Raw genomic sequence first — 144,179 nt, 5'->3', positions numbered from 1 at the left:
CTAGAACTTTCCACGTTGTGCAAACCTTCCAGCAACCGCGGGAGGGAAGTTGTTCCCATCGACTGGGGGTGGAGGGGGGGAACACTGAGAAGCCGAGAGGCTGGCCACTGGCCCAAGCTTCAGAGGAATGGATCCCAATAAGTTCCCTTCAGGTAGGGGTGGCTTACCTGGCCCTCTCCTCATCCCATTTCAAGCATCCCCAGGCCATCTCTAATATCATTATTATTATTATTATTATTATTTTTGTATAAACTTATTTTTATTATTTACCATTCTAAATATTTTTATTTACCTTTATAATGCACTGCTCTATCAGTTGCTGTATCTTGAGGGCACATGACATGTCAAGCACTGCTATGAGCAGTGGCCTTACATTGATGGACAGGGCAGGTGGTTGCTTGCTTCTGGAGGAATTTATATTATTTGGATTATAATTAATTCAAAACAAGAAAAATTCCACGAAAAATCAGGCATTGTTAATCCATACATTTGCATTGAAGAAACATAAGCTTTATAAATGAGTAACATGTCCAGGCCACATACATGACAGGAAACCAAGTTGGGCCTATGATGCCTGGTCCAGTGTTCTGTCACCAATAGCAGGTCCCCCCAAATCAAATGATTGTATTTAACATGAAAGAATTCAAAAAGGGAAACAACTTTTCCTTACAGAGTTTACTCCCACAAGTGTCTACTTTTCAACTTTTCAACACACAGAAATGCATACATGCAATGATTTAGACTGTTTTCAACTTGCATAGAAATTCCCTTAGTGAGAGTCTAGGTGAGGTCAGTTTCAAACCTATCAGTAGGTCAGGCTCCCCTAAAGGCCCCTAAGTCACAGCTTAAGCTTTAAATTATGATGGGAGACAGAGGCAGCACAGGCATCCATCCTGCCCACAAGCCACACACCTGGCACCTCCCTGGACTACTTCACATCCTGAAGATATATGCAGTACAGCATTGAAAAGGCCAGAAACCCACAAGAGGGAAGGATTCTTATGCCCTTCACACTGCCTGGATTCAGAGTGCCTTGCAGGCAACCCAGAAATGCCCAGTGTCAGTCAGGGATACAGATGAGAGATGTAAAAATCAGGATGTAAATTCTTTACCTTGCTGGAAAATGACCTTGCCATGAATCTGTTCCCAGGTGGGCATCCAGAGCTTAAAGAGGCTTAAATACAGCATTAAGTCCTGCAAATAATGCACCAAGGAGATACAGGTGCAAGAGGAGGTCCTCTTGTGAGGAACAATGTGTTCCTTATGACTTTCTGACTGGAATTTCCCCCAACCTACAGAGTGCTTCTCCTTCTTCAATGGAACCAAACTTCATAGTAGTAAACACTATTTACCTTTATGGTTTATGTTCACAGAGGTATACCTAACACTCTTTAAATGTTGCCCAGGTTCAAGTGGGCACTCTTGTGACTCTGCATGTGTTGGGAACAAATTGGGTGCACCTAAAGTTTACTGTGTCCTTGCAACTGATATTTTTGGATGAAGTGAGAGAAGAGGAAGAAGAAAGGAAAAATGGAGGCATACATAGCCCTTCTCACATGGTCTCTACTGGCTCTCCAAGGCATCAGAATGAGCAGCCTGGAAGCAGTGTAGCAACACTGCCTTGCACTGGAGCAGCTGGAGTGAGGAGCCTCTAAAATTCAATGTCTGTCTGAGGTTGGACAATGCCCCAGACACAAAACAAACCCTTGTCTTTGCCTGAAAGGATTTTCCCCTAGATACAACTGCCACAGTTCAGCCCCCTCCCTCTTTTTTTTTTATTAATTAAAAAAAGAATTAACAAAACAATTAGAAATCATTCCAATCTACATGTACAATCAGTAATTCTTAATAACATCACATAGTTGCATATTCATCATTTCTTAGTACATTTGCATCGATTTAGAAAAAGAAATAAAAAGACAACAGAATAAGAATTAAAACAATAATAGAAAGAAAAAAAAAACAAAAACAAAAACAAAAAACCTATACCTCACATGCAGCTTCATTCAGTGTTTTAACATAATTGCATTACAATTGGGTAGTATTGTGCTGTCCATTTCTGAGTTTTTATATCCAGTCCCGTTGTACAGTCTGTATCCCTTCAGCTCCAATTATCCCTTCTCTCTTTTTTTTTTTAATTAACGGAAAAAAAGAAATTAACCCAACATTTAGAGATCATACCATTCTACATATGCAATCATTAATTCTTAACATAATCACATAGATGCATGATCATCATTTCTTAGTACATATGCATTGGTTTAGAAGAACTAGCAACATAACCGAAAAAGATATAGAATGTTAATATAGAGAAAAAAATAAAAGTAATAATAGTAAAATCAAAACAAAACAAAACAAAACGAAACAAAAACCTATAGCTCAGATGCAGCTTCATTCAGTGTTTTAACATGATTACTTTACACTTAGGTATTATTGTGCTGTCCATTTTTGAGTTTTTGTATCTAGTCCTGTTACACCGTCTGTATCCCTTCAACTCCAATTGGCCATTATCTTACCCTGTTTCTACCTCCTGCTGGACTCTGTTATCAAGGACATATTCCAAATTTATTCTCGAATGTCTGTTCACATCAGTGGGACCATACAGTATTTGTCCTTTAGTTTTTGGCTAGACTCACTCAGCATAATGTTCTCTAGGTCCATCCATGTTATTACATGCTTCATAAGTTTATCCTGTCTTAAAGCTGCATAGTATTCCATCGTATGTATATACCACAGTTTGTTTAGCCACTCTTCTGTTGATGGAGATTTTGGCTGTTTCCATCTCTTTGCAATTGTAAATAACGCTGCTATAAACATTGGTGTGCAAATGTCCGTTTGTGTCTTTGCCCTTAAGTCCTTTGAGTAGATTCCCAGCAATGGTATTGCTGGGTCGTATGGCAATTCTATATTCAGCTTTTTGAGGAACCGCCAAACTGCCTTCAACAGTGGTTGCACCATTTGACATTCCCACCAACAGTGGATAAGTGTGCCTCTTTCTCCGCATCCTCTCCAGCACTTGTCATTTTCTGTTTTGTTGATAATGGCCATTCTGGTGGGTGTGAGATGATATCTCATTGTGGTTTTGATTTGCATTTCTCTAATGGCCAGGGACATTGAGCATCTCTTCATGTGCCTTTTGGCCATTTGTATTTTCTCTTCTGATAGGTGTCTGTTCAAGTCTTTTTCCCATTTTGTAATTGGGTTGGCTGTCTTTTTGTTGTTGAGATGAACAATCTCTCTATAAATTCTGGATACTAGACCTTTATCTGATATATCATTTCCAAATATTGTCTCCCATTGTGAAGGCTGTCTTTCTACTTTCTTGATGAAGTTCTTTGATGCACAAAAGTGTTTAATTTTGAGGAGTTCCCATTTATTTATTTCCTTCTTCAGTGCTCTTGCTTTAGGTGTAAGGTCCATAAAACCGCCTCCAGTTGTAAGATCCATAAGATATCTCCCAAAATTTTCCTCTAACTGTTTTATGGTCTTAGACCTAATGTTTAGATCTTTGATCCATTTTGAGTTAACTTTTGTATAGGGTGTGAGAGATGGGTCTTCTTTCATTCTTTTGCATATGGATATCCAGTTCTCTAGGCACCATTTATTGAAGAGACTGCTCTGTCCCAGGTGAGTTGGCTTGACTGCCTTATCAAAGATCAAATGTCCATAGATGAGAGGGTCTATATCTGAGCACTCTATTCGATTCCATTGGTCGATATATCTATCTTTATGCCAATGCCATGCTGTTTTGACCACTGTGGCTTCATAATATGCCTTAAAGTCAGGCAGCGCGAGACCTCCAGCTTCGTTTTTTTTCCTCAAGATGTTTTTAGCAATTCGGGGCACCCTGCCCTTCCAGATAAATTTGCTTATTGGTTTTTCTATTTCTGAAAAATAAGTTGTTGGGATTTTGATTGGTATTGCATTGAATCTGTAAATCAATTTAGGTAGGATTGACATCTTAACTATATTTAGTCTTCCAATCCATGAACACGGTATGCCCTTCCATCTATTTAGGTCTTCTGTGATTTCTTTTAGCAGTTTTTTGTAGTTTTCTTTATATAGGTTTTTTGTCTCTTTAGTTAAATTTATTCCTAAGTATTTTATTCTTTTAGTTGCAATTGTAAATGGGATTCGTTTCTTGATTTCCCCCTCAGCTTGTTCATTACTAGTGTATAGAAATGCTACAGATTTTTGAATGTTGATCTTGTAACCTGCTACTTTGCTGTACTCATTTATTAGCTCTAGTAGTTTTGTTGTGGATTTTTCTGGGTTTGCGACGTATAGTATCATATCGTCTGCAAACAGTGATAGTTTTACTTCTTCCTTTCCAATTTTGATGCCTTGTATTTCTTTTTCTTGTCTAATTGCTCTGGCTAGAACCTCCAACACAATGTTGAATAATAGTGGTGATAGTGGACATCCTTGTCTTGTTCCTGATCTTAGGGGGAAAGTTTTCAATTTTTCCCCATTGAGGATGATATTAGCTGTGGGTTTTTCATATATTCCCTCTATCATTTTAAGGAAGTTCCCTTGTATTCCTATCTTTCAAAGTGTTTTCAACAGGAAAGGATGTTGAATCTTGTCGAATGCCTTCTCTGCATCAATTGAGATGATCATGTGATTTTTCTGCTTTGATTTGTTGATATGGTGTATTACATTAATTGATTTTCTTATGTTGAACCATCCTTGCATACCTGGGATGAATCCTACTTGGTCATGATGTATAATTCTTTTAATGTGTTGTTGGATACGATTTGCTAGAATTTTATTGAGGATTTTTGCATCTGTATTCATTAGAGAGATTGGTCTGTAGTTTTCTTTTTTTGTAATATCTTTGCCTGGTTTTGGTATGAGGGTGATGTTGGCTTCATAGAATGAATTAGGCAGTTTTCCCTCCACTTCGATTTTTTTGAAGAGTTTGAGGAGAATTGGTACTAATTCTTTCTGGAACGTTTGGTAGAATTCACATGTGAAGCCATCTGGTCCTGGACTTTTCTTTTTAGGAAGCTTTTGAATGACTAATTCAATTTCTTTACTTGTGATTGGTTTGTTGAGGTCATCTATGTCTTCTTGAGTCAAAGTTGGTTGTTCATGTCTTTCCAGGAACCCATCCATTTCATCTAAATTGTTGTATTTATTAGCGTAAAGTTGTTCATAGTATCCTGTTATTACCTCCTTTATTTCTGTGAGGTCAGTAGTTATGTCTCCTCTTCCATTTCTGATCTTATTTATTTGCATCCTCTCTCTTCTTCTTTTTGTCAATCTTGATAGGGGCCCATCAATCTTATTGATTTTCTCATAGAACCAACTTCTGGTCTTATTGATTTTCTCTACTGTTTTCATATTTTCAATTTCATTTATTTCTGCTCTGATCTTTGTTATTTCTTTCCTTTTGCTTGCTTTGGGATTAGTTTGCTGTTCTTTCTCCAGTTTTTCCAATTGAACAGTTAATTCCTGCATTTTTGCCTTTTCTTCTTTTCTGATATAGGCATTTAGGGCAATAAATTTCCCTCTTAGCACTGCCTTTGCTGCGTCCCATAAGTTTTGATATGTTGTGTTTTCATTTTCATTTGCCTCGAGCTATTTACTAATTTCTCTTGCAATTTCTTCTTTGACCCACTCGTTGTTTAAGAGTGTGTTGTTGAGCCTCCAGGTATTTGTGAATTTTCTGGCATTCCACCTATTATTGATTTCCAACTTCATTCCTTTATGATCCGAGAAAGTGTTGTGTATGATTTCAATCTTTTTAAATTTGTTAAGACTTGCTTTGTGACCCAGCATATGGTCTATCTTTGAGAATGATCCATGAGCACTTGAGAAAAAGGTGTATCCTGCTGTTGTGGGATGTAATGTCCTATAAATGTCTGTTAAGTCTAGCTCATTTATAGTAATATTCAGATTCTCTATTTCTTTATTGATCCTCTGTCTAGATGTTCTGTCCATTGATGAGAGTGGGGAATTGAAGTCTCCAACTATTATGGTATTTGTGTCTATTTCCCTTTTCAGTGTTTGCAGTGTATTCCTCACGTATTTTGGGGCATTCTGGTTCGGTGCATAAATATTTATGATTGTTATGTCTTCTTGTTTAATTGTTCCTTTTATTAGTAGATAGTGTCCTTCTTTGTCTCTTTTAACTGTTTTACATTTGAAGTCTAACTTGTTGGATATTAGTATAGGCACTCCTGCTATTTTCTGGTTGTTATTTGCATGAAATATCTTTTCCCAACCTTTCACTTTCAACCTATGTTTATCTGTGGGTCTAAGATGTGTTTCCTGTAGACAGCATATAGAAGGATCCTGTTTTTTAATCCATTCTGCCAGTCTCTGTCTTTTGATTGGGGAATTCAGTCCATTAACATTTAGTGTTATTACTGTTTGGATAATATTTTCCTCTGCCATTTTGCCTTTTGTATTATATATATCATATCTGACTTTCCTTCTTTCTACACTCTTCTCCATACCTCTCTCTTCTGTCTTTTTGTATCTGACTCTAGTGCTCCCTTTAGTATTTCTTGCAGAGCTGGTCTCTTGGTCACAAATTCTCTCAGTGACTTTTTGTCTGAGAATGTTTTAATTTCTCCCTCATTTTTGAAGGACAATTTTGCTGGATATAGAGGTCTTGGTTGGCAGTTTTTCTCTTTTAGTAATTTAAATATATCATCCCACTGTCTTCTAGCCTCCATGGTTTCTGCTGAGAAATCTACACATAGTCTTATTGGGTTTCCCTTGTATGTGATGGATTGTTTTTCTCTTGCTGCTTTCAAGATCCCCTCTTTCTCTTTGACCTCTGACATTCTAACTAGTAAGTGTCTTGGAGAACGCCTATTTGGGTCTAATCTCTTTGGGGTGCGCTGCACTTCTTGGATCTGTAATTTTAGGTCTTTCATAAGAGTTGGGAAATTTTCAGTGAAAATTTCTTCCATTAGTTTTTCTCCTCCTTTTCCCTTCTCTTCTCCTTCTGGGACACCCACAACACGTATATTTGTGCGGTTCATATTGTCCTTGAGTTCCCTGATACCCTGTTCAAATTTTTCCATTCTTTTCCCGATAGTTTCTGTTTGTTTTTGGAATTCAGATGTTCCATCCTCCAAATCACTAATTCTATCTTCTGTCTCTTTGAATCTATCATTGTAGGTATCCATTGTTTTTTCTATCTTTTCTACTTTGTCCTTCACTTCCATAAGTTCTGTGATTTGTTTTTTCAGTTTTTCTATTTCTTCTTTATGTTCAGCCCATGTCCTCTTCATGTCCTCCCTCAATTTATCGATTTCGTTTTTGAAGAGGTTTTCCATTTCTGTTCGTATATTCAGCATTAGTTGTCTCAGCTCCTGTATCTCATTTGAACTATTGGTTTGTTCCTTTGACTGGGCCATATTTTCAATTATTTGAGCGTGATCCGTTATCTTCTGTTGGCATCTGCGCATTTAGACAGATTTCCCTGGGTATTGGATCCAAAAGTTTGGAAGATTTTTCTGTGAAATCTCTGGGTTCTGTTTTTCTTATCCTGCCCAGTAGGTGGCGCTTGTGGCACACGTTTGTCTGCGGGTCCCATCAGTAAAGGGTGCTGTGGGACCTTAAACTTTGGAAAACTCTCGCCGTCCAGGGTGTTCGCTAGCCGAAGCGGCTTGAGCCGGCCCAGGGTCCGAACACAGGGAGGGTTGTTGGTCGCCGCAGCCCGGGAAAGAGCCCGTCCGAATTTCTTAGTCGGCCCTGGGCAACAAGCGTGGCTGGAGGGTGCCAGCGGCAGCGGCCCGCCCGAGAGAGTGCACGTTCCCCGGGAGTCACGGGTTTGGAAGGGGCCTCCCCCGCCCGTCACCGTTCTCCCCGGCCCGGGGATTTCCGATCCAATTCTCTCAGTTGGTCCGGGGGGCTGCGCGTGGTGTGGGTGCCAGCCGCCTTTGTTTCAGGGGACCGCCTCTCCAATTCTCCCAGCCGGCCCGGGAAGGGGGAAGGGAGTAACTCCGGCCCCTTGCCACCCCGCCCGGTAGGGCCCGCGCGCCTCGGCGATCTCACCCGAGCTGCTTCTCTCAGCCAGCCAGCCGTTCCAGGATGGGGTACGCTGTCTTTTTTATCTCTGTTGTGGCTTTGGGCGCTTTCTGTATCGTTTCTACTCCCCTAGTAGCTGTCCTGGAGAAGAAACTAAGATCCGCGTGTCTTACTAAGCCGCCATCTTCCAGGAAGTCTCTAATATCATTATTTTTGTGCTTTTATGGAGGAAGCCTCTGCGTCACAGCAACGCCTCTTCTCCCATCCTAGCTTCAGCCTTGTTCCTCTCCAAATTCACTGACTTGGAGCCTCAGAGAAGCCTAGAATGATTCTCTAGGATGGGGTGAGCCTAACATAGGTGAGATGAACAGGAGTCTCTGCTGCTGACACATTTGAAAGCAATCGGAGATAGCAGTTTCCTTAGCCAGCTTTTATTTTTTTAAACATTTTTTATTATGAAATATAACACATATACAAAAAAGCAATAAATTTCAAAATACATTGTCTTAAGTAGTTATAGAACAGATTTCAGAGTTTGCTATGGGTTACAGTTCCACAATTTCAGGTATGTTCTTTTAACTGTTCCAAGACACTGGAGACTGAAAAGTTATTGATACAATGATTCAACAGACAGACTCATTTGTTAAATTTTATCTTCTCTGTTAAAATTCCTCCTTCTCCTTTGATACTTCTCCCAATCTTCAGGAATATTTGGGCTATGCCCATTTGAACATTTTCACTTTGGAAAGGGCTGTCGATCATATGGGATAGGGGGATGGAACAAATTGATGTTTTGGAGAGGCTGGGTCCTCAGGTTTGCATTCAGGACCTGTCTCATCCCTGGGAGTGCTATCCCATGTTTCCTGGGAGACTTTCACCCCTGGGCATCATGACCCGTGTAGGGGAGAGGGTGATGATTTTCCTTGCAGAGTTGGGCTTAGAGAGCGCATACATCTAAACAACAAAAGAGGTTTTCTTGTAATAACTCTTAGGTATAACTATAGGTAGGCTAAGCTTATCCACTATATAAGTAAACTTCATAAGAACAAGCCTCGAGGTCAAGGGCTTGGCCTCTTGACTTGGGAATCCCTAATGTTTTGAGACAGTATCAGGGTTTCCCCAGTGGTAAAGATGAATAGTTCCATGTTTTTTTCCCAGTCACTCAAGGGATTTTGCCAATACTTTTTAATTGTCCGCCAGACATACTCTGTGATGTATCTGGGTTATTTCCTTAAGCTTTACAGAATTACAAGCTCTCATTCCCATTCTGGGCTCCACGTGTTTGGATTATTTAAATGAGGCATCCAGACAGGTTGAGTTAGATTACGTGTTACAGAAACTTTAGGTTTTGGACAATATCAACCTCCTACCCATTGGCCTCATGGAGTAGGTTGAGATTTATAATACAGACAATATCATTCTTACCCCATATTCTGATTTACCTTAGCCCTGACTAGATTAGCTTCGTTCTTATGTCTAATTGAAGGCTGGTCTCTTTTTCTGTTTCTTTAACAGATGTTGCATGTTGTAATGCTGACTTTCAGAGCTTCAGAAGTCCAACTCAGAGTCTTAGGTGTCACACAGGTAGCCAAAGTTCCAGTGAGATACTAGGTTATACATACAAGGCATGACATTTCAAAAACTAGAAATAACGTTTACAATTCCAGACTAAATGTGACTGCTATATGAGCTTACAATCCAGGCTCCAATTTTCTTATAAGTATTTTTAAAAGGCTACCATACACTATTTGTTCTTTTGTTTCTGGTTTATTTTGCACCATACAATGTCCCCAAGGTTCATTCACCTTGATTCATGCCTCACAACTTCGTTCCTTTCTGTAACCACAAAATATACCATCATATGTATACATCATAGTCCGCCACTCAACTTCTCAGTCAGTGTGTCCTTCAGGCATCTCCATCCATGGGGCAACATGAATAATGTCCAAAGTCAACAGTCCATGTCTCCCATCATCCTCGCTTAGTTGTAGAACCATTGACACTCTTAATTTTAGACAGTTTTCATTGCTCCAAAGAGAAAAATAACTAATAAACATATCCTCACCAAACAGAAAACCCAAACCTCCCTTAACTCCTGTCTTTCTCCCCCAGTTATTTACCCTTGGTACTACTGTAGCATTGTTGGTGTCTTCCTGTTAAGCATAGCCCATAGCATGCAACAATAGTTTCCCCCCTATACCCGTTTATTATTTACCCTTTGTACAGGATTCATACCTTCCAAGCAGTTCATGTAAGGACTTATTTATATTTGTAGTGCTAATTGGTGGGATATGCTGCTCTAGACAACATCTTTCAATCACGTTCACTTTCAATATGGCAATATTAGTTATAAACCCGCTAATGAATAACCATTACTTCTCTTCATTCCCTTACATTTAAGTTCACCCTCATTAGCTAACCATTCACCCATCTCTAGCTTCTGTGTATCTCTAAGTCCCCTACATGCTACATTAGAAGCCTCTGAGTTTACCTGTAGCAGGATCATAATAGTGAAATCATATAATATCTACCTTTTTGTGTCTGGCTTATGTCACTCAGCATGATGTCCTCGCAGTTCCTCCATGTTATCATATGCTCTGGGATGTCACTACATCTTCTGCTGTATAATAGTCCATTGCATGTATATACCACATTTGGTTTATCCACTCATCTGTCAATGGGTACTTGGATTATTTCCATCTTTTGGCAATTGTGCAAGGGTGGCTATGAATGTCAGTGTGGAAAAGTCTGTTTGTGTCACTGCTTTCAGCTGTTTCGGGTATATGCTGAGTGGTGATATTGCCGGGTCACATGGCAACTCAATATTTAGTTTTCTGAGGAGTCGCCAAACTGTCTTCCATAGCAGCTACACCATTATACATTCCCACCAACAGTGAATAAGTGTTTCAATTTCTCCAAAGTGTTTCAATTTCTCCATACCCTTCCCAACATTTGTAGTTTCCTATTTATGAGCAGCCATTCTTATAGGTGTGAGGTGGTATCTCATTGTAGACTTGATCTGCATTTCCCTTATAGCTAATGGAGATGAGCATCTCTTCATGTTCTTTTTAGCCATCTGTGTTTGCTTTTTCCAGGCAGGCTTTTAAAAAATTATCTTTAAAGAAATCATGCATTGGACTTCATGCAGACAGGAAGTGCCTCTCTTTCATGCCACTTCATCCATCCGACTTCTTCCTCACACACTCATAAAGAAAAAAGCATTCCAGAGACAGACTGTGAGGGAAGTGCCCTCCATCCTCCTGACTGCCCTCTGTTGCTATGGGCAACTGCTACCAACAGGTGCTGGTACAGCCTCAATGACCAGGTGAGGCGGGAGAGGGATGCCGGGAGCTCTGGAATCAGCCTTCCGGAATAGCTGGAGGAGGGTTTTCTCCATAGGGAGAGAAGACAGCTGCATTTCTGGTGTGGCAGAAATGTGTCTCCCCTGCGAACAAAAGGGTGAACAAGTATCACGCACTTACATTGTCTGGAGAGCTGAGGTCCCCACACCATAGGCTTGATGCCTTTTGGCAAACTCTGCCAAGTCACATTGTTATCCGTATTTGCAGGAAGCCAAGGAGCTTTGCCCAAGGACACACAGCAGATGTGAGGCAGAGCTGCATTCCGGGCAACTCATTCTGTTCCCTCTTCTGCCTCAAGGCTGTGGTACCAGCCAGGGCCATGCTGGGTGGGGGAAGAGGAGCAGGAGGGAGAGGACTGGGGTCAAGTGGGAGAGGCTTGGGAGAGGGGAGAGGCTGGAAGGGAGCAGGGTAAGGGTGGAAGGTGTGAGGAGGGGGATGGGAGAGGGGAGGGGGTTGTGGTGGGGGAGGGGCGCCCTGGCCTGGACCTGCAGATGCCCCACTCTGCCCTGGCTTTGCTGCCAGTGAGCTGTAACCGTGGGTGATCCCTGGACCTCCCAGACCTGTAGGAAGCTGGTTTTAGTTCAACTGTCTTTGTGGATGGTTATCAGATGCTTCTTCCCCCAGGCATTTGCTGACCGCTGTGCTGCGTACCCCTTACTGCTTCTCATGGACAGCTGTGTAACTCTCCTGTTGTGGCTTTTCATCTGGGTGTGAGGCAGGATGCCTTTCTGGGATTGCCTACTGGGATTGATTCTCAGTTGAAACAGACAAACAAAAGCGGGGAAGACTGATGAAACCCAGAGTGGAATGAAGCTTCAGATAAAATGCGGATGAAATGAAGTCCTACAAGGGAACAGAAGGCAGGAGCACAGTGAGAACTCAACCCATGCAGAGCTTCCCACTCGGTGGTGTCCTCTGAAGCCCAGTGCTGGGCCAGGCACGGAGGGCTCCTGGCACCTGTGCTACATTCAGTGGAGGCAGCAAGCAGGACCCCCAGGTCCAGCCTCTTAGCTCCCTGAGGGCAGAGATGGCAGCTCCTGGCCCCATCAAGCACTGTTTTTGATTCTGATCATTACAAACTAATTCAGTGGTTCTCAATTGTTAATTCTGACTGGTCTTACTGAAAGTGTAAGGAAGTGAGTGACTCATGAATCCTGAGTATTGGACCTGGCTCAGAACCAGTGGCACAGAGATCAGTGGCAAAGCCGTGCCCAGGGGGGGCTCAATGACAGCGTTGAAGGGAGGAAAGGTCAGGGCTATAGACCACTGGGCAGGGGACTTAATGCCTCCAAATTTCAGGATTGTCATCTATAAATAGGGACAGATGCACAGGTGGACATAACGTGATGACACAATAGTGAAAACACAATTTATGGTTTGGGGAAGCACACTGGATCCTGGGCCTTTAATTAAGACAACCACATGTTTAATTTGCTTTCCTTTCCTTTCTCTTCCTTCCTCTCAAGAAGATGAAGTCAATTGTCCAAGGCTGATTGTCCAAAAAGTAGCAGAAGCTGGGTCAGAATATCTGGGGACTTCCACTCCAAAGCCTAGCCAGCTCCTGCAACTCTGTGTTGTGAGGCCTAACGTGCCAGGCAAACCGTCCTGCAGATTTGGGTCACAAAGCAAACTTGGCCCTGGTTTCTCATCTTGTGTTGCCTGCATTACAGCTATGAGAGCTGCCGTGAGATGCACAGGTCCTGGCCATTCTTGACCCAAGGTTCTAGCACAGGTTCATTGTCCTCAGCCAAGAGACCCACATCTTCCAGCCAGGGGTGGACACTCAGCCTGGACCTCAGAGTGGAGTGTGTGGAGCCCAGCCTGAGTTCACCTATGATATCAAATGAGTAAGAAGGTAGGACTTGCTAGTCATAAGCTCCTAAGATTCGAGGTTGCTTGTCATCATCATGAAACTCAGTCTACGATGACAAAACCCTCTCTCGTGCTGGGTTAGCTGGTCCTCTCCTTCCACTCCTTGTGCCATGCACTCTATTTTTGTTATAGCACTTATCACATTAAATGACATTTGCGTTTCACCTGTTTGCCTTCCCTGTTAGCTGGAGAACCCCCAAGGGCAAAAGATTGTGTAATTATTTATTGCTGTTTCTCCAATACCCAGACCAGCCTGGGTATTTAGAAAGTTTTTTTTGAATGCATTGAATCAAGCTGTTGACCCACAACCCTTGCTTAACTATTGATTGAGTTAAAAAGAATCAGAGAGATTATTACGGATACCTAGGATCAGAGAGAGGCGCTGGGTGTGCAATTACGATTAGAAGGTAAACGTTACGGGAATGGACAGAGCCTGGTGCTTTCCCAGCAAATGAAAACTGTGGAAGCATAGTACCGTGGAAAGCATCCTGGATCTGATGTTGTAGTCAATGTAAGGCCATTCGGGAGACTTTCACTTTGGGCCTCAGGCCACGTGGCTTTGCTTCTCTTTCAGTCATTAGGAAGAAAAGTGACACTCACATGGCCTGCGTCTCTAAGGGAAGAAGAGACTAGATTGTACATGAAGGAAATCATTTGAAGTATCATTCGTGTGAAGCCAGGGATTCACAGGGCCTGCCCGAGGCCCCAGAGCCCGGATGCCACTCGCTGGCGTGTGCTTACACCCTGTCCACTTTCTACCCCTTCTCCTGCCATGTCCTAGCATTATCCTGTAACAGCAGTTTACACTGGCTGCATTGGTGTAGAGCAGACCTTTACGAGTTGTGAAATGCTTGCCACACTGAGAAGGCCTACTTGAAAATCAAACCCAAGTGAAAATATGAGAATGGATAACTGATTCATCAATCCAATCATTTGTTGAAAAGTGAATATTGATGGGTACTGGGTGCTGTAGCCCCCTGCCTGAGGGGGCTTTTCCACTCTTAGAACCAATCGTTTAAGAGGACATCCACAATCTGTGTTTCTCTTTAGTCTGGCAACCTTCTTTCTCAAAATATGAGATGGTCAGAGCTATGAGGCCCAGACTCCTTGTTTAACTAATGTCCTGTCTGAAAAAAGCACTTGCTCAAGGTTAACTGTGAATTTGTCATCAAGGGCAGACCCAGAATAGGGTTACTTTGATCCTAAGCATTACAGCATTCCTTTTCCCCTTCTTTTAAAAATGACTTTTGGAAGATGTATTGAAGTGCTTCAAGGATCCTCAAGAAGCTTCTGCAAGGATTCTTCAATGAACACACTACTCCCTAAAGTTCACGGGGAGTTTCAATGTGGGGTCTACACGTTAGCATAGGAGCCTGGCCTGGGAGAGCGGGAACCAGGCAGAAGAAGTCTTGGGTCTGGGCTCCGGCCTGACCACTGCATGTTCTCAGATAGATCATGTGACAAGTCTGAGACTCAATTTCCATTTCTGCTTAAGCATGCTGAAGACTCCATGAAGGAGCACCTATGAAAGTGCCTCTGGAGCTAAAAGGGGGACCACTGCTCCAAGCCATTACCATGTAAGATGTTTTTTATATAAAAGGCATTCAGATGGATTAGCAGCTTTCTGTTCAACTGGGCCAGTGTAAGCTTAGAGTCTCGAGATTATATAATTTTGTTAAGGAGTAGTTTTAGTACATGGGATTTAAAAATATTTATATACTTTTTCTTTCCTGATGAGTTTCAGCATGCTATTTCTCAATGAAAACATTTCCTTTGTGACTTTCAAGAAATCAGTGTGCTCTCCTAATAATGAAATATTCTTAAAATCTACCCCAGGCTTCTATTTCCCACCACGTAGGAACTTCAGATTACGGAGTCTTCTCTGGGCCTGTCACTCTGTCATTCAAGTTTCCAACCAACAAGCCGAAGGTCAGAACAAAGCATATGAGAAAACAAACAAAATAAAAAAGGAGATGATCTAAAAGTGTGTGATTCTTTTTAGTTTTATACTTATAAATATTTTAATTCTAATTGATATCATGGCAAATTTCAATACAGACCAGAAAAATACAGGGTTGTTCAGTTAAAAAGACACTCATTCCTCCTTTCTCTCCCCTCCTCCTTTCCTTCCTTCCTTCTTCCTTCCTCCCCTCCTTCCCTCCTTCCTTCCTTCCTTCCTTCCTTCCTTCCTTCCTTCCTTCCTTCCTTCCTTCCTTCCTTCTTTCCTTCTTTCTTTCTTTCTTCAAACATGAGCCAAGAATGGAAAGAAAACCTAAAGCCAGTTGTTTCTTCACTCAAGGTGCTTGTAGGCTAGTAGAGACACAGACACAAAGGCAAGTAAGTATGATTGTAGGTCTCTGATGGAAAAGAGCATGAGAAATAGAATCCTCTTCTACCACAGGGATGGGAGAGGAAAATCAATCATGAAATGCTGCTTAGGTGGAACTGCAGGCTGAAATCACACAGACAGGTGTGCCAGCTCTGCAGAGCAGAGGTATCGATGAGACATGCCACGCATCTCTCTGCTCAGCTTCTGCGACTGGGCAGGCTGGGCAGGCTGGCTGACCCGGCAGGAAGAGCCACACACAGAAAGGGAAGGGCCCAAAGCTGCCAAGTCTCCTTCCTCAATGTCTTGCCAGGCACTGCTTCTCCATCCTCCCCTCCTCAAGCTTCTTTCCACTAGTCTCTCTTTCCCTTCCCTGAATCTGCCTTGGCCCCTCTGTGACTTCATGCAGTCTCCTAGCATTCTCCACGAGCTCCATGCCCCCTCATCCCTGCCCAGACCCCAAGGGATGCCAGAATTCTGTGCCTTTTTCTGTACCCTCTCCTCTGCGGGGAACTCCTTCCAGCTTCCAGCCCATGCGAGGATGAGCCGCATTGACGTCCCAAAGCCAGGCTAGCCTAAAGGGTCCACGCCCACTGACCACAAACTGCAGGGTGACTCCCTTGTCTCAAGTGAACCCAAATCCTGTCCCCAAACAGCCTCCCCTTTCTTTCCTTCTATCCGTGACTCATCGATATCTCTGTTCTGTAGATCTGGGAGGAAAGTTCAGCTTTCCCCCCAGGAATTGCTTGTGGACAAGTCCTGTCTGCTTTGATATTGGAGATTTGTTTGTATTTTCCATCTCTCATCGTTCCTCCAGCCCTATGTTCTCTGCCCCCACTCAGAACTAGTTTCTCCTTGCGGCTTTACATGTGATGGAGTGGATGTTCAGGGAAGCTTGGTGACTTTGCCAAGGCCACACAGCATTTAACCAGCCAAATCAGATCCAAACTTGGGTTATCTGCCTCCAGACTCTAATGTTCTATTCTCAAAATTTCAGTAATAGGGATGTTTCGTGTAGCATTCACACACTGAGAAAAGACAGGGGCCTTTTCTAAAATGGTGAAAATAGATGTTCGCATTGGATTGTCTATACTCTCAGGTTGTTGAATAGAGAATAGAGCCTAAACAGAATCTTGGAACTAAAATTAGATCTGCTGAAAGGCATTCCCAAATGGAATGTCCCAAATGGACATTGTGCAAAGAGCCACTTTACTTGGGTTTCTAACTGCTTTAGGGCAGACATTCCCTCCTAGCCCCCACCTGTTTTACAACTGAAACTTTTTTTTTTTTTTGCATGGGCAGGCATGGGGGATTGAACCTGGGTCTCCGGCATGGCAGGCAAGAACTCTGCCACCGAGCCACCATGACCTCCCCTCCCCTCTTTTTTTTATATCTGATTAATCTCATAGTTAGAAAAGTTAAGAAATTTTCACAAGTTTACCTAGCTAGTGAGTGGCAAAGGCACACTACCTAAACGCCAGAAGTCACTTACACACGCACACCCATGCATGCATGCATGCACACACACACACACAGAGGCACGCACACACAGAGGCACGCACGCACACGCGGAGGTACACACGCACACATGCACACGCAGAGACACACACACACGCACATGCATGCATACTCATACACCTTTGCCCCTCTGTCAGTCATGAGTGAAAGGCATGCAGCTGACTCAGGGAAAACTAGTGGGTTAAATCACTGTATCTTGTTAGTACCCACAGCTCAGCTCCGCCTCCAATTGCGCATCCTCTTGTACATCTTTGCAAGCTCCGCACCTAACTGAAGCCAGGTGTTACAGCTCCAGGACTGTGTATCCTCCTCTCCTTTCTTCCACAGATCTGTAAGGAAGTGTGTCTTAAAACCATCACACATCCTCATCCCCCCTCCCCAGCAACCTTACTTGCACGTAGAAGGTCTTTTTAAAAATGTGTGCGCCTGCTGTCCCCAAAGCTCACAATGAAGGCCACATGCAGAGTTGTCTCCACCCACTCTGGGGGGAGGGGCGCGACTCTTGTCTCTGCGCACCTGAGGGGTGGGGCCAATAGCTGTTACCTCCCACCCCAGGGGCGGGGTACAGTCGCTCCCTCCTCCCATTCCCGGGTGGGCTCCCCTCAGGATGGTTTCAGTCTCCGTCTTGGCGGCTCTTCATTTCCCATGCTGGGTGTCAGTTTCTCCACAGACCTGAGCCCCTTCTCTGCCTCTCTCCCTGGACCCTCCTCCACCGCAGACTTGCCCGAGATGGGGACCACGTCCTGGATCCGGAGGTAGGCGGTGATCGAGAGAGGGGAAGGTTCAGCCCCGCACAGTCCTTCTCCTACATCCGCAGCGGATCCAGCCTTTCTTGCCCACCCCCAGCCCCGCTCCACCCTCCGCCTGACTCTCCCTCCCGGTCAGAAACCCTTCCTCACGGGGTCTGCACTGCCCCTCATCCCTGGGGTGCATCACCACCCATCCCGGCTGCATCCAGTGCCGGCTGTTTCATCTCCCCACCATCTCACAGCTCCCCTTTCTCCAGCACAGACTTGAGGCCTCACTAGCTGTTCTGGTTTGCTAGCTGCAGGAATGCAACATACCAGAAATGGAATGGCTTTTAAACAGAGAATTTAATAAGTTGCTCATTTGCGGTTTTAAGGCCGAGAAAATGTCCCAGTTAAAACAAGTCTACTGAAATGTCCCATTTAAGGCAGCCACGGAAAGATACCTTGGTTCAAGAAGGATGATGAAGTTCAGAGTTTCTCTCTCAAGTGAGAAGGCACAGTGTGAACACAGTCAGTGTTCCTCTGTCATCTGGTAGGGCTCATGGCGAACACAGTCAGGGTTCCTCTCTCATCTGGAAGGGCACATGACGGACATGGTGTCGTCTGCTTGCTTCTTCTCCTGGCTTCCTGTTTCATGAAGCTCCCCGTAGGCATTTTCCTCCTTCATCTCTGAAGATCCCTGGCTGTGTGGACTCTGCTTCTTGTGGGTATGTCGTTCTGCTCTGCTCTCTGTGAATCTCCTTCATTCTCCAAAATGTTTCCTTTTTAAAGGACTTCAGAAAATAATCAAGACCCGTGTGAATGGGGGGGGACATGTCACCACCTAATCCACCTTAACAATAACTCATGATTTAATCCCATCTCCAGGGAGATGATCTGATTCCAGTTTCAAACATACAGTATTGAATAGGGATTATTCTAACTTTATGAAATGGGATTTTGATTAAAACTAGACTTTTCTAGGGGGCTTACATCCTTTCAAACCTGCACAGTGGTGCAACTAGGGGAAGGAAACTTCAGGACTGTATGTTTACTGAAATGTCAGAAACAAAGACAAGTCACTCATGTGGACTAACCATAATATACAAAGTTGGTGAACTGAAGTGGAGAACTTGGATTATCACATTAGGGCCTACGTAAAGAGTCCTAGATTGTAAGCTCTTACAGCACTCACATCTAGTCCAAAGGTGCAATTGTTGTCTCTAAATTCTTAGATACTGAGCTGTTTGTATATAACCTGTTCATTCCCAGAAACGTTGGGTATTTATGTGACACCTGAGACTCAGAGTTAGAGCTCTGAAGCTAGGAAAGTCAGCACTACCCCATACAGGAACTGTTTAAAAAGTTGAAAAAGGGATCAAACTTCATCTAGAGATATGAATGAAGCTGATCTGGATAGGACTAAGGTGAATCAGAATGCAGGGGAAAGGATCACATCACCCACATTTTAAAACTTCAACTTCTATGTGAGAGGAAAGGGAGAGATGTTTATTTGGTGCAAAATTTATATTTTGAGGGGTGCATGGGTGGTCCAGAGATAGAATGCTCACTTGTCATGTGGGAGACCCAGATTTGATTCCCAGATCATGCACCCCAAAATAAAAAAATTTCCATTATATTTTGTGCAGTGCATTACCTAATTTAACTTGTATGTCAGTTTAGCAGAGCACCATAAGTACATGGAATCTTGAATAGGGCATGGGATGTCATTGGTTTGTCCAGGTTAGTGTGATGCCCCAATTTATCCCACAGTAATTTCAGCAGTAAATAAAGTAGTATTTGCAAAGTCCCTTCAGGAAATGTGGAGAAACGGGAAAATTCAAATTCACCATTTGGAGAATTCCTGATACTTTTGCAAGCTGTGGGAACAACCATATCAATAGGCCAAGCCCTTAATTTTGGGGTTCATCCCTATGAAGCTTAGTCCTGCAAAGGATAGGCTGAGCCTACTGATATTTATGACTAAGAGTCAGCCCAGATTTTTGTTTGTTTTGTTTGTTGCTCAGATGTGGCCTCTCTCTCGAAGCTGATGTGGCAAATGAACCCATTTCCCTAGCCCTCTACGTGGGACATGACTCCTAAGGGTATGACTCTCCCTGGCAGTGTGGGACAAAAGTCCTGGGATGAGATGGGACCTAGCATCAAGGTATTGAGAAACCCTTCTCAACCCAAAGGGGGAAGAGAGAAATGAGAGAAACTAAAGTGTCAGTGTCTGAGAGATTTCCAATAGAGTCGAGAGGTTTTCCTGGAGTTTATTCTTATGCATTATATAGATATTCCTTTTAGTTCATGGAGTATTGGATTGGATGGAGGGAAGTACCTGAAACCGTGGTGCTGTGTCCCAGTAACCATGATTCTTGAAGAAGATTGTATAAAGATATAACATTTACAATGTGACTGTGTGATTGTGAAATCCTTGTGTCTGATGCTCCTTTTTTTGCAGGGTATGGACAGATGAGTAAAAAATATGGATGCCAAATATATAAAATAATAGGGTGGGTTTGGGGTAAAACAAATTGGGTAGATGAAAATACTAGTATTCAATGAGAGGAATGGGTAAGTGGTTTGGGTTTTTTCTTTTTTCTTCTTATTTTTCTGGAGTGATGCAAATGTTCTAAAAATGTTCATGGTGATGAATACGCAACTGTATGATGATAATGTGAGCCATTGATTGTGCACCAAGTAATGAAGGTTTGCATGTGAAGATTTCTCAAAAAAAAGAAAAATTAGAAAACAAACCTTGAAATGTTCAAAAATCAGAAAAACTCCAGGAAGGCTGTCATGGTCAGGTTCATGTGTCAACTTGGCCAGGTGGTGGTACCTGTTTGTCTGGCTGGGCAAGTGCTGGCCTGTGTGTTGCGATTAGGACATTTCATAGAATTAAGTCATGATCAGGTTGCTGCATCCACAGCTGATTCCATTTGTAATCAGCCAGGGGGAGGGTCTTCTGCAATGAGTGATGCTTAATCCAATCACTGGAAGCCATTTAAGGAGGATTCAGAAGAGACAGGCTGTCTTCCTGCTTCAGCTGGTCAGCCTCTCCTGTGGAGTTCATCCAGACCCTCCATCGGAGCCATCAGCTTCACAGCCTGCCCTGCAGATTGTGGAGTCTATGTTCTCACCACTACAAGAGTCACTTTTATTAATTTTATATTTACAAATATTTCCTGTTGATTGTATTTCTCTGGAGAACCCTAACTAATACACAGGCCCAAATTTTCATGGAGAATTAGAGGCTACTCCCTGTCGAACAGAGCTGCAACTTCACACCCAGCACCCCATGTCCACGTGCCCAGCATCCCATGTCCACGCACCCAGCACCCCACGCCCTCCTGCCAGCAACCCATGCCCTCACGCCCTGCACCCCACACCCTCGCGTCCTGCACCCCATGCCGTCATGCCAGCACCCTGCATCCACGCACCCTGCACCCCATGTCTACGTGCCCAGCATCCTGTGCCCTTGAGCCCACCAGCCCACGCCCTTGCACCCAGCACCCGGTATACACACTTCGAGCACCCCGTGTCCACGCGCCCTCGCCTGGCTGACGGGCAGGTGGACTCTGCTGTTGAACTTACCCTGGCCTGAGGCCGGCCACACCCAAGGAGGAGGCACTGCCTGAGCTGGGGACGGGTTGGAGGTGGCTGGCGCTCCCCACCACAACTCCCTGGGGCCTTCTCATTCTTCTTGTGATTCCGGATGCAAACTGTGAAATGCCAAGCCGGGGTCCCCAAGGCCCGCGTGAGAACCTTCTAACCCGAGCAGCAGTAGCGTGTCCCTAAGACTCCCAGCTCCCCCGTGCAGCCCAGGACCCATCACCACCCCCACAGGGGAACCCCCCCAGGTCCACCGGGTACTCCTGGGCCCCGAGCGGTCAGCATGAGGACAGGCTGAGAGAGCCGATGCTGGAGCCCCTTCGCCGAGGACCCCAGCCCCTCAGGCCTCCTCAGCTTTGGACTCTCTTCGCCCAGCTCCCGCCAGCGCCAGGGACCGCCAGGGACGGGCCATGAGCCTCCCCTGCATGGGGCGGTAGGCCCCAGCGGGGTCTGCGGGCAGCACGTTCCCGCAGCAGCCGCCGGGTACCCAGTGCCCCCAACATGGGCCCCAGGGCCGTCATACCCGCAGCCCGGCCCTGCGCCTCGGGCCTTTGAGGTGAGCATGCGGGCAAGGGTCAGCGCCCCCAAGTCAGCCTCCGCGGGGCCAGGCCGGGCGCGCTCCCGAGAGGCAGGCGGCCGAGCCCAGGGGCCCGAGGGTGCTGGCCGGGGCAGCGGAGGAAAGCCGGTCCCCAGGCAGGTGCCACGCACGCAATAGGATGGGTCAGGGAGTGCTGTGCTTGTCATGTCCCCAAGCCTGTAGGGGCAAAGAATCCATCGGGGTAGAGCGAGCTCTGACCTCCAGAATATCCAGGAATTTTGCATCTGGGTGGTCTGCAATTTTCCTTTTTGGATCATTTTCTATTTTCCAGTCAAGGTTATGCTAGCCTCAGAAAGAGAATTGGAACTTTTTCTTTTCATCAGAATAGCTTATATTGCATGAGAACTGCTTATTCCCTAAATGTCTGAAAGGATAACCCATGGAACCGTTATTTAGAGGAAATTCTCAGGTAATACCGAAACAAACAAACAAACAAAAACCCCCTAGTTATTGTCCTGTTTATTCTTGCTAGTTTTCTTGAGTCAATTTTATTAATTGATACATATATTTAAAATATTTTTATTGGGATTTTCATATTTTAAATGTCATGTCTGTTGTATTCTACTCTTGCTTAGTTATACTTTCTTTCATTTTCTTGATTCTATTTGCCATGAGTTTCTTTACTGATTACCATTTCTTTTCCCCAAAGACCAGCAGTTGGATTTATTGATCAATTTTGACGTTTTTTATTTTCAGGATGATCAGCTGTTTCCCCAGGTGTGTTTTGTATGTCATGCACTTTGACCAAAGCTGGATAGTTAATTCATGGATTTTCATTCTGATTTAATGAAAAATTTACATCCACCAGCCTGCCTCCGGAGCGGTTCTGGACACATCCCGGAAGCTTTGCTGTGTATAATGTTCATTTTCATTATTTCCTGAACACCTGTGAGCACAACAGTGCCAGCCTCTTGGGCCCAGTGGCTGTTTCATGGGATTTATTTCAAATATCTATGGGCTGAGAGCCTCTCTATGAGTGACACGGGCGGGTAGCTCAGCAGGGCAGAGGGAAGCCCTGACAGTGCCTGCCCATCCTGCCTGTCACTTGTCCTGCCTGTCACCTGTCCTGCCCTTCACCCACACTGCTGATAACCTGTCACATGTGCTGCCTGTCACCTGTCTTGCCTGTCACCATTTCCTGCATGTCATGTGTCCTGTCCATCTGCCTGTTAAGCCCATCACCTCTCTTGCATGTCACCTGTCCTGTCCATCCTTCCCTTGCACCCATCTTGCTGGTTACCCATCCTGCCCATCACCTGTCCTGCCCGTCACGCGTCCTGCATATCACTTGTCTTGCCCATCACTCTGTCCCGCCTGTCATGTGTCCTGTCCATGCTCCTGTCCTGCCCATCACCTATGTTGCCCATCATCTGTCCTCCCTGTCACCTATCCTGTCCATGGGCCCGTCCTGTCACCACTCTTGCCAATCACCTGTCCAGTCCACCACCTGTCCTGAATGTCACCCATCCTGCCCTTCACCCATCCTGCCCATCACCTGTCCTGCCTGTCACCCATCCTGACCATCCACCCGTCCACCTATGGCCTCGCCTGGGTCTGGAATGAGCCACTGGACCTCTCTGGCCTCTGCCTCCCATCCGAGGGTGCCTCACACCCCATTGTCGGGGTCACTGTGAGTGAGTGGCCCCACTTAGCATGCCAGTCCCCTGATGTGTGGTGACCACGCTGCCCTGCCTCATTTCTCATTTATCTCATTCACATAAAAAAAGCATGGGTGCTACAAGAACCACTTTTTGGAATTATTGCGGTTTTATTAAGGCCCCTAGTACATGAACAATTTTGATGAAGATTTAATGTATGCTTGCAAGGAAGTGTATTCTATATATGATACAGTATCTTCCAAGCCACCTTGTCCAAACCTGGTGTTAAACCTGTTCTACATCCTTCATCCCGCAGAATCATGAAATTCCCCTCAGCAGTCCAAAAGATGTTTATCTTGTTTTATTTTTTATTTTATTTCATTTTTCAAAACCTGCAGCACCAGACTTTTACCCTTCCCCGTGAAGCCAGGCCCTTCGTTCCCTGGCGCTGTGCCCCTGCCCACGGCAGCCCCCTCCTCTTTCACAGGTTCCGGCTCCTTATTTTCTTCTGACTCTGGTGGATTTCTGGATTTCCTTCCCACTGCTGTGGCACATCGGGTCCCCAGGTGTCTTCTCGGAGTCTAACCACCGGAACGGGGCCATGGCTTCCCTGGTGAGGGACCCCCCCCTTCGAGCCCTGCGGGCACGTGTGTGCAGGTGTGTGTGCGCGGGGTGTGCACAGCGTGCTGCCCTCTGGGCTCCCACCCATCCGCCGCGTCCCGCCGTTGGCGCCCCTCGCAGGCCGCACGCTGAACCGGGTCCCGCCGGGTCCCCCGGGCGGGGCGGCCGAATGAATAACGGCGAGCGGACCCCAGGGAATCGCGACCGCATCGGCCCTGGGGCAGCGGGCTGGGAGGTTAAGCCGCACGGCCTCGCTTCCACCTCGCCTATTTCTGTGCCGAGATCGCCGGGTCGTGCAGCTGGGCGGTCGCTGGAGCACTGGAAGACCCCACGAGCCCGCTCCGTTGCCCCTTCCCCACCCGCGTCCCGCCGAGAGGGGCTCGCGCCGGCGGGGAAAGAGGTCCGGGGACTGAAGGGCAGGCGCCGGAGCCGCAGCGGAGCCAGCGGGTCTCAGGTGCCCGCTGCACGCGGCCCCTGTAAGGGGAGTCTACGGAGCCGGGCAGTGACGTCAGGGAGGTGCTGGGGGCGGGGCCTGTGCGGCGCGAGCCAGGAGGCGGGGTGGGGCGGGGCGCGCGGGGCGGCTCGGCCTGACTGACAGGCGCTCGACCCAGGACGACCCCGCCCGGAGGGTCTGGGCGGCCCGACCCCAGAGTGCTACGCGCCGCAGCCCCCCCCTGCCCATCCCGGCTTGCGGCCGTGAGGGGCGGGACTCGCCCTCCGCACGAGGCGGCGGCGGCGGTTGCGGGAACTTTCCGGGCGGGTGTCTAACGGCTGCGCGGGTCGCGCTGAGGGCCGGCGGCGGCGAGGAGCGCGCGGGGCTGCAGGAGCGAGCGAGGTCGCGCCGCCGGCCAGCCGGCCCGGCCCTCCGCCCAGCGCCCCGCGCCCCGGGGCTGTCCCCCGGCGCGGCTGAGGCCCCGCGGCCACCGTTGAGACCGGCCGGGCCGGGCCGAGGAGCCTTGGCGGGACGGTCGGCCGCCCCGGAGCCGCGGTCCTGCCGGGCGCCGCCACCGTGGGCTGCGGCTCCTCCAGGTGAGTGCCCGCCGCGTGGGCTGGGGACGGGGGGCGCGGGCTCCGGACCCGGAGCTCCAACCCCGAGTCCGGACCCCGAGGGCCGCTGCCCCGCCCCGAACTCTGGTCCCCTGTCCGCCCCGGCCCGGAACCCGTGGCCCCGGATCCTGAACACTGGTCCTGAATCTGGCCCTGAAACTGGACGGGTCCGGGCCCCTGAACCCTGGGCTCGAATTTTCAGCCGGTTTTCCCCAGTTCCTTCCCCACATCCTAGTCCTGGCCTCAGGACCCCGAATCCCGACCTAAGCAACCACCCCTGGTCTCTGACCCTTGACCACAGCTCCCGACCCCTGGGATTTGGGTCAGTCTGGGTCTTGAACCCCAAGTCTGGTGGCCTGGATTCCAACCCCCAGCCCAGGACCTTAGTCTAACCCTTGGCTCCCGACCGCACATGCTGACTCCTGACCTCTGACCCCTGCCTCCTCCTAGCTGCATAACCACTCTGGCCCAGGTGGCTGCCAAGCCTCCCAGACTGAGCAGTGTCCCAGGGGGAGGGCGCTGCTGGGCCTCATCAGGCCCATCCTGGCTACCATGGGGCGGGGACAGTCGGTGTCCAGAAGCACATTTCTGCAGGACCCTGGCAGGGGCGTCTTCACTTCACCCTTCCCACTTCTGGTAGTAGCTGCAGTGTCCCGTGGGGTCAGCTGGTCCTCCTGCTTGTTCTTCTAGGGGCGCAGGTTGTATTCTAAACAGTGTCCTGAGTCAGGGATGAAGCCTTAGTACCATATTGAACTCAGGGGTGGAAAGCATAAACATATTTTAGGTTCAGCCACTTAGATCCTCTTGGCTTATCCTGGATGGTATGGGTGGCTGCAGGCGAAGCTGCAGTGGGGGCAGCAGGCCTGGGCTGAGAGCGGGCCAGGTCGGTAGAGTAAGGACATCTGTTTTGCCTCCTTGCATCCTTAGGTAGGAGTCCCTTCTCAGGTGGTCTGGCAGTGAGGACAGAGAAGGCTCCCGGTAGCTCTGCTGGCCATCGCGGCTCCCTGCACTGGTCCTGTGGCCACCTCGGCTCCACATAAGAATGGCAGGAAAGCCTCCTGGTGCCATGTGAAGTGTTTGTCTGGCGAGTGCTTGATTTTAATTACTCATTACTTATCTTCTTAAATTTTTCCAGATTAAGATCTTGTCATTTTAATAACTTAGTTTTCATATGAAAAGTGAGACTTTATGTGTTTAGCTTACAGTTGTGCTTCGCCTCTTAAGTGGGAAGGGTGCAGGCTTTCTCTTTTTTTTTGACTTTTTAAAATTTTTTATTAACTTTTAGAAAAGGTATTGCAAGAAAGAAACTCAAATATTCTTAACATATGCTTATTCCATTCTACATATATAATCAGTAATCCACAAGTGTTCTAGTTTGCTAGATTACAGTTCTAAGTCTGAGAAAATGTCCCAGTTAAAACAAGTCTACAGAAATGTCCAATCTAAGGCATCCAGGGAAAGATACCTTGGTTCAAGAAGGCCGATGAAGTTCAGGGTTTCTCTCTCATATGGAAAGACACAACGGTGAACACGGTCAGGGTTTCTCTCTCATCTGGAAGGGCACATGGCGAATACGGCATCATCTGCTAGCGTCTTCTCTCTGGCTTCCTGTTTCGTGAAGCTCCCCAGGAGGCATTTTCCTTCTTCATCTCCAAAGGTCGCTGGCTGGTGGACTCTGCTTCTCATGGCTATGTCATTCTGCTCTCTCCGAATCTCTCATTCTCCAAAATGTTTCCTCTTTTATAGGACTTCAGAAACTAATCAAGACCCACTCAAATGGGTGGAGACAGATCATCCCCTAATCCAGTTTAACAACCATTCTTAACTAAATCACATCAACCAGGGAGATGATCTCATCACAGTTTCAAATATACAGTATTGAATAGAGATTATTCTACCTTTAAGAAATGGGATTTATATTAAAACATGGCTTTTCTTAGGGGGCATACTTCCTTTCAAACCAGCACAACAAGTCATCACATAGTTACATATTCATCATCATGATCATTTCTTAGAACATTTGCATCAATTCAGAAAAAGAAGGAAAAAGACAACAGAAAAATAAAACGAAAACAGAAAACAAATTATACATACCATACCCCTTACCCCTCTGTTTCATTGGTCACTAGCATTTCAAACTAAATTTATTTGAACATTTGTTCCCCCTTAATTTATTTATTTATTTTTGACTGCCAAAAATCTTTTTATTTATTTTTTATTTTTTTACTTTCATTTCCTATGATTTTTAAATTAATTTTTTAAAAAAAGTCACAAGAAAGGCAAACATTCTTAACATATGCTCATTCCATTCTGTATATATAATCAGTAATTCATATTATCATCACATAGTTGCATATTCATCATCATGATCATTTCTTAGAACATTTGCATCAATTCAGAAAAAGAAATAAAAAGAAAACAGAAAAAAATTTATACATACCATACCCCTTACCCCTCCCTTTCATTGATCACTAGCATTTCAAACTAAATTTATTTTAACATTTGTTTCCCCTATTATTTTACTTTTATTCCATATTCCTCATCTGTTGACAAGGTAGATAAAAGGAGCATCAGACACAAAGTTTTCACAATCTCACAATCACACAGTCACATTGTGAAAGCTGTATCATTATACAGTCATCTTCAGGAAACATGGCTCCTGGAACACAGCTCCACAGTTTCAGGCGGTTCCCTCCAGCCTCTCCATTTCATCTTGACTAACAAGGTGATACCTATTTAATGGCAGCCAGAGTTGGTTTCCTTCCTGAATCATGGATCTAATGCCTTTCTCTTCTTAAGCACATGAATCCTAATTATTTACAATGCGAAATTCAAGCCCAAAAGAGTGACTTAAAAAATGTTGTGCAACCAGGCTACCACCAACAGGGGTTTTGAGCCTTATTTCCTGTCCTGATGCATATAATCTGGCCTCATAAAACTCCCTGGAGTTCCTAATGTACTTGGACTCTCATGCCCCTTGTTCTTGCTCATGGCTTTCCTTCTGCCTAGATTGTGCTTCTCTACCCTAATGTCCTTCATTGCTTGATGGGATCCCACCCACTCATTCTTTATGGCCCATTTCACATGTTCTCTTCCTTGCAACTCCTTTCCCCATTCACCCTACCCCACAGTGAAAGTTAGTGGTTTTCCTAATACTCTGATCAAACGTCCTTAAAGGTTTCTTCTTATACTATGGTTTGGTTTGTTGTGTGTGTTTGCCTTGGCACTGTATTGTGTGTCTCTCACCACCTGATACATAGTAAAAACTGAATAAGACTTATAAAAATGATTTCCCCCAATGTTGCTTTTAGATAAAGTAGTAGGCCTTGATTTAGGATATATATATTTAGAATATATATATTTATAATTGTAATGTCTTCTGATTGAACTGACCCAACTATCACCAGTATAGTTGTGCTGATTTGAAACTGTTATATATCCCGGAAAAGCCTTGTTCTTCTACTTCTGATTCAATATTGTAGAGAGGGACCTTTTGATTAGGTTGTTTCCATGGAGATGTGGCACACCCAATTGTGAGTGTGACTTTTTGATTAGATGGAGATGTGAATCCACCCATTCAAGGTGGATCCGGATTAACTTATTGGAGTCTTTAAGGGAGGTCATGGAGAGGGAAAGAACTCAGAGCCCACAGAGGCACTGTTCTAGTTTGCTAGCTGCCAGAATGTGATATACCAGAAACAGAATGGCTTTTAAAATGGGGAATTTATTAAGTTGCAAGTTTACAGTTCTAAGGCCGTGAAAATATCCCAATTTAAGCAAATCTATAAAAATGACCAAGTTAAGTCACTAAGGAGAGGTTACCTTCACTTAAGAAAGGCTGATGAAGTTCAGGGTTTCTCTCCTAATTGGAAAGGCACTCAGTGAACATGGCGGCATCTGCTAGCTTTCTCTCCAGGCTCCTGGTTTCAAGAAGCTTCCCTGGGGGCATTTCCCTTCTTCATCTCCAAAGGTCTCTGGCTGTGTGGGCTTTTGTGGTTCTCGTGGCTGATGGCTGATGGCTCTTGTGCTGGTTGAGAAGATGTATGTCCCCTAGAAAAGCCATGTTTTAATCTAAGGCCCATTTCGTAAAGGCGGAATAATCTGTATTCAATACTGTGTGTTTGAAACTGTAATCAGATCATCTCCCTGGAGATGTGATTTCATCAAGAGTGGCTGTTAAGCTGGAATAGGTGACGACATGTCTTCATGGCATTTGGGTGGGTCTTGATAAGTTTCTGGAGTCCTATAAAAGAGGAAACATTTTGGAGAAGGAGGAGATTCAGAGAGAGCAGAGCAGAACGACATAGCCATGAGAAGCAGAAGCCACCCAGCCAGCAACCCTTGAAAATGAAGAAGAAGAATGTCTCCTGGGGAGCTTCATGAAACAGGAAGCCAGAAGAAGCTAGCAGATGATGCCGTGTTCACCGTGTGCCATTCCAGATGAGAGAGAAACTCTGACTGTGTTTGCCATGTGCCTTCTGCCTTGAGAGGGAAACCCTGAACTTCAGCGGCCTTCTTGAACCAAGGTATCTTTCCCTGGATGCCTTTGATTGGACGTTTCTTTAGACTTGTTGTAATCAGAACATTTTCTTGGCCTTAGAACTAAAAACTAGCAACGCATTAAATTCCTGTTTCATGAAGCTTCCCCGGAGGTGTTTTCCTTCTTTAATTCCAGAGGTCGCTGGCTGGTAGACTCTCTGCTTCTTGTGGCTATGTCATTCTTTACTCTCTCAGAAATCTCTCGCATTCTCCAAAATGTTTCCTCTTTAATAGGATTCCCATAAACTTATCAAGACCCACCCAGATGGGTGGAGACACGTCTCCCCTAATCCAGCTTAACAAGCACTTTTGATTAAGTCACATCTCCATGGAGATGATCTAATTACAGTTTCAAATGTATTTAGGTACCCCAGTACTAAATAGGGATTAGAAGAAATGGGTACCTGTACAAAATGGGATTAGGATTAAATCATGGCTTTTATAGGGTACATACATCCTTTCAAACCAGCACAGGTAGTATTTTAAATGTTGCTGTCAAAATGATTGATAACTAGAAATGTGCATGGTCTGGTGGGCTGCGTGGTTGCTGCTGCTGCTGATGACAGCTGCTGTAAATCCCACAGAGTGTTGCATTGGCTCCAGACATTTGTCTGTGGATGGGTGTTTGACTGGGATTGTATATGTACAATATGAAGATCAATGACACCATTATTCTTATTCCACCGTGTGTGTTACTTGAGCATCATTTTAGATATATTGTGACACTTTTTGCCCTTTGTCTCCAGCTTGGGAGTTTTAACTTCTTTGTGGTTTGTAGACTTGGGACATTGTCCTTCCTTCCTTGATCTTTCAAGAGAGTTGAATTTTGTTCATCCATTTGAGGACGTGATACTAGGAATTATATGTGTTAGTTGACTCTGAACTAATTGAGGAAAGAGTTTGTATATATGGTCTCCATCTTACTTCTGCCTTCCAATTGTGTGCATCTGATTGGCAAAACCAATTTGAATCTTGAATCCTAGAGGCAAGAGAGTCTTAGAAGTGTAGTTTTTAGCTTTCTGGCCTTTGTTCCTTTAAAAGGCATGCTAGAAAGCCTTTGGAATGGGTGCTTATGTACTTATAAAAAGCCCGTGCTAATAAAAATTGATTGATGTGTGTCTGCTCCATCAAACTGGGAAGACCAGTTACTTGATTGTGAGCTAAGGAGCTAGTAAAAGATGGTCTCTTAGTGAAAGATTGTTCTTTTGCAGTGAGGCAGATGAATTGGGGGATTTTGTATAGTGGGTAGCTTGGTTTGAAGGCATGGGGCAGAATAGCAGTTAATAGTGGTGATCAGAACATCCATTAATGTCAAATGAGGTGATAGAAAAGAGCTTTGGAAAATGAAAAGCCTTACCCAAAGTGAAGGTAGTGTTATTACTTTTATTCTTCTTCTAAATAAGTACTTTCCTCCTTGTAGAAAATGCAGAAGAGCATAGAGTAGAGAACTGTTTCTGTCTTTCCATTTTTTTACTGGGCATTTGCTCATGTTTGCTTTCCCCTAAATAGCATTCTAATAAACATATTGCTTGTTGTGTACTTTTTTCCTCCACTTGTCAGTATTCCCCAATAGGCCACTTTTTTATGTAAATAAATATTCTCCTACCACAATATATTTAAAGGTTGTCCAGTATTCCATTTTGTTAGCTAAGCCAAACCCCTACATAACCATAATAATAGCTAATGTTTCTCTCGAGTGCTCTCTATGGGTCAAGTACTGTCTAAGCATTTTACATGGATTCTTATTTAGTCCTCATAGCAACCCTAGACAGTAAAGAGTATACATGTCTCCATTTTACTTATGAGGAAAGCAAAGCTCAGAAAGAGTCAGTCATTTCTCTCAAGTTTCACTGCCGGTATGTTTCAAGGCCAGAGTGTGAACCCAGGTCTGACTCCTCAGCTTGTGTTCTATTCACTACACTCTATTGCCTGTACACTCCTGTTTTACAGCTGGGGTCTCTCACTATGTTATTTGTACGGTCCAGTGGTGCTTTTAAAAAAGTTGTATTGTGATAGATTATACTAAACGTAAAATTTACCACAAGTGACATTTAGTACATTTACAGTGTTGTGCAACCATCACCAAGTTCTAGAACAGTTTCATCACCCCAAAAGGAAATCCCATACCTATAAAGCAGTCATTTCTTGTTCATCCCTCCCCTAGCACCAGGCAACCACTAATCTGCTTTCTGTCTCTATGGATTTGCCAGCCTCCAGATGTTTCATATAAATGGAATCATGTAATATGTGGCCTTTTGTGTCTGGCTTCTCTTATGATGCTTTCATGGTTCATTCAAGTTGTAGCATTATCAGTACTTCACTCTTTTTAATGGCTGAATGATATTCTATTATATGGGTATACCACATTTTGCTAATCCATTTATCAGTTGATGGACATTTGAGTAGTGCTTTAGTTTTATATGATTAACAGTAATATTACTCTGCCCATAACACTCTAGCAGTCATATTTCATTAATATGTGATTTATCTCCTGCATATACTCTCTTTAAATTTCAAGCAACTGAATTTTATGACTGGAGGAGTACAGTTGAGTGGTAAAATAGTTTCTTAGGTAACCTCCAGTATGTGTGGAGCATATAAAAAACAATGTGTGAATTGTTTTTATATTAAGCACATGACTGCTTAAAAGGTATGGGGTTTCCTTTTAGGGTGATGAAACTGTTGTGGAACTTGGTGACAGTTGCACAACATTCTGAATGTACTAAATGTCACTCATGGAAAATTTTATGTTTAATGTAGCCTATACAATACAGTTTTTGTTTAAAGCACTGCTGGACCACACAAAATACAACTACAATTTGAAAAGCCTTCTTCTTTTCAAATATCAATTCTTAAAAGTTCTCACGAGGTGTCTTTGCTTCTTTAGCTCCCTCTTCTTCCTTTAGGGATACTCTTCCCATAAGCCAAACTGGTTTCCCCTTTTCCCCTGGAACACACTCTGTACTTTAGAGCCATTGTGTCTGTGTCACACTCACCTTTGCTGTAGGAATACCCTTGCTTGTAGGGCTTCCTTAGCCTCACCTCTCTGCCTGTCTACACCCTACCATCTTTCTGTGCTCAACTCAGTCAAGCCTGGCTACTTCTCTTTCCTGGTAGCCCATCCTTTGTCGTCACTGTAAGTACTCATTCATTGCTAAACACTTATTCCCTGATAGAATTTAGAAGAATATTAGAGTGACAAGGCTGTAGAGTCTGAAGTCCAGCAGTTGCAAACTCTAGTGCCTCTCAGCCAGTGTAAGTAATTTGTGAATAACAGGCATCAGACAATAGGGTTTGGTGGGAATGTTGAAGTGAGTGCATGCTCCACCTAAAGGCATTCACAGGCCGGTGAAAAATGCAACAAAGCTCGGTGCTGGCCTGCATTATCAGGTTGCATGTATTGGTCTCCTCTTTTTTTGTTGACTGTGATTTGAAGAACATCTTCTGTGGTCCGAACAGATTTGCATCTTCAGCATTGAACATAGTTCTGGGTACATAGTAGGGCCCTCAATAAATGTTTGTAGAATGAATGACTAGAAATGAGCGAATGAAATATCACTTGAGGTGGTCTACTTACAGCATCTCAAAATATAAAAATTCTCCTTCTCTTATCTTAGGATGTGTCTCATGCCTCAGTTGCATAGAGGTTGCTTTTCATCCTGATTATAATCCCCAGGCCCTTGATCTTTCCTGACTGAGTTCATCAACTATTTGGGATGCCAGAACCTAGCATTTCAATAGTGCATTTGTTACCAACCTTGAGTGCCCCTACCCCATTCTCTCTCAGCACCCTTCCTGGATGCCTGCCCTAACTAATTCTCTCTGGCTGCTGTCTCTACTGCTGTTGCCTGGCTGCCAGGTGTTGCCGGATTAGGCCACTCCATGGTGTTGCCTGGGCCCATTACCAGTCTCTTCCATCCAACTCAGTGCACCTTTTGTTCCCAACTTGTACCTTCCCCGATATGCTCCACACAGTGCCCCACTTTTGTTGAGTTGTTTGGTTGGTTGTTATGCTCATGTTCAGAGACCCACTTAGGGCTCTGAAGGTGGCTTTTGCATCCCCCTTCTTAATTCTGCACTCACATGTTCTTTGTGCCCGTCTCCAATCTTCTCTTGGAGTGCCTAAGGTTAGGAAGAGGAAGACTTTCTTTCTTGGAGTCTGAGAAGGACAGTGCTTCTACCCTTTCCTTGGCCTCAGGCAACAATGTTCTAAGGCCAGTAATAAATTTGGGCTGAACTCTGACCAAAGCCCCTGTTCTAGTTTGCTAGCTGGCAGAATGTAGTATACCAGGAATCGAATGGCTTTTAAAAAGGGGAATTTAGTAAGTTCCAAGTCTACAGTTCTAAGGCCTTAAAAATCTCCAGATTAAAGCAAGTCTATTAAAATGTTCAAACTAAGGCACCATCAAGAGGTTACCATCCCTCAAGAAAGGCCGATGAGTTCAGCATTTCTCTCTCAACTGGGAAGGCACGTGGTGAACGTGGCAACAGTCTTCTAGCTTTCTCTCTTTGCTTCTTGTTTCATGAAGCTCCCTGGAAGGCATTTTCCTTTTTCATCTCCAAAGATCACTGGCTGGTGTGTTTCATATCCATAACCGATTGAGTCACATCTCTGTGCAGACAACCCTATCAGGTTTCCAACCTATAGTACTGAATAGGGATAAAAAGGTGATTTCTATTTAATGAGTAAGAATAACCTCCAGGATAACCTCTTGACTGTTTGGAATCTCTCAACCATTGACACGTTATTTTATCTCATTTTGCTCTTCCCCCTTTTGGTCAAGAAGGTTTTCTGAATCCCTTAATGCTGAGTCCCAGCTCATTCTAGGATCTCTGTCCCACATTACCAGGAAGGTCCATACCCCTGGGAGTCATGTCACATGTAGAGTGGGGGAGGAGGGCAGTGAGTTTGCTTGTTGTGTTGGCTGAGAGAGAGAGGCCACGTCTGAGCCACAAAAGGGGTTCTCTTGGGGGTGACTCTTAGGCCTGATTTTACATAGGCTTAGCCTTTGCTTTGTGGGGTTAAGTGTCATATGAACAAACTCCAAGATTGAGGGCTCAGCCTATTGCTTTAGTTGTCCCCACTGCTTGTGAGAATATCAAGAATTCTCCATTTGGGGAAGTTGAATTTTCCCTCTTTCTTGCCATTCCCCCAATGGTACTTTTCTGCCATCTTTCTTAAGCCATCTGACCAACTAATCTAAACAAAATCATCTTTAGTATGCCATTCTATTTCTAAAATTCCATTTCCTACAACCGAACCTAAATGTTTCTATCTTCGCTTACAGCAGAGGGTCTGAGATGCTCAACTAGTGTCATGAAACTGTGACCCTCCTATCCTATCTGCCACCTGGAGGTTTGGGATGCCAGGGAAAAGGATTCACTCTGAATCTTTGATTATAGAGGAAGTGCTGGGTTTCTTTAGTATTACTTGCCCAGCAATCTGAGTGCCTGCCTGTCTTTTATCTTTTCCTGGAGACAAGAATAGGAAGGCAGAGAGGAACTGGACAGATTTTTTTTGTTAGATGAGATAGAGAAAGGATATTTTTGTTGTTGTTGTTTTAATCAGCCCAAGTATTTGAAGGACCAAACCCATTCAGGGTGCTGGAAGCCCAGGGTGGGGAGGGGTGTATGGGGGGAGTAGGGATGAGGGTGTGGAAAAAGGAAGATTTGTCCATTAGATTGAGGGAGTGGCTGGCAGTATTTTCTTTTGTGCCTCTAGCTCTGTAGCTGCTTGTGATCCCTCTTTTTTGCTGATTTTCTGAGAAGCATGTAGGACATAAAGACCTTTAGCTCATGTCCTTTTGATTTGTAATAATTCAGTAGCCGTGAGCAGGGGGCATGCGAAAAGGACTGTGAAATGTGGCTTGAGGAACCTGCCAAAAGTCTCTCCCCAAAAATGCCCCCAAAATATCTTTGTGGTATCTAAAGTACCACTGTCACAAATTGCTTTCTTTAGATAAGGGAAGAGTTTGAGCTATCAGAGAATCTTCTTAAAAAGCATAAACCTCTGAGACATAAAATGAAAGCCTATTAAGAGTTCCTCAGTGGAAGGAAACGTAGAACCACCTGAGGGTGGACAAAACCCTAGTCAGAAACCATGAGGTAACGCAGTAACAAACAGGGCTCAGAACTCATTTGAGTGTTTTCTTTTAACTGTTTGCCTAGACGAAGGTGACGGTGGAACTAAGGCAACATTTTTCTAGTTGTTCTTCTGTCTTCAGGCGATTCCTTTTTCCACATTCTTCATCTGGACTTGAATGGCAGGGGTGAGGAGAAAATCTTTCTTTCTTTTCTGCAGTCCTCTGTACAGAGCTCTCTGAATTCCGGGTGACTCAACGTCTGGGCCAGAAGAGGTTGTTCTTGCTTGGGACTTTGGGAACCATTTGTGAAAATGGAGGCTTGGCCTTCACATGTCCAAGTCATCAGCTAGCTGCTCAGTCAGGCGGAGCTCCTTGGCTTAGCTTTCAGCACTTTATTCAGTTAGTGTTCTTGCTCCCACGAAGGTGCGCTTTTTGCTGGGATTGTTCTGGGGGTGAGGGGCTGCCTCAGCTGCTTCCTGGGAAAGCCAGGATGGCTCCCACGTTATAGAGCTTTGATGTGAGAACTTGGGAGACAGGGCCCAGGGCCTAATTAGTCCTAGCTTCTCCTTCCTGGGATGTGTTCACAGAGAACATCAGGGATGTGAACACGTGTGTGCCCTCTAACCTCACCAACTTGTTGGCCAATTCTCAATGAATGAAGGTGAGTTCCTGGATTAAGGAAAAGTCTCTGTCCTGAAAGGACATTCTTTCTTCCTTTTAAGAAAAATTAATTTTTTTGAGGTATCGCTTATATACATAAGAGGTATCCATTTCAAGTGTACAATTAATTCAAGATATTCCTTTATTAAGAGCTAGGTAAAATAACATTGAAAATCTGCCATGCCCTCCGCTCCCTGTGGTTGGTGAGGAGTTACAGCTCTGGGAAACCCTGGCAGACAGGAAGCCCACACGATCACTCCCCACAAGGGTAAACTGTGATCTCACAGCTCTTGTGGAATCAGGCGGCCTGGTTTCCAGTCACAGCTTACTGTTTGTGACCTTGTGAAATTTCACAGCACTGTATTTCAGTTTCCTCATTCATAAAATGAAAAAGGCAATTACACCAACCTCATAAGGTTTTTGTGAAGATTAAAGAACATAATGCAAAATAGTTGGCCCAACACTGAATCTCTTGAGGCTTTAAGAAATGATGGCTCCTGTCATCAGTCACGGAGATGAATAATGGAGCCCATAGTGAGGGTAGGAGGATGACAGGAGGGATTGATAGCTAGTGGTTTCCTTGTTATTAATGCAGCCTCTCTGATTTCTTCTGTGTTCTTTTCCCTGCCCAATGTAGATCCTCCAGAAGGTGGAGAATGGAGACCTGAGCAACAAGATTCTGCAGATCACTGACCTTGGTCTTGTTCGGGAACGGCCCCGGACCACCAAGATGAATGCTGCAGGGACGTACACTTGGATGGCCCCTGAGGTGATTCGTGCCTTGATGTTTTCCAAGGGCAGCGATGTGTGGAGGTAGGGCCTGGAGGTGCAAGCACAGGGTTCTCGTGTCTATTTTAGCTGTGCACACACTTCACAGTTTGAAGAATTTGAGGTCACAAAGGATCCCACCCCCAAATAGGTCTGAGTGACCTGAAGTACTCAGATCAGTCTATGCTAATAACCACATTGCCTGGCCACAGTTCCCAGTGCTTTCACCTACAACATTTCCTCCATTGCTGTGGAAAATGTGACCTTTACACAGGCCTCAGTGTTGCTTTCTGGGAAAGACCCGTGAATTTCAGGGCAATGTGTTTTCTCATCTCTGGCCAGTAGGATAGTGAGAGCATCTTAACACTCCTGGAGATCCTCACCAGGATTGGCCTGGCTTGCTTAGCAGCAGTACTGAGTTTCTAGTGGCTGTTAACTGCTTTTAGCGACTCGGAAAAGGGATCAAGTGAATATCCTCACTGTAAGCTCTTGGGCACAAGACAATTCTTTTTGCCATTTCTTTTTACTTGGTGAGCTAATTAATTTTCCTTTCTTGTTATTCAGTTAATCTTTTAGTCAAGGCTCTGTTTGTCTATTGGACATTGATTTAGAAATGAAAAAAAAAAAGGTCTCAAGCATGCACCAAGGACTATAAAATTACAGACTAGAAGTGGCTAACAGTCCCCCTAGTAAATGCAGCCAGAGGTCACGAGGACATGAATCTAAAGAATCTTGTCCCCACTGCTAGGACGAAAAGCTAACTACAGAATAAACATTCTCATGGCTATGAGACTGTTGCATCGCCTAGGCAAATAAAGGAGAGATGTATAGATGACCACTGAATTTCAGTCTCTGAAGTTGATGCTTCCTGATGTTGCTTCTGTGTGTGTGTATGTGTATAAATAAATTATATATAATATAACAATGTAAGTATAAGTAAATATATATGATATAAAATATGAAAATTTATTTTAATGACAGCTTTATTGAGATAATTCACATGCCATGGAGTTTGCACTTTTAAAGTGTACAATTCAGTGGTTTTTGGTATATTCAAAAGCTTGTGCATCAGTCTGCCACTATCTAATACCAGAATATTTTTATTACCCAGGAAGAAACCCCATACCTTTTAGCAGTCGCTTCTCACTCCTCACTACTCATTAGCCCCTGGCCACACCTAGTCTACTTTCTGTCTATGGGTATGCCCATTCTGAACCTTTTACCTAGCATGTTTTTTTATTTTTAAACTTTTTTTTATTAATTAAAAAAAAAATTAACATACAAAACATTTAGATATCTTTCCATTATACATATACAATCAGTAATTCTTAATATCATCACATAGTTGCATATTCATCATTTCTTAGTACATTTGCATCGATTTAGAAAAAGAAATAAAAAGACAACAGAAAAAGAAAATGATAACAGAGAAAAAAAAACTATACGTACCATACCCCTTACCCCTCACTTTCATTTACCGCTATTTCAAATTGAATTTATTTTAACATTTGTTCCCCCTATTATTTATTTTTATTCCATATGTTCTACTCTTCTGTTGATATAGTAGCTACAAGGAGCATCAGACATAAGGTTTTCACATTCACAGAGTCTCATTTTGAAAGTTATATCATTGTTCAATCATCATCAAGAAACATGGCTCCTGGAACACAGCACTACATTTTCAGGCAATTCCCTCCAGCCTCTCCACTACATCTTAAACAAGGTGATATCTACTTAATGCGTGAGAATAACCTCCAGGATAACCTCTCGACTGTTTGGAATCTCTCGGCCATTGACACTTTGTCTCATTTTACTCTTCCCCCTTTTGGTCGAGAAGGTTCTCTCAATCCCTTGATGTTAATTCTCAGCTCATTCTAGGTTTTTTCTCAGTCCTTTGATGCTGAGTCTCAGCTCATTCCAGGATCTTTGTCCCACATTGCCAGGAAGGTCTACACCCCGGGAGTCATGTCCCATGCAGAGAGGGGGAGGGTGGTGAAACTGCTCATCATATTGGCTGGAGAGAGAGGCCACATCTGAGCAACAAAAGAGGCTCTCTTGGGGGTGACTCTTAGGCCTAAATTTTAAATAGACTTGACCTATCCTTTGTGGGGTTAAGTTTCATGTGAACAAACCCCAAGAATGGGGGCTCAGCTTTGGTTGTCCACACTGCTTGTGAGAATATCAAGAATTCAACTTGGGAAAGTTGAATTTCTCCCCACTCTCACCATTTCCCGAAGGGGGTTGCAAATACTTTTCCAGTCACTGATCAAATCATTCTGGGATTCATCGGGGGATCACTCTGGACAAACCAACAAAATCTCATGTGCTACCTGAGATTCCAAATACTTATGACATTCAATCAAACTATCTACATGAGTTATATTAGGAAATACTCTAGTCAAAATCTAAATTTAGTAACAAATAAACATTTTTTGCTTTAGTCTCACACATAAGGTGACATTTTAAAGTATTATCATCTATTTTCAGCACTCTGCAATAATGACATTCCTTTGTTCTTCCTCATGCCAAAACATTTTAAAAATTTGTACATTGTACATTTCACTATTATTATACACTCTAGGCATTCCTAGATTATATCATCTCGATCTTTAACATCTATCTTTCTTTCTGATTTCATTTATGTCCCCAGCCCTCCTCCCTCTATCATTCTCACATGCAGCTTCATTCAGTGTTTTAACGTAATTACATTACAGTTAGGTAGTATTGTGCTGTCCATTTCTGAGTTTTTGTATCCAGTCCTGTTGCACAGTCTGTATCCCTTCAGTTCCAATTATCCACTGTCTTACCCTATTTCTATCTCCTGATGGTCTCTATTACCAACGACATATTCCAAGTTTATTCACTAATGTCGGTTCATATCAGTGAGACCATACAGTATTTGTCCTTTAGTTTTTGGGTAGTCTCACTCAGCATAATGTTCTCTAGGTCCATCCATGTTGTTATATACTTCATAAGTTTATTCTGTCTTAGAGCTGCATAATATTCCATCGTATGTATATACCACAGTTTGTTTAGCTACTCGTCTGTTGATGGACATTTTGGCTGTTTCCATCTCTTTGCAATTGTAAATAATGCTGCTATAAACATTGATGTGCAAATGTCTGTTTGTGTCTTTGCCCTTAAGTCCTCTGGGTAGCTACCTAGCAATGGTATTGCTGGATCATATGGCAATTCTATATTCATCTTTTTGAGGAACCGCCAAACTGCCTTCCACAGTGGTTGCACCATTTGACATTCCCACCAACAGTGGATAAGTGTGCCTCTTTCTCCAACACCTCTCCAGTACTTGTCATTTTCTGTTTTGTTGATAATGGCCATTCTGGTGGGTGTGAGATGATATCTCATTGTGGTTTTGATTTGCATTTCTCTAATGGCCAGGGACATTGAGCATCTCTTCATGTGCCTTTTGGCCATTTGTATTTCCTCTTCTGAGAAGTGTCTGTCAAGTCTTTTTCCCATTTTGTAATTGGATTGGCTGTCTTTTTGTTGTTGAGTTGAACAATCTCTTTATAAATTCTGGATACTAGACCTTTATCTGATATGTCGTTTCCAAATATTGTCTCCCATTGTGTAGGCTGTCTTTTTACTTTCTTGATGAAGTTCTTTGATGCACAAAAGTGTTTAATTTTGAGGAGCTCCCATTTATTTATTTATTTCTTCAGTGCTCTTGGTTTAGGTGTAAGGCCTAGCATGTGTTTAAGGTTTACCCATATTATAGCTTATATTAGAACTTCTTTCCTTTTTATAGCTGAAGAATAAATATTTCATTGTATGGCTCTAACATTTGGATTATTTCCACTTTTGGCTATTATGAATAATGCTGCTGGGAACATCTTGTACAAGTTTTTGTGCAAACATATATTTTTAGCTCTCTTGGTGTTCTAGTTCATGATATACCATTCACATTACCAGCTTTTAGAAGGGGGAATTATATTAAGTTGCAGGTTTATAGTTCTAAGGCCATAGAAATGTCTAAATTAAAGCAAATCTATAAAAATGTCCAAAAATGTATCCAGGGAATACCTTGGTTCAAGAAGGCCAAAGAAGTTCAGGGTTTCTCTCTCAACTGGAAAGGCACATGGCGAACATGGCAACGTCTGCTACCTTTCTCTCCAGGTTTCTTGCTTCATGAAGCTCCCCCAGTGGCCGTTCTTTCTTCATGTTCAAAGGCCTCTGGCTGTGTGTGCTCACGTGCTTCTCATGGCTCTCAAGCTTTCTCCAAAGTGTTTCCTCTTTTAAAGGAGTCCAGTAAGCTAATCAAGCCCCACCTGGAATGGGTGGAGTCACATCTCCCTCTAATCAAAGGTTAGTACCCATGATTGAGCGTACCATGTCTACAAGGAAATAATCTAATCCAGTTTCCAGTCTGTAGTGCTGAATAGAGATGAAAAGAAAGGCTATCTCTACAAGATGGATCAGGATTAAAACATGGCTTTTCTAGGGTACATCATCCTTTCAAATCAGCACACTTGGGTATGTACTTCATAGCAGAATTGGTGTGATATATTAACTGTATTTGTCTTTTTGAGAAAATACCAAACTGTTTTCCACAGTGGGTGTACCATTCTCATTTTACTTTCTTATCAGCAGTGTTTAATGGTTCCAGTTTCTCCACATCCTTGCCAACACTTGTTTTTGTCTGTCTTTTTGATTATACCCATCCTGGTGGGTCTGAAGTGGTGTCTCGTTGTGGTTTTGATTTGAGTTTCCTTAGAAATTGATGATGTTGAACATCTTTTCCTGTGCATATTGGCTGTTTGTGCATCTTTGAAGAAATGTCTGTTCAGATCATTTGCCCATTTTTAATTTTTTTTGTCTTTTTTATTGTTAAATTGTAGTAGTAATTTATATATTCTGGATATAAGTCACTTATCAAATATATGATTTGCAGATCTTTTCTCTCATTTATTGGCTGTCTTTTCACTTTCCTGATACTCTTCTTTGAATCAGAAAAGTTTTTTGTTTTTTAACTTTTTTTTATTGTATAGTATAGCATTTATACAACGCAAAGAAATAAAAAGCAGTAGTTTTCAGAGCACTCTTCAAAAAGTGGTTACAGGATAGATCCCAGAGTTTGTCATAGACTACCATATGATCCTCTCATATTTTTCCTTCTAGCTACTCCAGAATATAGGAGGCTAGAGGGCTTAAATACTTTTTTATCATTGCAGTTGACTTTTTTTTTCCTTCTACTTCTGTGAACAATAACATATATACAAAAAGCTGTAAATTTCCAAGCACAGCACCACAATTAGTTGTAGAACATGTTTCAGACTTTCACATGGTTTGCACCTTCACAATTTTAGGCTTTTTACTGCTAGTTACTCTAAAATACTGGAGACTAGAAGAGATATCAATTTAATGATTTAGCATCCATATTCATTTGTTAAGTCATGTCTGCTATATTATAATTCCACCATCACCTTTGATCTTTCCAAAACTCTCATTGGGGTAAATTTGCGCTATGGCAATTCTACATTTTCGATATTGGAAGGGTCTGTCACTCATATGGGGTAGGGAGATGGAACTGTCTCATGCTCTGGAGAGGCTTGGCTAGGTTTCAGGACTTATCTGGACCAGGGACCCATCTGGAGGTTGTAGGTTTCTGGCAAGTTACTCTAGTGCCTGTAACCCTTGTGGGATCTTATAAGTTGCCCTAGATGTTCTTTAGGATTGGCTGGAATGGTCCTGATTGGGGGTTGGCAGGTTATGATAGGTAGCAAGGTCTTCCTGAAGCTTGCATAAGAGCAACCTCCAGAGGAGCCTCTCAACTGTACTTGAGCTCTCTCTGCCTCAGATACTTTTTTAATTACACTTCTTTTCCCCATTTTGGTCAAGATGGAATTGTTGATCCCATGGTGCCGGGTCTGGATTCGTCTCTGCGAGTCCTCTCCCATGTCGCCAGGGAGACATTCACCCCTTGTGTCATGACCCACGTAGGGTGGGAAGGCAGTGATTTCACTTGCAGAGTTGGGTTTAGAGAGACTGAGGCCACATCTGAGCAACAAAAGAGGTCCTCCAGAAATAACTCTTAGGCATGCCTATAGGTAGTCTAAGCTTCTCCGCTACCTACATAAGCTTCACAAGAGTAAGCCTTATGATTGAGGGCTTGGCCTATTGATTTGGGTGTCCCTAAAGTTTGACACAGTATCGGGGGATTCCCTGATGGCAAGGTTTAATAGTTCGTAGTCTTTTTCCCCTCCCTCAGAGGACTTTGCCAATACTTTTTGATTATCTGGTTAATATACTCTAGGATGTTTCCAGGCGTTACCATAATCTACACAGGATTAAAGGACCTCTTTCTCATTCTGTGCTCCCTGTGTTTCAGTTGTTCAGATGAGCTATACACAGGTTGAAGGAGAGTATGTGCTACAGAAAATTTCAGTTTCAGATCAGATAAACCTCTCTTCCACTGGTCTCAAAGAGTATGTGTGGTTCTAAAGTATAGACACTGCCTTCCTTACCGCTGTATTCTGAATTACTTTAACCCCAACCTGTTCGGCTTCGTTCTCATCTCTAAATGTCAGATTATATATATAAAACAGCCTCTCAAAATCCAGATATGCTAATCACCACTCCACACTTAACGTGTCTGCTCTAAAAGCTTAGAATCTAGGCCCCTGTTTTGAATCAGAAAAGTTTTTAATTTTGATGAATCCCAGTTTATCTGTTTGTGTCTTTGCTTGTGCTCTTGTTGTACAAGGAACTAATGTATGGCCATGAAGGTCATGAAGATTTACTCCTGTGTTTTCTTCGAAGAATTTTTATAGTTTTAGCTCTTATATTTAAATATTTTATCCATTTTGAGTTAATTTTTGTATATGATGTGAGATGGGAGTACAACTTCATCCTTTAGCATGTGGATTTCTAGTTGTTCCACCACCATTTCTTGAAGAGACTGTTCTTTCCCCTTGCATGGACTTGATGCCCTTGTGAAAAATCAATTGGCCAAAGATATGTGGGTTTATTTCCGGCACTGTCAATTCTATTCCATTGGTATATATATCTTTTATGCCAGTAACAAATTGTCTTGATTATTATAACTTTGTAATAAGCTTTGAAATGAGGAAGTGTGAGTTCTCCAACTTTGTCTTTTCTTTTCAAGATTGTCTTGGCTATTTTGGGTCCCTTGCATTTCTGTTTGAGTTTTAGGATCACTGCAGTTTCTGCAAAAATGACAGCTGGGATTTTGATAAGGGTTGTGTTTGAATCTGTAATCAATTTGGGGAATACTGCCGTCGTATGATGTTAAATCTGGTCAAGGAACATTTACATTTATTTAAGCTATTAATTTCTTTCACTGATGTTTTTATAGCTTCCTTATATTGACTCTTACTTTACCACACATTAATTACAGGGGGAAGTAGCTCACATAAAGAAGAGAATTTTATGTTTTAAAAAATTTCTGACCTTATCTTGTTGGGTTGAGCCATATACTGATATTCAGTAGCTTTTTATCTCCAACACCAACAATTTTTTGTACTTCAACTTAATACTTTTATTGCTTAGCCATATACGAATGAAATTAGTGAATGTATTAATTAAGCAAAGTTGCTACTCTAAGGAGACCCACAGATATGGTGCTTAAATTAGATAGAAGTATGTTTCCTTTTTCAAGAGTAGTCCAGTCAGTGCAGGCTGGCAGGGCAGTTCTGTCCCATGCAGTCATCCAGGAACCCAGGTTTTTTTAGTTTTTTTGCTCCATCGTTCGTCCTTCAGTGCATTGTACATGTCTACGTGATTAAATCTCAATAGCTGTTACTTCTGTGTTCCAGCCTGCACCAAAGGGGAAATAGAGCTTATCCATGGCATCCAGTTTGTCTTTAATTCAGATATGACGTAGAAGGTGTACATATTTCCTCCATACACATCCTATTGCCAGTAATCGGTTTTGTGGGCACACCTAGCTCCAAGGGAGTTAGACACATGAGCGCCCTAGTTGGCCAACTCTTAGCTAAACTCAGCTAAAATTCTTACAGTAGAGAAAAGAGAGAATATATTTGGGGGAACAGTTAGCCGTTTGCCACACTAAACTTTAGTTTACCCTTCTTTTTGGGAAATCATGCTGCCTCGGTAACATGGTCGTTTTCTACTCCCTATATTCTGCTAGGCAAAGCCTGGCCCTGGAATCCCTCAGGTTTTATTAGCACCCACTCCAAGGGTTTCTGCTGCCTCAGTGATTTGGACCTAGTTGCCTCAGGTATCCAAACACATTCTTAGAGGGGAAGAAGAGCCAAAATGCCTAATGTAGGGTCTCCTCATGGTGACAGACATAGTAGGCAGGGAAGGGCAAGGCCGTTGCAGTGTTGACTCTGGTGTAGGAGGAACAGGGCAGGGTCTTTTCACTTTTCCTGAGTGTCCTGGTTCCAAAGACGAACCTCCAGTCTTTGCCTTTAAGCAAGATCCTGAGATCAGCTTAAGGAGCCTCTGAGGAGAAGCATTTAATGAAGTTATTCTGCTCTCTGAAGGGAATAGCTTGGAGGTAAACTCCAAGTCAACAGCTGTTGGATGAAGTATCTTGGAAATTGTTACAGGGTCGGTAGTGAGTCTCTAATTTAGAATTATTCCCAGGACTTAAGCCTCCTGATCCAGCTTGGTTGATGAATGTAGTTTGAAAGCATAATTCACCTTGCTGACTTTAAGCTTTCTTAGCATCTATACTGCAGGATTTCCTTCTTAGACAGAATTTATTGAGCTCATTAGATAGGCTTTTTAATCTCTCAAGGCTACTCATCTGCATGGCTTTGAATGATCTCACATCTTTGCCAGAGGCACAAAGATGTGCCTGTCGCTGTACAATAAAGCAATACACATACACCTGTAACAGTACCTACCCCCTACAGGCACTTAAGGGCTGAACTCTATGTGAAATGCTGTAGCCCTTTTATGTCATTTCCCCCAACAGTCCCCCATTTTACAGAAGAGGGAACTGAGGCACAGAGAGTTTGTCATGTGGTTGTGTTGACCCAGGTAATAGAGGTAAAGTTGAGATTGGGGCAAGATGTGCATATCTTGAAAGTCTGTGCTTGGTGCATTTCACTGTCTCTATGCTCTTGATCCTGTGCCTTGAGTAGCCTTTTCCAGGACAGTCAGCCCACCATGCCTGGGACCCAGCAGGATGTCCCAGAGAGGGTCAAAAGCATGTCTGAGAACTTGGGACAAAGCTGGTTCTCAATTTGATTTGTCATTCCTTTATTCATTCATGAAATGTGACTGAGTGCTTACTCTGTGCTGGGTGCTGGGCTGAGTTGCAGTACTCCATTGTCCCTTTCTCTCCTGGAACTCATCCAGGGCCTTAGTGCTCCAGGCCTGTCCCCTTGCCAGGTGCCCAGGGTCAGCTGAGTTTGTTTTCTTTCATCACGGTTCTCACAGCCTCCTCCACATCCTGTGATGGAGGGTGAGGTGATATCCTCAACTACATACATTTCCGAATTTACTTGTATTGGGAATTGCCGTGAGAAGAGTAATTGCAGAATTTTTTCCCTGTGGTTGTGCTGTTTGGGTACAGCCACAGGACATCATCCCTCAATGCCGTCCTGCCTGTTGTGTGTGGGATGATGTGGAGACCTTTTGTTAATAATTTTAGCTTCAAAAAATTAGGTTAGTAAAACATTGTTCAGAATAGGAAAAAAAAAAAGAAAAAATATGGCTAAACAAAATCACCTAAACCCATGTGTAAAGATAATCTGTATTGATATTTTTTTTTTATTAATTAAAAAAAGAATTAACAAAACAATTAGAAATCATTCCAATCTACATGTACAATCAGTAATTCTTAATAACATCACATAGTTGCATATTCATCATTTCTTAGTACATTTGCATCGATTTAGAAAAAGAAATAAAAAGACAACAGAATAAGAATTAAAACAATAATAGAAAGAAAAAAAAACAAAAAAAACAAAAACAAAAAACCTATACCTCACATGCAGCTTCATTCAGTGTTTTAACATAATTGCATTACAATTGGGTAGTATTGTGCTGTCCATTTCTGAGTTTTTATATCAAGTCCCGTTGTACAGTCTGTATCCCTTCATCTCCAATTATGCCTTCTCTTTTTTTTTTTTAATTAACGGAAAAAAAGAAATTAACCCAACATTTAGAGATCATACCATTCTACACATGCAATCATTAATTCTTAACATCATCACATAGATGCATGATCATCATTTCTTAGTACATTTGCATTGGTTTAGAAGAACTAGCAACATAACCGAAAAAAATATAGAATGTTAATATAGAGAAAAAAATAAAAGTAATAATAGTAAAATCAAAACAAAACAAAACAAAACAAAACAAAAACCTATAGCTCAGATGCAGCTTCATTCAGTGTTTTAACATGATTACTTTACAATTAGGTATTATTGTGCTGTCCATTTTTGAGTTTTTGTATCTAGTCCTGTTGCACAGTCTGTATCCCTTCAGCTTCAATTACCCATTGTCTTACCCTGTTTCTAACTCCTGCTGAACTCTGTTACCAATGACATATTTCAAGTTTATTCTCGAATGTCCGTTCACATCAGTGGGACCATACAGTATTTGTCCTTTAGTTTTTGGCTGGATTCACTCAGCATAATATTCTCTAGGTCCATCCATGTTATTACATGGTTCATAAGTTTATCTTGTCTTAAAGCTGCATAATATTCCATCGTATGTATATACCACAGTTTGTTTAGCCACTCTTCTGTTGTTGGAGATTTTGGCTGTTTCCATCTCTTTGCAATTGTAAATAATGCTGCTATAAACATTGGTGTGCAAATGTCCGTTTGTGTCTTTGCCCTTAAGTCCTTTGAGTAGATACCTAGCAATGGTATTGCTGGGTCGTATGGCAATTCTATATTCAGCTTTTTGAGGAACCGCCAAACTGCCTTCCACAGTGGTTGCACCATTTGACATTCCCACCAACAGTGGATAAGTGTGCCTCTTTCTCCGCATCCTCTCCAGCACTTGTCATTTTCTGTTTTGTTGATAATGGCCATTCTGGTGGGTGTGAGATGATATCTCATTGTGGTTTTGATTTGCATTTCTCTAATGGCCAGGGACATTGAGCATCTCTTCATGTGCCTCTTGGCCATCCGTATTTCCTCTTCTGAGAGGTGTCTGTTCAAGTCTTTTTCCCATTTTGTAATTGGGTTGGCTGTCTTTTTGTTGTTGAGATGAACAATCTCTTTATAAATTCTGGATACTAGACCTTTATCTGATATATCATTTCCAAATATTGTCTCCCATTGTGAAGGCTGTCTTTCTACTTTCTTGATGAAGTTCTTTGATGCACAAAAGTGTTTAATTTTGAGGAGTTCCCATTTATTTATTTCCTTCTTCAGTGCTCTTGCTTTAGGTTTAAGGTCCATAAAACCGCCTCCAGTTGTAAGATCCATAAGATATCTCCCAACATTTTCCTCTAACTGTTTTATGGTCTTAGACCTAATGTTTAGATCTTTGATCCATTTTGAGTTAACTTTTGTATAGGGTGTGAGAGATGGGTCTTCTTTCATTCTTTTGCATATGGATATCCAGTTCTCTAGGCACCATTTATTGAAGAGACTGTTCTGTCCCAGGTGAGTTGGCTTGACTGCCTTATCAAAGATCAAATGTCCATAGATGAGAGGGTCTATATCTGAGCATTCTATTCGATTCCATTGGTCGATATATCTATCTTTATGCCAATACCATGCTGTTTTGACCACTGTGGCTTCATAATATGCCTTAAAGTCAGGCAGCGCGAGACCTCCAGCTTCGTTTTTTTTCCTCAAGATGTTTTTAGCAATTCGGGGCACCCTGCCCTTCCAGATAAATTTGCTTATTGGTTTTTCTATTTCTGAAAAATAAGTTGTTGGGATTTTGATTGGTATTGCATTGAATCTGTAAATCAATTTAGGTAGGATTGACATCTTAACTATATTTAGTCTTCCAATCCATGAACACGGTATGCCCTTCCATCTATTTAGGTCTTCTGTGATTTCTTTTAGCAGTTTTTTGTAGTTTTCTTTATATAGGTTTTTTGTCTCTTTAGTTAAATTTATTCCTAGGTATTTTATTCTTTTAGTTGCAATTGTAAATGGGATTCGTTTCTTGATTTCCCCCTCAGCTTGTTCATTACTAGTGTATAGAAATGCTACAGATTTTTGAATGTTGATCTTGTAACCTGCTACTTTGCTGTACTCATTTATTAGCTCTAGTAGTTTTGTTGTGGATTTTTCCGGGTTTTCGACGTATAGTATCATATCGTCTGCAAACAGTGATAGTTTTACTTCTTCCTTTCCAATTTTGATGCCTTGTATTTCTTTTTCTTGTCTAATTGCTCTGGCTAGAACCTCCAACACAATGTTGAATAATAGTGGTGATAGTGGACATCCTTGTCTTGTTCCTGATCTTAGAGGGAAAGTTTTCAATTTTTCTCCATTGAGGATGATATTAGCTGTGGGTTTTTCATATATTCCCTCTATCATTTTAAGGAAGTTCCCTTGTATTCCTATCTTTTGAAGTGTTTTCAACAGGAAAGGATGTTGAATCTTGTCGAATGCCTTCTCTGCATCAATTGAGATGATCATGTGATTTTTCTGCTTTGATTTGTTGATATGGTGTATTACATTAATTGATTTTCTTATGTTGAACCATCCTTGCATACCTGGGATGAATCCTACTTGGTCATGATGTATAATTCTTTTAATGTGTTGTTGGATACGATTTGCTAGAATTTTATTGAGGATTTTTGCATCTGTATTCATTAGAGAGATTGGTCTGTAGTTTTCTTTTTTTGTAATATCTTTGCCTGGTTTTGGTATGAGGGTGATCTGGCTTCATAGAATGAATTAGGTAGTTTTCCCTCCACTTCGATTTTTTTGAAGAGTTTGAAGAGAATTGGTACTAATTCTTTCTGGAACGTTTGGTAGAATTCACATGTGAAGCCATCTGGTCCTGGACTTTTCTTTTCTTTTTTTTTTTTTTTTAAAGAAAGACAGAGAAGGAAGGAAGGATGGAAGGAAGGAAAGGAGGAAGAAAGGGAAACATCTTTAAACATTTTCTTATTTTATTATATTTTGTTTGTTTGTTTGTTTTTTTACATGGGCTGGGGCCGGGAATCGAACCGGGGTCCTCCGGCATGGCAGGCAAGCACTCTTGCCCGCTGAGCCACCGCGGCCCGCCCTTGACTTTTCTTTTTAGGAAGCTTTTGAATGACTAATTCAATTTCTTTACTTGTGATTGGTTTGTTGAGGTCATCTATGTCTTCTTGAGTCAAAGTTGGTTGTTCATGTCTTTCCAGGAACCCGTCCATTTCCTCTAAATTGTTGTATTTATTAGCGTAAAGTTGTTCATAGTATCCTGTTATTACCTCCTTTATTTCTGTGAGGTCAGTAGTTATGTCTCCTCTTCCATTTCTGATCTTATTTATTTGCATCCTCTCTCTTCTTCTTTTTGTCAATCTTGCTAAGGGCCCATCAATCTTATTGATTTTCTCATAGAACCAACTTCTGGCCTTATTGATTTTCTCTATTGTTTTCATGTTTTCAATTTCATTTATTTGTGCTCTAATCTTTGTTATTTCTTTCCTTTTGCTTGCTTTGGGGTTAGTTTGCTGTTCTTTCTCCAGTTCTTCCAAATGGATAGTTAATTCCTGAATTTTTGCCTTTTCTTCTTTTCTGATATAGGCATTTAGAGCAATAAATTTCCCTCTTAGCACTGCCTTTGCTGCGTCCCATAAGTTTTGATATGTTGTGTTTTCATTTTCATTCGCCTCGAGGTATTTGCTAATTTCTCTTGCAATTTCTTCTTTGACCCAGTCGTTGTTTAGGAGTGTGTTGTTGAGCCTCCACGTATTTGTGAATTTTCTGGCACTCTGCCTATTATTGATTTCCAACATCATTCCTTTATGGTCCGAGAAAGTGTTGTGTAAGATTTCAATCTTTTTAAATTTGTTGAGACTTGCTTTGTGACCCAGCATATGGTCTATCTTTGAGAATGATCCATGAGCACTTGAGAAAAAGGTGTATCCTGCTGTTGTGGGATGTAATGTCCTATAAATGTCTATTAAATCTAGTTCATTTATAGTAATATTCAGATTCTCTATTTCTTTGTTGATCCTCTGTCTAGATGTTCTGTCCCTTGATGAGAGTGGTGAGTTGAAGTCTCCAACTATTATGGTATATGAGTCTATTTCCCTTTTCAGTGTTTGCAGTATATTCCTCACGTATTTTGGGGCATTCTGATTCGGTGCGTAAATGTTTATGATTGTTATGTCTTCTTGTTTAATTGTTCCTTTTATTAGTATATAGTGTCCTTCTTTGTCTCTTTTAACTGTTTTACATTTGAAGTCTAATTTGTTGGATATTAGTATAGCCACTCCTGCTCTTTTCTGGTTGTTATTTGCATGAAATATCTTTTCCCAACCTTTCACTTTCAACCTATGTTTATCTTTGGGTCTAAGATGTGTTTCCTGTAGACAGCATATCGAAGGATCCTGTTTTTTAATCCATTCTGCCAATCTATGTCTTTTGATTGGGGAATTCAGTCCATTGACATTTAGTGTTATTACTGTTTGGATAATATTTTCCTCTAACATTTTGCCTTTTGTATTATATATATCATATCTGATTTTCCTTCTTTCTACACTCTTTTCCATATCTCTCTCTTCTGTCTTTTTGTATCTGACTCTAGTGCTCCCTTTAGTATTTCTTGCAGAGCTGGTCTCTTTTTTTTTTTTTTTTTTTTTTTTTTGTGCTTTTTTTTTTCTTTTTTTTTTTTATTAATTAAAAAAAGAATTAACAAAACAATTAGAAATCATTCCAATCTACATGTACAATCAGTAATTCTTAATAACATCACATAGTTGCATATTCATCATTTCTTAGTACATTTGCATCGATTTAGAAAAAGAAATAAAAAGACAACAGAATAAGAATTAAAACAATAATAGAAGGAAAAAAACAAAAAAAACAAAAACAAAAAACCTATACCTCACATGCAGCTTCATTCAGTGTTTTAACATAATTGCATTACAATTGGGTAGTATTGCGCTGTCCATTTCTGAGTTTTTATATCCAGTCCCGTTGTACAGTCTGTACCCCTTCATCTCCAATTATCCCTTCTCTTTTTTTTTTTTTTTTTTTTAATTAACGGAAAAAAAGAAATTAACCCAACATTTAGAGATCATACCATTCTACACATGCAATCATTAATTCTTAACATCATCACATAGATGCATGATCATCATTTCTTAGTACATTTGCATTGGTTTAGAAGAACTAGCAACATAACCGAAAAAGATATAGAATGTTAATATAGAGAAAAAAATAAAAGTAATAATAGTAAAATCAAAACAAAACAACACAAAACAAAACAAAAACCTATAGCTCAGATGCAGCTTCATTCGGTGTTTTAACATGATTACTTTACAATTAGGTATTATTGTGCTGTCCATTTTTGAGTTTTTGTATCTAGTCCTGTTGCACAGTCTGTATCCCTTCAGCTTCAATTACCCATTGTCTTACCCTGTTTCTAACTCCTGCTGAACTCTGTTACCAATGACATATTTCAAGTTTATTCTCGAATGTCCGTTCACATCAGTGGGACCATACAGTATTTGTCCTTTAGTTTTTGGCTGGATTCACTCAGCATAATATTCTCTAGGTCCATCCATGTTATTACATGGTTCATAAGTTTATCTTGTCTTAAGGCTGCATAATATTCCATCGTATGTATATACCACAGTTTGTTTAGCCACTCTTCTGTTGATGGAGATTTTGGCTGTTTCCATCTCTTTGCAATTGTAAATAATGCTGCTATAAACATTGGTGTGCAAATGTCCGTTTGTGTCTTTGCCCTTAAGTCCTTTGAGTAGATACCTAGCAATGGTATTGCTGGGTCGTATGGCAGTTCTATATTCAGCTTTTTGAGGAACCGCCAAACTGCCTTCCACAGTGGTTGCACCCTTTGACATTCCCACCAACAGTGGATAAGTGTGCCTCTTTCTCCGCATCCTCTCCAGCACTTGTCATTTTCTGTTTTGTTGATAATGGCCATTCTGGTGGGTGTGAGATGATATCTCATTGTGGTTTTGATTTGCATTTCTCTAATGGCCAGGGACATTGAGCATCTCTTCATGTGCCTCTTGGCCATCCGTATTTCCTCTTCTGAGAGGTGTCTGTTCAAGTCTTTTTCCCATTTTGTAATTGGGTTGGCTGTCTTTTTGTTGTTGAGATGAACAATCTCTTTATAAATTCTGGATACTAGACCTTTATCTGATATATCATTTCCAAATATTGTCTCCCATTGTGAAGGCTGTCTTTCTACTTTCTTGATGAAGTTCTTTGATGCACAAAAGTGTTGAATTTTGAGGAGTTCCCATTTATTTATTTCCTTCTTCAGTGCTCTTGCTTTAGGTTTAAGGTCCATAAAACCGCCTCCAGTTGTAAGATCCATAAGATATCTCCCAACATTTTCCTCTAACTGTTTTATGGTCTTAGACCTAATGTTTAGATCTTTGATCCATTTTGAGTTAACTTTTGTATAGGGTGTGAGAGATGGGTCTTCTTTCATTCTTTTGCATATGGATATCCAGTTCTCTAGGCACCATTTATTGAAGAGACTGCTCTGTCCCAGGTGAGTTGGCTTGACTGCCTTATCAAAGATCAAATGTCCATAGATGAGAGGGTCTATATCTGAGCACTCTATTCGATTCCATTGGTCGATATATCTATCTTTATGCCAATACCATGCTGTTTTGACCACTGTGGCTTCATAATATGCCTTAAAGTCAGGCAGCGCGAGACCTCCAGCTTCGTTTTTTTTCCTCAAGATGTTTTTAGCAATTCGGGGCACCCTGCCCTTCCAGATAAATTTGCTTATTGGTTTTTCTATTTCTGAAAAATAAGTTGTTGGGATTTTGATTGGTATTGCATTGAATCTGTAAATCAATTTAGGTAGGATTGACATCTTAACTATATTTAGTCTTCCAATCCATGAACACGGTATGCCCTTCCATCTATTTAGGTCTTCTGTGATTTCTTTTAGCAGTTTTTTGTAGTTTTCTTTATATAGGTTTTTTGTCTCTTTAGTTAAATTTATTCCTAGGTATTTTATTCTTTTAGTTGCAATTGTAAATGGGATTCGTTTCTTGATTTTCCCCTCAGCTTGTTCATTACTAGTGTATAGAAATGCTACAGATTTTTGAATGTTGATCTTGTAACCTGCTACTTTGCTGTACTCATTTATTAGCTCTAGTAGTTTTGTTGTGGATTTTTCCGGGTTTTCGACGTATAGTATCATATCGTCTGCAAACAGTGATAGTTTTACTTCTTCCTTTCCAATTTTGATGCCTTGTATTTCTTTTTCTTGTCTAATTGCTCTGGCTAGAACCTCCAACACAATGTTGAATAATAGTGGTGATAGTGGACATCCTTGTCTTGTTCCTGATCTTAGGGGGAAAGTTTTCAATTTTTCCCCATTGAGGATGATATTAGCTGTGGGTTTTTCATATATTCCCTCTATCATTTTAAGGAAGTTCCCTTGTATTCCTATCTTTTGAAGTGTTTTCAACAGGAAAGGATGTTGAATCTTGTCGAATGCCTTCTCTGCATCAATTGAGATGATCATGTGATTTTTCTGCTTTGATTTGTTGATATGGTGTATTACATTAATTGATTTTCTTATGTTGAACCATCCTTGCATACCTGGGATGAATCCTACTTGGTCATGATGTATAATTGTTTTAATGTGCTGTTGGATACGATTTGCTAGAATTTTATTGAGGATTTTTGCATCTGTATTCATTAGAGAGATTGGTCTGTAGTTTTCTTTTTTTGTAATATCTTTGCCTGGTTTTGGTATGAGGGTGATGTTGGCTTCATAGAATGAATTAGGTAGTTTTCCCTCCACTTCGATTTTTTTGAAGAGTTTGAGGAGAATTGGTACTAATTCTTTCTGGAACGTTTGGTAGAATTCACATGTGAAGCCATCTGGTCCTGGACTTTTCTTTTTAGGAAGCTTTTGAATGACTAATTCAATTTCTTTACTTGTGATTGGTTTGTTGAGGTCATCTATGTCTTCTTGAGTCAAAGTTGGTTGTTCATGTCTTTCCAGGAACCCGTCCATTTCCTCTAAATTGTTGTATTTATTAGCGTAAAGTTGTTCATAGTATCCTGTTATTACCTCCTTTATTTCTGTGAGGTCAGTAGTTATGTCTCCTCTTCCATTTCTGATCTTATTTATTTGCATCCTCTCTCTTCTTCTTTTTGTCAATCTTGCTAAGGGCCCATCAATCTTATTGATTTTCTCATAGAACCAACTTCTGGCCTTATTGATATTCTCTATTGTTTTCATGTTTTCAATTTCATTTATTTGTGCTCTAATCTTTGTTATTTCTTTCCTTTTGCTTGCTTTGGGGTTAGCTTGCTGTTCTTTCTCCAGTTCTTCCAAATGGATAGTTAATTCCTGAATTTTTGCCTTTTCTTCTTTTCTGATATAGGCATTTAGAGCAATAAATTTCCCTCTTAGCACTGCCTTTGCTGCGTCCCATAAGTTTTGATATGTTGTGTTTTCATTTTCATTCGCCTCGAGGTATTTGCTAATTTCCCTTGCAATTTCTTCTTTGACCCAGTCGTTGTTTAGGAGTGTGTTGTTGAGCCTCCACGTATTTGTGAATTTTCTGGCACTCTGCCTATTATTGATTTCCAACATCATTCCTTTATGGTCCGAGAAAGTGTTGTGTAAGATTTCAATCTTTTTAAATTTGTTAAGACTTGCTTTGTGACCCAGCATATGGTCTATCTTTGAGAATGATCCATGAGCACTTGAGAAAAAGGTGTATCCTGCTGTTGTGGGATGTAATGTCCTATAAATGTCTATTAAGTCTAGTTCATTTATAGTAATATTCAGATTCTCTATTTCTTTGTTGATCCTCTGTCTAGATGTTCTGTCCCTTGATGAGAGTGGTGAGTTGAAGTCTCCAACTATTATGGTATATGAGTCTATTTCCCTTTTCAGTGTTTGCAGTATATTCCTCACGTATTTTGGGGCATTCTGATTCGGTGCGTAAATATTTATGATTGTTATGTCTTCTTGTTTAATTGTTCCTTTTATTAGTATATAGTGTCCTTCTTTGTCTCTTTTAACTGTTTTACATTTGAAGTCTAATTTGTTGGATATTAGTATAGCCACTCCTGCTCTTTTCTGGTTGTTATTTGCATGAAATATCTTTTCCCAACCTTTCACTTTCAACCTATGTTTATCTTTGGGTCTAAGATGTGTTTCCTGTAGACAGCATATCGAAGGATCCTGTTTTTTAATCCATTCTGCCAATCTATGTCTTTTGATTGGGGAATTCAGTCCATTGACATTCAGTGTTATTACTGTTTGGATAATATTTTCCTCTAACATTTTGCCTTTTGTATTATATATATCATATCTGATTTTCCTTCTTTCTACACTCTTTTCCATATCTCTCTCTTCTGTCTTTTTGTATCTGACTCTAGTGCTCCCTTTAGTATTTCTTGCAGAGCTGGTCTCTTGGTCACAAATTCTTTCAGTGACTTTTTGTCTGAGAATGTTTTAATTTCTCCCTCATTTTTGAAGGATAATTTTGCTGGAAATAGGAGTCTTGGTTGGCAGTTTTTCTCTTTTAGTATTTTAAATATATCATCCCACTGTCTTCTAGCTTCCATGGTTTCTGCTGAGAAATCTACACAAAGTCTTATTGGGTTTCCCTTGTATGTAATGGATTGTTTTTCTCTTGCTGCTTTCAAGATCTTCTCTTTCTCTTTGACCTCTGACATTCTAACTAGTAAGTGTCTTGGAGAACGCCTATTTGGGTCTAATCTCTTTGGGGTGCGCTGCACTTCTTGGATCTGTAATTTTAGGTCTTTCATAAGAGTTGGGAAATTTTCAGTGATAATTTCTTCCATTAGTTTTTCTCCTCCTTTTCCCTTCTCTTCTCCTTCTGGGACACCCACAACACGTATATTTGTGCGGTTCATATTGTCCTTGAGTTCCCTGATACCCTGTTCAAATTTTTCCATTCTTTTCCCTATGGTTTCTGTTTCTTTTTGGAATTCAGATGTTCCATCCTCCAAATCACTAATTCTATCTTCTGTCTCTTTAAATCTATCATTGTAGCTATCCATTATTTTTTCTATGTTTGCTACTTTGTCCTTCACTTCCATAAGTTCTGCGATTTGTTTTTTCAGTTTTTCTATTTCTTCTTTATGTTCAGCCCATGTCCTCTTCATGTCCTCCCTCAATTTATCGATTTCATTTTTGAAGAGGTTTTCCATTTCTGTTCGTATATTCAGCATTAGTTGTCTCAGCTCTTGTGTCTCATTTGAGCTATTGGTTTGTTCCTTTGACTGAGCCATATTCTCAATCTTTTGAGCGTGGACAGTTATCTTCTGCTGCTGGCGTCTGGGCATTTATTCAGATTTCTCTTGGTGTTGGACCCAGCAAGGTTGTAATATTTTTCTGTGAAATCTCTGGGTTCTGTTTTTCTTATCCTGCCCAGTAGGTGGCGCTCGTGGCACACGTTTGTCTGCGGGTCCCACCAGTAAAAGGTGCTGTGGGACCTTAAACTTTGGAAAACTCTCGCCGTCCTGGGGGTTCGCTAGCCGAAGCGGCTTGAGCCGGCCCGGGGTCCGAACGCAGGGAGGGTGTCCGAACGCAGGGAGGGTTGCTGGTCGCCGCAGCCAGGGAAAGAGCCCGTCCGAATTTCCTAGTCGGCCCTGGGCAACAAGCGTGGCGGGAGGGCGCCAGCGGCAGCGGCCCGCCCGAGAGAGTGCACGTTCCCCGGGAGTCACGGGGTCACCGTTCTCCGCGGCCTGGGGGTTTCCGATCCAATTCTCTCAGTTGGTCCGGGGGCTGCGCGTGGTGTGGGCGCCAGTCGCCTTGGTTTCAGGGGACCACCTCTCCAATTCTCCCAACCGGCCCGGGAAGGGGGAAGGGAGTAACTCCGGCCGCTTGCCACCCCGCCCGGTAAGGCCCGCGCGCCTCGGCGATCTCACCCGAGCTGCTTCTCTCAGCCAGCCAGCCGTTCCAGGATGGGGTACGCTGTCTTTTTTATCTCTGTTGTGGCTTTGGGCGCTTTCTGTATCGTTTCTACTCCCCTAGTAGGTGTCCTGGAGAAGAAACTAAGATCCGCGCGTCTTACTAAGCCGCCATCTTCCAGGAAGTCTGTATTGATATTTTGGTATGATTTCTCCTCCTGTTTATTAAGGATAGGTCATTCACCTATCCTTAAAATGGGATCATTTTGGTTTGTAAGCTGCTTTTAAAAAGATTATAGCACAGACATATTCCCATGTTAATAAACACGCTATGTTTATTGTATTAATAAACAGTTGTATTATTAATACAGTAATTTTATTGTATTATTACTATATTAATAATACAAAAATATATTAATGTATTCATAGGTTATTAAATATATCATCATTTTGAATGAGGGTTCTGTTAACAAGAATAATAATTGTATGTTACTTTACAACTTGCAAAAGTGCTTTCCTATCATTAGTTTGATTGATTTTGCCAAAGTAAAGCCACAGTCAGTGTTGTTCCTAGAGTATATATTAGCAAGTAGTAGAGATTCCCCAGTCTACTCCTTTCAAAAGTGACCCTTCCGTTTCAGAATGAAGGACCCCGAGTTGACAGTCGTAGGGATAGAGCAGGTTAATTAAAAAAAAAGAGTTCTGGTTCAGCATAGATGTGGAATTGCTGTGCCTTTGGCCATGAAGGGTTTTAATCTATCGGAATGCTTTTTCTTACTTTGAAAAAATAAAATATTCCCTCCTCCCCCACCTCTGACCCTACCAAATGGTTACTGAACCTCTGGGGGCAGTTAATTATTTTTTTTCAGGTCCTCTGGGTGGTTAATAATTGACACAAGTGCACATTCCCCCAGGGGTTGGGGTTAAGCAGTGAGCACTCCTGGGAAATTACTGGTTGCACTGTGGGAGCCCATGGTTCCTTTGTTGGGGGTTGGACTCAGAGGCAGTGATTTTGGTGAGTTTGTCCTTCCAGGCAGCTTATAAATGGTCTCAGAAGGTTCTCTTGATCTTCTCAATTGTGGGTGGGGTTGGCGGTGGGCAATATATTGATTTCTACTTCCCATCTATCTCTGGGGCGTAGATGCATTTAACTTCTGTTTCTCCAGTTTCCTTCTTGAATTCTCTTCAGGCCAAAGAAATACCAGGTCTTCATTTATAGCCCCCACCTTTTTTTAAAAAATATTTTTTCACCGAGACATCTTTATACACATACAGTCTATGCAAAGTACACAATCAGTAGTCCACAACATTACCACATAGGTGTACACTCATCACCACCACCTCATCCAGAATATTTGCATCTCTCCAAAAAAGAAACATAAAGAAAAACACATACATCCTATACCCCATTAATCCCCCTCACTGACCACCAGTATTTCAATCCACCTAATCCTCCCTACCCCCCCCCCCCCCCAATTATTCACTTACCCCTTGTCCCCACTTTCCCACTCATCTGTCCATACCCTGGACAAAAGGGAACACCAGACACAAGGCTTCCACAGTTGCCCAGTCACACTGAAAAAGCTACACAGTTTTCCAGTTGTCTTCAAGAGTCAAGGCCACCGGAACACAGCTCAGCAGCTCCAGGCACTTCCCTCCATCCACTCCAACACACCACAAACCAAAAAGGGACATCCTTACAATGGACAAGAGCAACTCCCAGGATAACTTCTTGACTCCAGTTGAAATCTCCCAGTCACCAGAACTTTACTTGGTCTCATCTCTCTCCTCCCCTCCCTGACCAAGAAGTCCTCTCAGTTCCATGATGCCAAGTACCAGCCCATCCCCAGGAGTCATGTCCCACACAGCAGGGAGGGCAGTGAACTCACCTGCTGGGCGGGCCCAGAGAGAGAGGCCACACCCCAGCAACGTGGCTCCCAGGCACAATTATAAGTAGACTTAGTCTATCCTCTGCAGGAATAAGTTCCATAGAGGTGAACCCCAAGATTGAGGGCCCAGCCCACCAAATGGGTTGTCCCCACTGCCTGCGAGGACATCAGGAACTCCCTAGGCAGAAAAGTTTGACATCTCCTTTCTCCCCAGTTCCCCAAGGGACCCTACAAACACTTCTCCACTCTGCCCAAGTTACTCTGTATAACCCCCGCCTTCTGTTATAAAAACAAAGAGGAATGTTGGCAGAGGGAAACTGAAGATTGGTCCTCCCCTGAAGGGCAGAGCCTCTTCTCTGAATGCCCATATCCCTCAACAGTGCTCTACGTAAACCTCAACACATACTTATTTCAGACCCTTTCTAAGGGGAAACTGGCAGTGTTTGCCAGTCATGGTCATTTCTGGATGTAGAGTAGCAATTACTATTATTTATTCCTTGTAACTGCTCTGTGCGGGAGGCATTGCTGTCTTTGTTTTAGGGATGAGGACACAGGTTTAGAGAGGTTAAGTTGCTTTTTCAAGGTCATCAACCAGTAAGCGGTAAAGTTGGCATTTGACTCAGTCTGTCTGAATCTTACTTGGATGCTTACCCCCTCTAGAGCAGCACTTCTCACATTTCTCTTAGCTGGATGCAGAAAAAGGAAACAAGCGAGATAGAGCAGAGTTTCCCTTGGTGAAGAGGGTCGGGTGGGAGAGTAGACTTCCTGGCTCCTCTTCTTCCAGGCTACCTGAGCCATCTGCATGGGACACCAGGCATCGTGGGTTCACGTGTGGAGGCTGTCACAGAAGGGATGCGGAAACACAAGCAGGACACATGTTTGAATCTTTGAAACACTCGACCGTGTTTCCAAGTAGTTAGTACTCAGATACACCCCGTCTTTGCCTACATGGAAGAAAGGAGTTCCCTGGGAACTTTGGTTTTTATTCTGCAGGGAGGAGGGCATTAGCCAAAGAAAGGCAGATAAGGGTGAGAGTTGGCCTCACTTGGAATATGGTCAGCAGTGCTGAGGGCTTTTAGAGGTCACTTCATAGAAGCTGCACAGCATGACCATGTCTGAATAAGTCATATTAAAGGGCTGGTAGGAAGTGTCAGAGTCAGCATGTGATTCTTGCTAGTGTTTGGGGCTTACACTAGGGCACCAGGACAGCCTGCAGGACCATCTGGCCATGCATTCCTTCCCATATCCACCCACTCACACACTATATGAAGTCCTGCTCTGTACCAGAGACTGTACTAGGCCCTGGGAATGCTCCCTACCCTTTAGAAACCCATAGGTTGGGAAGCACACTAGCTACAACACATGCAAAGGTTCAGTAATACCTGGGGATATCAAGGAAGGCTCCTTAAAGTGTCCAGCATGGTTCCTGTCAGCTTCAGATTAAAACCCAACTACTTGTCTGGTTGCAAGACCTGCAACCATCTCCCAGGCTTTTTTTTTTCTATTAAGATAAAGAGAGAAAACCAGAGCTTTGGGGGAACTTACTGGGCAAAGCCATCATCCAAAGAAATGGGCCAGGCCTCTGCAAGGGTCCGTCTTCAGCGCTGGCGCGTTAGTTGGCATACTGCTTTGCGTTGGCCATGCCAGACTACATAGAGTTCTTTGAGGGCTAGTCCATTCTCTTGATCACTTGCCTTTCTTCATACCGCCCCCTCTCTCTGGGGCATGGGCCCTTCCTCCTTTACTTAGCTAATTTCACCTGAGCAGTTAAGGTTTGGTTCAAGGGCCATCTCCTACTCTTAGCCTAGACTGGTTTAGGTGACCCTCCTTTCTGTCTTCAGTGTCTCTATCATGACTCATCACTCTCTATTCTGATTGTCTTTTCTGTCCCTCTCACTAATTTCTTTGTGCATAAGGACTGTATGTTTTTTATCCTGTATTCCAGTGCCGAACATCAAACTTGAGGCATAGTAAATATTTGATAAGATATTTTGGTTGAGTGAATGAATGAATGAACGAACAGTGGGGCATTTTTTTTTAATTAATTTTTTTTTAAATACCGAGAAACACCAAACAAACGCAAACATTTGTAACTTTTGATCATTCCATTCTACGTATGTAATCACTGATTCACAATATCATCGCATAGTTGCATATTCATCATCGTGATCATTTCTTGGAACATTTGCATCTGTTCAGAAAAAGAAATAAAAAGAAAACAGAAAAAAATTCATACATACCATTCCCCCCACTCTTCCCCCTCACTGATCACCAGCATTTGAACAGTGGGACATTTGAGTTGGATCGTGAAAGACAATTAGGAGTTTATCAAGCAGGGAACTTTAGGAGGGCATTCCAGGCAGAAGGACTTGAGAATTGGTCCAGGGTTTACCATGACTTACTCTATGTATGCCCTTAATTTATGCTGCTAAACCTTTCTAAAATTTGCTTTCGTCATCTGAAAAATAATGTGATAGTATTTATCTTGCAGGTTTATTATGGGAATTAAAGATGATATTTGCAAAGTGCCTTAGCACCTTGCACATACATGTTAACATGTTAAATAGATGCTGGGTATCTTATTATTATTTTTAAAATTAATATGACCTTGGGCGGGCCAGTGTTGGTCTGCAGGCAGAGTTCTTGCCTGCCATGCCGGAGACCTGAGTTTGTTTCCCAGTGCTTGCCCATGTTAAAAAAGAAAATATGACCTTTATTATTGATTGTAAACTATTGATGAGTATTATGAGAACTTTGAGATTTGAGTGGAAAATATAAAGAAAACCACTCTTCTGATTGTTCCGAACTTTATTTATGGTTTCTTGTTGTGGCTTATTCTTGAAATAATTGAACACTACATAATTTTGCCTGGTTCTGAATTTTTAGAATAATTATTCCAAAAAGGTTTGTAATTCCCCATTCTCTGACTCATACGATATGAGAAAAGAAATTCTCCATGTGGATTTGAAAAGCAGGGAGGGAATAATGAGACTCTCCAAGCTGACATGCTACTCAGCTCTACCGATGTGGTCTGCCCTTGTGAATCTTTCTTTTGTTCCTTAGACAGAGTTCTCTGTTAAGGACTTGCTCATGCTGATTTACGTGGAGAAATCTATTCAACTTAGTGAGCATTTATTTTATAGGTGTAAAATCCATTTGTTTGGGTGGTCGATCTATGTTTTTTTGCTCAAAAAAGAAGAAAAGGGATCTATGACTAAAGCTGAAGTTTCCTTAAAGCTGAAAATATGTGATGCTTGAGAATTTGCCTTTTCACCTAGTTTGCAACATCAGCAAGAACAATTGTGGCCTAACTGAGCATGCAGTTTGTGCTAATTTCATGGGAAACTGGTCATGTTATTTATGCTTTACAGATAGAAAATTTGAAGCTTGGAAAGATGTAGTAACTTGCCCAAAGTCACACAACTAAGGAATAGTGGAATATGGCTTTGAAATCAAGTACACTTGAGTCAATAGTTTCTGCTTTTAGCTAGTATGTGATATAGCCCCTCTTTTATATCATACCAGTACATCTATTGTGTTCCTCTTCCTTTGTGTTGGGAAGAATATAGGATGCTCAGTAAAGTCTCATAAACTGTTTTATTGAGATTGTAGTTGTGGTTTATTACGTGGCCTCTGTCCTCTTCCTCTCCTTAGCTATGGGGTGCTGCTTTGGGAGCTGCTGACTGGTGAGGTGCCCTTCCAAGGAATCGATGGTTTAGCAGTAGCTTATGGTGTAGCCACGAACAAACTCGCCCTTCCCATTCCTTCTACGTGCCCAGAACCTTTTGCCAAACTCATGGAAGGTAAGTGGCCCGTGGCCTGAGGAAAAGTTGGGAGAGTTTGCTTTCCTACTAGTACTTAGTGGATTTGGGTCAGTTGTACAGGATCAGTTACTAAAAGAGGAAATACAGTGTTAGTCACCTGAGGAGGAATCCTATGGGCAGTTGGTAGAGTTACTTCAAGATGATGTCTGCATCCTCCTATGTTAATGTCACAGTTGTCCCTTCTACCAGTCTTCAGTGACTGCATAAGCTAGCTTAGTCACTGAGGCTCATCGTCTAGTATATTATTCTTTAATTCAAAATAAACAGGCATGAGTGCTTTTATTTCAGAACCTCTAATATCTTACATATAGAAATGAACATCTGAGAAGAAAGGAACTCTAAAAGTCATCTAGTCATTCCATCATCTTGTAAGGGCATACTCTAAAGCCAAAAGAAGTTAAGTGATTAGATTGTCACTCCACTAGTTGGTGGCCGAGCTGGGATTAGACAGAACTCAGTTTTCCTGACTCCCACAGTAGTGCTTTTTTTTTTTCATCCTTGCCTTTATTTCATCCCATTGAGGTGGGGAAGAGTAGCTCATTTATTATAGGAAACTGAGGCCCAGAGGGATTGGAATTAAGTAGTTACATGGTAAATTGTGGTAGTAATACTTTACCCAAGAAAACTCTTTGGGCTTGCTTTTCTTATACTTAATTAACAGTCAGAATTGGACGGGCACTGGGATTGCTGCATTTTATTTTCTTTTTCACTCCTGACTAATGGTTGTGACTTTGGCCACTTACTTTTCTTCCTGAGTCCTGTTTGGGTTTTCTAAATTCCAATCTGTTTCTGGAAGGATAGTGAGAGGTTGTTTTCTGGTAAATGAGGTCACTTAATACCCTAATTCTTAAATTTGCCTCTGTCTATTCATGCTTTCTGTCTACTCACATGTTCCATTCAGACTGCTGCAATCCTGACCCCCATTCATGACCATCTTTCACAAATATCCTGGACCAGCTGAGTACCATAGAGAGTCTGGTTTCTTTGAAATGCCCAAGAACTCCTTCCACTGCCTGCAGGATGACTGGAGACATGAGATTCAGAAAATGTTTGACCAGTTCAGGGCCAAAGAAAAGGTAAAAAAACATGAAAAGAAAAAAAAAACATGCATTCAATCAGTGGACCTTCTCCACTGGACCTCTGGACTGAGTTTGCTTAACCGTCCTGATCCTAACTGCAGTGCCTTCCTGCCTGGTTTGATTTAACAGTGCAGCTGTTTCCTTCCAGGTTTTATGTGGAGTGAATTCCCCAGGCCTCAGATGTGATCTATAATGAATGATACAGACCTTTTCTTTTCTTTTTGGGGATGTTGCAGGCATAAGAAGAAAAAGTCATGAGCCCAAACGTCTCCGTAAAAATTATTTACTTAATTGTCTAAACCCAAGGAGGAGCACCATTTGGCAGTTACCACTAGAGTGTATTACCCCACTGGCTGAAAATACAAGAGGCTTCAGGAAAGGTTTCATGGTTCTATATTGGACTACTAGATGATAGTTGACTGGATAGAGGATTGCTCCAATATTGAGAAGAATAGTTATCATAATATCCTGCTTTAGTCTTTTGGTATCAGAATCAGAAGCAGAGTATGAGCTAGAAAAAAACATAGGTCTAAAATGGACATTTTTCATGATTTCATGAAAAGGCCAAGCCCAGCCAAACATGAGAGTTCAGAAACGCCTAGCCTATGCCTGCCTTTTTGTTTTGTTGACCATTTCCTGACTAGTTCTAGTTCTTAAGTCCCTTGGTGTCTAGCTAGCAGTCAGCAACTACACAGGTGAAGCTAACCACATGCAATTACATTGCTCATGTTTCAGGGGCAGGTGAGACCATAGCTGGGGATTCAAGGGATGTTCATACAGATGTGGCTAGCCTCCTCTTTTCCTCCTCACTCCCCACTATGGGAATTTAGTAAGCTAATAGCACTATAGTAATATTGGTTGTTAAAATTGTATATGGCTTTATGGTTTGCCATTCCTTTCACTTGAAAGGTCTCTGATTCTTATGGCCACCAATATGTAGGGCAGATGTCATTCTGCTTCTGTCTCATAGCTGAAGGCCAGTGACTTTCCTAACATCGTATCGCTAGTAAGCGAGGAAGCAGAGCCTCACACCTGGGCCGTCTGATTCCAAATCCTATGTTCTTTCCAGTAGGCATTGTCATTCCCCTAACAAATTGTTTGAAAATAATTTCTGGAGCAGATTTGAAGAGATGAGACTCATACACCATAGCAGTCCTACACACAGGTCTCTTTTTCAAGTTGTGAATATCCTGCAGGGGCTGGAGTTGAGCTTATAATGAATCATTATGGGTCCTGGTGGGTGGACCTGTACTGACTGTTAAACAGAATGATTCATTCAAAGAGATTGTTCCTATATCTAGTACTATTCCAACTAGAAGAACCCCCTGATTTGATGACTTTTTTTTGTTGTTGTTAATTGCTGAATCACTGATTCTTGGTTACCTTTCTTTTGATAAGTGAAGTTATAGGGAAACTAGCCAATAAGAAAAGTTGAATTTTGTTACTAAGTACTAGGAAAAGTCAAATCTTTTCTCACTATAGCTAACATTAGTATACTATGTGCTATTTTCTAAGCATGTACTGTATAGGTTATGCTCGAAGTAATTCTTATGTAATGGGTTAATTATCTTATATAATGCAACTCTGTTGTTTCGGCGCTGTGCATTTCCTATGACATATGATTCTCTGATTAATTTGCCCACGGCCACACAGTTAATGATAGTGAAGCTGGGACCTGAATTCAGGCAGTTTATTCCAGAGCTCTTGCTAGGATGTTTTTCCGTTATAAGGCTTGAAGTTCAACAAACGAAAGTGAGATATATATGACCTTTCTCTATAGAAAGGAACCTCTTAAATCATTCTATATATGGGAGATGTGGTTTGCATACTATTGACTCCCATTTAGGTGTTTCACAAGTATGGAGTTTACCATGTTTGAAGGTCTTCTAGGTATATCGTGCCATAGACGAGTACTCCAGAAACCTCCTAGTTTACTGTGTGATTCAGCTTATTCTTCAGCTTGGCTCAAACTACTGCTTCTAAGTATTGTGAGAATGCATTGGTCTCTGGGCTGGGTTTGAGCTTATTGAGGAAAAAGTCTAGTTAGAACCAAACCACTATCCCTTAGACTTGAGTACATGGGAGAGGAGAACTTTGGAAGGTTGAGATTAGCTTGAACTTTTCACTTTCTCTGTTAGGCAACAAAATCATCCAACTAAGAATAATTTTTCCTCATCTTCCAAATGTTTTCATTCTCAATGGCGAAAGTAGGGAAACCGAGGATTTGGAGGGTGTCCTGCCTTTATTGAAAGGAACGTCCTGCTTTTTAGGTGTGGGTCTCTGGTTAATGACATTAAGTCCTCTTAAGACTTAGCCTCCAACTCCCATCTCACTTCAGTCCCACAAAGGGGAACTAGTGTTAATAGTTTGTATTCTGGGTTTTAAAATTTTATACACATCCTTTGTTCTCTTTCCTGTTTTCTCTCCTGTTTTTGTGATTCCATACTCCCCACCCTCTTGCTGAGAACCAGTGCTGTGTTCGTTTATAAATTCATGCAGAAGGATAAAGGAGAAACTGAAAAGAGGATCTTCCCACCTGTATGCTTCCACCCCCATTCTCAGAGCAGAGTGGGAAGGAGCATTCTTGGCTCAGAATATGGGATTCCAAATGCGATTTTTGCCCCACTTGTACTCCTCCAGATTTGTGGCTCCTGCTCTCCTTCTGAGAAGGAAAAGAGAGTTCTCTGTCTGCAATTTTTGAGATTCTCTGTCTCGCTGTCTTGAATTGCTGCAGAGGCATAGCCTGCTCTGGATGACATTTGACATGTTCATTGAAGGTTCATTTCAGGGGTGTGTGGTGGCACAGCAGGTGAGTTTGGTTTTGGCAAAGACTTCAGAGAATGTTCTCTCTTCTTGCTGTGCTCTCACAATCTTTCCAGAGCAAATTATTATCCTTTCGGACCAGATGAAAGTTAAAACCACGTTCCTCAGTGGACTTATTCACCAAATAAACAAAGATTTAGATGGCATGCCTGACATACTTCTTGAACAGCCACCCTGAAAATATATTTGTTTTTATTTGAATGTTAGGCGATGCCTGGAGGGTGATTCATTTGCAGTGGACATATTTTAAGTTAAATCACATTAATTTGGTCCTGGTGTCTTTTTTTTAATCCTTTATAAAATGAAAAAAAGTAAAATAGAACTAAGACTGTGGAGTTCAAATACATGACTATAGTTTTCAGCCACAGGCAGTTTTAAACAAGTTTCAAGGAGTAGCTGGAAACTCGCAGCTTCCCTCTCTAGGGGTTGGCCTGTGGCTTTCACTACTCTGGCTGCATCCTCAGTGTGCCTGTGTTGTGCCTTCCTTTCCCCACCATCCATGTTGGTTGGGGGTCATTGATCAGTTAAGTACCCGCCTCCTCTCTCCACTGGAGACTTGGAGCATGGAGCACCTAGGACAAGTTCTGCAGGGCCTGGCCAGTCCCTCAGGTTGCCACGAGCACTTGCCCTCTGGGGCTCTCTGGCCTTACCCCTAACTGCTGTGCAGTCAGTGTCACACTTCTCTCTGATGGTTCCCACCTGTTCTGTAGGAGCTCCATACCTGGGAGGAGGAACTGATGTGGGCCACGCTCCTGCATAAGAACCTAGAAGAGCTGCTGTGACAGGCAGCAGGAACTAGCTGAGTGGGAGATCGACATCCTGGAGTGGGAGCTGAGCATCATCATCCACCAGCTGTGCCAGGAGAAGCCCCTGAGTGAAAAAACGCAAGGGCAAGTGCAGGGAGAGCCGGTTGAAGCTCAAGGATGGCAACTGCATCAGCCTTCCCTCTGGTCAGTGGCCAGGAGCCTGCTGGATGTGAGAACAGAGAGCCTGGTTGTGGGGTGGGGCAAGGGCTTGGTGTGGGCAAGGATCCCTACCTACTCTGTTCCAATAGTGGAGACTGAGCTTTTGGAAACATAAGACCTAGGTTTTCAAAATGGACCTTTGTTGAAATCGGCCATTCTGTTCCGTAGAAAGACGCTGGCCTGCTGAAAATCTTGCCCACTTTAGGGGCTTTAGTGACTGTGACTGAACACAGAGAGTGAACTGATAGGTGAGTATGGTCCAGGCTGCTAGAAGCATGGCTGCTCACATAGGCACCTTCCCTTCTAGGCAAACTTGGAGAAGGAAGCATGTGACTGGGTGGGGTGGGGTGGCAGTTTGCAGATTTGAAGGTGTGTATATGTGAGACAGGAGAAATCTTGGCTTTGCAGAATAGCTCATGTCAAGGTTTATTTAAATGACTAGTTCTCTGAATGCAGTTGAGTTCATGTTTGACTCATAGGACTTTTTTTTTTAATTAATTAAAATAATTAACTAACACAACATTTAGAAATCATTCCATTCTACATATACAGTTAGTAATTCTTAATATCACAGATGCATATTTATCGTTTCTTAGTACATTTGCATCGATTTAGAAAAAGAAATAGACAACAGAAAAAGAAATAAAACGATAATAGAAAAAAAAAAAAAAACTATACCTCAGATGCAGCTTCATTCAGTGTTTTAACATAATTACAATTAGGTAGTATTGTGCTGTCCATTTCTGAGTTTTTGTATCCAGTCTTGTTGCACAGTCTGTATCCCTTCAGCTCCAATTACCCATTATCTTACCCTATTTCTATCTCCTGATGGTCTCTGTTATGAATGACATATTGCAAGTTTATTCTCTAATGTCGGTTCACATCAGTGGGACCATACAGTATTTGTCCTTTAGTTTTTGGCTAGTCTCACTCAGCATAATGTTCTCTAGGTCCATCCATGTTATTACATGCGTCATAAGTTTATTCTGTCTTAAAGCTGCATAATATTCCATCGTATGTATATACCACAGTTTGTTTAGCCACTCGTCTGTTGATGGACATTTTGGCTGTTTCCATCTCTTCGCAATTGTAAATAATGCTGCTATAAACATTGGTGTGCAAATGTCCGTTTGTGTCTTTGCCCTTAAGTCCTCTGAATAGATACCTAGCAATGGTATTGCTGGGTCGTATGGCAATTCTATATTCAGCTTTTTGAGGAACCGCCAAACTGCCTTCCACAGTGGTTGCACCATTTGACATTCCCACCAACAGTGGATAAGTGTGCCTCTTTCTGCACATCCTCTCCAGCACTTGTCATTTTCTGTTTTGTTGATAATGGCCATTCTGGTGGGTGTGAGATGATATCTCATTGTGGTTTTGATTTGCATTTCTCTAATGGCCAGGGACATTGAGCATCTCTTCATGTGCCTTTTGGCCATTTGTATTTCCTCTTCTGAGAGGTGTCTGTTCAAGTCTTTTTCCCATTTTGTAATTGGATTGGCTGTCTTTTTGTTGTTGAGTTGGACAATCTCTTTATAAATACTGGATACTAGACCTTTATCTGATATGTCGTTTCCAAATATTGTCTCCCATTGTGTAGGCTGTCTTTCTACTTTCTTGATGAAGTTCTTTGATGCACAAAAGTGTTTAATTTTGAGGAGCTCCCATTTCTTTCTTTCTTTCTTCAGTGCTCTTGGTTTAGGTTTAAGGTCCATAAAACCGCCTCCAATTGTAAGTTTCATAAGATATCTCCCTACATTTACCTCTAACTGTTTTATGGTCTTAGACCTAATGTTTAGATCTTTGATCCATTTTGAGTTAACTTTTGTATAGGGTGTGAGATATGGGTCTTCTTTCATTCTTTTGCATATGGATATCCAGTTCTCTAGGCACCATTTATTGAAGAGACTGTTCTGTCCCAGGTGAGTTGGCTTGACTGCCTTATCAAAGATCAAATGTCCATAGATGAGAGAGTCTATATCTGAGCACTCTGTTCGATTCCATTGGTCGATATATCTATCTTTATGCCAGTACCATGCTCTTTTGACCACTGTGGCTTCATAATATGCCTTAAAGTCCAGCAGCGTGAGACCTCCAGCTTCGTTTTTTTTCCTCAGGATACTTGTAGCAATTCGGGACACCCTGCCCTTCCAGATAAATTTGCTTATTGGTTTTTCTATTTCTGAAAAATAATTTGTTGGGATTTTGATTGGTATTGCATTGAATCTGTAAATCAATTTAGGTAGGATTGACATCTTAACTATATTTAGTCTTCCAATCCATGAACATGGTATGCCCTTCCATCTATTTAGGTCTTTTGTGATTTCTTTTAACAGTTTTTTGTAGTTTTCTTTGTGTAGGTTTTTTGTCTCTTTAGTTAAATTTATTCCTAGGTATTTTATTCTTTTAGTTGCAATTGTAAATGAGATTTGTTTCTTGATTCCCCCTCAGCTTGTTCATTACTAGTGTATAGAAATGCTACAGATTTTTGAATGTTGATCTTGTAACCTGCTACTTTGCTGTACTCATTTATTAGCTCTAGTAGTTTTGTTGTGGATTTTTCCGGGCTTTTGACGTATAGTATCATATCGTCTGCAAACAGTGATAGTTTTACTTCTTCCTTTCCAATTTTGATGCCTTGTATTTCTTTTTCTTGTCTAATTGCTCTGGCTAGAACCTCCAACACGATGTTGAATAATAGTGGTGATAATGGACATCCTTGTCTTGTTCCTGATCTTAGGGGGAACGTTTTCAATTTTTCCCCATTGAGGATGATATTAGCTGTGGGTTTTTCATATATTCCCTCTATCATTTTAAGGAAGTTCCCTTGTATTCCTATCTTTTGAAGTGTTTTCAACAGGAAAGGATGTTGAATCTTGTCGAATGCCTTCTCTGCATCAATTGAGATGATCATGTGATTTTTCTGCTTTGATTTGTTGATATGGTGTATTACATTAATTGATTTTCTTATGTTGAACCATCCTTGCATACCTGGGATGAATCTTACTTGGTCATGATGTATAATTCTTTTAATGTGTTGCTGGATTCGATTTGCTAGAATTTTGTTGAGGATTTTTGCATCTATATTCATTAGAGAGATTGGTCTGTAGTTTTCTTTTTTTGTAATATCTTTGCCTGGTTTTGGTATGAGGGCGATGTTGGTTTCATAGAATGAATTAGGTAGTTTTCCCTCCACTTCAATTTTTTTGAAGAGTTTGAGGAGAGTTGGTACTAATTCTTTCTGAAATGTTTGATAGAATTCACATGTGAAGCCATCTGGTCCTGGACTTTTCTTTTTAGGAAGCTTTTGAATAACTGATTGAATTTCTTTACTTGTGATTGGTTTGTTGAGGTCATCTATTTCTTGTTGCGTCAAAGTTGGTTGTTCATGTCTTTCCAGGAACCCGTCCATTTCATCTAAATTGTTGTATTTATTAGCGTAAAGTTGTTCATAGTATCCTGTTATTACCTCCTTTATTTCTGTGAGGTCAGTAGTTATGTCTCCTCTTCCATTTCTGATCCTATTTATTTGCATCCTCTCTCTTCTTCTTTTTGTCAGTCTTGCTAAGGGCCCATCAATCTTGTTGATTTTCTCATAGAACCAACTTCTGGTCTTACTGATTTTCTTTATTGTTTTCATGTTCTCAATTTCATTTATTTCTGCTCTAATCCTTGTTATTTCTTTCCTTTTGCTTGCTTTGGGGTTAGTTTGCTGTTCTTTCTCCAGTTCTTCCAAGTGGACAGTTAATTCCCGAATTTTTGCCCTTTCTTCTTTTCTGATGTAGACATTTAGGGCAGTAAGTTTCCCTCTTAGCACTGCCTTTGCTGTGTCCCATAGGTTTTGATATGTTGTGTTTTCATTTTCATTCGCCTCGAGATATTTTCTAATTTCTCTTGTAATTTCTTCCTTGACCCACTCATTGTTTAAGAGTGTGTTGTTGAGCCTCCACGTATTTGTGAATTTTCTAGCGCTCTGCCTATTATTGATTTCCAACTTTATTCCTTTATGATCCGAGAAAGTGTTGTGTATGATTTCAATCTTTTTAAATTTGTTGAGACTTGCTTTGTGGCCCAGCATATGGTCTATCTTTGAGAATGATCCATGAGCACTTGAGAAGAAGGTGTATCCTGCTGTTGTGGGGTGTAATGTCCTATAAATGTCTGTTAAGTCTAGCTCATTTATTGTAATATTCAAATTCTCTATTTCTTTGTTGATTCTGTCTAGATGTTCTGTCCATTGATGAGAGTGGGCAATTGAAGTCTCCAAGTATTATCGTAGATGTGTCTATTTCCCTTTTCAGTATTTGCAGTGTATTTGTCATGTATTTTGGGGCATTCTGATTCGGTGCGTAAATATTTATGATTGTTATGTCTTCTTGTTTAATTGTTCCTTTTATTAGTAGATAGTATCCTTCTTTGTCTGTTTTAACTGTTTTACATTTGAAGTCTAATTTGTTGGATATTAGTATAGCTACACCTGCTCTTTTCTGGTTGTTATTTGCATGAAATATCTTTTCCCAACCTTTCACTTTCAACCTATGTTTATCTTTGGGTCTAAGATGTGTTTCCTGTAGACAGCATATAGAAGGATCCTGTTTTTTAATCCATTCTGCCAGTCTCTGTCTTTTGATTGTGGAATTCAGTCCGTTAACATTTAGTGTTGTTACTGTTTGGGTAATACTTTCCTCTACCATTTTGCCTTTTGTATTATATATATCATATCAAATTTTCCTTCTTTCTATACTCTTCTCCACATCTCTCTCTTCTGTCTTTTCATATCTGACTCTAGTCCTCCCTTTAGTATTTCTTGCAGAGCTGGTCTCTTGGTCACAAATTCTCTCAGTGAGTTTTTGTCTGAGAATGTTTTAATTTCTCCCTCGTTTTTGAAGCACAATTTTGCTGGATATAGAATTCCTGGTTGGCAATTTTTCTCTTTTAGTAATTTAAATATATCATCCCACTGTCTTCTTGCCTCCATGGTTTCTGCTAAGAAATCTACACATAGTCTTATTGGGTTTCCCTTGTATGTGATGGATTGTTTTTCTCTTGCTGCTTTCAAGATTCTCTCTTTCTCTTTGTCCTCTAACATTCTAACTAGTAAGTGTCTTGGAGAACACCTATTTGGATCTATTCACTTTGGGGTGCGCTACACTTCTTGGATCTGTAATTTTAGGTCTTTCATAAGAGTTGGGAAATTTTCAGTGATAATTTCTTCCATTAGTTTTTCTCCTCCTTTTCCCTTCTCTTCTCCTTGTGGGACACCCAGAACGCGTATATTTGTGCGCTTCATATTATCATTCAATTCCCTGAGCCCTGCTCAAATTTTTCCATTCTTTTCCCTATAGTTTCTGTTTCTTTTTGAATTTCAGAGGTTCCATCCTCCAGTTCACTAATTCTAACCTCTGTCTCTTGAAATCTACCATTGTAGGTTTCCATTGTTTTTTTTTTATGTCTTCTACTGTATCTTTCATTCCCATAAGTTCTGTGATTTGTTTTTTCAGACTTTCCATTTCTTCTTTTTGTTCATCCCATGCCTTCTTCATGTCCTCCCTCAATTTATTGATTTGGTTTTTGAAGAGGTTTTCCATTTCTGTTTGTATATTCAGAATTAGTTGTCTCAGCTCCTGTATCTCATTTGAAGTATTGGTTTGTTTCTTTGACTGGGCCATATCTTCAATTTTCCTGGTGTGATTTGTTATTTTTTGCTGGCATCTGGACATTGAATCAGATTTCCCTGAGTGTGAGACCCAGCAGGTTGAAAGATTTTCCTGTGAAGTCTCTGGGCTCTGTTTTTTTTATCCTGCCCAGTATGTGGTGCTTGTCTGTCAGTGGGTTCCATCAGCAAAAGATGTTGTGGCTCCTTTATTAATGCCACTCTTGGTGTTTGGTTGGACCCAGTCCCTGCCACTGTCGAGAACTCCCTCCTCTCCCTCCGTGCAGCCGCCTGTGGGAAAGGGGCACCCACCGCCAGCCGTCCTGGCCCGGGGAACTCGCCTATCCGAGACTCGCCGCTAGATGGGAAGCCACCCACGGGGTAGGGATGTCAGTTGCCTGCCGCCGCGGCTTCGGGAACCCACTGATCCGAGACTCGTAGCCGGTCTGGGAAGCCGTGTGTGAAAGAGCGGTGCCGGCCACCGGCCACCGCAGCTTGGGAAACTTACCTCTCTGATACTCTCAGCCGTTCCGGGAAGGAGGGAGGGAGGGGCGCCTGTCACCAGCTGCCGCGGTCCGGGGAAGCGTGCGCTGCTCGGGGAGCTCACCGCAGCAGAGTCTCGCAGCTGGTCCAGCCAGTCCAGACTGGGGTACACTGTGTCGACTCATAGGGCTTTGATTTACACATAACCTTTAGTAACACATTGGCTGAAAAAAAAATGTACATTTTTGGCTTGTACAGCCTTGGAAAAATGCGAAGAAATATGAAGCTATGAATTAGAATCTTTGTGGCGTATAGTGCACCCATTGAAGAAGGTGAGTGTTTAAGTGTATGTTTGTATAGATAAAAATGTTAACTTGTGTTTTGATACATAAGACCCAAGGAAGCAAGCTTATTTGAAGTATAAGGAGCTAAGGAAAAATAGCATGATGGGAACAGCAGTGATTGGGTTTCAGTGGTAGCTTAAGTATAGACAACGGAATTAATTCACTGAAATTCAGTGAATGCATTCATGGATGTGTTTTTTGATATCCTTGTCGCATATCTTTTTCTTTTCAGACAATCTGGAGTCTTTAAGCACCTCTTGAGCATGTAACATGTGTTGAGTATATTGCCGGATGCTGGGAATACAGCTTAGTGGGGAGACCCAGGTGCAGACAAACAGCTGTTGTTATTGGACAGATGAGGAAACTGAAACTCAGAAATTCAGAGCTAAACACAAACCCTGGTTTAATGTCCTTAAGTTCTACATTCTTTCTGCTGTACCATAACTGCCTTTGGAAAATATCAGAGTTTGGACCGTCTCCCTCATTTCTTTAGGTTGTTCTCACGAAGGACTAGTTCTTAATACCCACCTGTGCCCCCACTCAGTAAGAAGCATCAGTCCACTTGCTTTGTTCCCTGAGAAAAGAGGGCAAAGTACTACATTATATGAAATAGAGAATTTGAAGTTAAATTTTCTAGAATAATCTACAAGGTCTCATTGTCTAAAAACCTGTTCTAGATATATCGTCATATATAACCTGTAAGTCTGTATTCTGTAGACAGCTTTCTGAAGACTGTGTAATGAGAGGTCACTCAGAAAATGAATTTTGCTCCTTTCCATATCTCTATCTTCCGTGTCCTTTTGGGAAAAAGATGATTCTGGGACTGAATATTTTCCAGGTGAACAGTGAGCTTTTCAGGCCTGTCAGTTTTCTTACGTGAATTTCATTATGGGAAAATTCAAGTGCACATGCTATCTGTCTGTTTGTCTTTCCTTAAGCAGATTTCCAGCACAAGTTGACGATGCAGGCATCTCCATCCATGGACAAAAGGAAAAGTCTGATCAGCAGCCGCTCTAGTCTTCCTGCAGGCCCCACTATCATTCTTTGCCATCGCACCATCCAGTGTTAGACTATTTCCTAAATTAGCTGGGGTCAGAACACACCAGGTGTCTGCTCTGTCCAGCTACCAGCGGGTCCAGACTTGCTCCATCCATAACTTCTGCCACCTGTACTCGACAGCAGGTATATATGTGTACATATTTACGCATATCCTTAGCCTTTCCCCTTGTCTCTCTCCATTAACTTTACTGTGGTCTTCTCCACCTGTTATTCTTAGTCAGATATCAGCAAAGCGTTTTGGGGGTATCAGTGTTAGCTCAGCTGGTTTACAAAGTGATTTGGAATCTAGTGTCTTGTGTCGATACAGGTTGGTACCCTGGCCTGGGGCCCAGGTATGCCCTCTCCCATATTTGGGGCATCATTGTTTTTCTTTTGTCTGCCCTTCCCAGGGAAGGGCTTTTGCAAAGTCTGAGTCCTGAAGAAACGTGCTAAATACTTATTATGGTCAGCTGAATCTGGACCAATTTTGCTTTTATTGCAGTATAAAAAAATAAACAGCAAAATAAATTAGAGAAATAGTTTTCCTAATTTAAAGTTAGATAGAGAGATTTCACCAAAATATAAGGAAAAAAAAATTAAATTAAAAAAAAACAGGGACAGGCCATGATGGCTCCATAGGTAGAGTTCTTGCCTGCCATGCTGGAGACCTGGATTCAATTCCTGGTGCCTACCCATGTAAAAAAAAAAAACAGTATTTATGGCTTTTGTTGAAAGATCAAATCAGATCACTGTGGTCTTTTACATGTGTCCACAGTTGACTGGAACTGATGGGCACTTTCATATGTTCTAAATTTTGCCTCAGTCACCTCAGCTTCCTGTTTGATGGTAACTGGTTCCCTCCACCCAGTTTACATATAAGCCTGGTCCTTGAGGTTTTGACTGTTACTCTAAGGTATCCATGTCAATGCTCCTTTTCTCTTTTGTTTTGCATTTCTCTAGACCTGTTCTTTTCCCATCACCTCCTACTCTTGACTTTCTTCTCCTTCACCTTGGACTCCTCATTTTCTTTGTTTCCAGACCTTTCTTCTGTTGCACTTTTGCACTTCCTATCTTTCTTCACCCCTTCTCTTGTCCTCTCCCACTTCTCTTCTCATCACCCACCGTTACCTTCCCAGTCCACCCAACAGAATAAGTTGCTTAAGTCAGATCTGTTTGGAACTCTTGGTCTGAACTTCAGGTTTGCATTGAACTTAGGAAAATTTAGGAAGTTTTTCTGTGTGCTTTTAGAAACATAAATGATTGGTGGCTGAGACCTCCATTACTTTCCTGAAAAGCTCTACTTGGGTGCAGAGGTTTTTTTTTTTATGAAGTCTAACTTTTTCCCTGCAGCTCCAAATGTGTGTGTTCATCTGGCGGAGTAGAGATTAATCTGAGGAGGGCTCTGTGTGTCTTTTTCCAGATCCCACCCATCCTTTGTAATTCACAGTGATACCGGGTGAAAGCAGCAAAACTTGAGGGCGCAGCTCAGTCACTCCTAAGGAGGAAGGTGAGGAGGACGAAAAGAGAGCCCCAGAGAAGAAGGGACGGACATAGGGTCCAAGTACACTTGGTCAGAAGGAACTTGCCTCAGGAGATGAAGGGTAAGTGCCAGATGATGTGAAGTTCTTTCTCACTGAAAAATGGATGCACTTAAAATACCTTTATCTATGTTGGGTGTTTTAGTGCTTTCTGAGAAATCACCTGACTTTTACAGCAGAATTTTCCAGTCTCTGTTCTCTGGAACTTTTTAATACAGAGATCAGCAAACTTTTCTCTAATGGGCCAGATGGTGAAAAATATTTTAGGCTTTTCAGGCTATAGGGTCTCTTTCACAACTAATCAACTCTATTGGTTTAATGCAAAAGCAGCCATGGACCGTGGACAGTGTGTAGATGGCTGAGCTTGTCCAGTAAAACTTCATTCATAGAAACAGGTGTTGGGCAAGTTTGGCCCAGCAACTGTAGTTTGCCAGCCCCTATAGGTGTCCCACTGAAAGTGGTGAGCAGCCCAGGTATTGACCAGGTATAAGTATTCTGGCTGAGTATGCTACTTATACCTGGCTCTGCCTCTTAAAAGGTCTGTTCAAGAGAGGGATCAGAGGACTCCCTTGCTAGAGAATCATGCTGAAGCAGGGGCCAGCACAATAAACCTGGCCTGGCAGTACAGTAGGATGTACTCTAGGGCACCAGTGCTTCTTTCAGGTCTCCTACCGTAGCTGCACTGACATGTGTATGTGCCCTCTCTGAACAAAGCACAGTGCATGCCTTGATACCTTGCTTGTGCTTGTGTTCTGTTTGTGGCCTTGTGGCATAGGAGTTAAATTATCCTAGGTCCCAGCTCTTCTCAGGCCCATCGTTCTGACTCCAAGACTTCCTGGGAGTGAATCTTGCCTCCACTATTCCATGATTGTGATCCTCTGCTTCAGTTTCCTCATCTACAAAAGTGGGATAAAACTAGTCCCCATCTTATAAAGTTGATGTGGTGACTACATAAATCCACATTTGTGAAGTGCCTAGATTGCCTGGCTCATCATGAGCATACATGAATATTAGCTGTGGTGATGACTATTCTCAGCTTCTCAGGCAATTTTGTTTCTATACCTGAAGAATGGCCATAGTGGTTTATATTCTTGTTCTTGGTGTGAGTGTCTAGAACTTAGACTTCCCTAAGTGTGAAGGTAAGCAGCACCCCACCCCACCCCTCGCCCTGGCTGCCTTTTTTAGTGACTTTCTTAAGGGCATGTGAGATTGAATATTAGGCTTTAGATCCCTGCTTACAGGTGCCTTGAGTCTGTAAATGGCCTGGGTAATCCTTTGAATACTAAGATTTCCTATTCAAAGTCTGTCTTTCCCTATGACAGATTTTGGCTGAAGGTGAAAATAACTGTTTCATAAAAAATGGACTATCTGAAGCCAAGCTTCAGAAACCAGTTAAATAACTTTGGGATGGAAAATTCAGATATGTAGAACACACTACCTAAGCTTTGAATGACTTCAGTGATTGAACCTTCATGGGATGGAAGTGTCTCTTCTATACTACATTCTGTAGGAGCAAGAGCTAGTCTGTCCTTTGAACCCTGACTAGGATGGAGTTGAGCCCAGTCTGAGAAACTCAGTTACCCTGAATCCCTTGATATTGTTAACAGTAGCACGATTCCAGATAAGATTTGCAAGGTGGCTATAAATTCCAATGGGTTCGGTGGTTCTGCTTCATTTAAAGGTATTTCCTGCTTTGGTATTAAGTTTAATTTTATTTTGCATTAGAAAATATTAACTTTTGGCATTTTCTTCCTCCATATGTAAATTCGCCCTTGTAAACTTTTGAAACACTTCAAAATTTATGATGTAACTTTTGTGATTCTCAATTCTTATTGACATAAAATCGCAAGTAAAGACCTTTAATTCCAAAGGTTTTTGAGAACCTCAGGAAGATAATGTTTATATTTTAGTATCTGTCAACAGAATAAAATATGTAATGACAAAGGGTATCTTGAATTCAGTAATGTTAACTGAATCTGTGTTTTCTGAATCTTTGCATCATAGCCCTTTTTTAAAAATAGTGCATATTGAGGAGGAGCCAAGGCAGTGGCTTAGCACCATGTGGGATTTAGTTCATCTTCCAGAAATAACCAGGAACAGTACAGAATAGTTCCTGGGGCCACATCAGTGATCAGACACACAGTGCACCCCTGTACCAGCCGGACCAGCTGCGAGTCCCCCCAAAACCGTGAGTTCCCCAAGCCAAAGTGGTTGGCACCCCTCCCCAACAGCCTGCTTCCCAGAGGGAAAAGGAAAGGGACTTTATAGCAGCAGGGTCTGAGCGCAACTTGGCTTCAGATGTGGAATTAATTCGCAAATTCTGACTACTAAAAATGGGTCCCCAGCTCAGGTGAAGCTGGTCAAAGCCTAGGTCACTCATTTTTGCCCCAGTGCTAAGTGGGCAGGGCTGATGGGAAAAAAAAGAAACAGAGGTTTTTGTGCTCTGTTTCTGTGGAGGCTTGGCTGCCTTTGGATACAGCAGCAGGACTTCTGAGGCTGCAACTGCCCCAGGCATAGGCAGAAACAAGCTTCTTTAAGAGCTTGTCTGGAGCTCTTACCTTCTGCAGGGGAGGGGTGAGGCCCAGTTCAGGTAGAATCCCTCTCTCAAGGAATTCAGACCCCAGGACTTGGTAATTTGAAGCCATTAAAGCAAGCTTCCTCTGTCTCCTCTGTCTCCACCATGCCCCTAGCAGCAAGAGTCTGCCAGAGTTAAAGTAGTGCATCACCTTATGCTGATGGCACTCACAGGCAGACAAACACCACATACTGGGCAGGATAAGAAAATCAGAGTCAGGAGACTTCACAGGAAAGTCTTTCAACCTGCTGGGTCTCACCCTCAGGGAGAACAGCCGCGGGTGACTCTTTCTTCCTAACAGGAGGCCAGTTTGGTCTTGGAAAATCTAGTTGAGGTCTATAATACCTAAGTAGACTGTCCTAAGGGTGGCGGGGGGTGGGGGGAGGTACCATACAGACAGGGCAAGAAACAAGAAAACAAGAACTGAAAAATTCTCCTCTGTTAAAGAATACCTAAGCTAGAGGTCCAGAAAAAGCTGAATTGAAGGTCAAAGAACAGATAGGCAACAAATTCATCCAAGAAGATGACCCTAGGTAAAAGAAGTGAAAACAATCTCCAGAATAAACTGATTAAGGTAATTAAATGCCTACACGCCAGCAAAAATAACAAGTCACACTAGGAAAATTGAAGATATGGCCCAGTCAAAGGAACAAACCAACAATTCAAATGAGATACCGGAATTGAAACAATTAATTCAGAACATGTGAACAGACATGGAAAACCTCATCAAAAACCAAATCAGTGAATTGACGGAGGATATAAAGAAGGCAAGGAATGAAGAAAAAGAAGAAATCGAAAGTCTAAGAAAACATATCACAGAACTTATAGGAATGAAAGGCACAGTAGAAGAGATGAAAAAAACAATGGAAACCTACAATGGTAGATTTCAAGAGCCAGAAGATAGGATTATTGAATGGGAGGACGGAACATCTGAAATCCAACAATAAAAATAAAATATAGGGAAAAAAGGAAAATTCATTTCCCAGGGACTCAGGGAATTGAATGACAATATGAAGCACACGAATGTATGCATTGTGGGTGTCCGAGAAGAAGAAAAGGGACGAGGAGGAGAAAAACGAATGTAGGAAATTATCACTGAAAATTTACCAACTCTTATGAAAGACTTGAAATTACAAATCCAAGAAGTGCAGCGTACCCGAAAGAGAATAGATCCAAATAGACGTACTCCAAGACACTTACTAATCAGAATATCAGAGGTCAAAGAGAGAGAGAGAATCTTGAAAGCAGCAAGAGAAAAGCAATCCATCATATACAGGTGAAACCCAATAAGACTATGTGTAGATTTCTCAGCAGAAACCAGGGAGGCGAGAAGACAGTGAGATGATATATTTAAATTACTAAATGAGAAAAACTGCCAACCAAGAATTCTACATCCTGCAAAATTGTCCTTCAAAAATGAGGGGGAAATTAAAACATTTTCAGAAGTAGAGAAAGAACAGCAAACTAAACCCAAAGCTAGCAAAAGGAAAGAAATAATGAAGTTTAGAGCAGAAATAAATGAAATTGAGAACAAGAAAATAATTGAGAAGATCAACAATACCAGAATCTGGTTCTATGAGAAAATCCATAAGATTGATGGACCCTTGGCAAGATTGACAAAAAGGAGAAGAGAGAGGCTGCAAATAAATAAATAAGATCAGAAATGAAATAGGAGACATAACCACTGACCCCACAGAAATAAAGGAAGTAATGATAGAAAACTGTGAACAACTTTATGCTAATAAACATGACAATGTGGATGAAATGGACAACTTTCTAGAAAGGCATGAATGACCATCTTTGACTTGAGAAGAAATAGATGACCTCAACACACCAATCACAAGAAATAAAATCAGTCATTAAGAAGCTCACCAAAAAGAAAAGTCCAGGACCAGATAGATAGATGGCTTTACATGTGAATTCTACCGAATATTCGAGAAAGAATTAGTGCCAATCTTGTAAAAACTCTTCAAAAAAATTGAAGAGGAAGGAAATCTACCCATCTCATTCTACGAAGTCAACATCACTCTTGTACCAAAGCCAGACAAAGATATTACATTAAAAGAAAACTACACACCAGTCTCTCTAGTGAATATAGATAGGAAAATCCTCAACAAAATTCTAGCAAATCGAATCCAGCAACATGTTAAAAGACTTATACATCATGACTAAGTAGGATTCATCCTAGGTATGCAAGGATGGTTCAACATAAGAAAATCAATTAATGTAATACACCATATCAACAGATCAAAGCAGAAAAACCATATGATCATCTCGATTGATGCGGAAAAGGCATTTGCAAATAGTATTTTTTAAGGTGTGACGTTTTGGTGTATTTTGCAGTTCATCCAAGCTAACTGACCGAGCTAGCAGATGCATGCAGTGTGCGTACTGGAAAGCAGACTCTGCATCAAGGTTTCTTTTGGTGGGAGTGGGCCCGAGCAGATGTGTTTACAGGCATGACCCTGGATGCTGAGTCGTCTACAAAAAAGCAAGTCCCTCCTAATAGGAAGAGTCATTGAAGGTGGGTCTTGTGAACATGGGGTCTGTCTTATGACTGTGTGTACCTTTCTACATGCTGGAAACTATTTAAAAACTTCGGGTGAGGTGGATGCCCTTCAGGCTGATTGTTAGGTCGTGAAGCTGTCCCGTCCCCACTGTTCCCAGGGGTCACAGGTCTAAGGCCCTGTGGCCTCTAGGCTGTTAGGAGATTCTTCACAGGGCTCGGCTTTGCAGGAAATGCAGTAGGGGAGTTATGCAGAACAGAAACTCTGCTTCTCCCGGTTTCCCAGTATGTCACATACAGGTGATTCAAGAAGATAAAGTACAGTGGAGGTCAATTTTGAGAATCACAGGTAATGTATAGACATCTCCATAAGGAGCCAGTTGAAGAAAGAAATAAAGAATAAAGTATGTTTTAAAAATAGAAATATTGCTGTAATCAATTTTCCTTTTCCGTTTTCTCTCCTTAACTATTCATTCTTAGTTCTGAAGTGTGCCAAGTCTCAAGGCTGTGAAACCGCACCCCTTTCTCTGCTGGTGGGGCAGCCCTGGTGCTTCCGTCCTCCATCCCCTTCTGTCTCACCATCTCCTCCGGGGCCCAGGTGGATGCTCCAGCCTTGGGTTGGGGCAGCACAGGGTGTGGCTGATATGCCTCATGATGGGGAGATCATGCCATCCACACTGTGCATCTTGAGGGCCCCTTGCCCTCCTCACCATGTTCACTGCCCCCCCTCACGGCCCCAGGACTGTGAGCGTGAAAGTGTGAGTGTGAATCCTGCTGTTGGAGCTCGGATGTCTGCATGAAGCCCAGATGTGTGCTGTGAGGCGGTGCCCATGCTGCACCCCTGGTAGGGTCCTCCATCTTGGGGGCTGTGATGTGACCAGGGTCCCTGTGACTCGTGCCCAAGGAGATGCCCCAGCTGCATCCCTGGCATGGTCCTCCATCTGGGGGGCTGTGGGGTGACTGGGGGGCTCTGTGCCCAACACCTGAACATACACAGGCTTGCCGGCTCCTGTCCCGGCTGTCAGCATCCTTCACTCATCCCTTTCTCTGCCTCGTGGGTGTCAGGGTGTGAAAGTGTTGGAACCATCACTCTTGTACCCACAGAATGGTGAGTGCCTAGGTGGGTTTGCATTAAAGAGTCACCTTTTCCCTTCCAGAGAACTCTTGTCCAGTGACGTGATGACGGAGTTCATCAGGGTTTGTGTCTACCTGCATGAGACTAGGAGTCCCAGGAGCACTTCATGGTAAGCCCTCGTTGGCATGGGGCCTCAGGGTGAGGTCGCGGGGGGCTGGAACTGTGTGCTTTCCCTGGTGAAGTCCATTGCCTTGGTCTGAAAGCTCTCTGTCCCTCGCAGAATGCGATGGCGCTTTAGGTGAAGACCCAGCTGCATCTCTACAGCCCTTAAATGGTGGGGTAGAGCCTGCAGTGGGAGGAGCCTGCTGTGTGGAAGGAGCCTGTCATATGTGATGGAGTCTGCTGTGAGGGTGGAGCCTACTGTGAGGGTAGAGCCTGTCATATGGGGTGGAGCCTGCTTTGAGCGTGGAACCTGTCATATGGGGTGGAGCCTACAGTGGGAGGAGCCTGCTGTGTTGGTGAAGCCTGCTGTGTGTGTGGAGCCTGCTGTGAGGGTGGAGCCTGTCATATGGGGTGGAGCCTGCTGTTTAAGGCAGAGCCTACCATGTGGGGTGAAAGGTGGAAAGCCCACAGGGACACAGTGGTGCACGCAGGTGACTCTGGGACTTGAGTGTGGCACCTTCTGCAAGGCCGTGTGTGGCCACTTGCGATTGGCAGAGTCTGGTGGGGGCCAGCTACGGACAGGCCAGACCTTCTGCTCAGGATAGGTGGAGGTACTTCTGAGCAGAAGCCGCTTGAGCAGGGGTTTGGAAGCTGGTTGCTGGGTGGGAGCATGATCGTCTTAATACCCCACCTGTAGGGAAGCCCCAGCTTCCCTCACAATGGACCATTTCCTCACCTCTCCTCCCTGCCTCCCCACCCTTGCAGTGTATGCAGCACCCGTGTGGGATCTTTCTTTCTCACGAGGCCTGGTCTGTGTTGTTTGCTCAACCTTGAGCCCAGCAGAGGACTTGACACTGGCAGGAGCATGGCCCCACCTGGGACTGGATACAGTGATGGACATGAGTGCCAAGGCCAGGGTGGGGAAAACCCTGCTTTTTGGAGGGTGCACAGGGACAGAGGTGCTGCCTTGGGTGCTGGAGCAGTTGGGAGTGGGCCAGGGTTTTCAGTGTTGTTAAATTGGGACATCTGTGCTGGCCATGCAAGGAACTGTCCTCACCCTTCCTGGCCCCCAATCCCAGCCTCACTCGGCCTCACCCCCTCGTCTGGCCTTACCCCTCCCAGTGCTGAGGCACAACCACAGCGCCCTGGCCTTGGGCAGAGTGCGTCCAGTGCACCGGGGTCGGGCTGCATTGGCAGGGGCAGTGCCCAGAAGTGCTCCACCTCTTTGGAGCTCATTTGAGAGTCCGCCCCTCCGCCTGCTCCTTGCTGGGGTGACGGTGCCAGGGCAGCCCACCTGCTCCCTGCTCTGCCATGCAGCCCTCACCTGCCAGCCTGGCGCTGTCTGCCTCGTGCTGGACGTGGTGAAGTGGATCCTGCACTCCAAGGCGTCCGGGAGGGCTGGGCCCCACTGGCCCTGGTGGTCACCCTTCCCACCCCAGCCCACTGGCCTCTGCCTGTCAGAGGAGGGAAATTGAATTTTTATAAGACTAATGGTGGTGGAGCAATGTTTTTTAGCTGAGTCTGATTCAAAGAATAGGCTGTTAATTGAGAGAGAAAATTGAAATGTATTTGTCATGTATGTAAATGCCTTCACACATATGAATGGGGTCAGTGTCCTGACCTGTTCCCAGAATGAAGTTGACTCTTCAGAGGCAGCAGGTGGGGTGGGGGCCTTCACCTGAGCCCCCAAGGCCAGGCCCTGCACGGTTTTGGCCCCCACTTTGCCAGGAGGTTGCACCAAAGCTGTGCTCTGGCCCCGAGTCCCAGTCATCACACCGTAAGTGATGGGGCGAGTCTTGTTGCCTTGTGGGTACCTGCCCAGGGCCCCCACTCACCTCCCTGGCCTGCGAGCTTGCCAGGTACCTGCCGCCTGCATGTCCCTGGGAAGCCTGGCACTGCGGGGGTCAGGGGATTTCTGCAGCCATCCGGACAGTGCACCAAGGCCTAGTTGAGACCATGTGGTATCCCCCGTGGCCCCCATCCCCAAACGGTGGCGAGGAGCAGGCCCATCAGCCCTGGCCCCTGAGAGCACCTGCAGCCACCCTGTGGCGGGGAATGGGGCATTGCTCATGAACTGGCGTGGAGGGTGCTTTCCGCTACACGGCTCCATGCTGGATGGCCAGCTCAGCCTTGGGAAGATGAGCCTGGGAGGCCCAGTTTGGGAGAAAGGAAGATCTTTTGGGGGGTGTCAAGGAGGGAAGGGGCCCAAGGGGTGGGGAGGTGGGGCGAAGCAGTGCTCCCTGCGTGGCTGGGTCTGCGAAGCTGAGGGGCCTCCCGGGGCCGCCGTCCTCTCTGGGCTGGGTCTTGGGCCCGGTTCAGCCTCCGGGTACTCACTGGGACCTTCCCTTGTGAGGCTTCTCATCAGATCGTGGAGGGCAGCCAGGCCTCGAGATGAGACCCTGAGCTCAGCGCTGTGACTGTGCTTTGTCAGCCACAGCTTGGGTGGACTTAGGTGAGGCTGTGCATGTGGTGGGCCTGCCCGGGACAGTGCCGGGTGTGGACAGCACCAGGTGTGGACAGGGCCAAGTGCTAGAACAATGCTGAGTGCTCAGGAGAGTGTGCTGTGTGGACAGCATTGGGTGCTCAGGACAGCATGGTGTGCAGACAGTGCTGGGTGCTCAGGACAGTGTGATGTGTGGACAGCATTGGTTGCTGAGGACAACACGGGGTGTGGACAGTGCTGGGTGCTCAGGACAGCATGGTGTGTGGACAACATTGGGTGCTCAGGACAGTGCACGGTGTGGACAATGCTGGGTGCTCAGGACAGCGTAGTGTGTGGACAGCATTGGGTGCTGAGGACAGTGCACGGTGTGTACAGTGCTGGATTCTCACCACAGTGCTGGGTTCTCAAGACACTATGGTGTGTGGACAGCATCAGGTATGGACAGCCCGGGTATAGACAGGACCACGTGCTAGGGCAGTGCTGGGTGCTCAGTGTGGTGTTTGGGCAACATTGGGTGCTCAGTACAGCACGGGGTGTATACAGTGCTGGGTGCTCAGGACACCATGGGGTGTGGACAGTGCTGGGTGCTCAGGACAGTGTTGGGTGCTCAGGACAGTGTGGGGTGTGGACAGTGGTGGCTACTCAGGACAGCACCGGGCGTGGACAGCACTGCATGTAGACAGTACTGGCGTGTGGACCGCACCTAAATGTTAGCTGCTGCTGCTGCCTGTCCTCCCCTCCAGGCGGCCTGTGTTTGCTGATCCTAGGCCTGTGCAGCCCAAGGAGTCTATCCAGTTCTTGTCTGTTACAAGGAGCACTGGAGAGAGATGTGTGTCACTTCACTTGCTTTCAACCAGTGCATCCAGTGGGCTTCACTGCTGGCCCACAGGGTGGACGATGGTGAAGGTGAGGAGTGGTGGTCAGTGGGGTCTGTGTCCGAGGTGGAGCTTCAGGGATCAGCTGAGGCTTAGGGGCAGTTGGAGCAGAGGCCCCGGCACCCATGTGGTCTGGGAGGTTGGGTCACCGAGATGGCACTGCACACAGCCTTTGGACCCCTGCCCGTTGGCCCTCTTGTCCCCCACCTGGCAGCAGTGAGCTCCAACGTGCCCTCTGCTCCCCAGCTCAGAGTCTTTTGTAGCTCTCATTTCCCTGAGAAAATGCCCCCAGCGTAATATCTTCAGGGTCCTCCCAGCCTGGGCCCCCTTCCCCAGAGCATCTCTGGTCCCACCTTGGTCCTGGGTCCCAGCCACACTGCTGGCTGCTGTGCAGTTCTTGGAATAACCTACATGTTCCTACCCCAGGGCCGAACTTGAACCGTCCCTGGGACACTTCCTCACTGGAAGTGCATGGACACCCCCCAGCTCCGCGTGGCCTCTGCCATGGTATCCTCTGGTCAGGGAGGCTGCTGGGTGAAGAATCTGGAGTAGCTCTTGTAGCTCCTCCACCCTTCTGGGGCATTGTGCTCAGTGAATGGGTCCCACTCCCTGCAGACAGCTGGGAAGGAGCTGTGGGCCCTGTAAATCTGCCTCTGTGCCAGAACCTCCTGGGCAGCCTGGCGGACCTGAGTTGTGGGTGCTTGTGGTTGTTCAGGACCCTGTAGCAGCATGATGGGATGCCAGTCTTGTTTGTCTTGAGATACTTTTCATTTCTAAGGCACCCTGAGTTTGGGGTTGAGCCCCTGGTGCACCATGCAGGTCCAAGCAGCCTGCACTTGGAGAGTGTAGGTACTGCAGACCGAGGGAAGGAACTCAGGATGCAGGTTCCAGGACAGAGGGAAGGAGTCTAGGGTGTAGGTGCTGGGACAGGGAAGGACCTCAGGGTATAGTTCTTCAGAGGAAAGGCAGCTAACTTTCAGCTGAGGTTCTTTTCTTACGTGGGTAGCCATGGGGAGAGGGTGGGTTGGGGGCTATCTCTGGTGGCCTTCTTTCCAGGCCTCTGGGTTCCTACAGCTTTCCCTGGGGTGAGTCCTTTCTACATCTCCAAAGGCCTGCACTGAGCTGTGAGTGCTGAGATGAGGTATGCTGAACTGCTTGGGTTGAGTGCTCTCATTTAAGCTTCCAGCCAATTAAATGAAATATCATTCATTGCAGCAGACAGGCCTCTTTGCTGACTGCAGATGTGATCAGCAACAGATGAGCTTCACATGCCATTGGCTCATGTCCACTGCAACAAAGCTAGGCATCTTCACCTGGCCAAGTTGACACCTGGACCTAACTAACACAGCCAGTTACATTCAGGGTTTCTCCCTCAGCTGGAAAGGCACATGGCCAACATGGCAGCATCTGCTGGTTTTCTCTCCAGGCCTCTTGCTTATTGAAGCTTCCCAAGAGATGTTTTCCTTCTTCACCACCAAAGTTGCCAGCTGGTGGACTCTGTGGTTCTCTCATCCTTCTGTTTGTGGTTCTTCAGCTCCCTCCTCATTCTCAAAAGGAACTCTCTCCAAAATGTCTCCTCTTTATAGGATTCCAGTCGACTAATCAAGACCCCACATAGAATGGGTGAAGATGCGTCTCCGTCTAGTGAAATTTAAAACCCAGAACTGAGTGAGTCACATATCTGTGGACATAACGTAATCAAATTTCCCAATGATAGTACTGAAGAAGGATTAGAAGAAATGGTTGCTCCCACAAGATTGATTAGGATTAAACCATGGCTTTTCTAGAGGACTTACTTAAGCCCTTTCAAACCGGCACACACCCCTACACAAGTCCTCAAGCAGAGGTGTGAGCTGCAGTAAGAGAGCTCTCCAGCTGTCTGCCACGGACTGGCAGTGGGTGGGCTGCCCAAGGGGATGGGTAGGGTACCGAGTGGGGGAATGGGGATTGGCACGCTCCTGGCTGTGAGCTCCCACACTGCCATGTCCATACCTTGGATGGCCTCTCCCCATGTGGATCTATAGATTCAAGGTAAAACCATTCAAAGTCTGACTGGGTTCCTCGTGAAAATTTGTGAAAACTGAGAAACTGGTTCTGAAATTTATGGGGATATATAAACAACCTAGAATAGCCCGAACAACTTTGTGGAAGTACAAAACTGGAGGCCTCCATTACCCAACTACGATGTGCCACAGAGCTAAGCTGAGTGAGACAGTGCCAGGCCAGTGCAGGCCACGTGAGCGGCCAGAAAATAGCACCGAGAGCCGGGAGCAAACCTGTAAACAGACGGACTTTTGAGAAAGTCACCAGAGCAGGTTCACTGGGGAGGGGACAAAGTTCTCAACAAATGGTGCTGTAGCAGCTCCATGGCCATAGGCAGAAACAGAACCTCGGCCAGCCCTGACAGCAAAACATGTTAAAAAAATGAACTCAGGTTGATCATAGGCCTAAATGTAAGCTAAAACTGAAAAACTTCAAGAAAACAGGACATCTCATTACATCATTACATCCTAAAAACATGGGCTTGACAAAGATTCCTTAAATGTTACACTTGAAGCACCAATTAGTGTAAAATTCAAGATCAAATTCAGTTAGAGTTCATCAAAATGGAGCCCATTTCCTCTTCAAAAGACATTTATTTATAAAGATAAGTAAGCAGTCACAGTCTGGGAAGAAAAATTTGCAAACATGTTGAAGAAAAGACTTGTACCTAAACACTGTATAAGTAACGAACTGCCAGAACCCAGTAAGACAAACACCGAGTTAAAGAAAGATAGTTCAGAGTCTGAATGGACCCTTTTGTAGTTTGCCAGCTGCCAAATGCAACACAGTAGAGATGGATTGGCTTTTAATAAAAGGGGATTTATTTTGTTAGTTGTTCAGAGGAAAGGCAACTAACTTTCAACGGAGGTTCTTTCTTACATGCGAAGACACAGGGCACTCTCTGCTGGCCTTCTCTCCAGGCCTCTGGGTTCCAACGACTTTCCTCGGGTATTTCCTTTCTGCATCTCTGAAGGCCTGGGCTGAACTGCAAGTGCTGAGATGAGATATGCTGAGGTGCGTGGGCTGTACTATGTTGAGCTCTCTCATTTAAGCACCAGCCAATTAAATCAAGCATGGATTGCAGCAGGCATGCCTCCTACAGGTGTAATCAGGAACAGATGAGGTTCACATGCCATCGGCTCACGTCCACAGCAGTATAACTAGGCATCGTCACCTTTCCAAGTTCACACCTGAATCTACCTACAACAGACCCCTCACCCAGGATTCAGTGGGGCGAACCGTGTGTGCCACATGCTCGGCCTCACTTGTCATGTAGGAAATGCAGTCAGGGCCACAGTTTCCCTGTAAACACCACTGAGTTTCCAACATTTGCTAAAATAAAAAAGACTGATTATGCCAAGTGTGGGCAAAAATGTAAGGGAACTGGTACTCTCACAGGCTGCAGGTGGAAATGGACAATGGAACCCTACCTGGAGAAGCATCCAGCAGCCTCTTGGAACATTAAAATATGCCTCACCCATGACCCAGCCATTCCACTCCCAGGTATTTCCCTAAGAGACATGGAGGCCCATGCACACAAAACTGTTCATATGTTCATGGTTTGGCTTCATTCGTAATCGCTAAACATGGCAAACTACTCAGATCATACTCAGCAGCGAATGAATAAACGCTGTGGTGCATCTGTGCAATGGGATATGCTCAGCAATACACAGGAAAGAGCACCCATACTGCTTGGGTGTGAATGGATGTCAGCGTGATGCTCTGCATGGAAGGAGCCAGGCAAAAAAGGTTGTGTCCTTTGGACTCTGTGTCACAGTCTCGAAAAGGCAGACTGCTGTCTAGGAATGTAAAGCAGATCGGTGGTTTTGGGGGAGGGTTTAGGATGGGGGGAGGGTCATAAAAGGGCCAAGGAAGCTTGTGGGTGGATACTAAGGGGAAGGTCCTCGGGGGGTTGGGTCCTTAGGGGCAGTTACTCAGAGGCGGGTCCTCAGGGGGTGGGTACTTGGGGTGGGACTATCGGGATGGGTCTTCGGGGTGGGTCCTTGGGAGCAGTTTCTTGGGGATGGGTACTCAGGGCTGGTGGCTGCCCAGACCAGCAGCACTTGAGAGCTTACTGGGCCTGTGGATTCCCAGGCCCCACCCACACCTGTCTACTCATACCCTGGGGTAGGCCTTCCAGGGTCTCCGATGGCATTTCAGCCTGAGTTCTGTCCCTACAACTGCCTCCGCCCTGCGGGCAGGCATGGGCTACACCCTCTAGAGCGGCTCTCCTGGCAGCCGCTGTGGGGTCAGTCCTCCCAGGCTGTCTTTGTCCCCTTAGTTAGATTAAGAGCAGTAAACGAACACTTGTGAGTTCCTTCTGTTTGTACATTGTATTTCAGTCTCTTTTTTTTGTGTGGTTAAGAATTGTTCAGAACTAGAGTGTCTTTAGAAAAATCTTGACATGTAGAGCGGATCAGTGCTCACAGGTTGTTTGTGCCTGCTTGGCGTACAAGAACCAGGGGCATCTCTCTTTCCAAGGAGGCCTGCAGAGGACTTCACTACTCCAGGTCTGGTTACATCATCAAAACTTACTGTTCCTAAGTTTTGATCTTTATTCATCGTTTGTTCAGCAGATCTTTCCTGCCACCTTGCTGTGGGGACACTGGCCCTGCTGTCCTCATAGGGGAATGGGGGGGGTCCATGGTGTGCTCCAGAAGTCGCGGTCTTGGGTGCCGTGTCTGACGGGGCTCCGAGGTTCGGGTCTTTACGGCACCCCGTGTCCCGTGCCCCATGTACTCTGTCAGTGCCCAGGCACCTGCAGGGTCTTGAGCGTCACAGACCAGAACCACCCTGGAGACTGCGGGACCCCGGGAAGCCTTGGGTTTGTGGTAGTGGCCAGTGACGAGTGCCCCATACCCACCAGGAGGCACTTCCCTACAGAATCCATGCATCTCACACTGCAGGTGCACTCGGAAGGAAGGCATGCCTCCTTCAGTGCAGGGCTGTGATGGCAGCACGTGGGTCTGATTTGGCACCATGTGGGCTGTAATTAAAATACAGAAATTAAACACAATGCTCCTGCTCTGCCTGAGGACACAACACCCGTGGATGGGTAACCACATGGGCTCTGGGCACTGCCTGCTGCTGCACTCTAGTGAGTGTGCTTAATGCTTTGAGTGCTGGCAACTGGCAGCTGGTGTGCTCTGCTGGGTTTGGGTGACAGGGAGTGACAGCTGAGCCAGACTCGCCATCTCCCCCAGGCCCAGCCTCCACACACCTGCTGTCAGGTCCTGCCTGACAGTGCCTGTGATGGATGTGATTTGGGGAGTTGGTGGCTGCCTTTAAAAACCAGTTGCCAATTGTTGATGGGTACATACTAAGCGTAGGCCAGGCCTGTCGGGAGTCAGACCCCATAAGTCAGGGCTGGGTCTTAGTGAGAAATGGGCAGCAGGGATGGGGCAGGGAGGGGTGCATCCTGGGATAGGAGGTCAGCAGAGACAGGAGAGGGTGGTGCCCTGGGGGATGGGGCAGCCGGGGTGGGGGTGGTGAGGGCAGGAGGTGGTGCCCCGAGGGAGGGTGTCAGCAGGAATTCGGGTGGGGTAGAGATGCCCCAGGGGAAAGGACGGGCAGCAGGGATGGAGGGAGATTGCCCAGCTCCTGAGAGTCTCATTTTAAATTGGGGCCTGCTGGGGGGGGGCCACCTTCCCCTGGGGGGCCGGGGCACCCTCTGCTGTGGGCAGGACCACCTCCCCCATCTGGGCTCCTAGGTCAGGGGTGCTGGGTGGAGGACTGGTCCTTGGGACGTGTTTGCCGCACAGTATTCCTAGTTTGTTTGCTTGGTTTTTAAGAATCTTGGGTTAGAAAACAACAGAGTTATTAGTTTCTCTTTTATTTTTTAATTAGCAGTTTTATTAACACACTGCTCTAATAGGTTTATTTCTTGGTAGGTCTATGGCACTGACCACAAATAAATTATAGTATTTAATTATAATGACAATTTTGAGTTGTAGATTTAAGGGACGTTTCTTCCAGGTAGTTCTATCCCACTGTATAGACATTAGCCAGTGTTTTCAACTGCTGGCTTTGTGTAAAAATAATTCCATTTTATCAAAACAGAAAACCAAAAGTTTCTGGGTTTTTTCCCTCATCTGTCTCGGGACTCTGTTCCAGGAACTGGAGGTTTTGATCCACTCCTAATTGAGCATCTGCTTGATGTTCACTAATCTTAATGCCTTTTTCTGTATCTTTTAGCAGTTCATCCTTGATTTTCAATTGCTCCCTTTGTGCCTTAGGATTGCCTAAGCCTGTGGATGGTGGGTGTGGAGCGGATCCTGGGACGGTGCTGAGCAGCCATCCTGGGGGTGCCGGCATTTGGCCGCACTGAGTTGTCAGAACCTGGGGCTGCGCCTTGGAAGCCGCACATGCTGGGAGGGTCTGTTCCTCCCGCCAGCCCGGGGCTGGGCACGCTGGCCAGGGGGCCCTGGGCGATATCCTGGCGATGGTCTCTGAGAGCGCCCAGGCCGAAGGAGAGGCCCGGATGGTGCAGGATGCAGGGAGATGCTGGGACGCCACGGTCCGAGGAAGAGCCAGGGCTGTCTTTTATAAGACTCCATCGAGTCCTCCCTGATGTGACAGGCCAGGCTGTCTTCAGGTGCCCCAGCTGCTTGGTGCCTCCATGCCCTTGCCTCTCTGTTATCCCCTCGTCCATCTTTCGGGGGCTGGAGTACAAAGCAGGCTCGGTGAGAGATGGAAGGACCTTTATTGCCTGTTGTTTTCTGGATGAACAGTTGACAGTATGAAACAAGGAGTGGCAGGCTACCTTGGCACTGACATAACCAGCCCCTCATAAGGGTGCTTTCCACGGACTGTGCATCCTTACTTCTCAGTCTTGGTTACAGCTGGCCTTTGTCCCTTTAGCCCACTCGTGCTGATGCAGGCTGTTTCAGACCCAGAGTTGGGACCCTTCTGGGCAGCCACCAATACCTTTCCCTCCTCCAGGGCCTGAGGCGTGCCAGGAAGGGCCCTGAGGGAAAGCAGGTCCGAGTCCACGAGAGGAGCAGCAGGTGGATGGCTAGACTGAGGACAGCTCATTCCTGGCTCCCTCCTGTAAGCCTGAGGTGATTTCCAGTGGAAACCCAGAAAGTTCCCTGTCCCATCTCTTGGTTTTTTGATTAGTGTGTGCTCATGACCCTCTTTTCCTATGTCTGTCCATCCTCTCTACCCTGAAACCCACAGAAATCATCGTGGTAGGTTTTGCTTCTTTGAAACGATCCTGTTTGACCAAAGGTCTTGGATCTGGCTCTGCTTTGGTGCGTGCATGTGCAGCTGGGGCCAGGCTCACTGTGTCCCTTTGGGAAGTCCCCTGGGGCCTCTCCCCTTGCCCCCGGCCCCAATGAGGCACCTTCCCTTGAATTGGTGCTACGGAGGGTGTACTGGCCATGGGGTCTGGAAACTACCAGCCGTGGCGGACCTTCATTTCACCAGCTGGGTGCCAGCGTGACCTCAGCTTCGCAGAGCTGTGAGGACTCACATTGCTGGGGCGTGACCCGAGCTCACCTGTGAAAACTATACTCTACCCTGGCCTTCTGATCGGTGCCACACCCTTTTCTCCCGAGCCCCCCACTTGCTCCAGCTGCGGGCACCCTGGGGCCTTAGAGCAAACTTGTCCGATGCGGTGTCTGCCTGTGCATTTGTGCGTGATGGGGAAGGATGCTGAAGGCCAGTCCACGGGAGCGCAGTGACCATGGCCATTCCACACCACCATGCTGCTCCCATCCAAAACAGCATTGTGAATGGGAGGGCTGGACTGCACTGGTTGTTCTTGGCTCCAGGGTCTCTGCAGCCATCTCCTCAGGTGTCCAGGTCTCATCCCACACTTGTGACAGCTCACGGATCATGGTGCCAGGGTACCACCATTGTCACTCATATCTCATGGAGAGCATGACTATTGGGTGCCCATCCCTGCACTGGGGCTGATGGAGGGTCCATTGGGGCACTGTCCACCGAACGCTGTCCTGCAGACCCACCACTGGGCAACTGTTTCAGAACCACCGAGGTAGGATCCTGCCATTGACACCTCCAGTCTCTGCGTGGGTGTGGACAGTAGTTACAGGAACGATGTCCACTCAGGGCCTGTGCTCCCAAAACTCAGATCAGGTCTGAGTGCTGGAAGTCCATGGGACAAAGTTTGCTGTTGGGGTTCTTTGTGCTCCACGGTGGCAGCATCACCGCCCACCGCTGAGTTCTCTGATGGATCAGTGGGCTTCGGTGGTCCTGGGGCATGCTCCTCAGTTCCTGGAGGCAATTCTGGGCAGCACAACCGGTGAGTCCAGCACAACAGAACAAATCCAGGACAGTGACACCCGTTTCAGCTAATACTTCTACAGCAAGATCATTATGTTGATTTGATAGTATACTATATGGAACGCAGATTTATATCAATGGCCAACATTACTGGAGAAGTATTTGCAGGACACAAGATCATGTTTGTTCTCTAGAGTCAGTTCTATTTTCTAGAATCATTTGAAAAAATTTAATTGGAAAGGTAATGATTTCCTAATACCTTGTGTTAAGGAAAACTCATGTAAAGGACTCAGGCCTTTCTTTGTAAAGCATCTTTTCAAAATCCTTTCCAATCATTTCTTTAATCATTGCTGTGTGAGAAACGTTATGTGGAGCTTTCATTTGTAGGCCTCTTTCATTTTAAACACTTTAATAGCTAGAATTTAACCAAAAATTATAGTATACTAAGATCAGCAGAGGTCAGTTTCTACCTAGTGGGTCTGTGGTCAGTGTTTCAGGAAAGCCATCTTGCATTTTCTGAAGCTCACATCACAGTATTTACTGAGTGAATGTCAGGTTTCTTTGCTATTGTGACAGTGTCCTGGGGAGGAGGGCAGAGCCAGGAAACCTTAGGATTTCAAGTCTAAGTCAGGGATGCAGTGTGGTCCACCTCTGCACAGTCCCCGTTGGGTGGATGTGACGTCCACGCACTCCTTGTTGGGCCGACACAGTGTCCTCCCCCTCCATGTGGTTCCTGTCCCAGCACAGGGCCAGGGCTCTGCATCCACTCCCAGAGGCACTGCACCCAGAATGAGCATCAGTAGCTGGGTTCTTGGGTGCTCGCTTTCACCCAGTAGCTCATGTGATTAAACTAAGGCCTGTTAGCTCCATAAGCAGCCCCAGTTTCAAGAGTGAGCGACAGTGAGAGTGTGTGTGCTTAAGGAGAAGCCAGCCTGCACAGGCCTGAGCAGAGCAGGGTGAATGCCAACCAGGCTAGGAGAAGAGGGGTGTGAGGCCCAGGGCTGTGGTTGCAGGGAGACAACCCCTTGAGTCCTGTGCTGCAGGTCATTTGTGCAGAGAGGCGGGGCAGCTTTCAGAAGTGAAAACAACAGCTGGGAACGGCCTGGAAGCTGGGCGCATGGGCAGGGTACAGGGGCCTGTCCTGTGTGCTAGCACTGGTGACCTTGGACAGCCTTCATCCTGGTGGCTCGGCTATCAAAAGACCGTGCCTCTTGCCCTCTGGGGAGCCCCTGGGTGGGTCTCCCTTCAGTCCAGCACGTTTACAGTGAGTGCCCCCTGTGCCCTGTGCAGGCTTCCAGGCAGTTTCCAGGGCATCGATTTGCTCTCATTTTACCCCTGCTTTTCAGGAGACCTTGCGTTTAGGTGCACAGGCTTCTATAAGTGAGCAAAGCCAGCAGCCACACTGGACTCAGGCCGATGGACAGAGCTATTTTGTAAGCAGCTGTGAGGTCCTCAGCTTCTGACTTGGGTTCGAGCTGCACGTGGGGGTGTGTTGACAAGAGGGCGCTGGGACTTACCGGTGCCATGCAGATCCTCTGCTGAGATTCATCCCTGACGGGCCTGCCGCCTCCAGGTGCTTTCATTCTGAACCACTGTGGACAGAGATTTTCAGGGTCATTTCTTTTAGAGGATTTTCCTTTGACTTCAGGAATCGGGTCCCGTGCACATCGGCTGTTGGCCCCTGTGCAGCGTGGCCAGGCCCGGTCCGCACTGCCCTCTGCCTGTCCCTGTGCTGGTTTAAAGGAAGTATGCTCCCCAGAAAAGTCATGTTTTGGTCAAAATCCCATTTCATAAGGGTAGAATGGTCTCTGTTCAATATGTATATTTGAAACTGTGATCAGATCATCTCCTTGGATGATGTGATTTAGTCAAGGATGGTTGATAAACTGAATTAGGGGACAACATGTCTCCACCCATTTGGGTGGGTCTTGATTGGTTTATTGGAGTCCTATCAAACAGGAAATATTTTGAAGAATGAGAGATTCAGAGAGAGCAACACTACGAAGCAGAGAGTCCACCAACCAGCGACCTTTGGAGATGAAGAAGGAAAATGCCTCCCGGGGAGCTTCATGAACCAGAAAGCCAGGAGAGAAAGCTAGCAGATGACGCCGTGTTAACCACGTGCCCTTCCAGATGAGAGAGAAGTCCTGACTGTGTTCATCATGTGCCTTTCCACTTGAGAGAGAAACCCTGAACTTCATTGCCCTTCTAGAACCGGGGAGCTTCATGAAACAGGAAGCCAGGAGAGAAAGCTAGCAGATGATGCCGTGTTAACCACGTGCCCTTCCAGATGAGAGAGAAGTCCTGACTGTGTTCATCATGTGCCTTTCCACTTGAGAGAGAAACCCTGAACTTCATTGCCCTTCTAGAACCAAGGTATCTTTCCTTGGATGGATGCTTTTGACTGGACATTTCTATAGACTTGTTTTAATTGGACATTTCCTCGGTCTTAGAACTGTAAGCTTGCAACTCATTAAATTCCCCTTGTTAAAAGCCATTCCATTTCCGGTATATTGCATTCCAGCAGCTAGCAAACTAGAACAGTCCCCTCGGCCTTTGTCTGCAATTCCACGCTGTTGGTGGCCTGCTTGTTCTCCAGCCTGAAGTTGTCAGGGGATGGAAGCTCAGAGCAGGGTCACATTTAGAGGGACAGGGATGAAAAATTGGTGAATGCGCCTGCAGGGCCACCCCACAGTCCTGCATCCCCGGGGTTAGGTTTGCACATGGCAATGAGGCTCATGCCACAGCTGGGACTGGCACCGCACCACAGGATGCCCTGCTCACGCTTTGGCCCACTTCACTTGCCCCTTCGGTGTGTCAGTCGAATGTACCAAGTTTACTTAAGAATCAACCACTTTCCATTTAATGGCGCATATTCCTCTTTATCAGTCTGAGAAAGAAATTCTGCATGTTTAAACTCGGTTGTTTAGTTTGTGGCATGTCTGCCACGGCTACAGAGGTGACAGCTCTGCCTGTGAGCTGTGGGTACTGGGACCCTCCTGGGTCTGGGCATGGGGCTTGTATGACTGCCTTCCCTCCAGGGCTGGGCCACGGGCTCTGGCTACTCGAGTCCCGGGAACATCCAGGCCAAGCCATGGCCACTGCTGTCACATCAGAGGTGCCACCTCTGCATTTTCTAGCATGTGGATGACTTAAAATAGATGCTTCTGAATTGTGAGTGGGAGCTCAGGCAGCCGTCCCAGCCACGTGGCACCCCGGAGCAGCAGCCACTAGGCCCGGGTCCTGGGCACGGCTGCTTGTGGCGCTCGGCACCAGTGAAGAGGTCGGTGCCCTCCTGCCTTCGTGGTTGACTTCGGGCTCCGTGTAGTCTCGCCAACCGAGGACGGTGGTGGCTCTGGGGCTCTTCTGACGCCAAGGCCAGGCACTACTTGTGTTTCTTCATTTAAAGATTCTTTGGCTTTCAACTTATGAGAGCCAGTGGGGACAACCCTCTGCTGTTTGGAGCAATTGCCACGCCACTTCAGGGAGCCCTACGGGAAACATGCATCCCGAGCCCCAAGTCTGTCTCTGTTAGTAAACTGTTGATGGTTCTATATCTTTGGGCTCCAGCTCTGGCTGACCTGCGGTGACCAGTGCAGGGGTGGCCTTCCATGTGTCGGCCATGTGGGCTTGGGCTTCCCTGAATGGCGTCGAGGTCTGGGAGGTGGGGACCTGGTGGGCCCTGTGTTGGGTGTGGATGGTTTGTAGTGACCTCGGCGCAGGAATTTGACCTTTTCATGACGTGGATTCGAGCAGGTTGGCACACCTGGTGGGGACGCTTTCCAGGGCATGTGGGTGCAGACACATAGACACAGTCCTAGGCACGTGGGCTCCATCCTGGTCAGGTGGGCATGGGCAGCTGGGTGTGGACATTGGCCCTGCCACCCAGGACAGTACGGCAGACAGTCCCCGCCCTCCTCCTGTTACTTACACACTGATGCTGGCTTTCCTGGCAGGGTGCAGGTGGAGGAACCCCAGACACAGCCCCCTACCCACACCCGGTAGGACACAGCCGCCTGCCCACACCTGGCCGGACACTGTCCCCTGCCCACCCCAGGCAGGACACAGCCCCCTGAATGATCTCTTTCAGGATCTTAAGTATATCGTCCTTCCTGCCTGCGTGGTGCTAGCTGAGTAGTCTGAACTCAGTCTTATGTGGCTTCCCTTGTGTGTAGTAGATTGTTCGCAAGAGAAATTCTTGCGACTTTCAGAATTTTCTGCTTTTCTTCCTCATTTGACAGACTGCTTAGTGTATATCTTGGGGAAGGCGTATTTGGATTTATTCTGTTTGGAGTTCATTGGGCTTCTTTGACTTATATATTTATGTCCTTTATTAGGGTTGGGAGGTTTTCCCCCATTCTATTCTCGGCTACTCTTCCTAGCCCTTTACCCCCTCTCTTCTCTTTCTCGAAACCAATGATTCTTATATTTGAGGGCTTTGTTTTTTCCCTCATTTTCCTGTGATCCAATTCAAATTTTCCCATTGTTTTGCCATTTGCTGTTTTGTAAAGAATTCTTGGCTGGAAAATCTTTCTCTTTCAGGATCATAAATATATTATACCATTGCCTTCTCACCTCCATGGTGCCTCTGGGGTAGTCTGAACTCAGTCTTCTGTGTCTTCCCTTGTATGTGATAAGTCACATTTCTCTTGCTGCTTTCAGGACTTTCTGCCTCTCTTCAGTATTTGACAGTCTGACCAGTATATGTCTTGGAGTAGGCTTACTTGGATTTATCCTCTTTGTGGTTCGTTGGGCTTCTTTTCTTTGCATATCTATGTGCTTTGTAAGGGTTGGAGTGCTTTCCCCCGTTATCTCCTTGACTAACCTTCTGGCCCTTTACTCAGCTCTTCTCCCTCTGGGACAGCAGTGATTCTTATATTTACGTGCTTTGTGCTGTTCGTTTCCTTGAGATCCCGTTCCGGTGTTTCTGTCTTTTTTGGCCACTAGTTCTTTTGTGCATTTAGGTGCCACGGTCCTTTCTTCTAGCTTGCTTTTTCTTCTACCTCTTCAAAGCTGCTGTCGTGTGTCTCCAGGATATTTTTAATTTAGTCAACAGTATCTTTTATCTCTGTGAGATCTGTTGTTTTTCTGTTGATTCTTTCAAACTCTGCTTTATGCTCTTCTAGTGTCTTCTTGCTCACCTTGATGTCATTAGCGCGGCCGGGCCTGGCACTCGGTGGGTTGTGATGCGGCTCAGCGTGGCTCACTGCCCCTTCCCTGCCTCCCCATCTGGGCACTCCTAGGCCTACGGGCCTCTGTAGGCAGAGGGGCATGGTAGGCTCTGGGCACCAGCTCAGGGGTCTCTGTGTGCAGGGAGAGCAGGTGGACTGGCTTCTGGGTTCCCCATGGGAGCTCCCGGCTGTGGATTCTCCGAAGCCAACTGTGGGGGCAGGCAGGAGTGCAGGGTGCACTGTGGCTTCTGGTCCCACAGTTCTTGCCCCAGCCTGGGCAGACCTCTGGATTTAGCTTCTGAACAGAAAAGTGCTAGGAGGAAGGCCGGCCTTCAGAGCCCACCCCAGCCTTGGCATTTGTGCTGGTTTGTTTCTTACGGCAGAAACCCCTAATAAAGGAATATTTTCACTGCCCCAAAGGGGTGATTGTTGGAACCGGAGGGAGTCGGAGCCCCCGGCATCCCCCGCCACGCAGCTCCCCCGCAGGGCTCGGTGTCCGGCAGTGCGGGGTCGTGGCTGAAAAGCAGCAGCTGGGAAAGGAAGGATGAGCGAGGGGTTCGCACCCAAGGGCGGCTTCCCCAGCCCTGTGGCTTCTCTGCACCCGCTGGGTGTCAGCTATTTTTTCCTCACCAGAAATGTAACAGTTATGAAAGCCCATTTTTAGTGTTGTATTTATGTATCTGCAAACTGGTTCTCTTGTTTCTGTTTGTAAACTGTTGATGGTTCTAGATCTTTGGGCTCCAGCTCTGGCTGATCTGCTGCGGTGAGCAGTGCAGGGGTGGCCTTCCACGTGCCTTGGGCTTCCCTGAATGGCGTCGAGGTCTGGGAGGTGGGGACCTGGTGGGCCCTGTGTTGGGTGTGGATTGTTTGCAGTGACCCCGGCACAGGAGTTTGACCTTTTCATGACGTGGACTGGAGCAGGTCGGCACAGCTGGCGGGGACGCTATCCAGGGCATGTGGGTGCGGACACGTAGACACAGTCCTAGGCACGTGGGCTCCATCCTGGTCAGGTGGGCATGGGCAGCTGGGTGTGGACATTGGCCCTGCCACCCAGGACGGTACGGCAGACAGTCCCCGCCCTCCTCCTGTTACTTACACCCTGATGCTGGCTTTCCTGGCAGGGTGCAGGTGCAGAAACCCCAGACACAGTGCCCTACCCACACCCGGTAGGACACAGCCGCCTGCCCACACCTGGCAGGACACTGTCCCCTGCCCACCCCAGGCAGGACACAGCCCCCTGAATGATCTCTTTCAGGATCTTAAGTATATCGTCCCACTGCCTTCCTGCCTCCGTGGTGCTAGCTGAGTAGTCTGAACTCAGTCTTATGTGGCTTCCCTTGCGTGGAGTAGATTGTTCGCAAGGGAAATTCTTGCGACTTTCAGAATTTTCTGCTTCTCTTCCTCATTTGACAGACTGCTTAGTGTATATCTTGGGGAAGGCGTATTTGGATTTATTCTGTTTGGAGTTCATTGGGCTTCTTTGACTTATATATTTATGTCCTTTATTAGGGTTGGGAGGTTTTCCCCCATTCTATTCTCGGCTACTCTTCCTAGCCCTTTACCCCTCTCTTCTCTTTCTCGAAACCGATGGTTCTTATATTTGAGGGCTTTGTTTTTTCCCTCATTTTCCTGTGATCCAATTCAAATTTTCCCATTGTTTTGCCATTTGCTGTTTTGAGTGTTTGAAATCAGTTATCCTGTCCTCTCGATCACTCATTCTTTCTTCTGTCTCTTCAAACCTGGTGCTGTGTGCCTCTCCTATGTTTTTTATTTGGTCAACAGAGCCTTTAATCTCTGTGATATCTGCTGTTTTTCTATGTATCTTTCAAATTCCTCTCTATGGTCTTCTACTGTCTTCTTGCTGTCCTTTATGTCATTTGCTCTCCCACTTATTAGGTAGAGCCTTGCGAAGATGTTTGATGAGTTGTTGGAATGTCTGTGTTAACACATTCCTCTGGTGTGTTAATCTGGCCGTCAGGTTGGCCTATATCTGTGTGCCTTGTGGTATTCTTAGTGATCCTCTGCTGTTTTCATTGCATGTAAATACCTTGATTTACTTTGGGGCTTGACTTTTTTCAGTAGTCTGTGTTTGCGGGATGGTTGTAGAGCAGGGAGCAGGGTATGGGGTGGAGCAGTCAGTGTGGTGATTTGTTTCAAGGCAGGTATAGGTACAGTTTGTGGATATTAAGCTGATACTTGCGAACGTGGGTGCCCAGCATCCAGGGCAGATGTAGCTGTGTGGGTGCGCAGATGTGGGTGGCAGTACCCTGGTGTGCAGAGGTCGAGGACGTGGGACCATTTGTGTGCACGTGTAGAGCTGTGGCAGCAGGCCTGCATTATGGTTCTGTGGGCTGGGGTTAGGTGTGACCGGGGTGTGCTGTGTGCTTTCCCAGAGCTGGGGAGCACGACAGAGGGCTGTGTGCTTGCAGATGTATAGGAGAGCCATAAAGTGATGCGCCGAGGTCGGGGGCCGTGGGGTGAGGCTCTGCAACACAATGGGCAGGGAGGCAGATGTTGCCCTGGTATGAAGGCGCTGGGGCTTGTTGGGGAAGGGTTGCTTGGAGTGTGGGAATGGGAGATGGTGGTGGGGTTCTCGTGCATGAGTTGTGGTGTGAGTCATGGGGTCACGGGCTGTTATGGTGAGGGTAACGCATTCAAGGCACACCCCCGGCTTACTTCCTTCTCCTTGGCTTCCATCCATGCTCTCCTGTGGGCCCCATGCTACTGTGCCATGCTGCAGCTTTCTGCCACTCAGCTCGTCGTCCTCTGCAACCAGGGCCCTCCGTATGTGGTGCAATAGGCTCTCCCATGTCAGTTGCACTCTTTTTTTTTTTCTTTTTGGAAAGAAATTTATTCTATGTATGAAAACAATGAACCAAATCACATTTTAAAATTTTATATTAGAATTCCTAAAGATTAGAATTAATATACTAGCACATCAACAGCTTTTAAGTAAACTCCTAATGTTTGAATATGGATTCATAAAAAAAAGACATAACCAAGAAATTTACACATTTTATTAAATGAACCAAAAAAATAACCAACATAGAACTAGTATATTAAAATGAGCTGCATAAAGTACAATTATAAGCACAAACAGGCACTACAGCACTATAAATTGGCCAAACCAAAAAGCAAAACAAAGCATCTGCCCTACTGAGAGCAGTTGAGGGAATGACCTATTGCATTTTGGAGGCAAAATATTATGGAAACAGTCTATATTCATGAACTATTCTGATCATTATTTAAATCTGTAATTGTTGCATAGGGCTAATAGTTTTTCTTATATACAGGTATTTTTAAATCAACATTTTCTTCTGCCCAAAATATGTGCTTCCATTTTCTACATCATCATCTGGATTGTTATTATAGGAATGTATAAAGTTAGCCCTTAAAAAAGAATATCTTTAGGAGCATCCTTTTGTAAACTGTAATTGAATTGACTGTAGTCTGGGGGCATAATAACAAATGGTTCATTTTTAACAATTAAAGCAACAGCAATAGTTTTAAAAGGAAACTTGTTTTGAAAAGGAAAAGTCCAGAATCCAATAGCTGATGGTCATATCATCCTCTCAACTGCTAGACAGAAAAGACATAGCAACAAAATGATTTGGTTTCCATCACTAATAGCATCTGTATATAGAAATAAAGGTTTGGAACCATGCAGTTCTGTGACAGATAACTCTTTAAGTTGTGTGTTTTGGGAGAAAGAAAGCACTGCTTAATTGTGGTGTTACTTTTAGACCTTGTAACAGAGGTATTTTTAAGATTAAAGTAATATGATGTAGAAGATCACTAGCAAAGATTTTTGCAGTATCTGCAAAGAGCAGTGACTTATTTCACAGTGAAATATTTGTTTTCCTTCTAGGTGTACATAATTGAGGATGAGTTCTATTCAAAGTTAAATTTTTTTCTGGAATAATCCTGTTTTTAAGTATGGATGGGTGAGTGTCTTACAGACAAGTATAGTAGAGAGTCTGGAAACTTTATGAATTAATCAAATTAATCCCTCTTCTGGAATTAATCGTAGAGGTCCTTTTTTTTTTTGCCTCAATTGTACACATTCTCAGTTATGCCTCATTCTTTAACTTATTTTACTTTTGCAAATGCAGCCACAGAGTGCTGAGCTCCAAAGCGTGTGATGCAGTGGCTGTCAGCCTGCACACCATGCCATCAATTCACTAGATATCTTTTGAGAACCAAAATGATAATTTTAAATTGCATATTAGAATTTCTAAAGATTAAGATGAATATGCTAGAGTATCAATAGTTATCTAGGTTCCAGGTTCATTCCTACTCTTTTATAGATGGATCTTTCTGATGTAAAATCTTCCAATATCTCTACTGACCTCATGAAAACATATTCTTGTGACTTTTAGATTTTTAAGGAAATATCACACAAGGACACAGGTTAAAACTGGGAAAATATACTGCTAATAAAGCTAAAGTTGGAATTTCTAACTATAGAATGAATGAATACCTGTGTTTTATATCAAGGGGAATGCTGAATCTGATGGTGGGGCTATTGTATGGCTGACTCTATGTGATTATGGCTAAGGTGAAAAAAATAAAAGGAATTTCCAGCCAACTTGGCCCTGAGCTATTGGACAACTGTAAGGCTTGCAATGCTTTTTGGCTTTGGTTTGTTTTCCTGTCTCTGTAGTGAGAGAAATCAAAATGGAGAGAGACACTAGTATCAACTCCCCCAAATCCAGGATGAGCTCCTTCTCCTGAGCAAGATATAAAGGATTCAAAGTACCTGAGAGGACAATGATGGATCCATAAATTTTTCTAACCTTAAGCCTCTCTAGGCCTCATTATCTGAGGGCAACACAAATGTTAAATGGAGGTCTGCAGGTGATGTGGGAGCCACAATAGGCAGAGATGGTCTCCTTGAAACACTCTCTTCTAGCTCCTATGTCATCTAAGGTTTTGACTGGTTCTCTTCTGTTTAGTTCAAGAAACTGTGGGAGGCTGAAGTGGTGCAGCAGTGATGCACTTTCTAATCTGGTTAAGTTATGTCAGAAAACAGTATCCACTGAACAGGTTCAATGTAAATAAAGCCATTTATAAAGTTACGCCAGGAGCCTTTTTTCCCTTTCTTAAAGGGAATGATATGCTCCATGCTGACCAGACTTAGCTATTAATATGAAATCTTTCAATGGTTCCTACCTTGGTTTTGGGTTCTGGATCTGAAGTGAGTGGTCAGGGTTAACTATTTGTCACTCTCTGTATATAATTTTCTGTGAAAGTTTAAATCTGAGTCGATCTTAAAGGGAATATCTGTCTTGTGATTCACAGGATATTCTACTGCTTGTAAACTCTGAAAAAAGAAAACCTTAGCCAGAAACATGCCTGATGTGTGTATGTGTGTATGTATAAGTATTTAGAGTGGGGAATAATTTTAAAATGCAAAAAAAAAAAATCTTTGCTAGTGGTCTTACTAAATGGCGAAGTACTGTTACTCTTGTTCAGTGCTGTAAACTGAAGTTGACCTGTTGCCTGTTACCAGTCTTGTCTTTTGGTGTCTATAGCAAACTAGAAATCACCCACAACAGCAAAGCTACATCATGCTTTAGTTAAGTCTTTTAGCAAAATCCCCTCCTTCTCAAAGTCTTAGAAATAATTCTCTCTTAGAAACTTTTCCACTACTATCACAGACTTCTTATATTCAAAGAAAGCTCCAAGGATTGCTTTCATGGACTATGTACATAAGTGCAAAAAAGATGTGTCTCACACATTCGCACCCTGAGACAATCAGTTAACTGCAGCATATGTCTCTTAAACACTGTTATGGGGTCATTCCACAGTATCCTTATGTGTGAATTTACAATTATGAATTAATTTCAAAATATACTTTGGTCGTGCTTTAATCTTCACTTAGATATATCCGAATACATATATAATTCCAGAAACCAGAATTTTTCCAGCTCTAGCTATGCCATTTAAGTAGAGTAATTTTGAATAAATAAATGCACAAAACAGGTCAGGTAATGTATTATAAATGCAGCGATTGTGGTTTGAAGTCTAAATACTGTGGAATAACCCTATCCACACAACAAATTCTATAAGCTATAAAACCTGACTCTAGAATCCATGTGTTGTAAACTTTTTGAGCAAAAAGTCGCACAGGACACAAATTCAACTTTCACATGGGACTTTGGGATTAAAAAAAAAAAACAAAAAAACAACCACATCCACATTGAGTTTTGAGCTGTATTTTCTACAAGCTCATACTGTCACAATCCATGTATAGTTTACAAGTAAGATTTTCACACACACAAAATGTGTCTAAAGGTAGCCATGTTGTAGTTTCGTTGCCAAAGCAACGACTAAAGATAATTAGTTAAGTATTAATTATTATTTGTATATAAAGTTAAATTTGTTCTTAAACTGTGAACTGTAAAGAACAGTTATAGACTGCAGTCTAGGTCTTATGCTTCAGTGTCAGTTTAGAACATATCTAGGCAGGTTGAATACATGTAGTAAAAACTTAAAAGTTCTCTAACTCTCCTTCAAGTTAAATTCTTTAGTTTCCTAGAGATATAAAAAGTAATAAAATAAAAACCTTAAAAACTAACAATAAGAAAACTGGAAACAGTGGCACCAATTAGCAAGTTGGTGCTGAGAACCTATATTTGTAGTCATATTTACAGTGTGATTAGGCCATCGCCCAAATTTGCAAAGAAGTTGTTATACTTTTTCTTATTGTTTACTCTACCGCCTTCGACAGGTTTTGGTAAAATCAGGCCACTATATTACGAAATCTCTTCAACAGAATTAGGAAATCAAATTTCCTCTCACAAATTTTACCTACATCTATTTCAACATCTGTGATGTGAAATGTAGACGGGACAAAAGAATGAAGACTCCATTTACTAACGATTCTGTGCATCACAGCCTATCTTGCAGCCTAAAAGAATTCAGTTAATTTGCGGCTGCATTTTATCTAAGAGCATTCTCATCTGCACTCTCCAAAGGGGAATTATTTAAAAATCCATAGAACATCTCAAATAACACATGGGCCTGTTCTCTTATTTAATAAAATGTAAGGTCACTGTTATTCCTGATTTCACATATCACTAGGCTTACCAGTCAAGCCATTAACAGCAGATTCAAATTGTCAAGATTAATGTCACTGTGTTCCTGCTATGGCAGGGAGGAGGTGGTAAGTTGAGGCTCCCCTGTTAAGGAACACAGCCTGTGGTGTAGGTCAACACTTAGGGAAAGATCAAAGTGCGTTAGCATGTTCAAAAACGGATGGTGGAGACTGATGGAGTGGAGAGAAGATGGCTTTCCACATCACAATTAACCACAGATTAGACTCGAAGGTAAAAAAGTGAAATGAAATACAACAGCTGGTTGTGGAATCATGCTCCAATTGCAAAAGGAAATACTGCATTTAAATGGCACTTTTATGAACCCATTTAATGTAATTTTAATTTTAAGCCCTCTTTAAAATATTCTTATGTTGTGGTCACACAGTGTGTGTGTGTTTTTAATTGATACTGCTAAAGTCATCTTAAATGATAAATTTTAGATTAGTTTCTTTGTATATATGACTTGTTTTATCCACATTTCCGCATTCCTGCATATTTTTGCAAAAGCCTGAGGGAAATGGACAAAACAATAACTTTGGGTAAATAAGAATAGAGACCCATGAAAACTAGGAAACTTACAAACTGTTAACTAAGAATCAAAAGTGGTTAGAATTTAATATATACAATTCGTCAAGTAAATTTTGGTTTAGAGTCGCTGATTAGTTTTGTGACTTGCCTTTTTAACTGGAAATTTATAGTCTAATGACTTTCTTCTTTTCTTGAATAAAGAAAATTTGAATAAGTCATTGCACAGCTAGTTTAAAGAGTGCTATCTTAAAATTGCATTTTGTCAAAATTCTTTTTAACTTCATCAAAACTTTAATGCTTTGAGCTTTCTTTAAGTTTATTTGCAAAGCAACTTTAAATATGCCAACAATATATAAAGTTTGTGGCACTAGAAATCCAACTACTCTGCATATACTTCCCTAAATCTCTTAATGTCTTCCAGTGCTTAAAGCAACATGAAAACAGCTCTACTCTAGGTTTTTATAAATCTATGTACATCTTTGCCAGAAGTTTAAAGAGTTAAATAAGATGGGACGCTGTATCAAAATGCTGAACTACACAAAAGAATCATTTAGCACTGAAAACATCCCCATCTCGTTTAAACAATACATCCAGACTACTTCAGGTGCATCCTTCCTGGCTTATGTGATCAGATCTGCCCTTCTCGGGAGCACTGGCACAGGATATAGAAAACTCGGTTCCATACACAAATATTTTACAAAAGGCATACTCTCCTTTCTTTAACAAAATTTTGGGAAAACAAATTAAGTAGTTCAAAGAATCAACAGGCAAAAATCAAGACACCTCTTAGTTCTCTAACTCCAGGCAATACTGTTCATGGATGACAGTTAACAGATATCAGCAAGATCATTTAAAATTTACTTTTGATCCCGATTTGGATTGATAGTTAAGATCAGTAGGATATCAACTACCAGAGAGCTAATTCTGCTTTTTGGATCTTGAGTCAAATTGATCTCGGGATCAACTGATTTGGGATGGAGTCTCAAATGTTCTGAGGCACAAACAAGGTAAAATAGTAGAACAACTGGGAGTCAGGAGATATTTCTGGTTCCAACTGCCACCAATTAACTCGGTGGCCTTCGGCCTCAGTTTTATCCACTGTGAAAAGGTCTCTGCTGGTAGCATTTGTTCTGTGATTCGAGCACTACTAGCCAGCTTAAGGTATCCTAAATCAGCAGTTTTTTTTGCTCTGTTCGTCATTTTCATGAAGGAGAAAAACAAACCTTTTATACATATTGTTTGATGATTTTATACTTTGCAGAGAGACAGTATGTATTTAGTGGAAACCGTTAACTCTAAGTTGATGTAAAATACGTTTCCACTGTATCATAATAGTGGCTTGAATTATTGAGTAGAGTAGAGGAGGTATGCCTTAGTAATTACTAGGAATTAATTATCATTTGACTTGGTCATAAAATTATTTCATAAGTATTAGTCATTTGAGTTCAGTTCAGCACTGTGGAGTGTAGCCATTGTGTCTAAAAAGGATATAAGAGCCTCTATATTCTAATTTTCAAATGGATATAAGGACAAACGAATCTCAACAGCCTAAAAGAGGCTTGGTTATGATCTGAGAGACTCTGATGTTATAAAAGTTTGGATGGGGAAACATTTGACCTTAGGTATTTGCTCCTTTACTATGTTTAACAAAACTGGAAACTCAGTTGAACTGAGGCTAAAGACAAATGTGGACATCCTTCCCAAAATTTTGAATAAATCAAAGAATCATTTTAAACGCCTCCCTCCCCTGCTCATTTTGTCCAACCTGTAGTCAAGCTATGCCTATAATCACAATAGTGAAGACTCCACTTTGGGGAGGAAAGGCCTCATGTGGAATCAATTCTTTTTCATCCTGACTGACTTTTGCTAGACTGCATCATACTTATTACTCAAAGCGTAATCTAAAGAGGATGAGCCATTTGCAGTTGGAAATGGCACTTGTGTAAAACGTTACATTGCAATGGTTTTACACCCTTTTCTTCAATCTGTAAAAACCATCTCCATGCCCATATCTCTGTTTCATTTACAACCTATAATTAACATACCTTTCAGCGTCCAAATACTGGTTTCTCAGCTGAAGATGACAAATGGCTCATTTTCGACACTCAGTCTAGGAGATAGAATCCTTGAGCCAGAAAAAGTTGCAATGGGCTCTTTACCTCATTTTTAGTATAAATGCTTAGCAATTGATTTAAAGGTAAATTCTTGTTTTTCAAGGAGTTACTACAAAGGAGTAAAATTAGAGGTTAATGTTTTAAGAAGCTCCCTGCTTTATGCAGTTAATTATTTCACTTGCCAACAATCTAGTACTGGGACCTTATGTATGAGGTCAAATCTGCAGATACAAATTCTACACATGCGTGTTTATGAATAGGCTTTCTGTACACTCAAAAGTGAGGCATTTTAAATGTCTGCCCCAGGAAAACTACAGAAATATCCTAAGAGAGAACATATTAACATTAACCTGTCATGTTTTTGAAGCACATATTTCTGTTTCCCAATAATATAATGTTTTAGTTGAAATCAAACACCACACATAGGCAGAAAAACACTACAGTATGTAAAAACCTAACAATACAATAATGGGGACAATGATATCGGATATATTTGATGCATTCTAATTCAATCCAACAGACTATTGTGTAAACAAAACAGTAAGGTAGCACTTCAAATAAAGACAAACATTTATCTACCAAGAATGTACAGTAAACCAACAGCAATCCCCTGTTGAGATGCACGAGCATAACAGTTGTTGGGAAATGACAAAGGGTAATGTAACAAATTACAACATTTTATGATGTGTTCTACCTGATAAATACAAGAAAAGATGGATAGTTATCGATTTTGTTTTAACATCTGTAGGATTTTTTTAGTGCTTTGTTTTAATTTGAATTTGTTGGCTGGCATTTTTGCTTTGCTTAATATATTGACTGCACCACACTTAATGTTGAGTTGGTAGAAGAAGACATACGTGAATATATATAGAAAGGCCATATGGATCTTCTCATGGAGATATTCCGATACTCCAAAACTCTGCTGTTCAGTATCTCGATGTTCTACTGGTAACTTCTACATCTGTGAAACAAACATGCTGCTATTCAGTTCATCTATTGATAATTGGGGTATCTGATTGCCTGTAGCTGTTGGAGCGAAGGGGGCGCTGGTGGCAGGTGTTGTTGCTGCAGACACAGTGGTAGGTGTAGCACCGTGCATCATGGACACAATACTTGGAGTGGGTGCCATGCACAGTATTGGCCCTGCCGGGATAAATGCTGGTTGCGGAAGCGCCTGCGGGAGCCCCTGCGGGATTGGCTGCGGAAGCCCCTGCGGGATTGGCTGCACGAGCGGCAGATTAGCCAGTGGCTGCTGGCAGTGGAAAACACTGGGGCTGAAGACCGGGGTGATACCATTGGTCTTTTCAAGTGCCCCTCTCTTCGGAATCAGCTGAAGCGCACCAGGGTGTAGGGCCATGGCAGCGGCAGCTGAGTGGTTCATCTGGTGATGAGCTGCCTTGAGTTTGGCTTGCAAATGTGCAGGAGGATGGAAGTACTTGCATTTCTCCCGGCAGCATCGACCTTTGATGTAATCCATGCAGATGGTCACAGTATTATCACTTACTTCAATCATAGAAACATCTGTAGGGTGAGCATAGCGGCAATCACTTTCACCACAGGTACAATTTCCACGCTGAAATTCGCGGCAAACCTCCAGTTTATCTGAACGCATCAGTTTGGGAACAGCAACTCCCGGCAATGCGAGAGGTGGGTTTCCAGGAACCAGAGGAGGTGTATTTGGTAAAAGTTCAGCAGGAATCAGGCTCGTCCCAGGATGATGTAAGTGAGGACCGAAAGCCATGGGAGGATTAGCCGGAAGTGCTGGATTCATAGGAAAAGAAGCAAGTGATGACATCTGGGCATTTTGGAGCATAAGCAGCATCTGTTGGGCGAACATGGTTGCGGCAGTCTTCTGTTGAATCAGATTGTTTCTTCCATTAATCTCCAGCCGTGCTTTTAGTTGTGGAGGAGGGTGAAGGTATTTGCAGTTATCCCTAGTACACCGACACTGTCTCGGCGAGCGCTGCTCCCAGCTCTGACTCGGGGCTGCGGGGCTGGCGGGAATCCCCGGCCGCATGTTGCCCGGACCCCGGCGACCACGCCGTGACTCAGTCTGCAGTCTGCCTCCCTCACGCTGCTCCCAAAGAGCGCCAAAAAGTCACGCTCCTGATCACGCTCCGAGTGCCTGCACTTTCTTCCTGTTGGGCGCTGTTTCGTCGTGAAGTAATTCTTTGTGTGGTTCGTTCACTCGTGCACGGCTCTAGGAGAGCGCGGCGCGGGCTTTATTCTCTGGAGGTCTCTTTTTTTTTTTTTAATGATCATTCCATTCTGCATATATAATTAATAATTCCCAGTATGATCACATAATTGCACGATCATTTCTTAGAATATTTGCATCAATTCAGAAAAAGAAATAAAAAGACAACAGAAAAAAATTCATACGTATCATGCACCTTACTCCTCCCTTTCACTGGTCATTAGCATTTCAATCTAAATTTGCTCTAACATTTGTTCCCCATATGGTTTATTTTTATTCCATGTGTTTTCAGTTGTACTCTTGAATCGTCACCTCAGCCACCCTCCTGTCCCTTCTCTAACTTTTCCACGGAGCAGGAGTGAACTCGATCTACCCAATTAGTTTATCCTTCTGGAAATCCTGGTTTTGTTTTTTGATATTTTCTGTCACATTTTTTCCACTTCCTTTCTCTCCCCCCCTCCTTCCTGCCTCCTTCCTGCCTCCTTTTCCAGGGATGGGTTTCTTTGGGTGAATTCCTGAGCAGCTCTGATCATATTACAGGAGGCTTTACTGCACTTTACTTCAGAAGCTGTGCTACGGAGAACAGTTTCAAACGTGTCTAAGAGAATAAGCAGCTCCTGCCACCAGCCTGAAGCTTTCATGGGGAAACTTCAGTTCCTAGATGCAGTAGCATGCTCCCTGCCATGTGTCTGTTGCCTCAGCATCCAACACGGCCCCATGGCCCTTGGTGTCCATCTCTCAGGTCCCTCAGCATCCATCCCTGATCTCTGTCGGTGCCCCTTGGTGCCTGGTATGCCCGTGGTGTGTCCTTTGGTGCCTGGCATGGCCCCATCATCCCTTGGCGTCCAGCACAGTCCCGTCATGTCCCTTTGCTGTCCAGCACGGCCCTGTTATGGTTCTTTGGTGTTCAGCACCGCCCCATCGTCTCCCCCGGTGTCCAGCACAGCCCCAATGCATCCCCTTGACATTTGCCTGGGCCCCGCCGTTTCCCTTGACGTCCAGCACAGCCCTGTTGCGTCCCTGTGCAGGCTGCTTCCTGTCTGGGGGTCTTACTTATCGGTTGGTACCGGCAAAAGTGCTGTTTCTTCACCACAGCCGTGAGCTCTGCTGTTGCCACCACTTAAACAAACGTGGAGCCAACGTGGTGGCTTCTGTGAGATGCTGTGGCCAAGAGGCAGGGCCGTGTTGGATGCGTTTCTGCAGCAGGCAGGGGGCTGTACTGGTGTCCCGGGAAAGGGGCCTCTGTGAGCCCTCCCTGCACTGTCCCTGTAGTCCGGTGATGGCTGTGGGGCCAGAGGCCTCAGCAGAGCTTGCGTGTGACCCATGCAGCCCCTGGGGGTGTTCTCGGGCACTTGGACACCCCGTGACATCGCCCCCGTTGCTGCCCCTGGAGACGGGCTGAGGCTCTCAGTCCCCTGTCTTGTGTCCCCTACCTGGCACCACTGGTGGCCTCGTAGCATCCCCGAGACCTGGCTCCTTACGCATGCACCCCGACGCAGTCCTGGCACAGGAGCCAGTGTTTGGCTGGGACTCTGTGGGGAGGGGACATGTGTGGGGCCCCTCTCCCTTTGCTATCAGCACCCGGCTCTAGCGTCAGCTCCTCAGCAGTGGACAGCATGGCAGGTGCCCAGTGCGGAGAGGGTGAGGAAAGGACATGAGAAAGGACTGCAGCAAGGGAAGGATGAAGTGGGTGAATTCAATGTCAGGGACTCTGTGCACGTGCTGTCCCTAAAGCCTCCTGGCCTCCTCTGCCTGGGCTGCTTGGTCAGGACGGGACTGGAAACATACAGAGGCGGCCTTGATTTCCCCCGTGAGTGGGCTCACGTTTCTCCCAGGACTTTTGGGCCTCTGCTGGGCACAGCTGGGCTGCTGGCTCTTTTCCGGCTCCTCCTCAGGCTCCCTCTGCCCCACTCTGCCCCACCCTGCCAGACCCCAGAGCAGAGCTACCCAAGTATTTGGCCCTCATGCCTCCTAGCAAGCCCCTTTCCTTCCCCTGAGCTTTGAGCTCCATGGGGCCAATGCCCTTGAGCCCCCCTGATGTCTTAAGACAGTATTGAAGATCTTTTTGGCAGCTTGAGGTAGGTGTGTATGTAAAGTCTTCAGGATGTGCTTTGTTAAAGAAAGGGGTGTGGCTCTGACTGGAGAATGTGGAGGGCAAACCATGGGTGAACACGGAAAGTTGAGGAAGTGTGTTGAAGTGAACTTTGTTTGTGGTGGTCAATGCTGACTAGCAGTTGATGAGCTTGTCTAAGGGAGTGTGGTTTCGTAAATGCCTGGTTTCAATGTGTTAGTCGAGAGCTGAATCGATAAGGAGAGTTGGAGAAGGTTGTGAAAGGGAATTGTTTGTTGCAGTCAATGCTACCCAAAAAACTGATAGGCTTGTTTGCAATATTTTGCAAGAGATTTTTGCGTCCAACTGTGTATTCCTAAAAACTGGAGTTTAGTTTTCCCATCATGCAGATGATTGGTCTGACCTTAATGGAAGGTTATGATAAGCTTTTCTTGACTGGGAGGAAAGTGCTCTGAGTACTCTGACTAGAAGACAAAGGATCTGTGCCATATCAGAATAAAATTCCTTGTTGAGGTTTAGGTTGACCTTATCATCCATTAATTTAGAAGACTTTTTGCAGTCACTTCCGTTAAATAAGGAACCAACTATTGTGTCCCAGTAACCTATTTACCATGGCGTTCAAGCTTGACAACTTTTGACATTTTTTGCCCTCCCGAATCCAAACCCTATAGTCTATCTTTTATTCAAAACTGCTGCAAAGGATTTGTTCCTTTTAATATATATTTTTTCACTTGAACACCAGTGTTTATGGCAGCATTATTCACAATAGCCAAGAAGTGGAGCACAGATGTCCATCCACAAGTGAATGGGTCAGCAAAATGAGTCCATGCACACAACAGAATGTCGTTGGCCATGAGAAAAGATGAAGTGATGAGATGTGCTACGACATGGAAAAATCTTGACATATCATGTTCAGTGTGACAAGGAAGACACACGAGGACAAAAACGTTATGATACTTGTAAGTGTTTACTAGAAATGGTAAATTCACAGAGATAACAGATTGCAGATTACCGGGGGAGGGTGTGATGGCGGGATGGGGAAGGGAGCATATTGGCAAACTTTAAAAAAAAATTAAGTTGATAAATCCGTTCCATGTTCACTTAACATTTCTTTGTGGGCAGAACCTATTTATTGAGAATTAAAAGTGAAATAGAAATGAAAGTAATCAGTATCACTAGGGTAAGACACCCTATTTCCCCTCTTTCTTCTGTACTGTACCAGGTTTCAATAAATAGAGTTGCTATTCTGACTTGGGTGCAGACCCTATTCCCACCTCCTTCCTCTGTGCTTTTCCGTATATCAATAAAGAAGTTTCCATATATCAGTGAAGAAGTTTCCCCATATATCAATAAAGCACCACACTCCATTAGCCAGCCCCAGCCTCCGCTATTAAACAGGGTGCTGTCCTGCCTCCAGGAGATACACAGTGTCACACAGTTGCAGTCTTTACGCTCTGAGGGGACATCACTCTTGCCACCTGCCCATGCCCTTGCCTAAATAAATGTGTAAATACTGCCCAAAAGGGAAGCTGAAGCAGACAGCACCAGTGTGCCCACCGGTGCCTCTGAGAGGGGTCATCTGAGGCCCTGATGATAAAGAATGAATCCACCCCTCTAAATAGGGGCTGGGTGAGTCCCTTGTTCTAAGGTGACAAATTGGTAGTTCTGGGCATGAAAGTTTATGTGCTGAAGACTTCCATTTATTCCAAAAAGACAGATTATGCTCATTCTGCAGTGGAAGGAAGCCTACTGCTCATCCCCATTAATTCTTGAATTGCACGTCAATAGCTCTTCTACCTGGAGATTCAAAGGCCTGAGGTCATCAAGCAGGTTTCTACAAGAAAATGTCCTGCCTTCCTTTTATATACATCTTTTTAGGTTTTTTTCCTTTCATTTTTAAAACATTTTTTTCTATTTTTTATTTTTCTGTCTTTTTCTTTCTTTCAATTTGCTTAGAATTAAATATTCATAGCGGAGAAATGAAAGCATGGTCCTATCCTGGCCAAGGTAGCGAGGGGTCTAAGAGGCTGAAGGGAGCCCCTCAGGGCCTCGCTTTGCTACTCTAGAGATAAAGGGTGGTAGGAAAGGGGTTGGGGAAAGAGTGTTAGGGATAAAGTGGGGGGCCAGAGACAGGCTTAGATGACCAGAACCTTCGCTTCTTCATACTTCTCAGCCTGGTAGAAGAAGGGGATGCAGGGATTATCACCCAGGCCATGGTGATCTTGGGGGTATTGCGTCTCACGTAGCAGTTGCATTTTCTGCTGGGCAGTGGGAGTCTCGGGAACAGTTTGGCCTTGGAGGGCCTCTCCCTGAACAGATCCCACATCATTTGCCACGTGCCCCTCGGAAAGGTCCTGTCCATTGTCGGCTCCAAGCTCCTGGGGGGCTGGGGACGCTGTTGTGTCCTGACCAGCAGGGTTCTGGGCAGCTGGCAGAAACATGCCGTGCTGTCCTTTGCCCTCACCGACAAGTGTTTTGTTGAGCTCCTGCATCTCGGGCAGTTTCACCGTCGTGTCTTCCTTGTCACTTGCTGAGCAGCTGATGTCCTCCTTTACACAGTGATGCTCCTTCATTACTGCCCTCTGATTTTGGTAGAGGGCAACGCACCCAGCAGTTGTGTCTATCTCTCCAGATAGCTGCAGGCAGCGATGCTCCAGCTCTTCCATCCGATCCTTCAAATCTAGTTGATCTTGCATAATTTCAGCAAAGCAGTGCTGCAGCTTCTTCATAGCCCCTTGCAGAGCCTGATGAATGTCCCCTGATACACTTTCCCCACCGGTCCCGGAGGGAGGGGACGCCTCTGGCTCACACTGAGATGAGGTCACCTGACAAGCCAGGTGCCGGCAGCGTAGCTTCTGCTCCTTCAGCTGCCTGCGAAGACGTGCCTCCTCTTCTTTCGCACTAGCTAGGGCCGATTTCAAAGGTGCCACCATGGCCTCTCGACTGTCTAGGTCTTCAGGGATGCTCAGCTGCGGATGCTGCTCGTCTTCATCTGCTTGCTCGGTCTCTACGGCACTTCCTTCCCCAGGCAGGGTCATGAGGCCCAACTGGGCCTGCAGTTGTTGGTTCTGTTGGTTAGCAACGTCCAGGCGATACGGAGTCCCCTGCAATTCCTGGCACATCATCTTAGCCGTAGCCTTGCTCTGAACTTCCTCGTGCTGCAGCTTTTCCACTCGCTGGGTCTGCAGCACTAACTGCTTTTGCATCATCTCCCTCTCGGTGGCTAGCTGCTGATAGGCAGCCACGAGCTGCTGACAGGCAAGTGTAGACTGCTGCAGGTGGCTGAGGTACTGGTCACGCTGGTCTTGCAAAGCCTGAGCCTCTTTGCTCTTGAATTCCATCGTCTCTTTGAGTTCTTCCAGGTGTTCCTGCAGCTCTCCCAGCTTCTTGGCCAGCTCTTTCTTAAGATACTGTTCTGAATGCAGGGCACTGGTCACCTCCATGTTTTCATTGCTCAGCCTGATAAAGCCATTCTGCAGTTCTTCCAGCTGCCCCTTGAGCTCACGGTTTTGGGACAGAGCGCGGCTGATGGTGACGCGGTCACTCTCCACGGTCTCCAGGATGTGTTGGCGATCTGCCGCCTGCTCTTCCCAGAGCTCAGCTTCCCGCTCCAGCTGCAGCAGCCTCAGCTCCTGCTCCTGATTCAGACGACTTAGGCCCTCATTGTCCTTCACCTGGGCCTGCAGCTGCCCTGCTAGGTGCTCTAGTTTCTTCCGCAGCTCGCTAGCCTCGGCTTGCAGCCGCTGTTCCATCTGGGAGGGCCCGGCTGGGGTGTTCTGGGGTGGGGTTGCCCGCTCCTCCAGGGTCTGCCGTGACTGCTGGTTGTCGTTAAGATCTCCAGGTTGCAGTGGTGGCGGTTTTGCAAGTTCTCTCATCTGCAGCTTCTTGTGCAGCTCGTCCATCCCTCGCTGCATGGCTGACTTTTCCGTGAGCAGGACCCGAAGTTTCTCTTCTAATTCTGAGTTACGTTGCTTCAGGGCCTCATTGCTTTTGCGTTGTGTCCAGAGCTCTACTTTCAGGTTCTCATGTTCTTCAGTTAGCTCTTGGCTGGTCTTGTCTGCCTGCTTCTGCTGAGCAGAGACAGCACACAGTGTCTGCTCCAGCTCACTTACACGTCGCCTTGAAGACTGCAAACGATTTCCAAGATCCTCTGCCTCTCCTGCTTTCTGTCTGAGAGCCTGTTGAGTGTGCATAAGGGCTGTGTGTAACTCAGAGTTCTCAGACGCTGGCATCCCAATTGTCTGAGCGTGTTCTTGCAGCTGTTGAATTAGAGCTCCTTGCTCCCTGATGAACTTTTGTTCGAACTCTTTTTTGACTACCTCCAGTTGATCCAAAGCATCTTGTTTTTCTTGGTTTAACTCTTGTATCTTCTTTGTGAGTTGATTGTGTGTAGGACTGCTGGGCTCCAGGCCTGGTGATAGGTCTTGGTATCAGCTCTCCAGATTCTTCATGTCATTTGAGGGTGTCTGGTCCTTCCCACTGATGTTGGATGAGGACACAGGCAGGAGCCCGTGAAGGGGTCGTGAAACGTGTTGCAGGCTCTCGGTAGATGACACGGTCTTGCTTTCCTCCGACGGAAGAGGACTACTTTCGGCATCATAGTTCTCAGGTGATGCCATGCCACTAGTACATGGAGAACTAGCACAGGCGAGATGGGCACTGGCAGGAGGGGTGGTGTCATCGGCAGGCAAAGCAGGAGTGGCGCGGTCTTTGGGCGCATCCTCGGGTGAGTGGCCACCAGATGTTGGTGTTTCAGGGCCAACTTTGGTCTTTTTTTTCTTCTTGGCTCTTGGTGGAACGGGGAGATTGTTTCTCAGCTGAAATTCACGTAACATTTTTCTGGCCCTAGCCAATTTCTGCTGTCAGGTTTCTTCCGACATCTCGGGACAGGGAATCGCGCGGAAATATTTTCCGAGCGCCGCCAATTTCTGCCGTCGGGCTTCTTCCGGCATCTCGGACAGGGAAAAGGGTCTTGGGAGCGCCATCATCTAATCCAGCAACCACTGTGAACCTGCATCCACTAGCTACCGCAGCGATGTGGCACCGAGCCAGGGGAGGGAGGGACCAGGGAGTTGCTAGGCTGCATGGAATGTGGGCGTGGCCTCACTCTCCCAGCCTATTGGGCGATGAGAAGATGGCTAGGGAGAGGGGGCGGGGCCTGAGCGCTGTGGGCGGGGCCTGGAGTGTGAGGTCACAATGAAGGCCACCTGCAGAGTCGTCTCCACCCACTGTGGGGTGAGGGGCGGGACCGTTGTCTCTGCCCACCTCTGAGAGGTGGGGCCAATAGCTGTCAGCCCCCACCCCCAGGGGCGGGGCACAGCCGCTCCCTCCTCCCACTCGCGGGTGGGCTCCCCTCAGGGTGCTTGCAGTTCCCATCTTGGCGGCTCTTCATTTCTGACGCAGGGTGTCAGTTACTCCACAGCCCTGAGGCCCATCTCCGCCTCTCACCCTGGACCTTCCTCTACCCCAGACCTCCCCGAGACGGGGACCACGTTCTGGGCTCCGGAGGTAGGCGGGGAGTGGGAACGGAGAATGAGTGAATTCATTGAATGAATTCATTCATTCCAAAATTAAAATAAAAATCCAGTCCTAGCTATATAGTAGAGCTGCAGAAAACTTAGACAGAGGAAATCTGAAAAGCTTCCAGGGGAAGAAGAGTAGTGCAAAATGAACAATGAAACTGGCAGCTCACCCTTCAGCAGAAAACAACAGACACCAAAGGACAGTGGACTCTTCATTGTCCAAACAGGAAGCATCTATGTAGAATTCTGTATCCAACAAAAGTGTCCTTTAAGAATAAAGGTGATACAGATATTTATAAAAGAAATGTTAAGAAACAAACAATACACTCAGAAGCACCAAGAATGTATATCTTCATTAGCCTAAACTTAGGCATATTTAAATCAAGTATCCAAATAATGATTGTAAAACCTGTGTTTGCACTGTAAGTTTCACGAACCAATGTAAAATGAAAGCAAGGAAGGAAAAATCTATAGATACAGATATCAAAGTTTCTTAGACTCTAAGTATTATACATTATCTTCGATCCCATTTGATGAACAGTGAAAACTATACATTCTCAAAATATCAAGTAGAAAGTGATTGCAGATATGAAGTTGGCTGTAGTACTGACTTTGTTACAAACATTTTCAAATTTTTGATTTCAGTCATTTGTTTTATCTAATGGCACTATAGCTGCCTAGCGTTATTGTTTTTTATCTTCTTTTGTAAAGTATAGCATATATATATATACAGAGCAAAGAAAGGAAAATCAATCATTTCAGACCACACTTCAACAAGCAGCTACAGGACAGGTCCCAGAGTTTTCATGGGCCACCATGCCCTCATGTCAGATTTTTCCTTCAGCTGCTCCAAAACACTGGTGGCTTTATCAGAGCCATAATGAGAAAATCGTATGGTGTCTGTCCTTTTGTCTCAGACTTCTTTCAGTCAACATTATGTCCTTAAGTTTCATCCACATTGTCGTATGTGTTTTTGTTCTTGTTTTTACTTTTTGCATGGGCAGGTGCTGGGAATCCAACCCGGGTCTCCGGCATGGCTGGTGAGGACTCTGCCACTGAGTCACCGTGGCCCACCCTGTCGTATGTCTTGGGACATCATTTTATCTGACTGCTTCATAATACTCCATCAAATGTATGTACCACATTTCGTTTATCCACTCATCTTTTGAAGTGCAGCTTAGCTGGGCTGGGTAAAGAATTCTTGGCTGGAAAATCTTTCTCTTTCAGGATCATAAATATATTATACCATTGCCTTCTCACCTCCATGGTGCCTCTGGGGTAGCCTGAACTCAGTCTTGTGTGTCTTCCCTTGTATGTGATAAGTCACATTTCTCTTGCTGCTTTCAGGACTTTCTGCCTCTCTTCAGCATTTGACAGTCTGACCAGTATATGTCTTGGAGTAGGCTTATTTGGATTTCTCCTCTTTGTGGTTCGTTGGGCTTCTTTTCTTTGCATATCTATGTGCTTTGTAAGGGACTGGAGTGCTTTCCCCCGTTATCTCCTCGACTAACCTTCTAGCCCTTTACTCAGCTCTCTCCCTCTGGGACAGCAGTGATTCTTATATTTACAGGTTGGCCATTATCAACAAAACAGAAAATGACAAGTGCTGGAGAGGATGCGGAGAAAGAGGCACACTTATCCACTGTTGGTGGGAATGTCAAAAGGTGCAACCACTGTGGAAGGCAGTTTGGCGGTTCCTCAAAAAGCTGAATATAGAATTGCCATACGACCCAGCAATACCATTGCTGGGAATCTACTCAAAGGACTTAAGGGCAAAGACACAAACGGACATTTGCACACCAATGTTTATAGCAGCGTTATTTACAATTGCAAAGAGATGGAAACAGCCAAAATCTCCATCAACAGAAGAGTGGCTAAACAAACTGTGGTATATACATACAATGGAATACTATGCAGCTTTAAGACAGGATAAACTTATGAAGCATGTAATATGGATGGACCTAGAGAACATTATGCTGAGTGAGTCTAGCCAAAAACTAAAGGACAAATACTGTATGGTCCCACTGATGTGAACAGACATTCGAGAATAAATTTGAAATATGTCATTGGTAACAGAGTCCAGCAGGAGGTAGAAACAGGGTAAGATAATGGGCAATTGGAGTTGAAGGGATACAGACTGTGCAACAGGACTAGATACAAAAACTCAAAAATGGACAGCACAATAATACCTAATTGTAAAGTAATCTTGTTAAAACACTGAATGAAGCTGCATCTGAGCTATTGGTTTTTGTTTTGTTTTGTTTTGTTTTGTTTTGACTTTACTATTATTACTTTTATTTTTGTCGCTATATTAACATTCTATATCTTTTACAGTTATGTTGCTAGTTCTTCTAAACCGATGCAAATGTACTAAGAATTGATGATCATGCATCTATCTGATGATGTTAAGAATTACTGATTGCATATGTAGAATGGTATGATTTCTAAATGTTGGGTTAATTTCTTTTTTTCCATTAATTAAAAAAAAAAGAGAGAAGGGGTAATTGGAGCTGAAGGGATACAGACTGTACAATGGGACTGGATATAAAAACTCAGAAATGGACAGCACAATACTACCCAATTGTAATGCAATTATGTTAAAACACTGAATGAAGCTGCATGTGAGGTATAGGGGTTTTTTTTTTCTTTCTATTAATGTTTTAATTCTTATTCTGTTGTCTTTTTATTTCTTCTTCTAAATCGATGCAAATTTACTAAGAAATGATGAATATGCAACTATGTGATGTTATTAAGAATTACTGATTGTACATGTAGAATGGAATGATTTCTAATTGTTTTGTTAATTCTTTTTTCAATTAATAAAAAAACTATAAAAAAAAGAATAAAGGTGATACAGATATTTATAAAAGAAATGTTAAGAAACAAACAATACACTCAGAAGCACCAAGAATGTATATCTTCATTAGCCTAACCTTTGGCATATTTAAATCAAGTATCCAAATAATGATTGTAAAACCTGTGTTTGCACTGTAAGTTTCACGAACCAATGTAAAATGAAAGCAAGGAAGGAAAAATCTATAGATACAGATATCAAAGTTTCTTAGACTCTAAGTATTATACATTATCTTCAATCCCATTTGATGAACAGTGAAAACTATACATTCTCAAAATATCAAGTAGAACGTTATTACAGATATGAAGTTGGCTGTTGTAGTGAGTTTGTTACATATCATAACAAATACATATCATCCAGTAGCGGTGGCTAGTGGATGCAGGTTCACAGTGGTTGCTTTATTAGATCATGGAGCTCCCAAGACCCTTTTCCCTGTCCGAGATGCTGGAAGAAGCCCAACGGCAGAAATTGGCGGTGCTCGGAAAAAATTTCCGCGTGATTCCCCGTCCCGAGATGTCGGAAGAAACCCGACAGCAGAAATTGGCTAGGGCCAGAAAAATGTTACGTGAATTTCAGCTGAGAAACAATCTCCCCGTTCCACCAAGAGCCAAGAAGAAAAAAAAGACCAAAGTTGGCCCTGAAACACCAACATCTGGTGACCACTCACCCGAGGATACACCCAAAGACCGCGCCACTCCTGCTTCGCCTGCCGATGACACCACCCCTCCTGCCAGTGCCCATCTCGCCTGTGCTAGTTCTCCATGTACTAGTGGCATGGCATCACCTAAGATCTATGATGCCGAAAGTAGTCCTCTTCCGTCGGAGGAAAGCAAGACCGTGTCATCTACCGAGAGCCTGCAACACGTTTCACGACCCCTTCACTGGCTCCTGCCTGTGTCCTCATCCAACATCAGTGGGAAGGACCAGACACCCTCAAATGACATGAGGAATCGGGAGAGCCGATACCAAGACCTATCACCAGGCCTGGAGCCCAGCAGTCCTACACACAATCAACTCACAAAGAAGATACAAGAGTTAAACCAAGAAAAACAAGATGCTTTGGATCAACTGGAGGTAGTCAAAAAAGAGTTCGAACAAAAGTTCATCAGGGAGCAAGGAGCTCTAATTCAACAGCTGCAAGAACACACTCAGACAATTGGGATGCCAGCGTCTGAGAACTCTGAGTTACACACAGCCCTTATGCACACTCAACAGGCTCTCAGACAGAAAGCAGGAGAGGCAGAGGATCTTGGAAATCGTTTGCAGTCTTCAAGGCGACGTGTAAGTGAGCTGGAGCAGACACTTTGTGCTGTCTCTGCTCAGCAGAAGCAGGCAGACAAGACCAGCCAAGAGCTAACTGAAGAACATGAGAACCTGAAAGTAGAGCTCTGGACACAACGCAAAAGCAATGAGGCCCTGAAGCAACGTAACTCAGAATTAGAAGAGAAACTTCGGGTCCTGCTCACGGAAAAGTCAGCCATGCAGCGAGGGATGGACGAGCTGCACAAGAAGCTGCAGATGAGAGAACTTGCAAAACCGCCACCACTGCAACCTGGAGATCTTAACGACAACCAGCAGTCATGGCAGACCCTGGAGGAGCGGGCAACCCCACCCCAGAACACCCCAGCTGCGCCCTCCCAGATGGAACAGCAGCTGCAAGCCGAGACTAGCGAGCTGCGGAAGAAACTAGAGCACCTAGCAGACCAGCTATTGTTCTCAGGTCAAGGATAGAAAAGTGGACAAAACAGCGCTGCCTGCACTCATGGAGCTATTCACTACATGTCCTGTGGAGCTGATGAGAAGCAGAGCTGGACCTAGTAAGAAGCCAAGAACAGGCCATTTCACAGAGAGCTGCAAGAAGGTAAGATGGTCAAGGGCCGAACCCCGTGGGAGGTGGGGTCATTTCAGGGGAAGACCCTGGCTACACCAGAGGAGGAAACCTGCCTGATTCTACCAGGAGGAGAGGTGCAGAGTGGGGTGAGAGGAGGGGCACCTCAGTGGCCTGGAGCCTCACAGATGTTCAGGAACAGGGACAGGGAAATAAAGGTTAAAATGCAGAGGAGACAGAAGTCCCCACCACCACCCCAAGAATATAAGGCTCCAGACATGAGCTTGCCCCTCCAGCCCTCAGGAGGACAGGGCAGCAAGGTCAGGAAAAGTGGCCTAGGCCTACACCCATTACCCTGTCCAAGCTGCAGGAGGAATTTTCGAAAATCTCAATGTCCAGCCTCCTATCAGTTATTAAATGACACTGGCCAATGCTAGATTATTGGAATCTACACATATGCTTTCCATAATCATGAAGGTTTGGTACACCCTGTGCTTGTGGGAGCTGGTGCCCACCCTTGGCAGCACTGGGCCCTGTGATAGGGACAGATAATACCTCGTTCCTTGTGGTCCTCCTCTCCCTGAATACTCACCTCTGTTTTCAGCCCTGCAGGCAAGTCTATATGGATTGTAATGCAACCACCCCCCTGGAGCCCGAGGTTATGCAGGCAGTAGAGGAGGTCATGGGGGACGCCTGGGGGAATCCTAGAAGTCCCTGCCCAGCACGTAATTCTAGAAGGTGCCCCAGGCATATATTTCGAGGTAATTGGAAGCCGAGCCTCAGGAGACAAATTGTATATCCACAGGTGACCATTTTCTTTTGAAAAACTGTTCTGTTACCTTCAGATCTTTCACTATAAATTTCACAGTTTTTTTTCCCTGAGGCATTCAGATTTGTAGATTGCACCTTTTTGATACCAGACTCTTGAACCTTTATAATCATATCCATTCTTGCTTCTCTTTCTCAGATGAAAGAATTGTCTTATTGAATTATTTTGGAACAACCAAACCTATAAAACCCTTTCAAATTTCTATCTCAGTCAATCCTCGTAAAATTTCCAAAAATGTATCTTTTAACTCATCACGATCATATCGAAACCTGGCCTTTTTCTTCTTTTTTTTGCACTGAAAGTGATTTTAAATTCCTTAGTCTTTATTAATGTTCTTATTTGGGTCTGGTTTATTCTTACTAGAATAATTGGAGGTTTTTGGAAAATATTTTCCATCAGTGCAGCTCAGTGGCCAAATTGGATTTGTTTCTCAGAAGGTCACTCTTCTTAGATGCTTGTTGGGGATGATTAAGGGAAACTTTCCTACCTATGGCTCATGACCTAAAATACCATTTCCAACAGTTTATTGCCAAGCCCTAGGGTTCAGTAATGGCTGTGTAGGGCTTTACAGTTTTACAGTGTTTTTACATCAGTTTGCTCACTGACAGTCTTTTAACTGAGAAGCTAGGATTGAAGGGGTGATTAGGATTACTCAGTCATGACGTGCATGACCCATTAAGATGAGTCTTAATCTTTGTGCAGGAGTCCTTCAGAAGACAATAAATTCAGACCTGAGGAGAGAATGCCAGGGAAGCAAGAAGCTGAAATCAAAGAAACCCAGAAGAGAAGGAGAAGACCAACGGATGCCACCATTTTGTCTCGCCATGTGACAGAGAAGCCTAGGATTACTGGCAACTGGTCTTTGGGAAGAAAACATTGCCAAGATGATTCCCTGATTTGGACATTTCCTCAGCATTAAAACCATGAGCAAATACATTTGCATTGTTTAAGCTGAACCATTTCATGGTATTTGCTTAAGCAGCCTAGGAAACTATAAGACTTCCTTTATGATAGAATCATTTAACTTCTTCACAGTATTAAGATTTAAAGTCTTTGGGAGGAATTTGAATGTGAAGAATGTATAAGAAGATGTTAGATACCCAGGATTTTTATCACTGTCTTCCTTACAGTAGCAGAAACTGGTAATAGCCTCAGTATTCATCATAGAGGATTGTTTTTATAAAGTATTGTGGTGCCCTTTCATGGAGTCTGGGCCCCCCTGAAGCACTGTCCATACACTTGGTGGTCTGTCTCTGTACTCTCGATTCAGTTCCATTGGTCACTCCTTCTATCTTTGTGCCAGTGCCATGGTGCTTTGGCTGCTGTGACTTCATAGTAAGTTTAAAGTCTGGAAGTGATTGCCCTCCTCCTTTGCTCTTGTATTTTAGGATAGCTCTAGCTATTCAGGGTGTTTTTCCCTTTCATATTAGTTTGATAACCAGCTTTTCCAAGTCTTCAAAATAGATTGTTGGGATTTTGAAGTGTATTGCATTGAATCTGTAGATCAGTTTGGGTAGAACTGACATCTTGATGACACTCAGCCTTCCCATCTGTGAGCATGGAATAGCTTTCCATCTATATAAGTCATTTTTAATTTCTTTTTACAATTTTGTTTTTGGTAATTTTCTTTGTATAAGTCCATGACATCCTGGTTAGTGTTATTTCTAGATACCTAATTCTTCTGGTCACTATTCTGAATGGAATTTTTTCCTTAGTTGTCACGTCAGATAGGTCAATGCTTGTGTGTAGAAACATTATTGACTTTTGTACATTAATCTTGTATCCCACCACTTGGTTGAATTTGTTTATTAGCTCAAGTAGGTTTGCTGTAGATTTCTCAGGGTGTTCTATGTATAGTATCATGCCATCTGCAAATAATGAAAATTATACTTCTTCCTTCCTTATTTAGATGCATTTTATTTCTTTCCCCTGTCTAAATGCTCCAGCTAAGACTTCTAATACAGGAATGAGTAACTGGTGACAGTGGATATCCTTGTCTTGTTCCTGATCTTAGGGGGAATGCTTTCAGCTTCTTACCATTAAGTACAAAGCTGGTTATAGGTTTTTCATATATGCCCTCTATGATTTTCAGAAAGTTTCCTTCGATTCCTAACTTTTGAAATGTTTTTTATCAGGAATGCATGCTGGATTTTGTCAAATGCTTTTTCAGTGTCAATCAAACTGATCATGTGATTTTTTTTCCCTTTTTATTTGTTAATGTCCTATATTACATTGCTCAATTTTCTTATGTTGAACCATCCTTGCATAACTGTTGTGAATCCCACTTGGCCATGGTGTATAATTTTTTTAATGTGGCATTGGATTGGATGTGCTATTATTTTTATAAGAATTTTTGCATTCCTTTCTTGTGTCATCTTTGTCTGATTTTGGTATAACAGTGATGGTAGCTTCATAAAATGAGTTAGGTAGGGTTCCTTTTCTTCAATTTTTGGAAGAGTTTGAGCAGGATTGGCATTTGTTCTTTTTGGAATGTTTGATAAAATTCTTCAGGAAAGCCCATCTGGTCCTGGGCTTTTCTTTGTGAGAAGATTTTTTAATGACTGGTTGAATCTCTTTTCTTGTAAATGTTTAGTTGAGACCTTCTATTTCTCAAGTCAGTGTAGGTAATTCATATGTTTCTAGGAATTTGCCCATTTCATGTCAATTGTCCAGTTTGTTGGCATGGAGTTATACATTGCATTCTCTTATAATTTTTTAAATTTCTTCAGGATCTGTTATTACTACCCCCTTCTCATTACTGATATTGTTTTGCATCCTCTCTGTTTTTCTTTGTTGGTCTAGGTAGGGGTCCATCAATTTTATTGGTTTTCTCAAAGAACCACCTTTTGGTTTTGTTGATTCTTTCTATTGTTTTATTATCCTCCAATTTGTTTATTTCTCCCTCAATCTTTATTATTTCTCTTATTTGCTTTTAGGGTTAATTTGCTGCTTTTTCTCTAAATTCTCCAGATGTGCAGTTGAGTCCTCAAGTTTTGCTTGTTCTTGTTTTTTATTATAGGCACTTAGGGCAATCAGTTTCCCGCTCAGCACTGCCTTTGCCACATCTCATAAATTCTGATATATTGTATTCTCATTATCATTTGTCTCCAGGTATTGACTGATTTCTCTAGCAATATTTTCCTTGAACCACAGATTATTTAAGTGTGTTGTTTAATCTCCATATATTTGTGAAAGCTCTGGTTCTGTAGTGATTATTAATTTCCAGCTTTATTCTTTCATGATTAGAGAAAGTGCTTTGGATAATTGAAGTCCTATTAAATTTATACAGACCCAGTTTGTTTCCCAGCATGTGATCTATCCTGGAGAAAGTTCCATGTGTGCTGGAGCAGAATGTATATCTTGGTGTTTTGGGGTGTGATGATCTGTATATGTCTATTTGATCTAATTCATTTATCCTTTTGTTTAGGTTCTCTGTTTCCTTGTTGATCTTTGCGTGGTTGTTCTGTCTATAGCAGAGAGGGATGTTTTGAAGTTTCCTACTATTACTGTTGATACATCTATAGCTCCCTTCAGTTTCTCCAATGTGTGCCTCGTGCATGTTGGAGCTCTTTGATTGGGAGCATACGTATTTATGGTTGTTATTTCTTCTTGGTGAATTGTTCCTTTTATTAATGTATAGCATCCTTCTTTATCTCCTATGACTTCTTTACATTTAAGGTCTATTTTGTCTGATTATTACAGCTATTCCTGCTTCTTTTGATTACAGCTTGCATAGATTTTTTTCTGTCCTTTCACTTTTGATCTATTTGTGTCCTTGAATCTAATATATGTCACTTGTAAACAGTATTTGGATGAATTATTGTTTTTAATCTGTTCTGCTAGTCTCTGCCTTTTAAGTGGTGAGTTTAATCCATTAATATTCAATGTAATTACTGTATAAGCAGTTCTTGACTCTACTATCTTCTCCTTTAGTTTTTATTTTTCAAGTCTATATATTATTTTCTTTCTGTCTCTCTTTTTTCCTTTAAATTTCCACTTCTCAAGCAGACTACCATGGCTCAGCAGGCAGAGTTCTCACCTGCCATGCCAGAGACCAGGGTTCAATTCCCAGTGCCTGCCCACGCAAAAAAAAATAATAAATTACCATTACTCATATTCTTCAAGTCTGTGCCATCCTCCAGACCTCCCTCTCCTGTCTTTTTTTTTTCAGCTGCCAGACCTTACTTTAGTATTTTTTGTATGATTGGGCTCTTGTTGACTAGTTCTCTCAATCTTTTTTGTCTTTTAAGATTTTAATCTCTCCCTCAATTTTGAAGGTTTATTTGGCTCTATAAAGAATTATTAGCTTAAAGCCTTTCTTATTCAGGATCTTAAATATATCATACCATTGTTTTCTTGCTTCCATGGTCCCTGTTGAGTAGTCTAAAATCAGTCTTATGTCTTTTAGTAGATTGGTTTTCTTGTGCTGCTTTCAGGACTTTCTGTTTCTCTTTTACACCTGACAGTTTGAGTAGTATATGTCTTGGAGTAAGACTGTTGGGATTTATTCTATTTGGAGTATTTGGAGTTTGCTGGTCTCCTTTGTTTTGCATTTTATGCCTTTTATAAGGGTTAGGAAGTTTTTCCTGATTATATCTTCAACTAACTCTCCTAGCTCTTTATTCTTTTCTCCATTTAAGACACCAGTGGTTCTTCTATTTCTTTACCTCTTGTTGTCCATCATTTCCCTAAGATCCAGTTGCTTTTTTTTTCATTCTTCTTGTGATTTGTATTTTTTTGCATTCTAGTTGAGTTGTTCTATCTTCTAGCTCACTTTTTGTTTCTTCTGCTTCTTCAAAACTGCCATCATGTATCTTTTCATTTGGTCTACTGTATCTTTCATTTCTGCATGAGCTGCTACTTTTCTATTTAACCTTCTGAATTATTCTTTTTTGCCCTTCTACTGTCTTCATGATATCCTTTATTTCTTTATAAACATCCTTGAATAGTTTTTCCATATTCTGTATCTCCTCTGGAATTTTGCTTTGGTCATTTTGCTGAACCATTTCTGCTTTGATCTTCATGTGATTTGTGATTTTCTGTTGTCTTTGGGGCATTTGGTTTTCCTGATATGGTTATTTTGGAGGTTGGTTTTTGCTGAAGGTTTCCTTTTACATTTGGTTTGGTGGTTATTCTCTGCCAAATCAAGGTCCAGAGCTTATGTTACAATTCAACTTGAGGGCCTATTAGAAGCTAGACCCATAATACCTGGGATGCATGTATATTTCAGTGACCGAATGTCCATCTGCTATATGGGAGACCCAGGCTCAACTCTGAGCCCATGCAACATCCCCCCCAAAAAAAAACTGGAAGAAAAAGTTAGTGTTACTAAAATAAAATAAGAATATAATAAAAATATGAAAAAAACAACTAGCAGAACAACAACAAAAAAAAACCTCAGCAATAGTAGGTCTAGAATCAAAAAGAGACACCACACAACATACTGGAACTGAAGTCAGACTCGTGCCCAGCAGAAGGAAGAGGAAAATTTTTTTTCACATTTGCAGGCACCAGGAATCCAGCTTTCCACTGAGCCACCATTGCACTGCCCAAGGGAGAGGAAATTTAATAAAAACAAATAAAAAGTGAAATGGAATAACAAAAATAATGTATTAAATAAGAAATAGAAAACAGTCTACCAATATGTAAAATGTCTGTAAAAATAAAAACAAGAAATAATGAAAAACCAATTATACCATTAAGAAAGATGTATGGAAAGAATATATTTTTTAAAGGGAAAATAAAAGCCAATATTAGGAAAAACATTTAAAAGTAAATAAAAATGTAGACAGATAGGGAGCTAGCCTGCCTGCACTTATGCCTTCTCGCCAGCAGGTGGCAATCCTGAGGCACTCCTCCCTCAGTCTTCTGGGGGGGGGGTGCGGCGTGGTAGTGAGGGAATGTTCTGGGTCAGCCTGGCTGGATGACCAGTCTTTGCTGGTGGGACTAGGGAGCCACCCCACAGTGCTGGTGGGTCTGCCAGACAATGCACCTGCAGGGCTGGCTGTTCCCTCAATGCTGGTGGTCATACTCTGAGACCCAGCCACCTTCAGTGGATAATCGGGCCCACCTTCAGGCTCCCATGGGCACTTTCCACTGTGACCCACATGGGATGATCTCCCCAGGTGGCAGCTGGGCAGTCGAGTGGAGGATGGTCAGCTCCCTGTGGCTGCACCTGCCTGAGCACCACAGCCCACCTTGGTGGGGATCACGGTCACCCAGCTCACCCCACCCTCCCCATCCTATCCCCTGCCACTCTCCCCAAACTACCTAACATCCCAGTTTGATTATTCACCCCAAGGACTACAGTCCTTGTCATTCTTTCCCCACCCCCTACCTTGTTTCCTGGAGCAGGAGGGAACTCACTCCACTGTGCTCTGCCTTCTTCCCAGAAGTCTCAATTATGTGCATATTTAAAGAAGAAATGTTCTACATACATTAGTCTTAATGTTTTTCATTCAAGGAATTTTTTACCTGAATTGTAGGATGTATGGATACAAAAGTTGATCCAAATATTCTCTTTATTATTCCAGCCTTTTCTGTAGGCTCTGTAGTGACATCTCCTTTTTTTTTTTTTCTGATATTCACAACATGTCTTTTCTCTTTTTCTGGATCAAGTTAGCTTGATCCAGGAGGCCAGCAATGGGCAGACAAGCTCGACACTTCCACAAGGTGTTTACACATGATGAGATGCCTGGGGGCTGCCCTGTGACATAGCGGTGGGAGCAGTCATGGGGCCAGGGGTCTGGTGGGAGCAGCTGCAGGTTGGGAAGGAGCCAGCCTTCCAAAAGGATGCCAGCCCCATCCCCGAGGGCATGCACAGCTCAAGAATGGGCCACGCCTCTTTGGCAGTTCATATAGGATACCTCTGGGTGTGTGTCCTGTAAAGGGACAGAGGAATGCTAAGTCCCATTTCTAACCTCCTAAGTCTGTATTTGACATCACCTAACACGGTGTGCTTTTTCTTTCCTTTTTTATTTTAATTTAAGGGATAGTTTTGTTTTGTGGTTTTTGATAGATGAGGGTGACAACCAGGGTCGCTTCATCTTCCATCTTGAGGCAGGCAGCCCCACTGCTGTGGGTGCCATGCTGCATGCCAGAAGACCAGCCTACCCACCCCAGCCATGGCCCACATCTTGCTGCCCACTTATGGGACTGAGCACTGAGCCGCTGATGGGGACATGCTTGATGTCACCCATTGCAGGATTGAGAGTTTTAATGCAGAAATTCATGTATTCAGCAGCTACTACATGAGTCCTGGAGGCTGGGTGCTTTGCTCTGGGGACACAGCTCTGCCCTGGACTTGGCACTTTGCTCTGGGGGCAGAGCTCTGCCCGACGATCACCTGGGATTGGGTGGGAAGACCTAGGCCAAGGCGGACACCTCTGCTGTGAAAAGCCTGCATGTTTTACATGAATCTTATTTGTTGAATTGTGCACTAGCAAAACAGGATTTTGCTTAATGCTGTAGTTTGTTTACAGTATATTATGGTATGAAACCAAAATTTCAGAAGTCAATAAAGTGTGTATTTAAAAGCTCAGAAAAGAATGATGACTCTTTTAAATTTTAAGTGATTTGTACCCACAGCTACACTTTAATCCTCAAAGACCCTTCTTGGTGATATTCTACCAAGTAGGACCCACTCTGCCCTTGCTTTGGAGGACTTACAAACCATTTAGAGAGATGAGAAGTAAAGTGCAGCAGGCAGCAGATACCAAGAAATGATAGGGATTTAGAAAAGGACAAGAGATGATTGCTTTGGGGAAGCGGTTGGAACCAGTGAAGGTTTGAGGGAGAAATAAGGTTTGAGTTGTATGGCCTTTGGTGCAGACCCAGGAGGTTGTCCCCATCTGAGCAAGGGTGTGAACAAGGACCCAGAGCAGGAGTCAGGGCCTCAGCCACACCGACCTGCATGGAGGATTGAGGGTGGGGTGGGGGGATGGGAAAGCTCAGACTTGGGAGCTCTGTTGGGCATTATCAATTTGTAGTGAGAGACCCCTGAAGGGTTTGAACACCTCCACATATCTGATTCAGAGAGGGGGAGGGTGTGTGGAGGGGAGGAGGGGTAGGGAGGGGTCCCTGTGCTTTGATGCAAGCTACAGCATCTCTTGGTCTAGACTGTAGGAAGTTGGGATACACTGAGTCCTTATGCTTCTTTCCCCTGGTGGTTTCTAACCCTTCTAGGCCTATGAAATCATAAAGAAAAGCCTGATGGTGTGAAAACTAAGGCTGTTGTTCACCTGAAGATGTGGACATTGGGAACACGAGGTGCCCCATTATTTTGCCTGTGGTAATTGTGCACCCCCACTGTCTGACAAGCAGCTCATCTCCCCACCCCCAGCCATGTGGAAATGTACAGTGACAACATATTTTTTGCTTGAGGCTGAACATTTTCTGTAGAAATTGATCTTCACTGAGTTATTACATTAAAAATTCTTTTTAAAATACAATTGGTATGGATAGGGGAGTGCAAAGATGACAACTTAGTGAAGTGTGGGGTTTATTTCATTCTCCAGAGTGCTAATGAACAGCCAGGAACAGGACAGAACTGCTGGGGCCACATCAGTGACCAGATGCACAGCGTACCCCAGTCTGGACCAGCTGGACTGGCTGTGACCCACCCCAAGAACTGTGAGTTCTCCAAGCCATGGCGGTCAGTGTCCCTCCCCCAAAGGCTACTTCCCAGAGGGGAAAGGAAAGGACTTTACCAGCAGCAGGAACTGAGTGCAACCAAGCTCCAATTGTGGAATTGATTCACATAGTCTGACTAAAATTGGCCATTTTTTATATATACTAAATATACTAAAAATACACCCCCATCTCAGCTGAACATTGAATAAAATCCGAGGTCAGTGGTTTTTGCCTCAGTACGGAGGGGGCAGGGCTGACAGAAAAAGCAAAAAGAAAAAAACAGTGTTTTAATGGATCTGAAGGAAAGGTTGGAGCACATAGCACCTAGAGATACACAGAGCAATGTACCAACTTAAGCTCTTGATTGGCAAACCCAAGGAATGGGAGTCTTGCTCTGAAAACGATTTCTCTTTTTCTTTTTTTGTGGCTATGTTTTTACAGCTTGACTACTACTTAGATACAGCTGCAAGGCTTCTCAGGCTCCCCTACCCCAGGCTATATTGAGATTTTTTGAGTGTTTGTCTGGAGCCTGTGCCTTCACCAGGAGAGGTGTGGGGCCAGCTCAGGTGGATTCCCTCCCTCAAGTATTTCAGACTCCAGGGACTGGAAAATTGAAGCGATTATAGCCAGCCTACAATGTCTCCTCTGTCTCCACCATGCCCCCAGCAGGGAGAGTCTGCTGAAGTTAAAGGTGCATCATGTTATACTGGTGGGACCTGAAGACAGACAGGCTCCACATACTGGGCAGGATAGGAAAAACACAAGAGTCCATAGACTTCACAGGAAATTCTTTCAACATGCTGAGTCTCATCCTCAGGGAAAACTGAGGCAGGTGACTCCTCCTGAGAGGAGGCCAGTTTGGTCTGGGATCATTTGGCTGGGGTCTATAATACCAAAGTAGACCTTTGTAATGGGGGAAAGAGGCACCATACAGTCAGGGTAAGAAACAAGAAAACAAGCAGTGAAAAATTCTGATCTGTTAAACAAAACCTAAGCTAGAGGCCTAGAATAAGCTAAACTGAATGTCAAAGAACAGATAGACAAAAAAGTCATCCAGCGAGAACATCCTAGGTAAAAAAAAAAAAGTGAAAGCAATCTCCAGAATAAACCAAGATAATTAAATGCCTAGATACAAGCAAAAGATAATAAATCATACTAGGAAATTGAAGATATGGTCCAGTCAAAGGAAAAAATCAACAATTCAAATGAGATACAGGAGATAAAACAATTAATTCAGAATATGTGAATAGACATGGAAGACCTCATCAAAAATCAAATCAATGAATTGAGGGAGGGTATAAAGAAGGCAAGAATTAAACAAAAAGAAATTGAAAGCCTGCATAAACAAATCACAGAACTTAGGGGAATGAAAGGCACAGTAGAAGGGATAAAAAAAATGGAAAACTACAATGTCAGATTTCAAAATGCAGAAGAGAGGATTAGTGAACTGGAGGATGGGACATCTGAAATATAACAAGCAAAAGGAAATACAGGGAGAAGAATGGAAAAATATGAGCAGGGACACAGGGAATTGACTGACAACATGAAGCAAACTAATATACATGGTGTGGGCATCCCAGAAATAGAAGAAAAGGGAAGATCAGGAGAAAAACTAATGGAGGAAATTATCACTGAAAACTCCTCAACTCTTATGAAAGACTTAAAATAACAGGACCAAGAAGTGCAGTATCCCCCAAACAGAATAGATCCAAATAGATGTACTCCAAGACACTTACTAATCAGAATGTCAGATGTCAAAGAGAAAGAGATAATCTCGAAAGCAGCAAGAGAAAAACAGTCTATCACATACAAGGGAAGCCAAATAAGACTATGTCTATTTTTCTCAGCAGAAACTATGGAGATGAGAAGACAGTGGGATGATATATTTAAGCTACTAAAGGAGAAAAACTGCCAACCAATAATTCTATATCCAGCAAAACTTTCCTTCAAAAATCAGGGGGAAATTAAAACATTTTCAGACAAAAAAATCATTGAGAGAATTTGTGACCAAGAGACCAAGAGATTCCTTCTGGAAGAAATACCAAAGGGAGCACTAGAGACAGATAAGAAAAGACAGGAGAGAACAATGTGGGGAAGAGTGTAGAAATGAAGAAAAGGTAAAGGTAAAAAGAAGAAAAATTGGATATGACATATAAAATCCAAAAGGCAGAATGGTAGAAGAAAGTACTGCCCATACAGTAATAACACTAAATGTTAATGGATTAAACTCCCCAACCAAAACACATAGACTGGCAGAATGGATTATAATACACGACCCATCTGTATGCTGTCATCAGGAAACCCATTCTAGATCCAAGGATAAACATAGGAACATGGATAGCACAATACTACCTAACTGTAATAGAATAATGTTAGAACACTGAATGAAGCTGAATGTGAAAACGATAGAGGGAGGAGACCTGGGGATACAAATGAAGTCAGAAGAAAAGATAGATGATAATGCCTGAGATGGTATAATCTAGGAATGCCTAGAATGTATAATGATAGTGACCAAATGTACATTTTTAAAAATGTTTTTGCATGAGAAAGAACAAAGGAATGTCATTACTGCAGGGTGCTGAAAATAGATGATAATTAATATTTTAAAATTTTAACTTATGTGTGAGACTAAAGCAAAAAATGTTTCTTTGGTACAAAATTTATATTTTGACTAGTGCATTTCATAATATAACTTATGTAGACAGCTTAACTGAACACCATAAGTACATGGAACCTTGAGTAGGAAATGAGATTTTGTTGGTTTGTCCAGAGTGATGCCCTGATAAATCCCAGAGTGATTTGAACAGTGAATAAAAAAGTATTTGCATAGTCCCCTTCGGGAAATGGTGAGAAAGGAGTAAAATTCAACTTCCCCAAGTTGAATTCTTGATATCCTCACAAGCAGTGTGGACAACCAAAGATATAGGCTGAACCCCCAATCTTGGGGTTTGTTCATATGAAACTTAACCCCAAAAAGGATAGGTCAAGCCTACTTGAAATTAGGCCTAAGAATCACCCCCAGTAAAACCTCTTTTTTTGCTCAGATGTGGCCTCTCTCTCCAGTCAGCACAACAAGCAAACTCACTACACTCCCACCTGTCTGCATGGGACATGACTCCCAGAGGTGTGGACCTTCCTCACAACATGGGACAAAAATCATGGAATGAGCTGTGACTCGGCATCAAGGGATTGAGAAAAACCCTAGAATGAGCTGAGACTCAGTATCAGGGGATTGAGAAAAGCTTCTTGACCAAAAGGGGGAAGAGTAAAATGAGACAAAATAAAGTGTCAATGGTTGAGAGATTCCAGAGTTGAGAGGTTTTCCTGGAGGTTATTTTATGCATTAAATAGATATTCCCTTGTTAGTCAAGATGTAGTGGAGAGGCTGGAGGGAACTTCCAGAAAATGTAGAGCTGTGTTCCAGTAGCCATGTTTCTTGAAGATGATTGTATAATGACATAGCATTCACAATGTGACTGTGTGATTGTGAAAACCTTGTGTCTGATGCTCCTTTTATCTACCTTATCAACAGGCATATAAAACATATGGAAAAAAAGATGAGTAATGGGGGAACAAATGTTAAAATAAATTTAGATTGAAATACTGGTGATCGATGAGGGGGAGGGGTGGGGGCATTGAATGTATGAATTTTTTTTGTTTTCTTTTTATTTCTTTTCCTGAATAGATGAAGATGTTCCAAGAAATGATTATGATGATGAATATCCAGCTATGTGATGATATTGTGAATTACTGATTATGTAGAATGGAATGATCAAAAGTTAGAAATGTTTGCATTTGTTTGGTGTTTTTTTGGTATTTAAAAAAATAAGAAAACTTTTTTTGCATTGATGATGCCTTTAATTAAAATAAGAAGCATTCCCTATTTTCCTAAAATAATTTTAGCTTCCTATTACCCAAGCTAGCTTTTTGAAAAGCTAAAATGACTAGAAGATTTTCTTTGATGTTGTCCCCAAATCCTCCGCAAGAAATGGCATGCTCACGCAGTGCCCCTCACTGCTTGAGAGGGTGGCAGCACAGGAGTGTAAGCTGGTGCAGTTTGTACATCTGGGTAATATTTGTCAATCACCCATTGCTGAATTAGTTTTCAGAAAACTTCTGACTGATAGAAACATTTCAGATAATTGGAGGATGCACATTTCTACAGCATTGACATATAAGATAGGAAGCTCTCTTGATTTTTGAAAGCAAAATTTCGTGAAGACACATAATATTCCTAAGATTTACATCACCTGGAAGGTTTCTGTGCTGGTTTGAAATGATGTATGTACCCTAGAAAAGCCATGTTTTAATCCTAATCCCATTTTGTAAAGGCAACCGTTTCTTCTAATTCCTATTCAATGCTGTATGTTTAAGACTGCAATGAAATCATCTCCGTGGAGATGTGATTTAATCAAGAGTGGTTGTCTAGCTGGATCAGGTGATGACATGTATCCACCCATTCAGGTGGATCTTGATTAGTTTCTGAAGTCCTATAAAAGAGGAAACATTTTGGACAAGAAAGAGATTCAGAGAGAGCAGAGAATGCTGCAGCACCACAAAGCAGAGAGTCCATTAGGCAGTGAACTTTGAAATGAAGAAGGAAAATGCCTCCCAGGGAGCTTCATGAACCAGGAAGCCATGAGAAGAAGCTAGTAGATGATGCCGTGTTCACCATGTGCCCTTCCAGATGAGAGAGAAACTCTGACTGTGTTCACCATGTGCCTTCTCACTTGAGAGAGAAACCCTGGGCTTTATCAAGATACCTTCTTGAACCAAACTATCTATCCCTGGATGCTTTAGATTGGAAATTTCTATAGACTTGCTTTAACTGGGACATTTTCTCAGCCTTAGAACTGTAAACTAGCTACTTATTAAATTCTCTTTTTAAAAGCCATTCCATTTCTGGTATGTTGCATTCTGGCAGCTAGTAAACTAGAACAGCTAGTGAGGCCTCGAGGCCGTGCTTGGGGAAGGGGTGCAGTGGGGTGCTGGGGAGATGACACGGCCAGTACTGGATGCAGCTGGGAGGGGTGGCAATGCCCTCCTGGGATGAGGGGCAGTGCAGACCCCCGAGGACGGAGCCAACAGGGAGGGTGAGTCTGAGGGATGGTGGAGTAAGGCTGGGGATGGGTGGGAAAGGCTGAGGAGATGGACAGTGTGAGGCTGAGCCTTCCACTCCCCACCCACCTCCTGAGCCCAGGACCCGGTCCCTGTCCTGGAGGAGTCTGCGGCGGTGGAGGGTCCAGGGAGGGAGGCGGAGATAAGTCTCAAGGCTGCGGAGTAACTGTACCCTGAGTGGAATGCGAAGAGTAACCATGATGGAAGCTGTGCCTGCACACTGAGGGGGGCCTACCTGGGAGTAGGAGGAAGGATCCCTGGCCCTGGGGTGGGGGCTGACAGCTATTGGCCCCACCAGTCAGAGGTGGGCAGAGACAATGGTCAGGGCCCTCCCCCCACAGCGGGTGGAGATGACTGCTTGCAGCCTTCATTTTGAGCTCGCACTCCAGGCCCTGCCCACAGCAGTCTGACCCCACTCCCTTTCCCTTTCCATCTTCTCATCACCCAACAGGCTGGGAGAATGAGGCCATACCCACATTCCATGCTGCCTAGCACCTCCATGGTCCCTCCCTTCCCTGGCTCAGTCCCACATCACTGCGGTAGCTAGTGGATGCAAGTTCACAGTGGTTGCTGGATTAGATGATGGTGCTCCCACGACCCTTTCCCCTGTCCGAGATATCGGAAGAAGCTCGAAGGTAGAAGCTGGCTGCACTCAGAAAAAAGTTCTGTGTAATTCCCCTCCCTGAGATGTCAGAAGAAACCCCACAGCAGAAATTGGCCTCAGCCAGAAAAATGTTACGTGAATTTCAGCTGAAAAATAGTCTTCCCATTCCACCAAGAGTGAAAAAGATAAAAATTGGCTCTGAAACACCAACATCTGGTGGCCACTCACCTGAGGAAGTGCCCAAAGACCACGCCACTCCTGCTTTACCTACTGATGTCACCACCCCTCCTGGCAGTGTCCATCTCACCTGTGCTAGTTCCCCACATACTGATGGCATGGCATCACCGGAGAGCTATGATGCCAAAAGTGGTCCTCTTCCCTCGGAAAAAAACAAGACTATGCCATCTACCAAGAGCCTGCAACAGGTTTCATGACCCCTTCATTGGCTCCTGCCTGAGTCCTCATCCTACATCAGCAAGAAGGACCAGACATCCTCAAATGACATGAAGAATCTAGAGAGCCAATACCAAGAGCCATCACTAGCCCTGGATTCCAGCAGTTCTACAAGCAAGCAACTCACAAATAAGATACAAGAGCTGAACCAAGAAAAAACAAGATGCTTTGAATCGCTTAGAGGAAGTCAAACAAGAGTTTCAGCAAAGGTTGATACAGAAGCAAAGAGCTCTAAGAAACAGCTGCAAGAACACACTCAGACAATTGGGATTCTAGTGTCTGAGGGGTCTGAGTTACACACAGCCCTTATGCACACCCAAAAAGCTCTCAGGAAGAAAGTAAAAGAGGCAGAGGATCTTGTAAGTCACCTGCAGTCTTCAAGGCAACATGTAAGTGAGCTGGAGCAGATGCTGTCTGCTGTCTCCACTCAGCATAAGCAGGCAGACAAGACCAACCAAGAGATAACTGAAGAACATGATAACCTGCAAGTAGAGCTCTGTACACAAAACAAAAGCAATGAGGCCCTGAAGCAACATAACTCAGAAGTAAAAGAGAAACTTTGGGTTTTGCTCATGGACAAGTCAACAATGCAGCAAGGGATGGAGGAGCTGCACAAGAAGCTGCAGATGAGAGATCTTGCAAAACTGTCACCACTGCAGCCTGGAGATCTTAATAAGAACCAGCAGTTACAGCAGCCAATGGAGGAGCGGGCAGAGCTGAAGCTACATGTGGGGCAGCTGAAAGAAACTCTGAAAAATATGCAACTAGAGAGAGAGAGACACAATTGCCAAGGCCCTGAGAAAAGTGCGTGCCATTTGGCAAGAGCAGGTGCAGGAGTTCTCAGACCAGATGACAACAGTGAGAAAAGAAAAGCTGAAGAATTTGGAGAAAAAAAATGATGAAACTGAAGAACGAGTTAGCTGTACCCCCACCCCAGAAGCCCCCAGTCAGCCTCTCTGAGATGGACCAGCGTCTGCAAGCAGAAATCAGCAAGCTTCAGAAGAAGCTAAGCACCTAGCAGGACAGCTGCAGGCCCAGGTGAAGGACAATGAGGGCCTAAGTCGTCTGAATCAGGAGCAGGAGCTGAGGCTGCTGCAGCTGGAGCGGGAAGCTGAGCTCTGGGAAGAGCAGGCGGCAGATTGCCAACACATCCTGGAGACCGTGGAGAGTGACCGCGTCACCATCAGCCACGCTCTGTCCCAAAACCGTGAGCTCAAGGGGCAGCTGGAAGAACTGCAGAATGGCTTTATCAGGCTGAGCAATGAAAACATGGAGGTGACCAGTGCCCTGCATTCAGAACAGTATCTTAAGAAAGAGCTGGCCAAGAAGCTGGGAGAGCTGCAGGAACACCTGGAAGAACTCAAAGAGACGATGGAATTCAAGAGCAAAGAGGCTCAGGCTTTGCAAGACCAGCGTGACCAGTACCTCAGCCACCTGCAGCAGTCTACACTTGCCTGTCAGCAGCTCGTGGCTGCCTATCAGCAGCTAGCCACCGAGAGGGAGATGATGCAAAAGCAGTTAGTGCTGCAGACCCAGCGAGTGGAAAAGCTGCAGCACGAGGAAGTTCAGAGCAAGGCTACGGCTAAGATGATGTGCCAGGAATTGCAGGGGACTCCGTATCGCCTGGACGTTGCTAACCAACAGAACCAACAACTGCAGGCCCAGTTGGGCCTCATGACCCTGCCTGGGGAAGGAAGTGCCGTAGAGACCGAGCAAGCAGATGAAGACGAGCAGCATCCGCAGCTGAGCATCCCTGAAGACCTAGACAGTCGAGAGGCCATGGTGGCACCTTTGAAATCGGCCCTAGCTAGTGCGAAAGAAGAGGAGGCACGTCTTCGCAGGCAGCTGAAGGAGCAGAAGCTACGCTGCCGGCACCTGGCTTGTCAGGTGACCTCATCTCAGTGTGAGCCAGAGGCGTCCCCTCCCTCTGGGACCGGTGGGGAAAGTGTATCAGGGGACATTCATCAGGCTCTGCAAGGGGCTATGAAGAAGCTGCAGCACTGCTTTGCTGAAATTATGCAAGATCAACTAGATTTGAAGGATCGGATGGAAGAGCTGGAGCATCGCTGCCTGCAGCTATCTGGAGAGATAGACACAACTGCTGGGTGCGTTGCCCTCTACCAAAATCAGAGGGCAGTAATGAAGGAGCATCACCGTGTAAAGGAGGACATCAGCTGCTCAGCAAGTGACAAGGAAGACACGACGGTGAAACTGCTCGAGATGCAGGAGCTCAACAAAACACTTGTCGGTGAGGGCAAAGGACAGCACGGCATGTTTCTGCCAGCTGCCCAGAACCCTGCTGGTCAGGACACAACAGCGTCCCCAGCCCCCCAGGAGCTTGGAGCCGACAATGGACAGGACCTTCCCGAGGGGCACGTGGCAAATGATGTGGGATCTGTTCAGGGAGAGGCCCTCCAAGGCCAAACTGTTCCCGAGACTCCCACTGCCCAGCAGAAAATGCAACTGCTACGTGAGATGCAATACCCTCAGGATCACCATGGCCTGGGCGATAATCCCTGCATCCCCTTCTTCTACCAGGCTGAGAAGTATGAAGAAGCGAAGGTTCTGGTCATCTAAGCCTGTCTCTGGCAGGCAAAACCTGGGGAAGTGGGGCCAGGGGCTAGGCTCCCATTTTTTCCCTACCACTCCTTCCCGACCCCCTTCCTTGCACTCTTTTCCTATCACCCTTTATCCCTAGAGTAGTGAGGTGGGGCCCCTGATTGGCTCTGTTGTGCCTCACAGGCCCCTTGCTACTTTAGCAAGGAAAGGGCTGTTTTAATTTCTGGGCTATGAGTACTTAGTTCCATAAAACTTAAAAAAAAAAAAAGAATGAAAAAATAAAAAATAAATGCTTTAAAAATTAAAACAAAATAACTGAGAAAATGTATATATAAAAAAGGGAGGGCATTTCCTAGTAGAAATCTGCTTGGCAAAGTAAGGCCTTTCAATTTCTAAGTAGAAGTATTGTTGAGGTGCAATTCAAGAATTAAGGAGCATGAGCTGTAGACTTCCTTCCACAGCAGGAGGAGTACTAATTTTGTCCTTCTGGAATAAATAGGAAGACTTGAGCTCATTAACTCTCATGTCCAGAACTACCAATCAGTGACCTTGGAACAAAATGCAAAAATGCAGCTATGCAAGACTCATGTGTAGCCTTTAAGTAATATCAAACAGTAGAATATAGAATATTATTATATTTCTGAAATTCTTGAAATAAGAATAATACTTGTGTCTTTTGAGAAGCCCAAAATACTGTTATAAAGTAGAATAAAGCATTTTAGTAC

The 144,179-nt window shown here is 43.9% G+C and overlaps 1 protein-coding gene and 3 pseudogenes across 4 annotated transcripts; 2 read left to right on the top strand and 2 right to left on the bottom strand.

The window, feature by feature from the left end:
- Positions 1-25,335: 25,335 nt before the first annotated feature.
- LOC143646729 (mitogen-activated protein kinase kinase kinase 9-like) lies at positions 25,336-122,140 on the top strand. 4 transcript variants are annotated; one of them, XM_077115998.1, is made up of 8 exons: positions 25,336-25,441; positions 26,202-26,358; positions 37,194-37,369; positions 63,858-64,006; positions 76,316-76,556; positions 77,833-78,013; positions 84,189-84,275; positions 115,799-122,140. In XM_077115998.1, the coding sequence occupies exons 3-5, from the start codon at positions 37,287-37,289 to the stop codon at positions 76,441-76,443; spliced, it is 360 nt and encodes a 119-aa protein (XP_076972113.1). In that variant the 5' UTR covers positions 25,336-25,441; positions 26,202-26,358; positions 37,194-37,286; the 3' UTR covers positions 76,444-76,556; positions 77,833-78,013; positions 84,189-84,275; positions 115,799-122,140. The 4 variants fall into 4 exon arrangements, with proteins under 4 accessions (XP_076972113.1, XP_076972115.1, XP_076972114.1 ...); XM_077116000.1 differs by lacking the exon at positions 115,799-122,140 and adding an exon at positions 97,835-98,085; XM_077115999.1 differs by lacking the exon at positions 115,799-122,140 and adding an exon at positions 94,571-98,085.
- On the bottom strand, positions 111,153-112,733 carry LOC143646726 (muscleblind-like protein 3 pseudogene; annotated as a pseudogene).
- Positions 115,930-119,936, bottom strand: LOC143646727 (golgin subfamily A member 2 pseudogene; annotated as a pseudogene).
- Positions 122,141-123,840: 1,700 nt separating the features above from the next.
- LOC143645528 (golgin subfamily A member 2 pseudogene) lies at positions 123,841-143,478 on the top strand (annotated as a pseudogene).
- Positions 143,479-144,179: the final 701 nt, after the last annotated feature.

Source organism: Tamandua tetradactyla, chromosome 9 (genome assembly GCF_023851605.1).
Source record: "Tamandua tetradactyla isolate mTamTet1 chromosome 9, mTamTet1.pri, whole genome shotgun sequence".
Classification (NCBI taxonomy): Eukaryota; Metazoa; Chordata; class Mammalia; order Pilosa; family Myrmecophagidae; genus Tamandua; species Tamandua tetradactyla.
The sequence above is the reverse complement of the archived record's forward strand: the minus strand, read 5'-3'. Positions and strand labels throughout refer to the sequence as shown.

Bases quoted from the DNA above. Each gene is read 5' to 3' on its own strand.
- LOC143646729 (XM_077115998.1), top strand. From the start codon at position 37,287: ATGAATGCTGCAGGGACGTACACTTGGATGGCCCCTGAGGTGATTCGT. The intron at 37,370-63,857 runs GTAGGGCCTGGA...TCCTCTCCTTAG, and splicing joins AAGGGCAGCGATGTGTGGAG to CTATGGGGTGCTGCTTTGGG. The intron at 64,007-76,315 runs GTAAGTGGCCCG...TTCCTTAAGCAG, and splicing joins TTTTGCCAAACTCATGGAAG to ATTTCCAGCACAAGTTGACG.